This window comes from Homalodisca vitripennis, chromosome 5 (assembly GCF_021130785.1).
Source record: "Homalodisca vitripennis isolate AUS2020 chromosome 5, UT_GWSS_2.1, whole genome shotgun sequence".
Taxonomy (NCBI): domain Eukaryota; kingdom Metazoa; phylum Arthropoda; class Insecta; order Hemiptera; family Cicadellidae; genus Homalodisca; species Homalodisca vitripennis.
This window is the reverse complement of record NC_060211.1, coordinates 16,799,737-16,943,915: the sequence shown is the minus strand read 5'-3', so window position 1 is coordinate 16,943,915 and position 144,179 is coordinate 16,799,737. Positions and strand designations below refer to the sequence as shown.

At 30.9% G+C, this 144,179-nt stretch overlaps 1 protein-coding gene across 1 annotated transcript; it reads left to right on the top strand.

Annotated features, from left to right (window-relative positions):
* Positions 1–79,347: 79,347 nt before the first annotated feature.
* Positions 79,348–80,999, top strand: LOC124363367 (piggyBac transposable element-derived protein 3-like). The gene is made up of 2 exons (XM_046818617.1): positions 79,348–79,552; positions 80,560–80,999. Exons 1-2 carry the CDS (start codon positions 79,348–79,350, stop codon positions 80,997–80,999), a joined length of 645 nt encoding a protein of 214 aa, XP_046674573.1.
* Positions 81,000–144,179: the final 63,180 nt, after the last annotated feature.

Genomic DNA, 144,179 nt, shown 5'->3' with positions numbered 1-144,179 from the left:
TAGAAACACTAAAAAATTATAAACATGATACTTCTATAAATTAAAATAAATAAAAAATAGAAATATAGCTATAAAAAAATAAAAAATACACCCCTAGGGTATTGCGATACGTGTCATTCTTAACAGTAAATGGTTGTGTTGAGAAAAAGACACGTCACACATCAATTCATTAGTACTATGCTTATGACATCACTCTAATTCAACATAAAATTGGCGTGCAAAGCCGTTAACAGTACACTATTCATAATTGTTTTGTAATTTGTACCTCTTTGATTTCATAAAATAAATTTCTGATTAGGAACGAGATTCACATTTATACAGCACAGATAACCACTGCTTAGCACTTTAGAGAATTTTTAACAGTAGTGTTTATTGTTTATTGTTATAACTTTACATTGAATGTAGTATTCTTCTATAACTTACTTATATTAAAACATAAAACCAATATTTAGTTACTTTTATTATTTTGTGAGGCCTTTCGATATCAAGGATATCTTCTTCAGACACATAAAAAAATATTCTTCTATAGATTAAGGTTTTTCTGGAGTTTGGAATTCCTGGAGGTCTGGACCTCCACAAAATTGGTTGCTTTCAGTAATATATAGCATCTATAAATTGGTGGTCGTAGAGGTTTTAGGTTAGTCCCCACTATGTTTTCATATTTCCGTAGAATATGCTTAAATGTTAATGGTTCCTAGAAATTTTGTACAAGGATTTATACTTCAGGAAGTTATTTTGTCCCCCAGGTGACATTGTATTGTCAGAGGATATCATTCGGGAACCGAAGAATTCCTTACCTTAAATTGTAATAATCTCATTGTCAGCAGAATAATTACTACAATAATAGCAACCAGAGTTTTCAGTACTCTATAAAATTCATAGTTTTTTATCTTTTATGTGCTATTTTATATGTTTACATTAGCAACCCAATCTTATAAATCCCCACTGCAAAATCATTTTTCTTATTTAATTGAAAAAGGAAATTGTTGTATACCTTTCTCTCATTATGTATAAATAGCTATGATTATTGCTCAAATGGCGAGATTTGTATAACTTAATGCATCGCTTAGTATGAAGTTGAAAAAACTATTCAAAAAGTTGCATTCAGATTAATATGCTCAACGTGTGACAGGATTGTGTATGAAATTATAGACGAAGTTAAAGTAGACTGTAGCTAATAACACAATGTGTTCTCCATTTGATTATTTACAATATTTTCTGTGCGCTTAGTGTTACAAGGTGCTATGAAGCCCAATTTTGTGACAAATTTATTATATAAAACAAATCTGTTTTATCCTGTGCCTTTTAACTTAAGAAAATTTAGGTATAATAATCCCTACTTCACTGGAAATAATAGCTATGATATACCTCGGGTCAGCTGCTGTCTGTAAGTACTTGAGTCCGACGGTACTTCTCAATATTAACCTACTTGACCCACTGAATCACTTGCCCCCAGCCCATCTTATATTTATCGTTATAACCTACATAAAAATAAATGTACAGTAAACTTACATCACTGAGCACTAAATTGCTTAGAACCGATATGATTTATTACTTTTATATACAACTGTACTTATTACACCTAGTTTTATATATATATATATATATATATAAATTGCTCAACACCATTTAATTCTTCGAGTATTTCCGTCCTCGCTGTGAAAACTCATCTTCAGTCAACACATGTTCGATCGAAAATGCCAATAAATAAGTATACGTCTATACACTTTAATAATTACAGTGACGGAGCTTTACCCATTGATTAGCGTCAACCTAATCTAAAATTGACGCCACTGCAAAGTTTGTTATATATCTAAGATTATCCTGCCCAACAACGTTACAAATAAGAAAGTTAAAATTTAACTCGCGGTTATCAACTCGAAAATGATGATAATTAGGTTTGATTATAAGTTACATAAATCGTATGGCGACTCTTTAATAGTGTGTTTTCTTATATTATGTTACATTTGAAAATATTTGACACTCTATCACCTTATGATATTAAAGATTTAAATGGTTTTAAAACTATAGAATTTATTAATACATGCATTGCCTAAAACTTGTCCTGCCGCTATCTTAAATGCTACAAGATTTAAAAAAGAGATTATTTTATAAATACAAAATTATATTTATATCATTTGAGAAGTTCTAAACTCATTCTGTGAATTTGGTCCATGATGCCTAATACCTGAGAGATAATTAGTAAAAATATAACTTTAAGTAATAGCCGCCGTATTGAATATTAAGATATATCAAAGGTATATTTACCTATTTTTATCAGAAAAGTCTTATTCTGTACCGAAAAGAGGCTAACATTGTGTTCCATTATCGGCTTATGCACACCTTGAAAGCATAAGCCATCACAGTCCAGTATAATGAACCAGGTTTATCCATGAAACATGAGAAGTTCTCCATTTATTAAATAATTGCCCCTAATGACTAATTATTCCAGTCCTTAATCGTATAAATGTGCAAAGTTAATTTAGGATGAATTATTTTTTACCTAAAATAAAATATTTTGTTTAATATTTCTCTTTATGTTCAACATTAATACAGACTCAATCATATCGTATTATTCTTGCTCGTATTCGTAACTAGTAAATAAGGATAATGAAGTAAGTGGACAACCTTAAATGTTCATCTGGTTGTAAATTACACCAAAATTACTGTTAAAATTACAGGAAAATGTTCAGCAAACAATTAAGCTGGTGGTTTCGTTCTCAGACCCTTCAAACTGCTAGGACTTTTATAATACTACCTCAAACTAGTGGCCATTAGATCAAAATATTATTATAATAACAGATTCATTCTACAAATAACAATCCTTTACATAACAAACAGTGTTTGAATTATATATATATATATAACTTTAAAGTCTGTATTTATATTAAACTGGCCAACTCAAGTAATATATTCTCCATCTAAAAATTGATTTTTTGCATACAATATTTTTAGATCAATATCTTTCCTGTGAAATGATCTGATACGGTTATTGAATATCTTGTATGAAAACCATCAGTTAATGAATCATTTAAACATTTCAGAACACATGTCGCTTTTGTTCGATAATCTGTAACATAATAACAACGAGGATGTATAAGTAGAATGTAACAACACCAGTATAATATAACATGTATTTTCCCGTAGGTTACTTGACCTATACAAAACAAAATTTTATGTACTCCAGTGTTACAAGAAATAATGAATCTCATCCTGTGTGACAAATGTATAATATAAAAGTCTTTTGTTTAATTCTATGCCTTTTACCTTATAGACAAAACGGTAGGTAATATTTCCACTTCGCTGGAAATAGCTATGATCCATAGGGTCAGTCGCTGTCTGTAAGTACTTGAGGCTGATGGCACTTCTCAGTATTGACTGGGTGGGGGGGGGGGGGGGTGGGGGGGGGGGGGGGTGGGGGGGGGGGGGGGTGGGGGGGGGGGGGGGTGGGGGGGGGGGGGGGTGGGGGGGGGGGGGGGATTTCCAATTAAAATGGTGTGATTTTGTCTATGATACTACTTGCCATTGACATATTATGCATTACCCACATTTTCGTTAGGGCAATGTACTTTTTTAGAATTAAATTACCACTATTATTTCTCAAATAAAAGCTGCTCAATTCTACACAAGTTTTAACGTTCGTAGATTCTTTGACGGATATTGCTGTGAAAAAGGAATCAGTGAAGATAAATGTAACATTGTTTGTTAAGACCTTTATATGGTCATACTCAACCCTCGATTGGCACAAAATGAAATTTACTCAAAAAAAGATAAATCCTTATAAAAAATATATATTTTTTCAGAACTGTTAAAAAAATATCCGATCCTCCACCTCATTACGTGCTGATTTTGTTTAGTTAACATACCTGAATAAGATTTTAAATTCAAACTCCGTATAAAATGTTATTTTAGGTTTAACCTACATTATCTCAAACTATAAAATGGTACTTACATGTAGGTATATATAAATATAAACAATATGCATATATACTATATGTTCTAAACTTTATGCACACTGAAAGGTTCTTGGAAACTATAAGAGATACGGATATTTCATATTTGATTTATAGTTTTGAAAATCCCTTCAGTGTGCATTAAATTTATCTTACTGCACATCCAATGAATATAGACAAAATATATGTTGTATGCAACATGGAATACCAAAAAGAAATGTTAAATACTTTTGTACACACAGGTAGATCAACTGAGTTTTTTTGAAACTCATTTATGGATGAATATCATTACGATTCACATATAATTTTTTGAATTTTATTGTAAAGGAAGACGAGTGAAAGTGAGTATTCTGTTTGCATTCAGCTTAGCCAGTGGACTACACAAAAGTGCTTAGAATTTGTACAGTATTATAAGGAAGGTCGCGTGAAGTTGAGTATTTCTATTCCCTTTCAGATGAGCCAGTGGCTTCGCAAGAAGTGGTTGGAATTTGGAACAATATTAATAAGGATATCGAATGAAAGTGGAGTATTCTGTTAGTATACAGATTCAAAATGGTTTAACTTGGTTGAATAGGTGTGTCAAATCAGTCCTAAAGATATATTATCGTACTTATTACTGTAAAAGTTCTTAATAGTTTTTCAAAATTTTAAAATACCAACCTTAAAAAATTTTTTCTCGTAATAAACGTTAATGCATGTGGCGATCATATGTAAATGTAAATATAAGAAAAAACAAAACAAATGTCAATGTATGGAATATTGTTTTTCACAAAAAGATTTTAAGTTTTTAATAATCATTATATAATTGCTTACGTCCTGTATAAGAATTCAAGTTTATATTCAGTTTGAAATTCAAATACATACACATTGCATAATATTTTGTATAATCCAGCATACAAGTTATTAGTTTTCACGTAAAACGTACGAATAATAAAAATGTTATTAATTACAAATCAAATACAAACCTTGAGTACGAATATCAGAAAATTTTAAGAAGGACTATATAACACTGAATAGAAAATAGCTCTTCTGAAAGAAAGAAAATAACGCTCTAAAATCTGTTAAGATGATAACAAGCCGCAATATGTTTTCTCCGAGAGACACTGACTTATGACCTTTAAACTGTCCAGGAACATTTTTCCAACACGCTACCGCCACACCTCCTCCAAGAGTTTTTTTCTCCACTTTTTCTCTCAAACAGTTTCCCATCGTCACCCAAAATATCTATAAATATTTCCCGTCAACAGATGATCTGCAGGTATGTAATGGTACAAGCAATATGTGGGATGTGTATAATTTATTACTAGTTAATTTTTTACTAGTTTAATTTATTTACTACTGTTAAACAACCTGTATGTCTCTTTGTATCAACTTCAGATAAAAGTCATTGCAGATTATAAACTTTTTTTTAGGAAAGTGAAACAGATAATTTAGTTTAGTAAAATGTAGATATTTTATTTATTTAATGAAAACTTTTACTGGTTATTATACTCTTCATGAGAGTTCCCGAAGTACATTTCATTTACTGTTTTATGGATTGGCTAGGATGCTTCACATTTGTGCTCATGAAAGTTCTAAATATAACTAATGGCAGATACCATAAATGGCTAACAATGACTGACCTATTAGTATAAGGGCAATACTGTATTTTAGATGTATTTCTTGTTACATAATTTTGGTGAAAAATGGCATATGCGGAATGACTAATGTACGATTTCACCAAGATAAACTATAGTTAAAAGACAGTATGTTAGTCGGTAATTCCGACATTGTACATTTTCTAAATTTCATAAGATGTAGATTCATAAACATTTACTAATTTTAAAGAGACCCTCTTTTCCATTACATTAAAAACAATCCCTCTGAAGGTTAACCGTTAAAAACAAACTTTTTATATGCTCAACAATCAGCATTGACCTGATCCAGATGTGCTATTTTACTAGTAGTACTCAGGACAGCCTTATTTTACATTTCTCTTAGGCAAATTAGGACAATTTAAAACCCATCATGAGGTAAACAAGATTTAAATGACATTACGTACGGATTTGACAAAGATCAGTTAGTGGAGGTCTCCGAGTTCATTAAAAAGACATTAAAAATGTGTTGTATGTCCCTTATTTTTTAAAGAAAAACGATAACATTTCCTTGTGGCACGATATTTCAATTCGCAGAATTTTGCGGCAGCCTTGCAATTATCTTTATCATAAAAAATATAGAGGGGTAACAAAGATAATGACTTCTTCCCCTAGTACATAGCTAAAAATGGCTCTCTATAAGCAACCAATATTTGCTTCTTTTTCTCGCCTAAGATAATTTTGAAGTACATTGCTGTAGAGTGATATAATTAATCGAGGAAAGGAAGTACGCCACACCAGGTATCATGTAACAGGCTTCACTGAAATTGAACATAAAATGCCAAGTATACCTCGTTTCATTACATACGCGTTATAAGCAGACAGATTAATAGGAAATACATTTTAAAGTCCAAGCTAAATGACAAGAAAATCTGATAACCTACAGGGATATAATTTAATGACGTTCAAACCAAATTCCGTAAATCGGCCTTTACCTTAACGAACACATTCTTGTCTTTAAAAAATGAAGTTTCATAAAAAAACTTTAATTGCACGGATACAATCGTTTTCGAGATATCCTGCGGATAGTTATGATACAAGAAGACTTGGAAAAATTCCATAAAGGCACGTGTCCATTTTCAAAAATGACGTTTGCTTAAGTAGAAATCTTACATTAAAAGTTGTTTATAGATTATAGCTATAATTAGGTTTTGATATATCAACCCTACTAATTAGATTTGCTAGCTCTCAAATTAATGCATTTAAAGATGGTGATGCATTTAAAGGAAATTGCCTCACCATCGAATTCATCTTGTCAGTAAGCAAATACACTTATAAACCAAAGAGTTGGATGACCCGTGGTGAAATGTAACGAAATCTTGCCAACTTAATCATTAAGTATCACGTTGCCATATGGTTGTACTCAAGCCGATTTACCAATTTGTATCTTTTAATGATTTTATTGGTAACATTGTGGTTATAAAAACTAAATTCTATGGAATGACTTTCACCATCATCGAACTCGATGTTCCTTATGTAGATGTGAAGATTCATGCAAACTTTAAACTTTATAGATTTGTTAGTGCTTGAGATATAGTGCGGAAAAACATGAAGCAAAGATCAACAGACACACTGACAGAAATCAAATTGTTAGAGCCATTCGAGAATGGGCTTCACTAACACAGCCAATTATGTAATTGAGATTTCAGATTAATAAAACACAATTTCAGAAAATACATTAATATTGTACTCTGATGTTTCAATATGCCTTTATAAAGCTATGATAATGGATTTGCCTTTGAAAATATTAACAGACTGTTGTCCGTTACGTAAAGTCATTTTGTCACCATGAAAAACAAAATCTTGTTGATGTAACGTTTATTTTAGGACGAGCAGTTTGGACACATCAAAGTTTAATCCTCCACTGGCGAGTCGCTATTAACTGCTTTGAATAATAAAAACGAGAGTAATAAACCGTGATGAGTTGAAGTATGTAACTTTGATGAGTTTTTACGGTGTATCCTGCACTTAAAAAAACGTGTAATTGGAGTATGACGTCATCAAAATAAAGATAGCATTTCATGCTCTCTAAAACTTGATCGTTTAATCAAATTCATTGCCCTGCAAATTTATAAAATTACTTCTCATCTTATTATTCGTGAAAATAAGTTGTACATTTCAACTCTAATTCACTATCACTAATACTACGTTTATGCATTCAACATTTAAAATACAATTGAATCAATAAGCTAATTATACGTTGTCGTTTTATTACGTTTAATAAGTGCAGGTTACATCTATGTTTAGAAATAAATATTTACAGAAAAAGGTAAGCTAAATATTAAATTGAAATCAAGATATCTTAGTTATAATACATCAGTAACTTTCGTAAAAACATTTAATACTTGTGGTGTACAATATATAAAGATTTTATAGTACAGTAGTTAAGAGCAAATCTTCATTGCAGTGTAAAAGCATACAGCCTTGTTTTTCTTGAAATAAATACAGAAATCACCAATAAAATTAAAATCGATCATAAAGATTCTGCAGTACGGTATAGATTCAATATTGAGGATATATATATATATATATATATATACAGACTGTTAGATATTTAAAACGCGTGATGAGAATATGTGATAAACTCTGGGGAAGTTTAAATGGATAGTTAAAAAAAGCATGTTCCTTTGAAATCTCAACCTAAAAGCTTCAGTCAACATTTGATTACTTGAATCTTAGCTACAGGCAAAAATGTTTTCTGTTTTAGGTCTAATGTATCACATGTGGTATAAACTTTTCAGATTTGAAACTTGTGTGTCAGGGGAAGACTTATATGTACGGTTTTTGTGTCACATATTGTTTCAACTCAAACCTAGCCATTATGTAATGTTAGAAGACTTAGTGATCTCTAAGCTTATCGTGGTTTGTTTTTACATTTTTAATTGTAACTCATGTTTCCTAATAGAAATGTAATATAATAAAGGTGTTGACAGTACAAGGTAGGAGTACGGCAGACCACATGTCGAGTGAAAGGAGTTACTGAGGTCCAATGCAAAATTCCAAGGTTATAGCTCATTTCAGAACTACAGATTGGCAAATACATTTTTTACACAACCCGGAAAAACCTATCAGTTTTTCCTGAAGATAATTATTGTGTTCATCTTAAATACCAAATATAGCAAAAAGATTTCATTACAGGAAAATAAAAAAACAAGTTTCATAGAAGTCTGTCTTGCTCATTGCCTACATCAGCCCACTGAGAGTATGACAGCACCACTAAGGTTGTATGATGATTTATTTGGTATGTTATGCAATGGAAGTTATAAAGCTAATAAAAATGTTCCAATCTGAAACGCGAACAACTCAAAGTCCAGAAGTTGGCAGTCGCGTTATAGATAGCAGAGGGACAAGACACTCTCTGGAGAAACAGTTGGCAACACTGGGGAGTATACGACGGTTACATGAAGATAAAGTGTAGATTTGTGGTAGCATTCATCCGTCAACTCTCCATCCCTCTGTCAACCGGCTTCCTAAAGTGTATTAATAAAAAACTTAGTATCTGTAAAGAAACACATCTTGAAGCTTTATTTATATTTATAATAATATGACACATTTTCTACTTGAACACGTTTAAAAAAAGAAGTTACATGAACTATACATTAATATGCTATTGTCTCTTTATGAATGTATACTCAATACAGGCACCTCTGTTAGACATTACTTGTAATTGTCGATTTTTAGAATGACAGGAATTTGAAATTTATTGAGATTGATGATCAGCCTATCTGCTAAAATGCTGAAAGCTTATGATTGATAAATAAAAATTGAACGCGCTCATGAAATATACAATACTTACTGGCGAGGTTATCAATAAGACAATAAACGTCCCAACAGCGAAATAAAATAAAATGTATTTTATTAAATGTATGATACGTGAAATATTATATCCATTAAATATATAATTATTAGTGAAAATTCAATAAAAGAAGATGGCTTTTTGGTGAAAAATTGCTTCAGTACTTAGGTTCATACATTCATTCCCATTTTGAAAGAAGAATATCGAAATATCATATAATTACTATGGGTAGTTTTATGGCCATACTAACTATGTAGCTACATATTCTGTAGCCAACATAGTATCATGCCCTGTGCTAAATACCTTACTTACATCTAAGTGTTTTAATATTTTGATTACAAACCAAATGCAAACGCCTAATTGAACTGTAAGGTAATATTGAAGTAAATTGATAAAACTAGAGTATGTTTCACATTATAAAAACCTTTTATAACCTTTTATACTCTCAAATCTTATTCCACGAAGCAAGTTAAAAAGTCATTTATTCCAGAAAAACTGAAGTCAAAAAAACACAGGGAATCGTGCTTCTCATAATAAGACTGAATGAATGAGGTGTCTATCTCTATGAATGTAATTCTGTCAGAACAATTTAATAGAATGTAAATGTCAGTGTAGGAGAGACTAGTACTGTGCCTTTATTTGTAAAATTTCAATGAGTAGGAGCTGAGCAGTTATTTAATTAGTTTATTTTATCTATACAGAAATTTGATGGTTGCCTTGAAGCCAAAAATAAATATCCATACCGAAAAAAACACTTGCAAGAAACTTTTCATTTAGTGATTTCATCTGTTTAAAACCAGCGGTGCGGAATAATAAATCCGAAAAAGACATTATTATAATCAGTTTCTTGTAGTGTAATAGTTTTGTATATAGAAAACCAATATTGAATAGTGTGTATATATTAATTAGTTATTAGAGGAAGTTATTGACTAGGGATTAGAGAATCATATCAATCAAATTAGTAAAAAAAAAATACTTTCCTGTATTTCTGTAATGTACACATATCTCTCCATCCGCACAATACTGGTATCCCTAGAACAAGTAGCATTACACACGTGTACTTACTATATCGTCCAATATAAAGCTGATGATTGTGCATAAATTGAAATCGTATTTGGCGTTAAACGAATATTATTAAATCGGTATTATAGGTAACAGTTATGACAACGGAAAATAGGTCGTAAAATAACGTCGCGAAATAAATAAATTTGTATGATTTTACGACGGTAACACATTTAGAATGATAATAGACTATTTTATTTATCCTCAGTGAACCCGTTACGTGGTAATTGGTGTGTGAGGTACTCCTACCTTGTGTATCTTTACACTAATTGGACAGAATCCTTAAATAGATCAATACCTGTCTTGGGCTATAAGGTATCAGTTATGTTTTTGTGTGTCGTAAATCTATTTAACCTAACTAAGTCAATAGAGGAACTCACAAAGATTGAAGTTGAAGACCTTTTTTAATCAACACTTAAGCCTTGAATAAAGTATAATGTATTTCAAATCTCTGTCCTAAACTGCTAAACGTTTTCAGAAATGTATGAAAACTTTATTCCAACACATTTTGACGTTATTTAGTTGTATTTTATACAATATACATATTTTCTCTAACCTGTTCCTCTTTACGGGTTAGTGTTATTATTCTCAGTAGTTCTTTGAAGTAAATTCTTGGATGAATAATAACCTAATTGGCACGTAGTAATTTTTCGTATCTCGAATTTTGTAGTTAATTAATTGACTGGAACTTCTCGTGCACTTTCTCCGTAAGTAATATTATTATTATTTCTATTATAAATTATCCGTTTAATGGGAGACATCTATTTTGATTGTATTATAAAGTGAGTTTGTAAATAGTAAAGTAGGTTACCTGTGGTATTATTTCATATGCGAAATTGATATAAGCTGTGTTAACGTCCTCCTGACAAAACTGCGTTATCATGATTATGATTTGTCTCGATAAATGGCTAATCCCATCACCATTTTGCTCTAGGCAATTCTTAGTACTCCAAGATCAAGTTCAGGTAGCTCTTATACGATAATTATTCTTCTCCAACTTTGTTTTAATCTTCATTTTTGCGAATACAGCTGCAATTCCGAGCCAAAATACTGACACCGCGCATGTAAGTTGACATCACCGTGAATGGAAGTCAATGTTAAAGTCTCATTAAATGATGAAAATCGTAAGAAAATTTCCAAAAGATACTGGATCTAGCAGGCCCTCCTCTATATCATTTTAATATAATTTGATTGCAAATTACTCTATTTTTACAAGAACGTGGAAATTCATATATTTTAATTCAGATCTGAAATTGGCGCTTATAAGTTTTATTTAACACAATTAAACTAATAAATTAACTTTACCATATCGATTATTTAAACTATGACCTCAGATATCTCCTACACATGTGTTACGTTCAGTAGGTGCAAAATGCGCTGACAAATATCAAATGAATATATTGTTATTGAGTATTTAAACGTGGTTGGGACTAAATATAAGTTGTTTCCTCCAAGTATGACCAACGATTATTAAGAGAACAGATTGATCCGGAGTAGTTTTGTATATTTAAACAGAGTACAGATATAGTAGATCCAGATTTCAATCTAAATATTATGGAAGCCGTGGAAATATCATCCAAAATGAGACGAGTGCACAGCTGGTGGCTCTTCAGCTTATTAGTGTACTTAGGTATATAGATAATTTGATTCGACAACAAAGAGCAAGATAAATCTATTTATCAGCTGGTATATATTTCGCCAACAATAGACTTCCACTTTTTCATTAACTTGAACTACAGATTTATTTTTAAAATGTTATTTCGAATAAAATAGATACATATATGTCACTTATGTGTTTCTTAACTTTCATTTATTATAAAAAAAGAAATAGCTTAAGAAAGAAAAAATATTATATGAAATATTATTACTATGCTCTTATCATAAAGTGAGGGAAATGTTTACAATCATAGCAATCAAGAATTAGCAATATTGTACCTAATAGAATTACATTAATTTGTTCCTTTAAAAGCTATACCCATTTACAATGACTATGATAACGTATTGAGGTAAGGTTAAAAGTATGAAAAATATTAATATAACATGGCGTATCCCTTTTACGTAATAAATCAAATGACTGTTGCATATTACCCATTAAACACTTTATAGCCCAATCAAACTTTGTGATAAATAAGTTAAAATATTTGGTAGCTACTAGTAATTGGCATTCTCTAGAACTAATTTCTCCAGGGACGTCCTATTGTGGTTAGTTTGATGTGACCACGCGTCAGTGCATTACCTTCACTTGCAGAAATCGTGGTTTTGAGTTTCTCCCTATTGTTATGATACCTGTTAGTGTTTACCGACTATATTTTCCTCAAGCATAAGCTAGTTATTATATTTATAATTCTTCTTTCCGTAACAGACAGAAAAACATGTAGCGTAACAGGCCTACATCAGTTTGCATGTAAAATTTAAATCGTATACCTCATTTTATTCTAGATATGTCCAGCGGACAGATAGACAGACATATTAAACAGAATTTAAAATATTACGACCCTCAGATATACACATGAGAATTGGTGTCAATCAAGTATCTTTCTACATATCCTATAGATATGGGTTACTATGTCACATACAGTACTAAGATAACTCATGATTTTACTTAGTTTCTTTACTACACGGAGACACAGGACGGTGTTTTATGAATGCTTGCCTTCACAAACAGGGGTTCATTTGATAAACCGATTGCCAGGAAAATGCCTCTACGTTCAAGGCATTCAAAACTCGTTTCAATCGAATTTCTGGTGTAATACTGGGAAACCACACAATAACATGCCAACGGCCCAGTGTAGCGGGTACAACGGTTATCGCCAGAAAACTAGATCAAGTAACGCCGACCGTGGCTGCTACTTGGATGGCAGCCTGCTGAGCAATCTGTGCTTGCAATCAGCCCGCCTGCCCCATTGGTGGTGGTGGTTCGGAAGTCACCTTTAAGCCGTTGGCCCCCAGGTTAAGTGTTAGAGAGTGCTTCTTAGCCCTAACTTTTCCTGGTAAAATAAAACATCTAAACGTCACTTTATTTTAATAACAAGACTGAGCGAAGTGGGAATTATTGGTGATGAATGAATGTGGAATGAGTTGTGAAATATATGTCTAAACTAGAGCCCGATGTGGTATGTAGGTCCCATTTTACCAAATGCCAAATATGAATTGATAATAATTTTGATCTTAACACAATGTTTTTTTTGTAAATAATTCAAAGCACTAAATATTGGTACAGTATTACGAAGAAGAGAATTCCATACAGTCAAATAAGTACTTGATAAGTCCTGCGTTTATGTGCCTTTAAGGTAGAAAGAGGTGCTTTTCACCTCATCGGCAACACCTGCTAACCTAAGCTGAGTAATGGGGTTATTTAAAAATCAGTGGAAGACAAGAGGTTGCTCGTGTAGTTTTACAATATCTGGTTACAACTTTCCTTACAGGATTTCGACATAAGAGCTGTGCACAGTTTTCAGGGAGTATACATTAATATAGCAGCGACATAGCTATCGCAGTTGATATGTAACTGCACAGCGAAACTTTATGTGGGTGTAAAAACTTACAATCCTTAATTACGCAAGTTTACTGTAACCCAACCGCTTTTAACAATAAACTTACCGTTGGCGGCCATTGGTAATCATGCGGGATTTTTATACCAATTTATAATCGTACATATTAAAGGTAATAAACGCCAATAAAAAATGTATAACTCCCTAACATTTAATTAATTTGTTCTTAAATGTTATATTTAATTAGTAGTTATCTTTCAAGGTTTTAAAATATGAAGTGTTTTAAGGATATGAAAACAATTGCTATGTAATATAAACATGGTCATAATTACAAATACAAAAAAATAACTGAATTATTATTACGTAAATTGGTTTTATATTTAAAATAGTCTTTCCCTCAAGAGGCTGGACAAATTGCATTACGTCTTTTTCAGTTGGTCCGCCTTAATATCTGTCTATTTTTCTGTAAGTATATCTATCCGCAAGATAGATCTATCGAAAACAACATGTACTACAGACTTTAAATTTTGTATTAAGCTTCATTTTTATTTGCGCAACACTGATTTAGATGTTGGCACATGTCTTTGCGTGGGATTACCTTAGTCTTATGAGAAACCACATTGGCGCGGAGATAAAAGCAAAATAGATGACGTTATAAACAAAATGCGTTTAATATGTAATTTTTATATGTGACTTCTGTATTCATAGAGTTAAAATGAAAAAGTATTAGTGGAAAAAAATGTTGGAAATTGGTTAAAAAGATTTGATTTCAGTGCACTCTTTTGTAGTTGTCCCTTTTTTAGCTCACCGGAACCTTTATTTTTTTGAATATTGCTATGAAACTTAACGCAATAAACAAAGTTTGGAATTTATCATTTGGCAGGATAACACGAAAAATATTTGGTCCTTATAATTATAGTTATGATAAAAACTTTCTATAATACTGCAAGTCCAACCATGAAATTTGTATGACCGTATTTTTTGTTAATTTTTTCCTGCATTATTTTTGTCTGTGTATCGGCCCAGAGGGAATTTCAATAATAAAGGGAATTACGTGAGTTTTATATATAACAACATATATATAAAGGTTTGTACACAAACATATCGAAGCATGTAACGAGACACGTAGTGTGGTGTACTGTTCTAAATTTTGTGGATTGTTAATAAATAGATAAATATATTACAATTTATCGTATTAATATGAAAGACTAATCTCCAAAATAATTTATAATATACAATGGAGAAAAGTAATAGTATACGTCTGCATTGATATTAGATAAGCTAAACTGATAAGGATTATTAAATTATTATAATTTTTTTCGCTTATATATTTAGTTCAGGTAATATAATTTGGAAAAACGAAATTTTTCTTTACTATATATAAACTATACTCTTTTTAAATTTCAAAACAAAATACAAATAGTTATTTTTCAATAACATTATTTATACATACGGCAATTCAATAATTCCTTAAATTTCCAAAGGATTTTTTAGGAGGTAAAACTTTTCAATGGCAAGCTTCAGGTGGAAATTCTTTGTAAACTTGGGAAGAATCACTGATGCACGTTAGAGTTCGGCGGGGCAAAACTCACACATTTATATCTCAGAGTGTAACTCTCTCTCTCTCTCTTTCAATACATTGTGGATCAGAAAATGACAATAATACATTTTTCTTACTATCCAGTACATTTTACATTTTCACTTTGGTATTTTATAAATCTAGTTCATTGTAAATGAAAACGAATGTACAAATATTTTACTTTAAGACATTTTAATATAAAGAAGTTGTTTTTACATATCTAAAAACTTTTTATATAAAATATTTCACAAAATACATTTTATCTTACTCCTTGACAACCATAGAAGTGAAACACACTTTTTGTTTATACCTTAAGTTTTTATACCTTAATATAATATCGATATTACTAAACCCAAGATGAGTTTTTCAGTTATCCACCACTATTTTATGTCTGTAATGCAGTTTGTTAATAATAATAAAGTAAGAGTAACATACAAAAGTAAGAAAAAGCATTTTGCTATACATCGAATATTAAATAACAAAGCAATATGTTTCTTAATTCTTAAAACTACTGTATGATGACCGTTGCTATTCAATGACCCTTTGATAATTAGTTTAAATTTGTTTCACTGATTGTTAAACATTTGTGTTTGGCCAAATTTAAATAAAATACATTTTGTTACTTACACTATTATTACCCGCAAATATTTGTATAGCATTTAGCCTACGAAATCCTTTGTTTTAACAGTGTCTATAAATAAAGAGTTAAGATAAAAGTTTAAACCCAGTAAACGTGTCTAACATGGTGGGGACTGGACACTTTAGATAAGGGAACGAGTAAACCTTTCCGGCGGTTGTACTTGCAGTTACCTAGATCCGATACCTGCTGATGAGTCACGCTAAAGCGATTTCTTTTAACTCTGAGCTAAAATACTGAGATATGGTCAAAGTTAATTAATGAGTATTAAATAAAAAAAAAAACAAGAAAACCTATATTTAATATCCCATATTGATTAAAATGGCCTCGTAAAAGTGGAATAAGGCTTAAAGTAAGATCGGGCTATCCTTGCAAAATCCAGTTTTTATACACAAATTTTCCATTGCTATTTCATACTCAAAAGGCTATTTTATTACACTGGAACAAGCTTTTCTGTTGTGTTATAGTCATCAGTATTTAAAACAGAAATATTATTTATCAAAATTCATTTTCACTTAGTCAACAGTTTCTCACACTTGTAATAAAAACATCGACGTATAAAAAGAAGTATTATACAGCATCCATATGATAACAATTTAGTGACTTTGTTTCATTGTATACAAAATTTAAATAGTTCAGTATTATTATATACATTCTCTTACATATTTCTATTAACTGAAGTATGAAGGAAACAGGATTTTTCCGGACATTTGCCATCGTTCAGTGAAACAAGAAATCAGTAACAAATACGTTTCGAAATCTGCAATCTGATATCTTCTTCAGGTAAAGAACTAACCTAATACATAATTACAAACTAGGTTAAAATAAACAAATCTTACTAAAGCGTTGTGTCACGCCTAAGTCAGGAATCAAAACCGTATCGTTCGTATCGTTGGTCCGAAGACCATCATATGAATTGGGATGAAGCCTTCAAAAGGAAATTAATTGAGGCAACGTACATTAAATTGGCAGACCAACCAATCAGTCAACCATCAGTCAAGATTAGGCCGCTTTGGTAGCCAATTCAAAAAAATGAACTAAAGAGAAAACCAAAAGTATCAAACGGATCAGATATTTGCAATACACCAATGCGGAGTCACAATTTGGTTTTAAGAAGTTCATCTCGCATGAACCAATAATAACGAAAGGGCCCATTCCTGTCCCCCTTCCTTTTTATTTCCGCCATCTTGTTTTAGCCAGCCGTGACGATTACCATTGGCTGATCCCTCTGGTCAGTCGTAGGTGGTTGGTAGACGAGTGGTTGTGACCTGTATTCCGTAGTTAAGTTTTAATGATTAGTGTTTTGTATAGTTTTTTTATTAAGTGCATGTTTATAGAGTTAGTGAAGTTGACAAACAACATGGAGGTTGTGATTCCTGATTTAAAGAAGTTTACATAAAAGTCGTTTGACAGGTATATGGTCTTCCGATCATATGTTAATTTGCTTATTTAAACGCATATGTAACAGATACGGCCAAATACAAAATAATTGAATAGGAAAAAGTAAGCGCTCTGTGGTGTAATGGTAGCACATTCACCCTGCAAGTGAGAGATTCGGGTTCGACTCCCGGCGGAGCAAGTACTTTTTGCGATTTAATGTTTATTGAAATTAAATAAAGCTATTGCCATTAATACAATTTCATGTATATATATAATATTATATACCAAATACATCACCGATGGAAGTGATAATACAAAACATAGAGTTTAGGTAAATTCCGTCGCTCATTTTTTAAAAACAGAAGAAACTTGAACATATATTTTATTTACGGGCTATAGTTTATTTCGATGAACGGATATCTCAAGTATTACAAAAAATGCATTAGTAAGTAATAACAGAGTTAAAATATAAGGCTACGGTTTCTATTTAAATTTAACGTTTTACCACTTGGCATAGTAAATAAAACATTTAGTTATAGACTTAAGATTTCGTGTAAATGTAACCTACGTGATGCCTGCTGTACTCAAGCTGTGGCAAGTTTTGAATCTGAAGCGTATGACTTATGAACTGAGTCAGATATATTATACATTAACTACATGTCATATAGACAATGAAATACTACCTCATATTTATGTCTACAGATAAACCAAATATTTTCATGTCACAATTTAAAGTATGATTAAGATGTATTTAACTATAGAGAAATGATATGTTAAAGCATTAAATAAAATGTAGCCTTGCATGTAAAAACTGTTTGAGAAAAATTCAATTCAATAAATATTAGAATTTTGTTTTATACAAGTAAAATATACACTTTTTAAGAGAATCACCTTCACGACGCTTGAAGCTTTTAAGACTCCAAAGTATATAAAGAGGTTTTTGGTGTTTCAGATCCATTCTGATGCGGATCGCAACCTGATTAGGGGTACTCGCAGGGATCGTAATGATGTCTTTATGGATGTGATGGTGTAACAGCCAATTGAGAAGACATCGGTCAGAGGGGACATCATACGACGTCGTTTCCAACGGGGACCATAGAGTCTGACAGCAATACCGAACTACGAAGCTTGTTGTTAGATCTCAAGCACTTTTACAGAAGTTAAGAAACTACCCATAGACCCCAAGACTGCAATTGACGATATAGTGGTTCGATACTCTGTTCGGCGATACAGCTCCAGATCCGGTGTTGGAGTTCTCAAGGCATCACCTAGCTGTAAGTATTATGATTAAGAGAATACAGGTTACATGTTGATACTATACATAGACGACGATGGATTGATTAATAAAACAAACATTTTTTAATCTTAACAGCCTGTTTCATTTCAATACTGTGACCCAGACTAGAATCCCGTTTAAAAGACTAGTGCGGAGGTGGGTTCCCCGTGGAAAAAGGACGTTAGTGTGGAGGGAAAACACCTATACAAAAACCATTTGGTATAATACTAGTACCCAAGCAAGCTTATAGCATAAATCTATAAGTTACTTTATAACAGTAGATTTCCATAAGTATAGAAAGTATCAGATTAATGTTTATTCTAGAAGAAGAGCTTTACAGTCATATAGCTATGTAACAAAATCCGACTAAGGGGCAATTAATAATATTTTCACTTTGAAATAGAGTTTGTTTAGACTTTTTAAATATTTATTTGGGTTTACGAATAAAATATTATTCAAAGAGTGTAAACTAACGCTAGTCACCATAAACTATAAAACCTGACTGTTACTTGGTACAGTGTTACAGACTTAAAGATATATGGCTCATAAATTGGTTTCGCTGAGCTGTATTATAAGAGCCTCTCGGTTACACTTTGCACTGGAGCATGTCATGAATTTTTAAACTTACAATGAACGTCAATGTAATGTATGAACAAAAATAATTTTGTCATACAAATAACGCATTTACAATCTATGTGTAATCTAAAAATATATAGAATTGCATTATACATCAGCAAAGCTATAGAGTGTCTTGCTTCTTTCAGGTATGTGATTATATCTTTCTTATAATTTGGATAAAAATACCTTATTCTCCGGAGATTGATCTACATTATCTATATCGGGAAGTCTGGTGTAAAGTATTTGTAATGTTTTTGTTATGTTGTTTCATTTATATGTAAATTACATACTGGCAATATGAAATGAAATTTTGAGTCGTAATAAATTATTGATGGGTAGGCATCTCTTAATCCAGAAAATCAATCAGATCTATCATATTCTGTATATAGGATTAAATTTCTACATCAAATGCAGACTGTCATGGAATGCTCATACATTTCACTCATCAAGGTTTTAAGAAACACTAAGTTATAAGAAACACTCCCACTTAATTTTCAAATATTCTAGAGCGCTAGCCATCACATCTTTAGTTTCAAAATTTTAAATGTAACAAATTTAATTGTTCCAGAATACTGAAGTATATGGGAACCACTAGCTTTAACCATGAGTGATTGTCTCACTCACTTCGGTGACGTTTTCACATCGACTATGTCTGGGGACGTTTCACTGTGAAGCTGATTCGTTTGTCTGGATTGAAACCCTTCATTTTTTATGTTTAACTAAAATTTATATACTAGCCTCAAATCAGTAAATATAGCCACCACAAAATTTATATCAGGAATGGGATTGGATATACTCGTACCACAGCCGCTGGATCATAAAGGTTGCCCTAACTTAAAGAAATCCATCATTATTACTACCCAAGAAATACAGTGCCCTGTTGCATCTGAATAATCTACAACGCTTATTAAAATCTATATGTGTATTGTGGAATACAAACTTACAACTTCTGTATAAAAAATAAGTTCAGAATATTCTATTAAAAGATTTTGTGGACTTCTTTACAAATAGATATTCAAATGTAATTGTAGAAGAAGAAAACGGCAAATATTGCAATTCAAAAATTCAAAAGTAAATGCAAGCGAACTTATTGTGCTCTGAAACATTTATAACATGTGGAATAACGTGAAGGGAATTAAATTCAGTGGAGTGGAAGCAATTCATGAGCGGTAACCTTTGTAACTGAGAGCTACGGGATGAGTGGTCTGATATTTTACATTTCCAAATTGTTGCTCACTGATTGGGATATGATATTCTTTTTATCTGATGGTACCTTCATCTATAAAATATGTTTTGCAGATTACTAATTTGTTCTATTTGTTTGCATCCCACTGATTTCAAAGTTTTGCATTTATTAAAGATCATAACATAGGCCTGGCAAGCAAAATAATATGTGTATATTATATAAAGTTACTAAAACTTATAAATTTTTTGAAACGGCTGTGTCAGTTACAAACGATTACCTAAAGTATACAACGGTGTATTTACTCGTAAATAACAATTCTTTTTAAATATATACATAAGATTGCGTTGTACGTATTGGGGCAGTTAGACTAAGCGATCATTATTATTAATATGCCTGATCGTAAAATCTCATATTATTTTGCTATTATTCTTTTTCCTCATGATTACCCATAAGAAAAATATACACATTTTCACTAACGCTTAGACGAATTCCCTAGAGTGACATGTGCTATAATAGAACTTAAAAATGTCTGTTTATAAGTGAAACTTCTTGCTAAAATAATATCTATGGTTCATTCTTTTTAGATACATCGTGCGGAAAAACAGTTAGACAGACATACTCATTCAGACGGATATAAATGAACTTTTCAAGCCCTTTAAGTGAAAGCGTAGTTAACACCAATTAAAAATCACGGAGAAGATTAAAATGATGTATATTGAGACGTGTAGCGTTTGAATAAAACAAGAGCACTATAACAATTTCTCATGAAGGATTATTGTACTATTGTACTTGGTAATGGAGCTTCAAATGTCATAACATCACAAGTCGTTTATACTCGTACATATGATGTTAACATTTAACGGTACCAACTTCCGGTTCTCTACTACTACATTATGTTTGTTACTGCAGTCTACTACCACTGTACATAATACGGAAATGGTAACACATAACTTGAACTTTGTCCTTCGTATTATGGACTCTATTGTGGTCAGGATTTTACCGAGATGTTACTTCCTATTTCACATTTCTTTCTCTCAAGAATATCCTTATCGACTGTTGCCTCTTGAAAAATGTGAAAGTATAAAAATATTAGTTACAGTATAAAATCCTTTTACTTGGAGTCGTGCAAAAATACTGAACAGTTACAATAAATAACGAATACTTATAGTAATGAGTTTAGATTTTAAGAAATGCAAATTTAAAAGTGATAAATAATACAAGATTTATTGCTTTCCTTATTTTAATTTAATTAAACCTATGTTAATTACTGTTTCGTCATTTTTAAATATGAGTAATTGAGTACGGTAATTGAAATATTACAACTTAAATGTTAAAATGGTGGAAAAATGTTAATGCTTTACAACAACACATTTGAAATATAACTGTAGATACTACAATAATTATAAATGAACCAAACGAAACCGATGATCGTTAGTCTGAATGATATTTTTTTCTTAAAGTTTATTTGGATTTAATCTTGTAATACACTCATAAAATAATTTTGGATGATATAAAATTGAAACTAAGCGTTTACTTCTTTAAAATATTGTTTTTATGATTGTTACATTTTAAGTCCATTAACCCATTTTGGAAGCCACGGTTTTTGTACTAAATTTAAAACTTGTGGAAAATGTTTTTTTTATTATATGTAGGATTCAAATTCATGAAAAATTATAATACACTAAAACGCATATACAATTGAAGTGGAATAAATAAATTGCGTTCATGGAATAACACATACTCCAGTAAAATAAGATCCTATTATTTATTGGAATATATTCCTTATATACAGCTAGAACTAAGACATTATCAAAACCATATATTTGCCATTCGCAGGCAAGATTATTCCTTTCATATACTTCAGTTTTATGTGATCGTACACAGTTGTAATAGACACACTAATAAAAATGTATTTTTAGTAAATTTACATTACTCATTAAATCATGGCCAAGAAACAGCCTCCTGTGAGCAACTTCAATAAACTTAATAAAGGCTTTCTCTTGTTATAGAACACGGAATGATAAAATATGACAAATGAAACACTCAGGGGGACGTTTAAGTGACTTTTACATGACAGCGTTGAGTCCAATATTAATTTCAAAAGCTTTTGTTTAGTTGTGTTGAACTCTCTTGTGTATAGTAAACAGGTGACGAATTATAAACAGCTCTTATAGGTTGCTGTCCCGAAATTTGATTAATTATTCGCTGTTCTATGTGTTGAGTTAGTAAGTAAATAAGTCATGTTTATAGTTTCTTCATTTTATATCTCAAATTTTGTTGTTGTTGTTTTTTGTGTGTGCTTTTTTATGAAATCATGTCTTTTAAGACCAGATCTGGAGCCGCCACATTGACCAAGTTCTAAAGGATGTTGATGGGGAGAGCTGATATTTATATATATATATATATATATATATATATATATATATATATATATATATATATATATATATATATATATTCTCTTTATACTCGTTGTTTATTATAAAGAGCATTTTAAAACTGTTTTTACATTACAAACATGTTTAGTATTGTAAACAGCTCTTGTAATAAAAAAACCGGAGTATCATACAAAAACTGCTTTTAATACAAATGTTACAGATCGTTAACCAGAAATGTGTTTGATTGATATGTTTACCTGTATGTTGTGAGTGGAGTTACTAAATAACCAAGTCTATTTTTAAAGTTTCTTCATTGTTTATGTAATGGTAAATGTTAATAGAGCACATTTCTTATTGTACCTTGTTATAGGTTAGTTCACCGAGTGTATATTTTTGTTAATGTGTGTTATCAGTTTATTCCGAAGCAACGGTACTAATTATAATACTCCAATTCAAATCTTCATTTTCAAAAAAGAAAATAAGAATTTTGCGTGTTTTAATCTAAACAGAAGGAAAAGTCGATGAGGTTTTTAATACTGCCCTAAAATATTTTGTATACTTAAGTTTACATTTGAAAGAAAAATTTAAAATTATACAAATAGTATTATTTCATTTTAAATCCCTGCATCTATTTTAAGATTCCATACTTTCGATAACTTTTTTGAAAAATTATAACTAGAGTTGAATTTCCCTAAATGGATAAAAACAGATATATTTTATAAAAAAATTCAAGGAACCGTCAGACTTTATCTCTGTTTCAGTTAAATGAAGGACACACAAAACATGGCAGAATGTGGCAATACTGTAAGAACAATCAAATGGAAACTGCAACGTGAAAATGGTATTCGTATAAGCGATTGTAATAGGACTATATCTAGGATAATGAAACTATATAATATTGAGTCATCGACTTAGAATGTAAGGTGCTAGTTTCTGGAACGATGTAGTAAAATTAATCACGCTTCCAGTGCTGATTGTGTAGGATCATTGGCCACAAGCAATAGATTAATTCAATTATCGAATCAGTAGTTATGCAAAGATGCATTAAAATTGAATTGTGATTTTTATTCAACATCTAATAATAATATTAATACATTTAAGTCGGATTTTACACAGTAACAATTGTTTCATAAATAATTGCTACTATAACCGACTGTTCGCAATAACTGAAATATTTCCAGGACAAAAAATAACATATGAGTGTCACGTTTTAACGAAACATGTAAAATATGTTATCCATTGGGAACACTGAATATAAATGAATAATTTATACCTTACAGTCAACTCGGGGAAACTAGGAAATAATTTTAAGCGAGATAACATTCATTGGCATTACTCATTTTAAATTGTGTATAATGTACATTTTTAATAATTATTGTCGTTTTATCGAATTTTGATTGGCAAAATCTTTCCTATAAAGTGTACACAGTGTTTGTAAGTAATTTGTTTAATTTTATAACCATCCTGCATATAAGCCATGGTTTCTTTGTTTAGCAAAATTATTTAAAAAAGTTTGTCTTTATATGAAAAAATAAACACCAATAAGTCTATACCAACAATTAATTGATATTGAACTTTCGATTGATAGCAAATATGTATTTAAATAATAATTATATATAACTAAAAAGCCGTTAAAAAATAAATATATTCTTTTGATAATATAATCTATGATTGCTATACAAAATAAAAGAAAACTAAATAAAAATAATCGTTTTTTACAGAAAACTAGGGTAACGCTTACATTTTGGTATACAAAATTGAAAAACTACACTATAACCTTCTTTTTTTCTTACACTATGACTTGTTATAAAATTTTAATATATCGAAATAAAAAACATGGTTTGTGTAAATATCTCAATGCAGCAATTAAACCTGCAAAGGTTATTGCTAAATGAAACTGAATTTCTGGGTCATATATATTAAAAATACTAGTATATTGAGTAATTAAAACATTATGAAAAGGCTATAGATAATAGTTCTACTTCTAAAGTAATCTTGAACCAAATAACATCAATAACCCTTATTTTTTTGTAAATGTTGAAAATACATACATACATACATATATATGTATGTATGTATTTTCAACATTTACAAAAACAAGGGTTATTGATGTTATTTGGTTTCAAAATTACTTTATATATAAAATTATATATATATATATATATATATATATATTATATATATATATATATATATATATATATATATATATATATATATATATAGTGAGCTGTATAATTATGAATGTTATTTTAGTAAAATATTGCAATTATTTGAATTCGATTATATAAATATTTAGTCTCAAATATTAGATTATATAAGTCTCAAAAGTTGCAAGTAGTTTAATTTGATTATAATGTAAAAATAAAAGGAACAAAATTAACTCAGGTTTATACCAAATAATGTTATTGTAATGTAATAATTACCTTATGAATAAAATGAATAACTAATGTTATCTTTAAGTTTATATGTAAAGTCTCTTGATTAGATATTGATGTTGGAAAATGTAATTTAACCTGTTGGTAGTCGACACGAGTATGTGCACAATCTACAACTTCAAAGACATGTTGTTGTTACAAAGGCACTTGATTACATAATTAGATTTAATATTGATAACATTGGGTATGAGGACACAAAATCATGTTTCATAGCTTTTCATGAAATGAAATGATTTTAAAACCATAAATCTTAAGTATTTGGAAACTACAAATTTTTAAGATGTAAATAAATGTACACAAAAATAAATATTGATACCATAATGCCATTCTATACATTTTTTGCGGTATCAATATAGTCTTGTCAGACAAATACAGTATATTTAAATACACAAACATTCGAAATATTGTAATTCAGTATTGATATAATTTAATTCCATGTTAATTCAGTACATGATCGAGAGCCAATTTGAATTGTAGACCCTCGAAAACCTGGTTTTTCTTAAAATCAATAAATGGGTTTTCCTATCACGTATTAATAAGATTGAAAATAAGAAAAAGCAATTTTTCTTAGTGAATGTTTTAATAGTTTGAAAGATTTTAAATGAGGTATAGGAAAAGTACATAAATGTTAAATGATCATCAGTTTACGATAAAAAAACTCTTATAGTAGAGACATTAATTGTATTTATCTAGTTTGAGAAAGTGATATAAACGTTACTTTTGTGTTAAACATTCACTTTTAAGTGTGTCAAGGGACAATAATTTAGAGTTGAGACCAACATTTTCGTTTCATATTTTTAGCCTGTTTAATGCCCCTCCATTTTAAACTCAACAATACTATCGTGGCTGATGATAATTTATTTCTTACGAAAAATTCATCTTTCGATTTGAAGAAAATCCAGGTGTGTGCTTACAGTATACAAGTTAGCTGTAGGCTCTTACTCTATAACTGCTATGTTAATTTTTTTTTAATTTTCTAGCATAAGAACCGTCTCAAAAAAATCCTCCCATTGATATTCCTATTAATTTATTATCCACTTTATAAGTAGTAATGAGCCTAAGATGGACATAAAGATTTAAGAGGAACCAGAGAATAAAATAAAAATTACCACGTTACAGGACATGAGAAACTATCAAGCGTAAAATTAATTGAAGAGCTTGTATTTTGAGCATATATCTTTCAAATGTACGTCTTTGAAAGTTATTAAATACAAGTAATGAACCAGCCATCTATTTGTACGCTTTTTTGTCAAATCTGAAACTGTAAGACAAGATATATGTTATCAACTGCATGCCATAAAAATATTTACAAAATTATCCGAGAGTTTAATATTTTACACACGTTTTAAATTGCGCATATGTTAAACACATTATGAAAATATCAACAGAATCTATTTATAAAAATAAAACAGAATTAACTCCACAAATTTAAATAATCTATATGCATATAATAAAAATAACTGTAGCTATACAGTAATATTTCATAATAATTTCTGTAAAAATACCTCCAACACACTAGAAATTTTATGTGTATATAAGGACCTATACATAATATTTCTGAATAGGGAAATGTTGAAACTGAAATATGACCTGATTTTTAACTCATTAACTCACTAACCGAATTATTTATTTATGCATTGGTTGAGTATAACACAATAACGTCTTAATAAGTTTTGTGACTGTGTAAATCCTAACAATATATAAAGTAGTTTAAGTCATTACAATAAGAATATTCCAAGGGAGGATTAGGAGGAATGCTAAAAGTTCTTACACCGATGACTTTTTATCTAGCGTAGCAGCAGAAGGGATGTCTATATAATTAAAAGCATTTGTCCATGTAAGTTTTCTAAACACTCCTCTAACTATCTTGTTCACTACTACATGATTGTTTCACGCTTTAAACACTTATAGCCTTGTTTTAGGTTTTCAAATAATTTGAAATTTTTCCATTGCAATCTTGAAGTGACAAAGAGTAACAACAAAATAAATAAAATAAATAAATAAGGACTTTATTTTGGAGCGGTTTTCAACAATAATTGCTGGTTTACAAAACGACTCATGTCTTATTATAGTTCTTAAAAAATTAAAAGCTTATTTTATAGTTATTAATAAATAAAACATAATATTAGACATACAGTTATATATGGCTATATCACCTTGTATTGTACATTAAATACTTGTATATATTTTCTTTGTATGTCGTTTCAGATACACCCTGGCCTGTTACGCTGGAGGACAGTTCATTATATAATTTGGGAGCAAAGTACGCAAATCGCTTTCTTTCAAATTCACGGCGAACGCGAGGCATCTCCAAAACTTGATCCTGTCTAGTACTGCGAGATCGGACTTGAGACCTGCTTTTTAGTTTTTCTCTCAGATATCCCGGCCTGCCAGTGGTCAGGATTCTGTAAACCAGGCATGAGGAGCGCAGGGTACAAGTATCGGCTACAGGTCAACAAACCCAGCGATCGTCGAGCCTCCGAAACATGGTCAAACCTTCTTAAACCACATACATACCTTACACACATATTTTGGACCCTCTGTAATTTTTCTAAATCTAAATCTAAAATAAATATAATAAATAAAAATAATACCGTAAATTCGTCAATATCTCTTCTAACTCACTGAAACAGGTGTTTTATAATTTAATAATTTTCCGCATCCTTAGAATACCGTCCAGTAACTTTTCAAATTATAAATAAAACTAAAACTGCTTAATATAAGTGACTGTAATATATTCTGATCAAAAAACTTTGCTTTGGGAAATAGTGAAAACATTTAATTATTTTTATGTTTTGAAGCAGTTTTTTCGAGAGCTTCCCTACTCCTTTTACATAGTAATGCTATTATATTAAACTAATAATTATCAGTAGATTGCTAAATCAAAGTGGCCGAAGTTCAGAGTTATCGAAGTATACCGTGGATACTTCGACAAGACTGGCCTTTGTTCTACAGTTGTGCGGTTCTGTTTTAGAGCTATAGATAAATAGTTATTTTAAGGCCTCATAGTTTATGTGCTTAAGTGTACACTCAGTTATATTTTTACTTAAATTTTTGTTCTAAGGTGGTTAGAAATGTTTTATTACATATTTGTTCTGTAGTACTGTATATTATGCTATACTAGTTCATTTTTTAATTTTTGAAATGTATTTTCTGAATAACATTAAATATTTAAGACTGTAAGGTAAAATTACAGTAATATTCTTATAGTTAAAATTTATTTTGAAGGATGGCCACTTTTATGGATTTTTTTTGACCAGAATTGATTCTCCCAAAATATAGTCCAATTATCTCAGATGTAAAAAAACGTAATCATATTAAGTTACACGTTCAGTTTACAAGCTAATCTAATGATATTGTATCCTGAATTAGGCACAGTCTGAGATTAATTTATCTACTAATAAAATATTCTGTAAATTATAACACCTTGCATTTGAAACTAAAGTTTTCAAAAGTTTTGGTATTTTAATAGTAAATGTTTGATGATCAATAACATGTTGATATCAGTATAGAGCATCCAAGTCTATCCATCGGATGTCTTTTTATGAGAATATCTCTTTTCCTCTTTCGTTTTATGTTTTATTTTATCCTGTAATTCATAAAAGCGTGTTTACTGCGAGAATAACCAAATCATCTAATACAACTTAGTTACTATTATAAGTATGGTTAACTTTTTTAATATTAGAGGGACACGTTTTGATATAATTCGTGATTATAATGAAGACATTTAATATTTTAATAAACTTAATATAAATTCATAATTTTATAATATGGAAACAGTAGACCATGAACAGCTCTACCAAACCATTATACTTTAATGTTTTCAGATAATTCGCTCACAAAATCAAATACCTTTGAGATGTTGTTACTAAAATAGCACTGTTTCAATAAACGAAATATTGCAAAAGCTGTTGATTAAATAAGATTGAAACCAAATTGCCTCTTATAACACGATATGTTCTTGTATTGAATTGAGTTTAATTAGGTAGCAATGAAAAAAAATAGGATATCTGGAAATAGATTCAGAGAATGCTCTTAGACACAATATTAAGTATACCGTTAAAAGAAAATTCAGCCTATTCAAAATATTTATGTAAAAAATCGTCAACCGGTCACCTTCTTAGTAAAAGTAATTATTTTAACATTCTAATAGGTTATACAAAGAGAAATATCATTTCTTTTTGTTTTTTAAATTATTTTTTAAACATGCCGATAATCCGAGACATGAATATTTTGTATTGTGGACAATGAAAATTGTTTTAAAGTTTAGGACCGTGGATCATGTTTTAATAAATATGCTATTGCATTTTGGAGTTAAGTATTAACATGTAAGGTTATTTGATAAACCTTTACAGAACTTTTAATTCACTGACGCGATATTTAATGATGAACTAGTCAGTGATGAAGAAGTTGTTAAGTATCACGTAGTTTGGTAGTTATTATCATAAAAAACACCAACAAATTGACTTAGTAATTGACAGGTATATAGTAATAACTGCAAAAAATACAACATGATATAAAAAATCATAATTTAAATACACCACATTTTGTAACTTATTTAAACACAAAACGGAAACCAAGGTGAAACCCACCCACGAGTAATTCCGTCGTAGGTAAATTGAATCCATATCTCTCAGGTGTATCTTGCGAGTGGGACTCGGCGCTGAGGTCATATCCTTCTTGTAAGAATTAAGGAGTTTTTAAGTTTTCAAATTCAAAAATTTTAATAATTTTCCGCATCCTTTAAATACTGAGTATTTTGTTCAATTATTAATAAAACTAAACCTGCTTGATATAAGTGACTGTAATATTTTCTAATCAAAAAGGTCTAATGTCTTTGCTTTGGGAAATAATGAAAGCATTTAATTACTTTTATGTTTTGAAGCAGTTTTCTTCTTCAGGAGCTTCCCTACTCCTTTTACATAGTAATGCTATTACAATAAGCTAATAATTATCAGTAGATTGCTAAATCAAAGCGGCCGAAGTTCAGAGTTATCGAAGTATACCATGGATACTTCGACAAGACTGGCCTTTGTTCTACAGTTGTGCGGTTCTGGTTTAGACCTGAAGATAAGTTATTTAAGGCCTCATAGTGTATGTGCTTTAGTGTACATTCAGGTATATTTTTACTTAACTGTTTTTTCTAAGGTGGTTAGAAATGTTTATTAATTTTTTGTTCTATAATACTGTATATTATGCTATATTAGTTGATTTTTTAATTTTTGAAAGGTATTTTCCGAATAAAAATAAATTTTTAAGACTGTATTTTGACCTTACAGTTATAATCTTTTAGTTAAAATGTATTTTCAAGAATAGCCACTTTTATTGATGTGTTTTTTATGAGAATTTATTCCTGCAAAATATAGCCCAAATTACTTCAGATGTAAGAAAACGTAATCATAGCAAGCTTCACTTTAAGTTTACAAGATAATATCATGATATTTTATCCTGGTTTAGAGACAGTTTGATATTAGATTCTTTACCAACAAAATAATTTTTAAATTAAAACTCCTCGTTAATAACACAAACCAAACTTTTCCAAAATTTTTTTATTTTAGTAGTAAATGCTTGACGATCAATAAAATGTAGATATTAGCAGAGAGAATCCAATTTCAACCATCGGAAGTCTTTTATGAGAATATCCCTTTTCCTCTTTGGTTTTATGTTTTATTCTATCCAATTTTTCTTAAAAGTTTGAGTTTACTGTGAGAATAGTTTCATCATTAAATACAGTTCAATTTGATAAATTATCATGAGTATAAGTTAACTTTTTTAATATTAAGGGGACACGTTCTGATATATTTCAGAGAGCGCGATGAGTTATAGGTATATAAGACATTTAATATTTTAATAAACCTATTATAAATTATATATTCCTATTTTTATAATGTGGAGAGTAAGCAGTGAACAGCGGTACTCAAAACATATTATTGTAATGGTTTCAGATTGTCTGCTCTAAAATCAAATACATTTAAGATCTTGTAGTCAAAATAATACTGTGTCAATAAACTATAGTATTAAAAAAACTGTTGATGAATCTGAATTGGAACCAAATCGTATTTATAACACCATAATTGTATAAAACTGAGAGTTTAATTAGTTAGCAATTTAAACAGAATTTAGGATATCTAGAACTAGATTCAGACAATGCTCTAACAGGCAAAATATTTATGTACAAAACTCCGATAATCGGTCAACTTCATAGCAAAAGTGATTATTTTAAAATGCTAATAGGTTACATAAAGAGAAATATTATTTCTTGGTGATTTAAGTTATTTTAAAAGTATACCAATAATCCTTGAACATTAATCACAGGTATAGAGTGACGGCTTTAAAACTATTCAACGAACTGACAATGAAATTTTTTTAAGTTTGGGACAATGGATCATGCTTTAATACGAGTAAATAGGCTATTGCATTCTTGGAGTTAAGTGTTAGGTAAGAAACCCTTATTCTAAACGAATACAACCTTAGCTTTTTGTTTTTTACGGTTTTAAAAGTCTTAACATGTATGGTTATTTAAAAAACTGTTACTAAAATTTAATTCACTGACACGATATCTTATGCTGAACTAATCAGTTATGAAGAAATTGTCAAGTATCACGTAGTTTGATCGTTATTATCACAAAAAACACAAAAAAATGACTTAGCAATTGACGGGTGTATAGTAATAACGCGGAAAAATAAAAACCATAATATTTTCAATAAAAAAAAAATTATTTTAAATACACCACATTTTTTTAACTTATTCAAACACAAAATGGAAACCAAGGGGAAACCCACCCACGAGTAATTCTGTCGTAGGTAAATTGAATCCATATCTCTCAGGTGTATCTTGCGAGTGGGACTCGGCGCTGAGGTCATATTCATCTTGCAAGAATTAACGAGTTTTTCAGTCATCAAATTCAAACATTAAGTTCCAGAATATGTATTTTAATATACCAGATATTTATTTAAAATATATTTTTGAATAAATATAACAACATTTATGAACACAAGATCTAGGTGTCAACGCAATTGAAAATTAAAAAAGCAGTCGTATATCATAGAATTCGTAGGTCAAGCCGAAAGATTTTCGCTATTTATATGAAAAACTAGAATTCAATCTAATCTGAATAAATACTCACATATAATCTTTTAAAAATAGTTAAGATAGTTTCGAGTTTTGCATCATATTTTGGCCTCAGACTGCTTTGCACGTAATGCCTTATGTGTGAGTATTGATGTAGAAAGGTAATTTTTAACCAACCTATTGTAACCACGTATAACATCTATAAGTGGTCATTCTGCATTTAAAATACTCATTTAAAGTAAGTTATGATAATTTATTTTTCAAAGATAAAATTTGCTAAAATCCACTCATTTAGTATTTTACATCTAACTCGTACTAGGTTTATGCCTGATCTCTCATCGCGTAACAGGCTTCGTTGAAGTTCAATACAAATATAAAGTCTATAGTTAATATTATTCTACACATCACTGTGGAGATATATTTAACTAGAAAAACACAACTAGTGATAAAAATTAGATTTGCCCTAGTAAAAGTCATTTTTGAAGTGTGACTCATTAGACTAGTTTAGTTTTAAAATATTAGTTTAAGCCTCGCTTAGAAAGACGTGGACTATAAAGACACTACTTTAACAGTATTTTGAAGATAATATACAAATTATTTGGATACGCAATAAATATTATTTTTACACAATATTTTGAAAACACATTAAGATAATATAAAACATATTAAAACAGAAACCAATGCAATTGTTCCTAACTTTAGGTTTTTATTCACATTATAGATACAATTATAGATACAATGGAACTAACAGCCAATTTTCTGTTACTAGTGAGAGTATAATGTACCCACTAGTGGGGATATCTCTTACTTTCTTTCAATTTAGGACATTTTCGTTGCCATTGTAGCCTACCCATAACTCAAAGTTTTGTACTTTGCTAAGAGTAAGGGAAATGGCATGAAATAAAATGCACTATCATCCATCTCAATGTTGCCTATTGCCTATTTAAAAAAAATCATGTCTATAGCTAAGTTTGTTCTTAAGTTATCGTTAGGAAAGTCAACGAACCTCACAGAACTGACATTTTTTAAATTCCTTTAAAATTTTCTACTACTTTTAAAATTACTAATTACCTTATCTAAATTGCTTCTTTAACCCATTTTAATCCCATTTTATTAGTTTTCTTATTTATTTTCACTTTATAACGAGTTGCTATATAGTTCTTGAATTTGTGTTGATCGAAATAACATTCCGTAAACATTTGCCAATTGATCAAACTAGAACGTGGTATTTTTAGAATATAAAAGTTTTAGTAACCTAGTAGCATAAACGTTTCATGATGAAATATTGTAGGACAGTTTTAACATACCACTTCCTAGTTAAAATATGATTTTAAAAACTAAATAACTAAGCAGATTATTTCAACAATAATTTGATAGTAATGTGAAGATCGTTAACCCGATGGTCAATTAAATCAGGAAACATTGCTACATCTGGCCCCAGGCCAGTTTGCGGATTAGCTCCTCTAGTATGGAGCGATCGCTCATGTGGAAAGGACAGATCTTCTATAATATTACTGGAATGGCAATTCAGACATAATTACTTATCACTATAATTCCTAGTAAGCTCGAGACAAATCCGGGGTGTCAGGATGGAGTTGCAAGTAAAGGTGGATTGAGATCAACCTCATGAATAAATAAATGATCAATTTAAAACAACTGTATAACTGTATTAACGAAGGTCATTTCCTTATCTTTCTTTGCATATAATTCCATCAATAATCAAAGAATTAATATGGTAGGAAAAGGTAAAAAAATAGCATTATGTTTAGAAACCAACAAGTATGGCTGGTATCGGGAAAATTTTGAACATATAGCGCAGCAAATTTTAAGGTTATTTAAACATGCTTTTTTATTTTACAGTTCTTGAATTCCAAGGCATATTAGACTATATCTTGAAATTTATACTATTAGTTATATTTATAAATTTGACTTCTGGAACACTTCAACATAGGCATATAATATTATAATTTACAATAGCTGTAATTGAATCTGATATCTATTAATTTTAAAATAATAATCCCATTTCAGAGAGATCTATCATAGTAAAATATTTACCACAGCAAAATTTGGTTTGATAATCCTATCTATGATATTGCTAATGTAGGATTCGTATGAATTCTTTACTATGAGACACTAGTCTACGTTATACTATACTGCGATATTCTTCATTTTTCATTACTTTGTTTTAAAGTTCCTCGTACTATATTGTAAACTGAGAAATTCTTTATAGATTTTTATAAGAAACTAGGCAACGTTATTTTCTAACACTTTCTTTTGAACTCTTGCGTACTACATTTTTAATTGAGGAATTCTTTCTTGATTGGTATGAGAAACTAGGCTACTATGTATAATACCAGGGTATTCTTCTCTTTAGCATACTTTGCTGTGAACCTGCTATCTATCTTATTGTTAATGTGGGATTCTTATGTCATGGGACGCTAGTCCATGTTATGATTTGCTATGGGACTTTCCATTATATATATATATAATTTCACGAGGCTTACCCACTGTATTGCATATAGTCGTATATTGACGTTGGATTTACTTTACCTGAAAATGTAGTGTTACGATGTTCGTGTACTTTTCAACAAAACGAACCGAATTCAATGAAATTTTTTTAATATTTTTGGGCAAACTTAAAATAGAATAGTTTTTGGCTTGGTTAATTAACATCAATAATTAAATTATGAATTAAGATTTATTATCAATAAATGGTTGGCTTCATTTCTAGAACCTTTCTAATGTAATTATCTGTTCTGTGCTAACAAAGTTTTATGACAATTGAAACATATGTTTTATTATTTAACAATAGTTTTAAGTTAATTTTACATATGCCTTGAAGACATAGAATGAGCTTGGTAGTAACATTACTTCTTATATATATATATATATATATATATATATATATATATATATATATATATATATTCTGCAAGCGCTGTTTAGCATAAAAAATATATAAATACTGTTTAGAGTTATAAAATATATAAATAAGGAAATAAATCATTTTCATACATGTGATACGATATGTTGATGTCTGTTATAAGACACATCCTAGTTGTATTTTGACTGATGTAGTCCAGTATGTGTATGTATAGTTTCTTGATCAGGAATTAAATAAACATTTTAGCTGTGCTTGGTTAATACTGGAATGTGGATACAATATGTTGATGTCTGTTATAAGACACATCCTAGTTACCTTTTGACTGATGTAGTCCAGTATGTGTGTGTATAGTTTCTTGATCGGGAATTAAATAAACATTTTAGCTGTGCTTGGTTAATACTGGAATGTGGATACGATATGTTGATGTCTGTTATAAGACACATCCTAGTTGTCTTTTGACTGATGTAGTCCAGTATGTGTGTGTATAGTTTCTTGATCGGGAATTAAATAAACATTTTAGCTGTGCTTGGTTAATACTGGAATGTGGATACAATATGTTGATGTCTGTTATAAGACACATCCTAGTTACCTTTTGACTGATGTAGTCCAGTATGTGTGTGTATAGTTTCTTGATCGGGAATTAAATAAACATTTTAGCTGTGCTTGGTTAATACTGGAATGTGGATACAATATGTTGATGTCTGTTATAAGACACATCCTAGTTACCTTTTGACTGATGTAGTCCAGTATGTGTGTGTATAGTTTCTTGATCGGGAATTAAATAAACATTTTAGCTGTGCTTGGTTAATACTGGAATGTGGATACGATATGTTGATGTCTGTTATAAGACACATCCTAGTTGTCTTTTGACTGATGCAGTCCAGTATGTGTATGTATAGTTTCTTGATCTGGAATTAAATAAACATTTTAGCTGTGCTTGGTTAATACTGGAATGTTGATACGATATGTTGATGTCTGTTATAAGACACATCCTAGTTACCTTTTGACTGATGTAGTCCAGTATGTGTATGTATAGTTTCTTGATCGGGAATTAAATAAACATTTTAGCTGTGCTTGGTTAATACTGGAATGTGGATACAATATGTTGATGTCTGTTATAAGACACATCCTAGTTATCTTTTGACTGATGTAGTCCAGTATGTGTGTGTATAGTTTCTTGATCGGGAATTAAATAAACATTTTAGGTGTGCTTGGTTAATACTGGAATGTTGATACGATATGTTGATGTCTGTTATAAAAACCCATCTTAGTTGTCTTTTCATAGAAGTAGAACAATATATCTACATATATTTTTCTGATCGCGAAACTCGGCAAAATCAACCATAGAGAAAAAATTATAACACGCAATAGGTGAAAAGGCCATAACTTGTCCGTTTGCTGTTTAGATTTAGAAAATGCAAGTTTCTCTCATGGCCAATGATACCTTGCATGTTCACGAGTAGATGACTATCAAATTTGTTTTTATTAGGAACAGGATGATTAACATGTAGTTCATCAAATAACGGGAAATGGAATATGGATCAATAATTTTAATTTAGATAACATGCATATTAATGACATCATATTAATCGTATAGTAACCAAACCACAGCGAAGAGTGGCCAGTTAGTATATATAAACCTGCCTCCAAATTGTCGAAGAACTTGATTTGAAAAAGGTAATACTATATCAATTTAAAAGTTTAATCCGGGTATGAGTATGAATTTCAATCCAGATTAAGGTTACTAACCGAGTTTATTATTAAAAAATAATATTTTTTAATTTTGAATTTGTTTATGCTACAATAAAACCCCTTTTTAATCCGTAGCTAATTACTTTCAACTTATCAGTTTACCCTTTTATTCATTTTCTAAACAACTCCGTTCATGTTGTTCTAATTTACTCTACTCAGACTCTAATTTTGTTTAAAGCGTTTAAAAAGTGAATGAAGTTGAAACAAGAAAACGACTTAAAAACGTTTTGCCCTCTATCAAAATAGATTTTCTCAGACGGAAACAAGTTTTTCTGTTTGTTAACTTTAATTAAGAACATTGTGCTGCTTCTTGTCTGTGGAAGTTTATGTTGCGTCAGAGAGCAGATATTGCAAAAACATTTATACCCTAGACAAAGTAATATCGCGTTTTAATCAGTTGTTTCATTTTAATTATTATTTATTATTTCAGATGGAAGAAATTTGTTCCTTCATGTTCTATGGATACATATGTAAACGGCATTTTGCATAATAGTGTAGATATAGACAATGTAAACTTAATCCTAGCGGTGTTGACTATACATTTAGGAAAGTTGAAAGATTATGACTGTATTGACTGACTAGTTAGTGAGATATAGATAAAAGTTTGCAGGCATAATTAAGAGCTCGTACGTTACAGGTCAACAGTTTTGACTAAACGAATTTTGTAAACGTTTCTTCAAGTAGGTTAATCGTGTTAAATAAAATGTTTCCTACCAGTAAATACTACCCATATATACAAGTTCCATAAATCTTGCTAATTATTCTACGATAGGGGTTTCTTAAGACATAATAAGCCTTTTTATTAAACCTGGTTGTAACCTTAAACTTTTTTGCTACATGTTTATTTTTGGTTTCTTAACTGTTCGTGTTTTGGTCTCAAGTAGCCTCAATTGACCCACACTATTACTTTTTCGTAGCAGTTCTGAAATGTTACGGGACTTGTATGGTTTATCCTTTTCGTAACGTTACTATTTCATTTTCCTAATAGTGAAAACAGTTTTATCACGTTAGCTAAACATTTTACATTCCCTTTAAATAATCTTGTATATACTATGTAATATTGCTCGCATAGCTCTAAATGTTCTCTAGAATCTCATAGGTTAAAAGATTTCCATCAAACGATAGTTTCTATTTTAGTGTTTGTGTAAAACTGTGCCTGGAAATTTATATGCACTTAATCGAGAGGATTATCCCTATTACATAATTATTTAAAAAACAGGTAAGTTAAACATAGCAATGAGTGAATTATTAATGGAAAACAAATACAATACTCAAATATAGAAATAATTTTCATCATAGAACAAAAGACACACAACTTAAAAAGAACGAGATTACAATCGAGGATACACTCTATTTTGATAAGCCCATATACTACAGAGGTAACCAATATCTTAACAGGTGCCAGTGTAGACACAGACAATGGAGTAGCACATTCTCAAACCTTGCTTTCAATCCAACACCATTTCTTTCCAGGGACACTGCATAGCGATAGCAATATTGAGAGTGAAAGATACATCACATTTCCTTCATCCTTGAATCCCAGTAATTCCTTTAAGTTAACCTCTGTTAATGAAAGAAGTAAGCAATTATTTACATATGTTCTCATGCCTTTGCAAAATAGTATCCAATAAAAGTGTATAGTATTCAAGTATACAGCATATTACTGAATTATATAACAACGTTTAGTAAGGTGGTTACCCTGTGTACTAATTAACGGATATTCATTGTCTCATTTCCTCTAATTTATATTTTCTCTAATTCGATTACATGTTATGAAAATGAGAAAAAGTAACTGGATTGTTATCTTCAGCGTGGCCCTCAGGTTCTTCGTACAAGTATATATATTTAACGTTGATTGGATGGGTTGAACTATTTCATGTTAATTCTAACAGTGCTAATTCTACATATCAACACACATATATGTTTAGAGGCCTGCACTTATCCCTAACGTTAAAAAATTATTTCTCTCTAGGTTTATTTCTTTCTAAAATTAAAACTGATTGTAGATTGTGTTTCACCAGAGGTGAGGGCCGGTTTACCTCCCACGACACTTGGCTTAAATTAAAATATTATGCGTTCACACCTTCTCCGAGATTAGCTGTCTTGCACCATTTAGACAATTTCTACTGTTTAAACAATTGCAGCATTTCACAAAACCCCTGAATGTACCTAAGAAAACTTTTCTTAACTATGTAGTTTTTAACGTCTGCGGGAAGTTATTGAGAATATTATTTTGGTTAGCCTTGTTTGTGACTTTAGTTTTATTATTAATTTAACTTGTCTGTATTTAATGATTTAAAAACAGGCACTACAATTATTTAGTCCAACAAGCAGTTACCCGCAACTTTGAACGCAATTTGGTTACCATTGCAGGTGTATGACCTCTGTTGGTTCGATTGACTTATATTTCTGACGCCAATGTTGATTTTGGCTTTTTTCCACGATCAAGAAAATACGTCAAAATAATATTTACGGCCATTGAGATTAGTTTTTAGTATTTTTACAGGTATGGACAGAAGGATAGATAACAGAAGGATAGATAGACAAACAGGCAATCAGACAAGCAGACAGAGAGATATGTAGGCTGATGGATACGAAGATAAGCAGGTCGAAAAGCAAGAATTTGGACAGAAACCAGGTAAACTGAAAAGGTAGACAGAAAGACGAATGTATAGTCAGACAGTCATATAGACAGACAGTCATATAGACAGACAGTCATATAGACAGACAGTCATATAGACAGACAGTCATATAGACAGACAGTCATATAGACAGACAGTCATATAGACAGACAGTCATATAGACAGACAGTCATATAGTCAGACAGTCATATAGACAGACAGTCATATAGTCAAACAGCCATATAGACAGACAGTCATATAGTCAGACAGTCATATAGTTAGACAGTCATATAGACAGACAGTCATATAGACAGACAGTCATATAGACAGAAAGTCATATAGACAGAAAGTCATATAGTCAGACATTCATATAGACAGACAGGCAGACATAAGGATCTATAGCAGTAACCTACAAGTTGTTTATTCCTGACAAAATGGATCACGTGACAAGCTGACGTATCGGTAGAAGAGTGGCTAACGAATGTTTCCGGGCTGTACAAGCACATCAGTCATTCCGCAAGTAATTATTTATCAGAAACGCTTGCCCTGATAAAATGATATTATATTCAATATTTATATTGAGGACCATACTTAGACATGAAATTAAGTAAAAAATCTTTCCTAATTTGGAATTTGGTAATATCAAATAATTACATTAATTAATATGAACTCATTTGGAATATTCAATAAGAATTTCCTATTACATTAAATATTTTTCGACTAAATTTTAACATAAAACTCTTTAAAAATAAATGAGGGTTGAATTTTGTGTGTTAAAATCACATATTTCAGCAATAAGCGGGAAAATAGCTAATAAATTTAAAATCTTCGCGTATTCAAAATTTTATTCTTCACGTATTTAATTTTCTTCACGTATATTTCACAATGAATATGTACAAAAATATATACAATTATATTATATTTGATATTTGTTTGTTGATTACCATAGCAAAGTGGTCCAAGTTCTGCATAAGCCATCTACAGTTATCGAAAAGTGACTTTGACAATTTGACAAGGCTGACCTATGTTTTAAATTGTACAGCGCTGGCTTAGAGCTATTAATAGATGTGTTATATTTAGTGCACTCACTGTTTATGCTATTGCATTGAATGTACCTTATTAGAGTTTAAATATATTGATTTAAACCTAAATTTTATTTTAATAGATTGTTTAAAGGATTATATTTTACTTACATATTTGTGTAAACAAATATAAACTTTTATGAATATATTACGTCCATTAAAAATTTTATAAATGTATCGAATTCCTAAATGCAACACAGGCTGAGTTCAATGTATTTACTATTAAAGCTGCGCATTCTTTAAATAATTCCGTACTATTACTATTAAAACCAAAAATTGGTACAATGTTGAAATTGTAATAAAAAAAATTACATTCTGTTTATTGACATATGGATAGTAGCAATTGTCATTCATTTACTTTTAAGAAGAGCCTAATTAAAATTACTCTTTTCGCCTGGCTTCATATTTTATTATCTGTATTTATCCTTTCAATCTTACAAGTATGGTTTTACTGTAAGAATATCAAAATTGAAGGCACAATATACAAAATATCATGTGCATGGTACATTTTACAATCAATGTATTGAGCAGAATGTGCCGATCATAAATTATATACACATATTTTACATTGTTCTAAAGCATTTTTAACTTCTTTGTTAAAAATATGAAGTCAGTGAATACTGAATAGAGCACCTCAAACAATAAAATTGTAATTATTTTCTCAACAATAAACTTTTTCAGGATTGGAGGAGAATTCCCATCTGCATAAACAATGCATTTTGATGTACCAGGCTTTGAAGTTCAAGATTTCAAACTGGATTCTGAGACTCATCCTATTCATGTATGCATTACTAACACCTTATATACAGTTACTTTGATCCTTGAATGCTAAATATCGTTATTATAAAGTATAACCTAACTTAGAAATTATTTTTTTATATTTATTGCTAATTTTATATTTAAGGGTTCGTTAGTTTTAGAACAATAAGAAGGCTTCCCTTATTACTACGTAACCTATTTTACAGAGGTTTGCCATGTCACTACTTTCTACACATAATGTCACATGTGACCAAACCAAACCAGTTAAATAGTCGTAAAAAATGTAAGAGTCGTAATATGGAAGAATGTGTAAAGAAAATATTATAAAGGAGCTCTCCCATAAGAGAGAAAATAATACTCTGAATTCTTTTAAGATGATAACAAGCTACAATCTGTTTTCTTTGAGGGACACTGAATTATGATCCCTAACTGTCCAGGAACACTTTTCAACCCTCTTCCGTTACTCTCCATCAAGAGTTACACTTATTCCTCTCTACCTTTCCACATCGTGAAGCAACAGATAACGTTCAACATGACACATTAACAGATGATCCATTTCATGGTACAAAACAAAATGTGGAATGGAGATGATTTATTACCACCTACTTTTAGAAAATCTGCCAGTTTAATGTGAAATCTTAATAAGTAAATTGCTAATGAGTATTTGCTTTTCAAGTATTTTGAAGGTATTGACAATGTTAAAAATACCAAAGATTATTTTGATCTCAGATCACTTTTTATAGCTCTATTAACACCTGACAACGATGTAACATTAATTTATGTAAATAAATGATGCTTCTAGACGTTTGAAGTTAAGAAAGGAGTTTTTGGTTACAATTGTTAACTCTTTTGATAACCTGCCATTTAAACCTGATATTTTAATGTAGACATGGTATTTGTTTTCATAAATGGAAATGTTGTACTAAAATATAAATAATGTACTAAAATATCTGCCAATTTCTCCAATATAATAGCTGTCACAGTCATTACAGTTAATTTTGGTACTCCTAATTTGTTTGTATAATTTTGGTTTAATTTGATATCAATGCCTGTAAAAATCTTATTTATATTTTGATAATAGTAGAAAATATTTAATTTTGAAAGAGGTTTTGAGCAGCGTTGTTTGATTTAGCATTGAAATGTACACATATGTATATAGATTTTCTTTACAGTTCGGATTAGTATCTTACTAAATATGTAATACCATTTGACTTGGATTATATTAAAAAATATAATTTTCCAATAAGGTCTACTAGTTTGAAATTTTGATTCGAATTTTAATTTTTTACTCTGTTTTAGAACCATAAAGCATACTCAATTATGCATGTTAATAAGGTAAAAGAATGCGTCAGGATTGAAAGTTTTATGTTTTCTTTGTTTGAAGGTTATGTTTGACGATGGAAGGATTGTGAAGGAAACAGGATTTTTCCGGACATTTGCCATCGTTAAGTGAAACAAGAAAACAGTAACACTTTTTTTTTTTTTTTTTTTTTTTTTTTTTTTTTTTTTTTTTTTTTTTTAAGTGTTTAAGTGTTTTTTAAGTGTTTACTGTTTTCTTGTTTCACTTAACGATGGCAAATGTCCGGAAAAATCCTGTTTCCTTTTATGTTTTACTTGAATGACTACCCTACTTTAAGGTTTTGAAATGAAGTGGTTGTAAAGTGATCAACAACCACTATACCGCTTGACGTAGAAGAGCCTTTTGATGAGCAAAATCCTCTGTTTATTCTATTTATAACTTCCTTTCGTATAATGGACTTCCGACAGCTTGATGCTAAATCTGACAACGCTTTTTCTCTTAAAACCTTGTAAGTGAACAAATTTGTTTTAAAGAGTACTTTAATGCCACCAGGTACATTAAATTTTTGCAACGCAATAGTTATAAAATAGATCTAAGAAATATTAAAGATATATTTTTTTATTTTTCTGCTAGAGAAATAAAAGTGTGTAATTCAGTATATGCAATGCTTTAGTTTTCCAAAACGCTGTATATTGTACACATACGTTTGATATAACTTGACGCTGAGGCAGTGTAAAATATATAAGCTAGAAATTAAAGGGAGTTGTTTTAAAAACATATATTTTAGTGTTATAAGAAATATAAGAGTTTTGTTCAGAATTATTAAATTTTTATCAATATAAATGTAAAATAATAAATTACAGAAAATAATAAAACAGTTCATAATGTTTTATCAGTATTATTGATTATTGTCAGCAGAAGAGTTAAACTTTTAACCACGTCCAAACTACGCTCATGTTATATTTATCTCAAGCGTAACAGGTGGGTAGCTTTTTAATGCGTAACCTGCTTACAAATTCTATGGATTAGTATAGCGTCATAGTCTACAGGAGTTTTGTCAACCCAAGTAATACTATTAATAAAAGTAATACAAATTAAAAGAAACGCGAAATACACAGCCCACAACTCAATCTAAATGCACGTATAAAGTTTAAATTAAACTTTACAAACGAAAGAAGAGAACTACTTTCTTAGTTTAACCTTTCATAAATTATTTATAAGAGAGCCCCTGATATTTGCACTTTGATATAAGATTTTATTCCTTAACTTTAGAGTGGCTGTTTTAATTACGGTTTTCGTCGAAGGTATAACTTTTTAATACAATCTTGTATTTTAAACGACTCGAGGCTGTATTGCTAATTCATTTCAATTAGTCCACGTCACCTTCAATGTTTATTCATTTATGTTTAGTGCTTGTTCTTTAACGTGTCTTGTTAGGTTTCAATTGAATAAAGAGCATAGAATGCTATACAGTTTAAATATTCAACATTTGAATTACATTAATCTGATACAGATAATAATAATAATAAAATACATAGGTTCCTAGTTTAACTTCAATGAAAGATAACCCTATACGTAACTATCGACATTTACAAATAAATATTTCACATTTCACTGTAGGAATAATCAGCAAATCTCAAGTAGCCTACACTTGGTTAATAATAGCGAGAGAACTGTTCAATACTCATCTCGATATCCGATCTATTGAGCGACGCGACATACAGGCTACTCTATGACCGCAGCTTATAACCTATCAGCTGATACTAATTTGGTTATTGCATTGAGGATAACTCTGCCTGAGGGGGAAACATATGTTTGTTTTATCGATCAGCTGTTTTAAACTAATAATATATTTCATTATTAGTTATGAAAGTGTCCTATTGTGTACAGAGTAGTGAGACTGTATTAACGCGCGAGGCGATGCCACGAGTGGGAGATGCTATGGAGCCACGCTTCGAGCTGATAAGCTGCGTACTTTTGAGCTGAGAATCATCATCACACAAAAGTCACACAAATCTGACATTTAAAATTGTAGTACCTATTCTTCCATAAGGAATAGTAAAACTATTTTAAACATTATTTTGGTATTAAAATTACTGTTTGAGTATAGAACTGTAAAAAAAACAACGAATTCAAGTTCATTTGTTTACAAATTTAACCATTTCTGGCATATAAGAATAAATACTCGAAAATGTCTTCGATGCGGAAGGATAACTACTTCCAGAGACATCACTTACTAATTAATTGTTCAAGACAATTAACTGATGTTTTCTCCTCCTAAAAAAGTTCTAGTTCTCCTGTTGGCCAAAACGGGAGTTTAAATTATTTATGGTTAAGACCTTTGTGATGTGTCTGATGAAGATAGCCTTGCTATCGAAAGGCCTAACACAAATAAAAGTTTTTTTAAATATTGGGTTATACGAGTTTGAATGTTTGAATGTAAATAAGTTAACAAGTAGCCAATAAAAGCTCCATCTTCGACAATGATGAGTTTGCTAATGAAGTAGAAACAATTAATAAGATTTTTGGCTATTTAAAAATACCTGTAAGTCCTCCTTTTACGGATTTTAAAATATATAGGTTTAATTCCTTACATATTCCACCCAAGCTTCTCTTCAATTAATTGGTTAAATATTTTAATTCGGTTTATTTAGATCGGCATAATTTTGGTAGGCACTAGAGGTTTCCTCTCCTAAGGTGCTCTCTCAGCAATTTTTCATTAAAATTCAGCATAGAAGAAAGACGTTTAGAATCCTCTTCTAAAATTGATGTTTCATAATTCAATACAATTGGAACATATCTCAATAATTTTTTAGTTATAATACTGAAATATGATACTATAGGATGCTTCCTATATTATTGAATTATTTGTAGGAATATTTTTATTTTTAATTAAGAGAATTGTAAACTTATATAATAGTTGAATTGTAAGATTGTGAGCCTTCCAGCAGTGCTGAATTTCTTGTCAATTCGGGTTCAAGGAATGCTAGAAGCTTCCTTTTGTATGTAGGTATTGAGCACAGGTTACATGTCTGGGTTGGATAGGTACCATTCAACACAGACATTGTGTTGCTCAATTTTGATTGGCCAATGTTAGCTTGATTAGATGGTGGGAGGGACTTCTAGATCCTTCCGGTAGCTTCAACCACGTTTTCAGGGGATTTCTTTGCTGTGTGCTCAGAGAGTGTAGACGTATTAAGGTTTAGCCTACTCTTACCGTTTTGATTTTTTCGGGAAGAAGGTTGAGTTTGTTGAGTTGTAAGATTTAAATTTCTTTTCAAAATTTAAAGTAGTGTTTCAATTAAGTAATATATAATAGCCATTTCGGTTACTTGGTGAAGTCTTCTGGAGAAGTGCGAGGTACTGTGAAATTTAGGATTTAATATTGAAATAGAAAATTTACTTGATGATATTTTCCTGTTCAATTTGGTTTAATCAGGAATAATCTACTGAAAAAGAAAATTTATTTAATCTTCTGAGATTCTATATATATTTAACTAGTTGCTAAATTTAACATTCAAAGCCAAGCGAACAATTCTGGATAATTCAATGATTTGTAAATTGGAAACTTACAGAAAATAAGTAGTTTGAAATTGATAAATTTTTGACTTTAACTGGTTGGAAATTGTCTTGGTTCATATATTATATTTTAATATTACCTTAATTTGTTTAATTTTTATTTTGAGAAGAAGTATTGTTTTATTATTTATATCATTTTATATTTGAAGAAGATTATTTTATTTTGAAGTTTAATGAAGATTTTAATTTTGAGTTTCTGTGGAAAACATTAGCACTGAGAACTAGAAGGATACAATTGTTGAATGACTTACTGATTGTTAATTTTAAGACTGGACTTGTAAAGTTTTGATGAGTTATAAATAAGATTTAATTGAGAATAAATTAAAAGTAAAGAAAGATAGCTTGGCGTTGCTGTATTATTGATTTCAAATTTTAATTAAAAAATCACTGTTAAATTTATACTGAGGTTAATTATTGAATTCCATTGATATCTCTTATACTAAAACAAAAATAGTTGTAATTAGTTTATAGTAGATAAGCTTACTATAGACACGTTACAGATACAAACAAATCTTTATTGTGCTTCCTTTGTTCCCGTACTTCTAGAGTTTTGTAGTTTCCAGTGACTACAAGCTCCTGAAGGCTGAGAGCTTTCGGAGCCTGCACCACCAAAAACTGGGATCACACAGATAAAGGCCTCAAGTTCTCAAATTTAGGGAGATTAGAGTGTTTTAGAACTGACTAGTTTTATACACATTATTTTAGTTTTTATAGAACATGACGGTTCAGTGACGAAAGTTCCATATGCTTATCTTATGTACTTATCTCATAGTAATCTAATTGATTTATCTCGGTAGGTAAACCAACAGTCTCGTAAAAATTTGATAAAAAGTAAAGTTACTGCAGTATGAAAATAATTAGTTCATTTGTAATGTTTCACAAAGAAACAGTGTATATTAGAAAATGCAAACCAATACTGATAGAGGTAATTATAAATTGAATCCTTAAGAAAGAAATAAAGTAGAACATGAAAAAATTATTTAAATATTTGCGGTAGATTTTAGACTGCATTAAAAATATTATTTCTACCATAATAACAAATTACAGTATAAATAACAGTTTAAATATTTACGCAAATAAGGCGTGGGTTAGAAATTAATACATTTAGCGAAATAATGTCAAAGAGATAAATAAATTTTTTCTTAAAATCCATTCGTGTGTGATGATTTTCTTAATAAAATGCAATTTAGTACTCTAAATGTAGGTGTGAGTGAATATTTTTGCAAGAGTAAAGGGAAATATTAACTTAGCGAGTAGAGAGAAAGCTCTCTAAGGCAGATTGCGTGGTTATGAATCAACAATGTTGGGGTTTGTATGAACGAGGAAGAGATGAAATTACCTATACCAGAAATTTTGCGAAGCTTCTAGAAGGAAACAGTATTATTTAGAGTAGTGACGGATTAGATAATAGTGGAGAGAAAATTTCAGTCCAGTTACTATCACTTATTTATCAAACTATGTAAATGGGCTGCTTGTTTTAAATATTAAAAGAGGAAGTGGCTTAAAATAATGCTGGAACTTGCGTACAAAACTGTAACAGCTAATTATGAAAATATGCAGCAGCAATAAATATATTCTTCAATGGCATTATTACATAAAATAATACATTTTTTCATGAAAATAATATATAATAAAATAAATTTATAGTTTATAAGCACATTCTAAGTCAAATCATCCATGTAGTTTACTCGTAATCAAATTACGTCAATCATGGGACTAAGAATTACATAATATTAAATTACATTCTTATTATTACGTATAAGAAATGGTCAAAACATAATATTAATTCAACCAAAATAAAATAGGAAGAAGAGACACTTGTTGTAGCGTACAGTCTTTACTGAGTATGCATGAAAACTTTCCAGTCTTTAACTCATTTCTATAGGTTAATTCGTGTGTTATGAAATGTCACATGTAAAAATATGATAAACTATAATCAGTATGCATACAAATTTAGTTATTATGCAATTTTCTTCTTTTCATAATGGATACTCATAACACCAATGTAAAATCTTCCAAAAAATCCTATAAAATGCCATGCACACTATGTTGTTTGTATAGAAATGAAGCTGCATAGAAACTTTCAGTTCTATAATTTGGCTGGTTTAGAAATACCATGCGGACATACAGACGTACAGACAAACAGAAATTAAACCTTTCTAACCCTTCGAGTGATAGGCGTCGAGTGAACATTACTCAGACAATAACACGTCATGGGACGAAATAAAAAAAAAGTATTTGCATTCAGTTTTCTCCCTCATTTACTCATAAAAATGTAATTTACAACCGATCCTCTCCCGTTCAATGAATCATGCCGAAACTCTGAAAAGGAAACTTTTAACGAGTTTTGTCAAATAAAACGTTTGATAAACCTTGTGTCAGGGAAGACCGGTGGAGCTGTAAAACATTTATCCTTTGAATAACAGTAATCAATATCAAAATTTTCAAGCCAACATTACATCTGTAAATATTAAACAATTAATAATTCGATTTTAATTAGTTACATTCCCCAGGTGTCGAGCGTTAGCGAAGCTTATCTAGGACACGGAAAGTTTTCTGTATGCCTGATGGCACTATACCTCGAGACCAAATTGACCTATGGAACTCCAACTATGCATGAAGTTTCCTTTTTGTATAAGAGACATCGAGTTCGATGGTTGAGCATGTCACTCCATGGGAGTTTGCTGAATAGTAGTGGACATTTTAAAATTTGTCTTGTGAGTTACCAAGGTAGAGTCAAGAAAATGACAAAATTAATACATGTGTAAACAAACTGATCACAGCTATACGAAACTGTGACTTTTAGAATTAAGTAGACTATAACAGACTTTGAAAGTTTGCATGTTACTTTAGCGGAGCCTGTTATGCAATATGTGACGTGGCGTACTCCTACCTTTTAGAAGCAAACATGTTAATGTATACTTGTCTTGTAATTTGTCCTGATAATTAACTTAGACACTAAACCTTGTAACAATGTTAGACACTAACTCTTTAACATAGTGTTTTACATATTAATACTTATACAATTTGTTTTAAAATATCAATTATTTATTGAGTTTTCTTACTGCATGTTCTGTTAAGCATGATAAATGTACGTACATTTTCGTAAAATTAATGTTTAATTATGTTTATATTTCTTAATTATATTATAAAAATGGCCAAAATTTTATGTGGGCAGGCTTCTTTGAATAGATAAAAATATTAACACATGTTTAATATCATAGGTACATAAGAATATTACATTACACCCCTCTATCATATAATGGAAGTATGAACGTACATTTCATAATAGACACACGTAAAACCTTCATTTAAGTACCTTATATTTGTAAAGTTTATAAAATAGCATTTCAGGTTTCAGGACGTCTTTAGATTATTTAAGAATTAATGCCTCGTGCAAAAATTGAATATTGACATGAAACTTTACAAAGGAATCTTGAGGATATGTATGCTATGTATTTTACTCTGTCACACGAGGAAATGTCATATGATTGTATTCAGTTCCTTTGCACGTGTTTTGTAATATTATTCTCTCACTGCCATCGTATATACTTATAAGAGCTATTAGGGAATATTTACTGACATTTTGAGATATTGTGCAGATAAAGGGCGTAACGACAGGTATGATATTTTCCCAGCCCTATAATTAATTCTTCAATAATGCAAAGCCAATCGACTCTAAAATTAATTTTTGAAAATTCCCGAACTTTAGTAAAAGGAATCTACCATCCCTATTAAAACCAACTGGTGATCAATATGAGTCGTTGGATGGCAAAATCCAATTACAGTGTAAAATTGGTTGAAATACTAAACTTTACATGCAGAGTCCTGTGTTACTGTAGTGGATAACCTGAGGTGAATATGATTGGACAATATGATCGCTATGTTCTAGTATTCCTATGTTATTTGTTTGAACAAACTATATTATTTTTATACAAGCACATATAAATTTGATTACTTTCAAGTGATTTAGTTTAGTTGTAAACAAATATTAATTGAATAGAGTATAGCGTAGTATATATTATTGCAAGCTACACCTATATACTTAATTGTAGAATGATTTCTTAATCAGGTATGTTACTAGTATGTATTGTACGTAATTTTTATTATATTATGTATAGCAATTTTATTTATTTATACAATTTGAATATTATACAAGAAAGGTTAGTTTTGAACATACCCTGGGTAATATACAATGCACATATAAATATGTATAAAATATAAGTCAAAATGTTAAAATACAATTGCAGTTACAGGAATAGTGTGAATGTAAAACGTAAATGAGGTTAATTATTGTTAATACTATAATGGACTGTTTTGTGTTGAAAATGTGAGCCAGTAGCCAATAGTAACTAAGAGAGTTCTTTAATTAAGTGGAGAAGTAAGTACTGGGATTGAGGTCTTAACTTAATGTTGTTCTGCAACATGCACCCACAATATTTAACTTAGACTTTTACATTATAAATTGTATATGAGCAACTTACTCAAATAAAAACAATTTTCTAATCTTTTATTGGCACACACCCGTGCTTTCATATTTACACTAATGGACGATTAGTTGTTTAAGCAGGTTCTATTTGTGTTAAATTGCTTTTAACTACATAAGTATTTTTACGAGATTATATTTCGACAGTTACACTATAGCAGGAGTATCAGCACAAGTTCGGTATTGTATTGCCAAAGAAAACACAGAATGTCGCTTAAAACACGTTCAGTAATCGGGATGCCTCTTCAAAGGAAAAAACTGACCACACATGCAGGTTAATAGGTTTTGTTATCAAATTTACAAGAAATGTAAAAGAATTTATTATTAAAAGAAATTTAGAGGTCCGTAGAGTTGATACTTTTATGTTTTTAGTGTTTATCTAAGGTGGTGGTATTTCCTGACTGACCCCCGCCGATAAGACTGTATCTTGTGAGACTAAGTTAAAAAGACTGTCTACCAATAATTGTAGCTTTTCTGCTGAACCCAATCACCGGTACACTGAATAGTACAGGACTTTCAGTACCCCAGACAATTTTGGTTACCACCAACATATTACAATGACATTATATAAGATGTCTGAGAAAATTCCCGTCTTTATTAGATTAGAGACTGTATATATCAAATAATAATAGTTATAACGGCTTTGCACTAGAATTTTTGTCGAATAATAGATAATTTATTGATAGGCATATTTTTTTAAATCGCATAATTTTATTAACACGCCTGGTAATGAGATATGATCACTGAAAAATACTCCAATTTTTTGTTGTATATCAGAACAACTGAATTTTAAATAAAATCAATGTTTTTATGGTCCTGAATTTTAAGAGTGGAACAGTCTTCATAATTACCAATGACATGCGCGAATTTTACTTGAATTCATCTAACAATTACAGCTTTTAGTTTGTTTAGTTAAAAAGCTTTTAAGTATGTTTTATATAAAAGCATGTAATGCAGTAAATCATTGTGTTATTTTAAATAAATCTGTTGCTTGTTTTGAAAGTTATATTACCAACAGAATTTTGAGATTAAAATTAAAAGCAAATGTAATAAAAAGAGAAATTAAACTTGGAATGACACAAGGCTCAGTATTAGGAGCAATGCTATTTTTAGTTGTTGTTATTATTGATTTGTGCAACGTTACTTTTAATAAGAAGGTAACATGCTTCGCAGATGATACTGCCCTTTGTTATGTAACTGATATTTGGGATTAATTGCAACAATGTATTAATGAAGATACTTTGGCAGTACGATGAAGGTTTTCAAAAAGCAGATAGAAATCTACAGAAAACTACTCACATGGGTTAGTGAAAACGCCTGTGCCTTGGCAAAGTTTTGACGTGTATGATATTATTTTACCTTTTTAGTGGCAGTCTTTTACAAAACGTTGTAGGTTTTCAGTCAAAGTACTGTTACGTATATATTAAATTACTTACAACTGACGAACAGGATATATTTTAATGCTCGAATCGTAGTGTTGTAAATTTTTTAACATGTAATGATTAAATTTACATTTAATTAAATTTAGGTCCGAAATCAAATTTATTATTCATTTAAACCTCCTCGATAACAAAATTGTAACAAAGAAGTACTTCCACTAATTTCAGCTTAAGAGATCATGCTTTATTCACCACCCTTTGAAATTCAAAAATTTAGCGTGTTTGAAATAGACAAGATTTTTGGCAATGAATTTGTAACAGTAGCTGTTCAGATTCAGTCTAATATATGAAAATATATGTAGACAGAAAGTTATCCACTGAAATCTTCAGTCTTCAATAATTTAATTATATAATCAAAGCTTTGATTTCGTTATAAAGTAGAATACTTCGATTTTAATCATGTTATAATTTATTTTAAAGACTTGTTGCTAAATAATATTTTTTGTCATACACAAAGATTCTTGGCCAAGTTTTTTTTCGTAATAGCAATCTACACTAGTCTCAGTCTTCACACTATGATATGTCTTCGTTTGAATAAAATTTGAATAAAAAAATAATAAATTTTATTTTACATTAAAATTAAACACTTTACTGCACTACATGTATATGCTAAATTTTATAAATCAATAGCTGTTAATTTTATAAATATTGTATTTAAACTCTTTATGAATATGTGGCAATGCATTATAAATGCGCTTTTGCCTCTATAAGATTATTATTGGTGTAAATCTGTCAAAGTACTACATTTATTTTAAACTTAAAATGTTATGGAAGAACATTTAAAAATAATTGTAAATATCGTCGACTCTTTTCCATACTTACTACTAACAGAGAGAAAGGCTCACAGAAAAGGACAAATAATTACGAATTATATATAATACTTCTGATAATAGATTTTAACTAGACTATTTATCAAATTATGTGTTAGTCATGAATAGATACATTTTCCACACTAATAGTTAGAGCAACTGAGGCATATTTCTCTAGCTATAAATTTAGCTTAATAGAGGTTATTTGAGTATGTTTCAGTAAAAATAATTATCTCTTACATAAATCAGGTGACGGATTGAACGAGAATGAATCCAACCACTGAGATAAAACTTGTGAGAAATGGACTCAATTTCTCAATGGCAGGATTATTTTGCTCGATACTATTTTCTTAATTCACACTATTTTGTTGAAGTTTCTCAACTAAATCAGGCTTCAGGTAAAAAATTCTTTATTAAATACTTCGAACAAGATAGTGTTTCATGACTGTAGCTGTAAAACAACTTTTATTTTAGAAGCCTCCTTCGGATACCTGATGTCTAAATCTGGCACAATAAAACCGTTTATATTGGTTATGATTGAACAACCTATCGAGATATCAGTTCAAATAATCGTATATACCTTCTTAATAGTTACGTCAATATAACATTTTTGTTCATTTTACTCTCTACAGAGTACGATTCATTTACTAAAACATTTATGTAGATACCAAATCTGTTACTTCGTTTTTCGATGCAAGTTTCTTCCAATATAAGTAGATTTAGTCTAAAACTGTTATTAAATATTAACAGTATGTATCTTATCATATATTCTCATCATACCGCTATGTATGCTGAACAAAGGCGGATGATTATACGCTTGTGAAACACCTTGTTCCCTCCGCTGGCCAAATATGCTCGCTTCTACCACTAATCTCTCCCGGGCTTGGTATTAACATGCTGCTATGAATTTAAACATCGCTATAATATATATTATACTTTTAGGTTGATCATAAAAATCAAGAACAAGATGGTTGTATAATTATCATCATTGTAAAAAATCTATACAAACATGTTTTAGAATTCTTCTTCAACAAACAATGATCTATTCATACAATAGCATTAAAATGTAAATTTAATTTCCACTACACTAATTGAATCAGAGGAAATAAACAAACATGTATTCTTGAGACAAAATGTAAACAAAGCAATAAATTTAACAGTGAAAACTCTAGGCAGTTGTTATATCTATCATCCGCTTTATATATAAGATCACATTTTAGAGAAGCTTTTGTACAATATAAGGCATTAATAAATTATCTAGCTCTATGATGTAGAGTAGGCTAAGTTCTAAAATGGAATAGCCAAGCGGTGTTCAACCGCAGCCCTTGATTTACTTCAGGTATTTACACAGGGTTAGGTCATGAATACGATCTAAGTTTCTTGTACCACAGGTGTTATAACATGTAAATTACACTTACATAACCAAGAAATTAAATTTGTAATTTCCTTCTTAATTTGGAATACATGGTTAAAAAATTTACATACATAATGATAGTGAAGCTTCAAAAAGTATTCTCGATGTTCATGGGCTGTTATGATATTATACTCTAAATGCTATTTAGTTTTGCTCTAAAAGTTGTAGAGTTTTATTAAACACAACAATATATTTATTTCGTTGTTCTATGCGAGTTGTGTTATGTCAATCTGTCTCCATCAAACTAAGATAAATTTTAAAACTAAAGTTTATGGATTCATGCGGCTCAAAGACATGATTAGGCCTACATAATAATATCCACGCAAATTTTAGTTTTGATTTGTGGAACTGTAAGAACTGTGAATCAATGATGCTACATATGATAACACTTATATATATATATATATATATATATATATATATATATATATATATATTTTCATACTCTGAGATATATTCTTATATTTTCCTTATAAATAAAAATGAATTACAAAATGTGTTTCTAAGCGCTAATCTCAAGAATTAGTTGTAAAATTTCACTATTTGACTATAAGTTTGGGGCATGCTTATACACAGCAATAAAGCAAAAATTGCCTGGAATTTATTTAATATTCAGAAAAATGGTAATATTTGTGTTAAAAATCCAAATTTAATTAATAACAACAACTGTTGACACTTTTAGTTTAAGTTTTGCAGCAGAATTTTGTTTAAATTTAATACATAGAATAATGATTGATCAGTTGCGACGTATGTAACAAAGACAAAGTAAGAATTATTTTTTTAAGTATGTTTCTTTCTCAGACCGAGTCTGTATGTACTTTTTTATCAAGCAAACTCTATTATGGAGTGCGAATTTAAATGTATTTTAGCAAGAAATGCGCATAGAGACTGCTTCAGTCTTCAGAAACTCAAATCATTAATTTCCAAACTTTAAGTCCAACTATTCGTAATTGCATCAAAAGCTTGGAATATTTTCCACTTGTTTACTTGATACAATTTTTACTATGATACTTAAAAAGGGTATGGCCATTATGTAAATATGACTAAATATAAAATCTCATGCAAAGCCGCGGTAATAGTGCTTTATAAATACTTACTAAACTTTCTCAGTTCATAGACTAATCAAAAGATTTTTAGTGTATATTTGAATGATAATAATACTACATTGAGGAGATTATATTGAAAGCTTTCTATTCATGTGTTATCCATTCCTTTTGATTAAAAGCAAACTAAAGCTATCCCCATTTAAAAGCCTGGATTTAATTCTGCATATCAAAAACTAAATAAAATACACTGAAACTTGTTTTTGTAAACGTTACTTGATCAACGTCAGTTGGCTGATATTCTCGATCAGCTGATGTTAACAGATAACAGACTATATCCGTTCCTTTCAGTTGACTGTCTGCCATTTTCGGAAATTCTCACATATTGTGATAGAACTATTATTATGGGTGATGAACTTTATAACTTGTTGCTGAGTTCTGTTTTTTTTTTCTTTGCACCTTTTTTAATCTGAGGCCGCCTGGCCAATTAAATTTCACGTGAAGCCCAAATACAATGTTTTAAAGTTTTTAATTGTGTACACAGAAAACGAAAGTTATTAATTTCATGGTTTGTTTTTTTGCATAGAATGTTTTCTAAATAATGTAATAAATGAGACAAAGTGTCAATATTTCTTAGTAAAAAAGTACATAAGGCAAAGCATGCTCATAACTGTGTGTGGTGGTAGTTATACATTAGGATGGCTTTGCAAGTCTAAAAGGGTTTGAGAACAAACCTTACCGAGTCTTAAGTTGCATGGGCATTCGGTTAAGTAGCCGACTTAAAAATAAGTTTCCCCTGCTATACTGTTCTAGGTAGGAAATATAACTACTGCATGTATGTTAATATTTGTAAGCTACGATGCACAATTCCTTTTACATTTCATATTCGTTAGGCTTATTTAAATGTTATAATATTTTCTGTTGTTGTTTTTATATTATATTAAAAAAGACCAAAACCAAAAAAAAGGATACATCAAAATTTTGTTTTTAATACGTCGACTTCACCAGACGCAACAGTGCGTACTATTCATTCATCTCATAAACGTTGTAGTAACTTAAAAAAACAATACAGTATAAAATGACTATATTTTAAATAAAGGAGATAGTACCTTATCTTTGTTTTAGTAAATGAATCTTGTCAATGTTTAACTTTTTTCCTGGTCTATTTTTGACAGATAAAAAATAATATAGATTAAACATTTTAAATTAAGCACCCTTCTCCCTTATTTTGACAAAAACATGTTTTAATAGCAAACAATTAACTAGTCATCTAAAGATGAATTGCTGACAGACGTTATACTTCTCTTGTGTGTAATGTAAACTTCTGTAGCTGATAGTTCTCATAATTTAAAGAAAGTCATATAAACATAGGATAGAAATGCCTTGTTAAGCCACTAGCCACTATTTTTCAATTTCTCATTAAAGAAAATACTACCTTTAAAACTAAATGTGGCACATAAGTTTGAATAATTAAGTATACAAGTTAAAATATTATTATGTAATTTTTTTATTATTAACAAAATGGCGTCTGTTACAATCCTTTTAAGCCAAATAACAAAAAAATAACGTATAGTTAAAAAACATTTACTAAACACCAACTATTTAAAGACTGTCATTTAAATTCTAATGGTACAAGCAAAAAACAAAAACGTTAACCTAAACCTGAACAGTAGCTTCAGATAAATTTAATACTGACATCTGATTGAAAACAATATATTGGAAACTCATTGCTACAACGAACACATCAGTAATCATGATGTAAAGGTATATCAGTACCTCGTAATTATTGGTTTTATAAGTTTCTCATTTGATTGAGAGTGTTCCAGAATTATTGCTTCAACATATTGGTCTTACAATATGATTAAAAATGTATTCCATACGTTTAACACTCTTGTATCTCATGACGAACATTCTTAATATACTATACACGGTAGGATTTAGTTAAAATTTTCCTTTTATTTTGTCCCATAGATAAGACCAAAAAAACTTTTTTTTTCGATAATATTTGTTTAAGATCCTAATTCCAGCGTAATAAATTTTGAATCCCTTTACTATATAACATGTTTAGCAGTTTGAAACACACGCGTTACAGTTTACTATGCTCCACAAAGAAACCCATATAATAGTGGAAGGTGGAAAACCTTAATGCCAATGACTCACTTTTGATTCCTAAAAATACCACTGTACTATAACAGAGACGGCATGTTGTATGCGGACATTATGCCGCATATTGTACAGCGACCCATTGTTTGAGCTGCACTAAATGGTTCATTTCCCGCATGTGAAAGTGTAATGTTTTGTTATTAATGTGTGGTCTCTGGCCATTCATATCTGCACACAATACAAACAGAATAGCCTCTTATATTTGTTTAATAGTATATGACAATTTACCAGTTGATGTCATAAAATAGATTAAGTTATTGCGTGAAAAGCCTAGAAGCAAATTAAAGAGGATCTTTTATGTTTAATTAAACACGTCTTAACGGTTGCTAAGAAACTGTTGTGAGGTTCTTCTATAGTGAATATTATTTTTATTTGTATATAAAAAAATTAGTCAAAACTTCGCAAATTGTTCAATAACATTTTAGGTTATCCAGAATTGGTTGATATGAAATATTAAGTTGTTTTTTAAATTTGTCAACTAATCTAGGTCCTCTCATACAGTATTTTTATATAGGCTGACCTGTGACGTCGATGAAGATGGTTATTTCTGCACCTCTCATGTGTATCACCTCAGCTGTATTTATGGTTAATGGAGACGTTGGTTTCAGAGAAGCTCTCGATGAACGTATACGTTAAAAGGCTCGATCACTCAATCAAGTAAGCTGGGCCTATTTTGGTCTACTGTAACAACAGCAGATGGTGTATCTGAATCCAAAATATTCCCAGCGTAATTTACAAGTTTCAATGATTTTATGTTTATTAATGGTGTTAAAACATCTGGAGACTACATTACTTTTTTAATTAGTGAGGGGAATCTTGAGAATGTCCTTCATCTGCTCAAGATATAAGATGGCACTTCCTTGTAATGTTATTATTGAAGAAAAGTAGTCAGTGCTATTTAACATAGGCATAGTTCATATATGTTGGGAACAAGATACATACCAGGATCTGGAGGTATTATGAAAAATATGTTTGTATTCAATGCTTTTCCTTCGAACGATATGAAATGGCGATAACCTGAAATTACTGAAACGAAGGTCAATAGGCAATGTAATTATATTTTCGAACTCATAGTTGACTAGCTTCACATATTGGCGTCCAGGTATGCAGCAGACTTGTTGGTAATGGGTTTTGTGAAAATCATACACCCCATCTGTGTTGGTAGGTTCTAAAGGTACTTGTGAACATGAACGCTTAGTACATCATCGTGGGCTAGAAGAAATTCTGTCCATTACAGATTATGTTATTAAGTGTTCACGTTAAGTTGGATACTGAAGCAAACTTTTACCAGAGAGTGACATTTTAGCAGGGATTCCACTCCAATGATAAGATGGGTTTCCACTTCCAGGAATGGTGAAACAACACTTGAGATTCAAAGTATTAGCCCATAAGCTAAATACATATTCGCCGTACATAATTACGTATGAATTATTTGCGCATGGTCGTTCTAAGATCACCTACTTACATTTAAACAAAAGAAAACACTCAGAGTATAATCTTATACATATATTTACCTACATTAACTCTAGAATCTTGAATACTAAGGATTGTATACTACGTGAGATAGAAACACATCAACGTGTTACTTTTTCGGCGGAGATTGGTATGGTTGCTTCCTACAAATATCAACACCACTGGCGTTATCCGAAGTTTAAGACGGTGTTGATCAGTCACTTCACTCTCATTGACACTGTAAATTTGATGGAAATACCAAAATATAAAATTTTCTACGTCATTAATAATAATATTAATTATGTTTTACATTTATATTGACCTTTCTGAAAATATGATCTTACTGAATGGTAGTTTTCAGGAAACATTGCCAACAACTGGTTTTGTTTGTGACATTGTTTACCGTTATGTGCTGCAGATATTGTTATAGTCTCTATTGTTATAAGGTTATAACTTGAAAGTAATTGTTTTCCTGTGTCCTCGTAGCTCTGGGTCGTTATTTACACTTATTTTACCGGATATATAGTATAAGTACAATTCAAATTCAACTGTTGAATTTAATTTGACTTTAAATTTCAATATGGAGAACGAAATTACTTAATGTACTTACAAATAGTGTACAGAATTTTACCAATAATTACAGATATAGATTGTGAATAAGTACATTAACCACTATAACGGGCATCTCCCCTAACATAACTTATATTTGTGTTATAAATCTGACATGCTTTCAGATTTGATCGATGGACGGTTTTATATTGTAAATAGTTTTAATATGAGACGCTAAACTTTAAATTGGGCCAAGACAAAATTATAATGACTTTACTTGAAAGGAAAATGTTATAGCTCAAACACTTACAAGCCCTTATTTTTGGTAGTAAAAACTGTAGGGTATTAATTACTTCTTAAGTTCCATGAAGAAGTGATTTTATCTTATTTCTGATGTTCGAATTTCCGGTTTTTCTTTAATATAAGGCAGATTTAACATAGAGAAACTAAGAATTTACATAACTAAGGAACAACTACGAATAACATTTTGTAGCCTAATTAAAGTTTAAGATTACAACAGTTTGTGGTTCATATTCTTTCAAGGCAAAATCTAATCTTTAAAACTCCACTTTCAAAATAATTTATATGGTGGTAATTGTTAGATCCGTTTGATGAATGCTCTAGAACTAATCGATATCTCTCGTCCGACACTCGTAAGTTTTACAAGTATGCTTCATCACGTGACAAGGTACTTGACATTTCTCTATCTACTATTCAACAGTGAATTACAAATACACGAGGAGAATAATGATAGGTTTGTGATATCTCAATTCCCCCGGATAAAAATTTTATTTGGTTTAGTTTATTCTGGATGTTATTTTATCATTTATATTGCATTGAATTAATTATCAAAATAAGTGCACGTAACTTATTTGATATTGGGTTCCTCCGATATTGTGTCACGTATTATTTTTAGCAGCGGAAGAAAAAACACAGAGAGAGGAAAAGTAACTCAATGAGCGATTTGATCCCTGAACTTTAATTTGAGAAAAACAGCGAGCCTCTCACCATGGAAAATGGAATCACAAAGCAATCCGTCAGATACAAAGTGCAAATTATTGTTTATGTATTAGAAAGCATTGAGGGTACAGCAAGTTTGTTTTGCACGTATAAGGGGAAAACACTAGTTATGTTTGTAATAACATCAAATTTAGAGATATTTTATAATTTATAAAAATTAAAACTAAGGATACAAACTGAGGGTAATGAGATAACTAAGACATATGTTTATTTTTAAAATTTAAATTTATAAGTTTTCCAGATTTAAATTAGTGTAATTTTTGTTCACATATAATAAAAGTATTATTGTGTTTAAATTGATTGTATCCACTGAAATAATATGTTTATTTACTTACGATTCAAAGTTAGAATACTCCCTTACAATTTGAACGACACAAACTGAACTTTAAAAGTCCTCCTCCTGGCCAAAACTAATTCAGGTGCTGCTGAAATGTTTTGAGCTATTTAATTACGGAAATTGTAATATAAATATCTACCTGTACTTATTGGGGGATCGAGGGTGGATTGATCTCGGCTGCCCAGTATGGCTTAGGAAAGGTCTTTCCACGGTGAGTGCAGTCTCTCACTTGGTTAGTGGCGTACTAGATGGTTTTTAGGCTAAATACGGGGGTAACACTCTGTGACCTCAGTAAGGCCTTTGATTGTGTATCACATATTATATTGCTTGAAACATTAAGGCACTACGGTATAAATCACAATAATTTGGAACTGTTCAGATCTTATTTGGGAGGCCGAGAGCAGATTGTCACAGTAAATGGTCATATATCTCGGGTGGGCGCTGTTGTGCACGGAGTCCCACTGACAGGGATCCGTTCTTGGGCCATTACTCTTTCTTGTTATGGTAAACGACTTATCTTGTAACATTAACTCTGATGTAATTTGTTACGCTGATGACACCAGTCTGATTGATGTTAATGCTGATATACATGACTTAGTCGTATCGATGCAGGACTCACTTGACTCTGTCTCGAGTTGATTCCGAGCCAACCTTTTTATGCTTAACATGAATAAAACACAAAAAATTATATTTAGCTTGAGTGGTGTAGATATTTTTTAGAGATAGTGTTAACCTACTAGGCATAACCTTAGATAGTAAGTTAGTTTGGCATGATCATGTAAATATTTGAAGTAGTAAGTTATCTAGAGTAATATATCTCTTGAGAAAACTAAGGGACTGCGTCCCCATTGAATATGTTAAGACAGCATATTTTGCTTTTTTTTCAAAGCCTAATCCAGTATGGGCTCAGTCTATGGGGAGGCAGTTCTGGTGTAAATAGTGTTTTAATACTTCAAAAGAAAGCTCTTAGAATAATGTGCAAAGTTAACTCATGTGCTAGCTGTAGACCATTGCTTAAAACTCAGAATATCATGACTGTGGTTAATCTGTATATTTGTAATGTTATTATGAATATTAAGGAAAATTATGAGAGCTTAATATTAAGAAGTGATGTCCATAGACATGACACTAGGAATAAAAGTCTTATTGATATTCCATACAAAAGGCTCACTAAATCTAGATCTAATCTGCATTACCAAGGTATTGTATTTATTAATAAACTTCCAGGCTCAGCTCGGACCTTGAAAACAACCAAAATTTAAAAGCAAACTGACTGCTTTCCTTTTGGCAAACCCTTTCTACAGTCAAAGTGAGTTTCTTGCCTTATCTCAGAGTGACTTTAACCCTTACTTCTAATGCATGGAGTGCTTACTTTTAGTATTTATTAATCCTGCATGGTTTGTACATAGCCTTTGGTTTTTAGTTTTAGCCATGATTGTTCTTTTAGCCTCTATTGACTAAACCTATTACATGTATGCTACTTGTTAAACGGTTAATAAAGTGGTCTATTGTCTATAGTCTATTATACCTTCAAAACTATTATCAATCACCACAATTCTTCCTATCTACTTTTATCATCCAGTTGCATTTATTAGGTATATCCGGCTTTTATAGTGTGTAAAGTTTTAATTTACATATATAGTTGTAGTTAGGAAAACATACATATAACATATACTATTTAATGTATAAACTTATAATAACTTGTGTGGTTTGGTTGATTGCATGTTCTAAATGAATGTCATGCTATCTCAATTTTCAAACTCCAATCTCATTCTTCTAGTCTTTGGCGAAGACACTACGCTGAATTTATTTAGAAGAAGATGGCTTGTCCGCATATTATACTGAGAATACTTTATAATACACTACTTTATATATCATACAATATGTTCACTATGTGCAAACTTCAACCATTAATCTCGTGTTACGTCAAACAATTGCTTCTTTTTTAGAGTTTAACAACGCGTTATAGTAAAAATTACTATATATCGGCCTATATTTATAAGGATTGTAACTTTTTGTATCTAATTTTTTAACATAGATTGTAAACAATCCTTAGCAAAGTTATGGTTTTTAAATCATAATATTGGTGATTATATTGGAGCAAAATATTTTATTTTTCCCCCATTAGACAAAAAATGGTAATGAAGGGATTTTTGTTGCAAATATAATTACTGAAGAAAACTTAAATATGTAAATAGATTTTAATTATCTTTAAAACTGCAGTAGTTATATCATGCAGAACTCTTGGTCACTGGAGGGAGCAGGGGCATATAATGAAGTTATATGAGTTAATCTCAAAGCGAACTAACTGTGATAGAGAAAGTTGTATCCGCTTGAACCAGCCGCAACCAGCCCTGCCAGCGGGCCGCTAACGTTAGTTTTGAATGCTTTTTAATGTGCCGACTCTGGGGCCAAGATTCAATCTTAATTAACTTACACTACCAAAATAGATACAAGGTTTTGTCTCACAAATTGACTTATTGAGCAATTTAGATATATGAATTAATATATTCCTGACAATGTACAGTTCAATAGTAGACATTTTTACCTTAAAGTTTGAATTACGTAATCAAGTTTCATTTCACAAAATGTGGAGTATTGGATTCTGGAATGCTATTAATAAATGCTATTAGTTTATTTAATCAAAAATATATAACTGGTGAGAAGTCTGAAATGAGGGATTGTTTTGTATTTTATTTTCGCGGTAATACTTTATGTTATTGCATTAAATTTTGTAAAAGAATAATGAAAAACTTATGTTTCTAGAATTTTAATAATACTTACAAAAGGACAGTCAGAATCCCGTCGCTTCGGTAAACATAGGTAGCATATATGAATATTCCATACGTGTGGCATACTACTGTATATTGCAAACATCCACCTGTTATCTATGAAATAATTGAACGAATTCATACTTCTTGCCTCTAGGTTCCAGAAGCCAAGTTTGAAACAGAGTCGGATTCCACACGCTGTACTAATTGGAGCGTGTAATGGAGTAATAACTCGATACATTCGCACAATACACACATTAACTCCGCTGGCCTTTGCACCCATCTACCTGTCTGTTCTGAGTCATCAGCTGGGAGCAAGTCATCCAAAATCTATTATTCCTCTTTGTAATGAATTGAAATAATTTAATGGAATATGCTGTATCCATGAAAAACAAAATAAAATGGCCCTATACACAAGATACTTGTTACAAGTTAATTTATTGATATAATGATTTAAACTTGATTTGTTATAATTATTGCATACGAAATACAACTCAAACTTGATTGAATTCAATAACATATAACAAAAATTAACATAATGTTTTATGTTAATACAATAATGTGTTTTGTGTGCGTGCAGAAGTGTATGGGTCAGCGAGATCGGTCATGCTTCAGGGATCACGTTGATCCAGACAGAGTTATAAATACCAGAGTCATTATTTTATAAATATTTAATTAATTATTGTTATTTTTTTCACAAGTTTTAATAATTGTGTTTACAATTAAATTTTGAATATAGTAATTGAAAATCAGCATTGACGAACACAGCATTACAACCAAATTGAGTTTCTTTATTGAAAAGCAATTGCATATATGACAATGCACCAAAATATGATGACAATCAACAAGCGAATTCTCAGCAATAAGTGCAGATTTATAACGATGAGTATCGCTGCTAGTAAAGTGTCATATATGCTGAGCACTCCATTTTGTATTCGTCCGTTGAAATACATCTCCTCATCCCCATTTTTCCGCAAAGAAAGTTTTCGTTGTAATTATTAGCCACTCAACATCCAAGAATAGAAAATTAAATAATTGTCTTTGTTTTTCTCCAAATTATTTCTACAGAACTTTTAAGAAATCATATATTTTGTCCAATATTAGTCACTTAGGTTATTGAAAATAATGTAATCAAGCTATGTGTTCTTAGAATTTACTAAGACGGTTGAAAAACTTTTAGTAACAGCAATACTTAATGGCATGTAGTATTTTGCATACTGATCTGTTTAGAAAAAATTCTTTCTGGAAGACTAACATTTCTCACAATCACTAAATAAAATATTCAGTTAGTATCCAACTGACTAACGAGACATATGGGCATACCAGCATTAAACTTAATCGATTTGTTATTTTATTAAATTTTAATAATGAATAATATTGTGGAATATCCACTGTAATAAATAAAAAATATCTACATAAAATATAGATTAAAATATAGAAAATATTTCAAAGGTTATACAAACAAATTATACCCTTAATTGCAAATAAATGTTGAAATTTACTATAATTAAATAAAAGCTGTTGGTCATATTGTAACCCTAAATTTTTACAAAAATTGCTTATACCATTTGTACATTAGAGATGTACAACAAAATTGTACATTTCTCTTAAACAAAATACAAATTTAGCAAAATGGTAAGTTTCTTAAAGCATTGTGATGTATCAATCTACAGTTTAATCATGTTTTAAAAGGATTTATTAAACTGTTGCTCGTTGTATAAAATAATATATTAAGGTATATAGATATAAAATTTTTATAATTATATGATTCTTCATCATATAGTGTTTGAGTAACAAAATTTGTGATTGGTTTTTATAATAGCAGATATTGAAATATTTATTGTTAAAATATTATTTCATACATTGTTTAGCCACATATATAAAGAATATATGGTAATAGTGCGATTCTATTGAAATATCCAAATAGCAATAATACAATAGGCAGAAGGTTATATTTCGTTACCTAGCAATAAAAATACAAATGCTGAAGCACACCGTATATAAACGTAAATACCGGATTTATATTATTTAAAGAACGTAAAGACTCACAGTGATTACGTTATTCAGAACACTCGGTCACTGGAGGATTTATAATGAAGTAGTGGAAGTTATCTGATATAAACTCAGAGCGATCAAACTGTGATAGGGAAAGTTGTATCCGCTGAAACCAGCCGCAACCAGCTCTGCCTGCCGCCCGCTATGAATAAATTGAATAGTTTTGCATGTGTCGGCTAAGGAGCCGAGCTTCAAGTATTCATTAACTTCTATTACCAAAATATGATACAAAGTTACGTCTCATATTTGTTATGATGAATTTCTTAAGCAATTATCATTGCAAATAGATTCTCAGTCGTAATAAGCAGGTAGATTTTGTAAAACGTAAAATATTTTATAAATTTTTTTATTAACATATCATAAACCTATTGAGAAAAAATATTATAACAAAAGGTTTAGTAGATCTTATATATATTCCAAAAATACTTTTTGATTTTTCTTTAGATTAATACATCACTGAGTCATGAATTTAAAAACGTGTAAACGCCTGCTGTATTGAAACGAAATGGCAATTTTTAAAGGGGAAACTTTGCTAAGTTTGATCTTTTTCAGCATTACTATAGACTTTGGTATAAAATTTCTTATGGAATTTTCGTGTAATCAGTATCTCAAAAACCAATAGTAAGAACATAAAATTGCTCATTTAAAATGTAAATACTATTAGCTATTTTATTTGTTATATACCTATTAATGGAGACTTGAATTTTTAAATTTTAAGCAGTTGCTATATTGAAACGAAATGGCGTACCAAGGTGGCCATCGAACATAGTTGATACATTTATGGCATTTTTATACCAACTTTCTGCTTGCTTGGGATGTTTTTGGTGCAGTTATCGTTTCCACAAGCTGCATAGTACGTATGTAATAGAGTATGAAAAAATATTCTCCAACGTTCGGCCAAATTCCCTGGAATACCTTGCAGTTTTATTGAACTCAGTGTTACGTATAGAAATAAAACCTCACATAATCTCTATAGTTTACTAAAGTCTATAGGTTAGATTGTTTTCAAGGCATCGTGAGGTCTGACGGACAGACAAAGAAACAGAAATGTCATATTTTAGCATCTTGAGTATAAAATAAAAATGTTTTAACAAATTATTAAAAATTAAGAAACAAAATTGACGAATTTAAAAGTTTTTTAATAGTGAAGTGAAATTTGCATATCATATAACAGCCGTGGTAGACGAAACTTACATCATGCTCACAACCTGAGCCTGTGTGAATACCTGGCGTTGTAAATCAAGGGCTGCGGTTGCACACCGCTTTGCCATTCTGTTTTTGAGCGCTCTAAATCATAGAGCTAGGTAATTTTATAATGTTGCTCCATCAATTACTTACTAACAGCGTGTTTCTAACCAGAACTTTAGTGCATTCTATAGATGCTTATTTTACTTTTACTTGTTCACTTTAGAGCATTATATTGTTCAAATGAACAAAATCGATATGTATTGCACATCGTACAGTTTGATATAAGATCGAAAAAAGCAGTGGTTGGAAGAAATATAATTGCTGCTACTTATTTAGGTATAACTTAAGTACATTTCATATTCGTAGTTAAAGGTTATTTCTAGAAATTTTCTAAAAATTTATTTGGTTTTATACAGGGTATAATTATACAAAATTAGTTTTTCAAATATACCACTCTTAAGGGAAGTCGACCTCCAAATTTTAAATTTTTTCGATTTTCTTATCTTGTCATATTTGAGTAGCTTAACTCTTCTAGTTTATGGCAATATATAACATTATATATGTTTTATTTTGTTTAGACCATGAAAAAATGTGTTAACACAAGCTTGCACAATGTTAGGAGTAAGATTTACTGTCGCGCCGCCCAGCTCTGAGCTACAGAACTTTTTACAGTACTTATAGTTTTGATTACGGTATGTTGATATGGTCTTTGTATTTAGAGGTCTTTGGAAATACTACTTTTTATTCTCAGCTGATGTTTTTTTTGTATTGGTACGACTGCAAATAATCATCATATGTCCAGTTTAGTTGTATGTGTTTTGATGAATTGTTGTTTGTGAGTGTTCAAGAGGTTTTATCTGAGAAATATTTTTGTTAGGTACTCTGTAGGAATTTTTGACAATGCCTAGAATAAGAAGAGTGTTTAATAAGAGGAAGAATGTTGGCTGGCACCATGTTACAAGCTGTAGTGCTAGCACCAATGAACAAACCCCAAGTACAAGTGGATCTAGGCCTACTTCTTCATGTAAGGATGAAAGTGCATCAAAAAGGAAATTGACAAGGCACTCAGTTGAGTACAATCAGTTCAGGGACAGTTCCTTTCAATATGATGTAGTTTTGAACCAATTGATCAACAACCTAGCAGTGTGTAAGGAATGTGGTGGTTCACTGAAATTGATAATATCTAACCGAGTAGGCCTAGCCTACACAATGAGTTTGGAGTGTGACAACTTCAAATGTGAGGCCAAAGTAAGCCAGGAAAACAGTGCTAAAGCTACTGTAGAAAATAGTGACAGGATTTATTACGACGTAAATCTCCGGTTTGTTTACGCACTTCGAGCAATCGGTATCGGACAAGAGACTGGGCGAACATTTGCTGGCATAATGAATTTCAACCAACCTTCAAAGTTTTCTTTCTACAACAAAGTTCTTCTGTCAGCTTCTCAAAAGGTCTGTGTTGAGTCTATGAAAGAGGCTGTTGAAGAAGCGGTGGATGAAAATGATTGTTGTCGTGACATTGCAGCTGCGTTCGATGGCAGTTGGCAAAGGCGTGGGTTTTCCTCGCTGAATGGTGTTTTTGATCAACTGGCCAAGTTCTTGATTGTGCTATTTTCTCTAAATATTGTACCTGCAAATTGAGGTTTGAAGGCAAACACAATGAGAACTGTGTAGCCAACTAGGCAGGAACTAGCGGCGGGATGGAGGTAGAGGGCGTGCGGCAGATCTTCAACCGATCGGAAGAGAACTACGGTATACGCTACAAGTATTACCTCGGGGACGGAGACTCAAAGGGATTTAGTGTTATCTCTGCAGAAAAACCCTATGGTGACCAGCTTGAAGTCGAAAAGTTGGAATGCTTAGCCTATGTTAAAAAAAGAATGGGTTCACGTCTTCGAGCCTTCAAACAGAAAAATTCGAAGGTCGTGTTGTCCGATGGAAAGACTATCGGTGGCAAAGGTAGGCTAACCCTGGTTGCAATAAATACCATCCAGCTATACTACGGGCTAGCTATAAGAAGAAACAAGGACCAAGGTGTAGAAAAAATACAGAAAGCCATATGGGCCACTTACTTCCACCTCTGTTCTACAAACGACAACCCGCAACACAATTTGTGTCCCAAAGTAGAAAATACCTGGTGCAAATATCAGAAGTCGGTCCTGGAAGGTTCTCCATACGATCATGAAGAGCACCTGCCAGAAGTTGTGATGATGCAAATAGATACACCATTTCAGAGACCTATCGAATCCGTTGCTCTTAGCAAAGTGCACGCATGGCGGTACCCAAAACGTTAGTGAATCGCTGAACAGTATAATATGGAGCCGAATCCCTATGAAAGTGTTTGTTCGAGTTGATATACTGAAAAACTGTGTTTATGAAGCAGTGTCCAGCTACAACAAGGGAAATGTGTCCAAGTGTCTCGTGTTTAAAGTGATAGGCCTAGAACCGGGCCAAATTTGCGTCACGGCACTAAAGAAAAGTGACGCGGTACGAATTCAAAAAGCCGAAAAAGCCGTCAACGAAATAGCAAAGATATGCCGAAAAGACACTACATTGAAAAGGATGCTATTAGAGGAATGTGAAGAAGAAGGTGAAGACAACCCATCCTATGTTCCAGGACAGTACTAAAATGTAAAATTCCTACAAACTTCAATTACATTTATTTTCATTCGCGATTTTGAAAATTATGTGTTTTTTTCCCTTCAAGTACATTTTTTTGAAAAGTATAATAGATAGAGGCCTGAAAGCTTTTACACATACGCACAAAGTACCAATAAAACCCTGTTTTAAAAAATCAAAAAACTAAAACTTTTTAAAGTTATTAAAGCTTTTTTAAAAAAAATCTTAAAACGGTTGCCAAGCAGTTTAAAACAAAACAAGCTCATGCAAGTGTGTACTAAATACCGTAAAATAAGCATACAAAGTTTCAGCCTGATATCTCTGCAGGGTTTTGTGTAAAGTGTACCTAAGTTAACATTGAGAAGTATAGGAGGACGACTCCCCTTAAATCAATAGTTTTAAAAATAAACGATATAATAATTTGGCAATGTTTGGACTATGAATGAATCCAGTATAGTATCCAATTGGACAAGCTTGTAACTGAAAATACGGGGCTTGTAGTCTTGTAGTCAGTTTATGACAGCTGATGTCATTTGTCGTCCAGCAATTAATTACTGATTTCACCTGAAACTGCTGCCTGCGTTACTTTGGTTATATTATTTCGTTATGTGTTGTACTAGGTTTGATTTGATTTGATAATCTGTGTTGAAAATGTTCCAACTGTGGTATTAATGACAATATTGTCACATTGGTGGCAGATGTATTGAGATATACAGAAGTGAGTGAGAGAATGATTTTAAGATATTTCAATATCAATTTTCCAGCTTCACTGTAACATACCTGAAAGTGTTACAAACAGAAAAAGGGGCCCAAACTTTCTAGAACAAATCATTTCCAAATTTGCCTGACCATCAGTTACTACGATTTATATTTTATATCCTTTAAAAACTATTACATAAATACTTTGCTAATATCAGGAATCATAATTAAATTGTTTCGATCTGTTATCAAAAACCAATAGATCGCAGACAAAATATAACTTGCTTACATGTTGTAAAAGGCTCTGATATTTTACTCTAATGAGTTTAAATAATTCTGTCAGATAATAGAAAGCAATGAACTGATGACATGGAATAATTACTGCACATTACAATATCCGACATAGTACTTATAGAATTTTAGATTTATTTTTAAGGCAGTAGGACAGAGATAAAGTTGTTAAAAGTGCCAGATACCGTGTCAAAATATTTAAATAAGTTTATGGATAAAATAAATTTTATAACATCTCAAGCTGTAGTTCGAGTTGAAATCGACAAGGTTTTTACTATATCAATGGACATAGTATATATATATATATAAGCTGTTTCCTAATACATTGTTTGTTCAATCATTGCGTGCGTTTTCCATAAAGCTCTCGGATATCATTAAACGTAAACAATTCGTTAAGCTGGAGAGCAATTTCTTACACAGCGATTTTATGTTTATTTAATAAAGCTCTCTTTATTTTCCAAGAAAAATAACAGTACACATAATAACAAATAATATTCGAGAAGTTGTGGCTCTATTATGTTCAGCGATGAGTATATCCCTTTGTATTAAAATTTAAATATTGATGTTCGACCATTTTGTGAATTCACGGAAGAAAAAATACAACGAGATTTATTTTGATGTCAGAACTATTAACCGGAAAAATTACATTTAGTTACAAAGAGAAATAGACTGTAGTATTCCAGGAATAAAAATGAAGAGACGCACCAAAGAAATATTGTCCGTTACTTCCTCCGATTTTCAGCTTCAATAACCAGTATTAAAAAACAAAATAACAAAATTGAGACACTAGAAGTTCTTTATTTGCATATAGCATTAATAACGATTTTTATATCTCAAATAATTTACAATATACAGTCCTTTTCAATACGTTAAGGGGATACCTAAGGTTATTATATTGCTTCACAATGTCATACAAACCACCACCTTACTGGAAACAGTTAGGACGGTGTGAAAAAACTATTTAGTTTTCCACCTTTTTATTTAATCTGACAATTAAGTGTTAATGGCATATTGATAGTTTTATGGTTATGTGTATCCGTGGAATTGTTTAAAAAATTTAATTGTACTATAAGTGCTAACGTTCATTTCGAAAATATTACCGGTACAACGCGAACAATAATTGACTAGCGAAGCGAACAAGAGTATCACCTTGGCGTTTATTAATAAAAAAGTAGTGTACAGTAATCATTTTGTTTTTAACTTATATGGATTTTTTTACAATAAAAGTTGATAAGATAGATACTGTTAATATATGAGGAATGGTTTGCTATTGAATCTGTTTATATTGGGCAGTCAGCGTGACGAAACAAATGTAACAGTACACAGAAACCTTTCTAGTATATAAATACTATCCTGGAAATAGTTCAAGAAAAATATAAAAATTAAAAAAATTTTAAAGCCAGCATAATTAGTATTATTTATACAACATATTCAATAGGATTTTAATCACAATTATAACACACTAGACATCACAGCAGTAAGAAACACAATTCTAATTATAGTTTCACAAACATAATCTCACTGCAATCTAATAGTTTTGCTGGTTGCAAGAAGCAAGCATTCAAGGTAGCAAAAACAATTTCATTCGAGAAATGATCAATTTAAATGCAGATACGTCAACGCCATGACAGCCGATTGTTTATAAATCTGCCATCCCACGTTTTACTCAGATACTATTGTTTTCTTAACAAAGTAACATAGTGTAGAGTTGACCTGTGACTATCCGACCGAATCCCAAACCCAGATCTCTGAAAGTAGATATTGTTAAGTTGAAAACAGTCATCATTAAAAGTCAAATGTTACTCACGCAATTATTCTACAATCAACCAATCAATTTTATATAAACTAATTCGCTGTACATTGAACGCCTTTGCGTGAATCTGTTTATTTATTTTGAATGTATTTCAATTAAAGTAAAGTAAAATAAGTTTTATATAATAATAATAAAAAACGTTACTGGATTATCAATTATTAATTTTTTAGCAGTTGATATTTACCAGGAAAACGTTAAGCTCTCCTCTAGTTACGTACTGAGCTATAATAATAATGCAAAACATAATAATTAAACTGATAATATTAATAATACAAGTAATTGAAGAATGTAGTTCATTAGGAACACAGTATTTTTATATTAACAGAAACAGGCCAGATCTTAACAGCGAGCTTGGAGGAGAGAAATGCGCTTTATTATAAAATATAAAGTAATTGATTATTACAAACTATAATATAAATAGTATATTCATGAACCCATTGCTATTTTACCCGTAGAGTTATCAGTAATTAATACATTTCCCTTTCTTGTAGTTTGTTGTTACGATGAAGCTATTTGTGGGTTTATAGCAAAATCAATGTATAGTTATAACATCGTTATTCAGCTCAAAAAATATTTTTTCTGCAGTAATAAATTATCGACTAAAAACCTTTTTCATGGGAAGTTTATAAACATCTTCGCACTGGCCGCTTCATCGAAACAGTTTTTTGATAATTTCATTATTTTGGGATATTCTTTCATAAAAAATTACTAATAAGGCAGTAACCACTTTATAATTCGAAAAAATGCTAAGAAAACTAAATGAAAAACAATTTGAGTGCTTATAAACTGTTTACGTGTTCATCTTTGGTCAGTGCTAATTAGACTATAAAATTTCTTTGCCGATATAGTCGGAAAATACATTTTCAAAATATTTCAATAGGATAAGTAATTAGGATAAGTAAATAAGACTAAGTGTAATCGAAGAAAGAGAGAAATGTTAGGTATTTTGTTAGATTTGTTTTGTATAAAATATGTAGTGGTTTGTTTTATTTCTGAATTTTCATTGTAATTATTTATTATAACTAACAATACCCAAATTACTTTCCTAGTTTTATATCAATATTTATAGTAAAAAAATACCTATAAAAAGGAAACCCTACATTTCTATGATATTTCTGTACCCCAATTTATATTTGAAGTTATTTATCTATGTTTGAAAAATATTGATTATTAAAATTATATATCCATTTATAATCAAATAATACTGAGACAAAATTGGAATAAAAATTTGTGATAAATGTATTACGTTTTTAATATAGTTAATCTTATATATATATATAAATTTTAAAATTATCTGTGTCAAAACATTGTCAATACAAATAAATCTGAGCTATCTAATTTTTCCCAAATAACACACAATATAATGTCAAAGGCTTTGAAAGAAAGAGCAGAATTGCCAATAATGTCGCTCGAGAGACAAAACCAATTTATCTACAAAATAGTTGAACTTTTCACCAAAACATGTCGAGATTGCAATACAAATTTCAATTCAACTGTTTAATGAGATTTTAGTTTTGTTCAGTGTGTATTTGTTAGCTTTTAGACAATTTGAACAAAACCCAGGAAATTATTATCCAAATACCTTATCAGACATTGAAGATGTCTAGAGCTGATTAAACATTTACTTTGCAGACATTTCTATTTGGAAGCAAGTATTGTTTATCTTAAATAAGTTAAAGAAAATCACATAACAGATTATGCAATGCTTAATATTTTAGGATTAAGTTAAAGTTAAAAAATTTGAGTGGTTAAAGTGTACTCTAAACTATTTCGTAGCAACCCAACATCGAGAAAACAATAAATAATTGATGAAACTTGTGCATGTTCATGAGAGGTAATTGATGGGTGAGGAGCGAGTGGAAAATAACGAAACTAGACCAATAACTCAATCATTTTTCGCTTATTCTGTCAATTACTTGTTAGTGGGCTATGTAAAAGAAAATGAACAGTATTTTAAGAGTCTAGTTATATTAAAACTATGTTTAAATTTTGACAATTTTTAAAGTAAAAAGTTAATAAAATTGCATACATACGTTAAAATACTTCTGTTATGTAAGCTATGAAATGCTTATTCATGCTATTATTATAAAGAACGGATGAAAGTTAAAATGCATTGCTTTTATATATAAAAAGCAAGTGCCACAACCGAAAATACTTTATTTTTTTTACTTAAATGACAACACTTTACAAATACCACATAATTTTACAATATGATCCCTATAGGGCATAATCTTAAGAATACGTACTTATTACTGAATAGCTAATATAAAATAACTTTAAAAACTTCCGCTGTGACGTGCAAAAATAGCATAAGCGTGTATGTTGATATATTTTACTAACAGCTACAGAGATTTTACAAGATTTAAGATACAGTAGACAATTATTTTTATCGTACATAATAAAATATTTGTAACTGCTGAAACATGACGTCTACTTTTTGTTATATCTGACTAATATTAATTCTAAAAATGGGAAGTGTCTCTGATGAAATTGTCATAACGTGACTTGTAATATAGTACACTGTACCTAAATATATAAATATATCAGATCTGTATAATACCAAGTGGAAATCAGAGCTATAGCCATACAAGTTTAGACATGCAATGCTTGTGATTAAGGTAGTTATAGATACTGGCTTCAAATTCTAACTTCGGCTAACTATGGTTATTATAACCTCCATTGAAATTATGATTAACCCTTACAAAATTGATGTAGAAGAAGAAGTTCCTGGTTGGAAAATCATTATATAATTTAATAACAATGAAGCTTTAAATACGTACAAACTATTTTAATTGTCACCAATCTTGAAATTGGCAACTTTGAATTGTTGAAAACGTTTCCATTAAACGTATATCTCAGTAACAGTTTATCTCAATTTAATAACCCGAGGTAGTCAGTCTATATAATTTGTATCTATATACTTGTAAAGTAAGAGTAATCACACCACGCGTTGCCTAACTGACTTTGCTCAGGTAGCCTCAGTACTGTAAATTAACAATGACCTGTCCAATGACATCGTGTGACTACCAATGTTTACAGCTATGCTTTCCATGATTTTCCCGTTAGATAAATGTGTCAATGTTTTTATTTTATTTAGTATATAGTATATAACAAATCAATCAGATAAATATAATTTTAAATAATACTGAAATTAAAATATATTACGTTATGCATATAGTAAAAAAAGCGAACTGATCCTTAGATTATCCAATGGGTAAAATATAATTGAAGGAGTAATTGAGTAGTTACCACCTTAGGACCAAACAAAAGGTAAACGTATCACCTTAGTCTTCCATATTTATGAAGGGGAACAGGTTCGAACCTGGTCGGACCCTTCAGGCCAAAATACTAGTTTGTACAATAACATAATGATTGCTTACAGTGAGTTTTAAATTATGCTTTTGAACATAAAATTTGTAATTAAATATTATTATATTATACTGTATGTAATATTATAGTAATCTTTTAAAGGTTTGAACAGCCACCATCTGTATCTCAAATATTTCTCGATATATTTTCAAAGATGAATATTTTAGTGCTGAGTATCTTTTTATTTTATTTTTCTAAAACACTGTTCTTAAAATATCGTTCAATATTGTTCTTTTGGGTCTACAATGAAGAAGGACGCCAGTATAGCGAGTACGGTTCTTAAAAATCCACATGTGCAGGTTTTACATACTCTCTAAAAGAGATTTGGTAATAGCCCTCAAACATTTAAAAACTAAAAGAAAACCATTAGTGATATCAACGACTCTGGTTTATAAACGATGTTTACATGTACCATCAACATCATTACGTCTGCACAAACAACATCCAATTGTGGGTAATTTATAGCGTATCATGTTTTGTTGAAACCAACACAAACAACGATCCCTATTTTAGTAACAACGGTTTGAAATGTTATTGTTAGAAGTTATGCATTTTTTATATTAATATTTTGTAAACTTTAATATCATCATTATCAAATCCATATCTATTTTAGTTTGATTTTTCCAAAGATGTCACTTTTTACGTAATACTAGGTCAAGTACGCCACACCAGGTATTATAGCAGACGTCACTGAAGTTGCATGCAAATTTTAAAATTTGTACTTCATTAATTCTCGTGATCTCCTGTGACAGATAAAGAAATAGAAATGAGAGTGACATAAAAATTACGCATCATAGAACTCGTTCCTTTAGAAATGAAGTTTCATGCAAACTTTATTTAATGCAAAATTTAAAGTTTAAATAAGAATTATTTATATAATTATATTTGCTTGATATTATTGCATTACAGTTTTTGTTCTATTAACTGGATTCATATCAGTGTTTAAATAATAAAAGTCTACATACCAAATTACTATAAAATTATGTATTTTTTGGGATAGTTAGGCTTCATGTGTAACGTGTCACATATTCGCATCACTTATGAGTGTATTTATTTTGCTTATAAATATATTTACTTTTATATTTTCTCGTTGCCATCACGTATGTCCTTAATGCCAACTAAAACAATTTAGCTAACGCTCAGTCAAATTCAATGATGTGACATGTACCATCATATAACTGAATATTCCTCATATCTACATTTTAAGCCTGTTTCTTATTAGGATATCGTGCAAAAGTATAAAACATATAGAAAGACACACAGGCAGACCGATTGAAGGAACATTTTTAAGTCCCACAAGTGATAGCCTTCTCTAACGCTCAGCCAATTGTATATTTTTAACAAATAAAATAGCGACAATTAAACATAGGACAGTTTTGTCTAACAACAGAACAGGTTATAAGTCAATAATGAAGCGTATATCTGAAAGTTAAGATAGGTTAAAATTCAGATTTATTGATTATTTTATTCTACAGAGTTTATGGACCACAAGGACGTTCAGAGTCGTTCAGAAGAAACAGTATTTGCTCTGAGGCTCCCAAATTATTCCATACAATGCCCAATTTTAATTGAAATCAATAAGAGCGCTCAGGATTTTGTGAGGGAGTGAGTTTGGCCCTTGGGATCCCCACACTTGGCTTTGAACTGCTTATGAACTTTCCTTAATTCTTTCTAATGAAAATTCAGATCTCTTGTAGTTAAAGCCCTTCAGACAATACAAAAAACAAGAAAAAAAACAACGTTTGCAAATCTTATATTAAAAAAGTAATATTTGCTAAAAATGACAAATACAAATTTTTATAATATGAATTGAATATTTGAGATAAGTATGACATTTTGTAGCATGACTTTTTACATTGTCGATTAAATAATAATAAATTGAAAACGTATTTCAATGTGTAGAAAATTAACCCCTGAAAGGTCCCTACTCCATAGTTAAATAGTGGACATTTTAAACTTCACTTTTCCAGTAATGAATACATTGAAACCTGGTATAGTATACATAAGGGAACAATAGTGGAAAGGGTTGATTTAATATTAATGTTGACTTTAATTACAGTTTATCTTCCTTTCAGTGCAGCTTCTGGAATCTGACGCTCTTACAAACTTGACTCGTGGAATTCGGAGTCATGCCAGAATGTGAAATGGAGCTAAACCTAACATTCACATTGAACCAAACCTTCCCACTATATCAAATTAATGTCTAAAAAACTAGGTTACAATATATGTTGTAGTATATGTGTCTCTGATGATTAAACGATGTAAAGAGTTAACTTAAGCTCCTTCTTCACCGAATGTTTTCGCTGTCTCCAGGAGTCAAATCTATGACAGCGTACAATTCCAGTCTATGCTCTAAAAGGAAGGTAAACTGGAGCTATACCTTTTCCGCCGACGCATTGTTATCTTAAAATTAGCTTATCCAAAAAACTTACGTATATTTAAAAAATTATTAGCAGAATGCGTTATTGATTTGAATAGTGTAATATCAAAAGTTATTTCATGCTCGTAAATAATATTTCTGTACATATTAAGAATATAAAAATAACCGATTGTGTTTCATTGTGGTACCTGCAACTCATCCTTCTATTTAAAGCTGGCTAAATAATTATTTTGTACGGCAAAAGCTAACTGTAGTCTGTCTTGTCGTAAGAGAATAGCTCAGCTTACGCCCACACGTTGCTTGGATTACACTTAATTGCACGGGTCGACACCCTTACCGACATCAGCTTGCTTGTACATGTTAGTAACTTTACCCTTTTGTTAAGAACCCTTTAATGCATGGTGTAGCCCACAAGCAAACATCAACTCTAACCAGGATTCTAGAGCTTTCTGGTGGGCATACTGTGAACTTCTAGTTGTTACTCAAGAGCTACATTATGTTGTTTGCCACTCATCTCACCTGTTGTCCTTTTTTTGTCATTTGTTTGATTTTATTCCAGCTGATCTGATCCAGGTACTGGTTTCTCAGCAACGTGATTTGTGGGCCTACTTTGTTTAATTGTTGGAAGTTTTAAATACAGTGTTTACTTGTAATAAAATTATATTCTGCTTCACAATATATATATTTTCAACAAAAACAATCAGGTAAGAGCAAATTTCTTGTAATAACTCTAATCTCGATAGTTTTTATTCATGTTGCTCGTAAGCAACATTATGCATTTAGAGGTTATGTCACGTTATATTTTACAAAAACTGTAATAGCCTAATATGCAAGCTAAAATTAGGATACACTAATACAGACAAAACGATAAAGATAAAAGGTAATCATATTTCTTTGTAAGGATAATCATACCTTATTAAATTAATATAAAAACCCTTACAAAAAACCTAATGTTAGCGGTATTATTTTAGGAACTATGAATGAGGATCCAGATCGACCACAACCATCGACCTCGCTGAGAAATGATGAAATTGTTTACCTTCTCGACATTCCCTACGGCAGTGATGATGAGTGTGATGAGGTTATCGATGAAGACAATATTACAGATGACCAGATCTTCGCTCGGTTGGATGAGATTCTCGATGACCGTAATGATGAACTTCAGCAACAAAGATCAATAGGTGAGACTAGCGTAATATTACCCCAAGGAAGAAGAGGCTTCAATTGAAATAGTGCAGACAGGCACAACTGTGGACATTTCAACTTCAAATAAGTATAAGGTTCGAGAAAAAAAAATTACAAAAACAAACAATAAAGAAAATTTACTACAGAAAAAAACGCTAAAGAAACCACCTGAGCAAAAATTAAAACCGGTATGAAAAAATGAGAATTTAGAACTAGACGGTGATGAAAAAGTTTTCAAAATTGAAAACTTAGTTATGCCGGAGAGAGTTTCAGACTTAGAGACTCCTTATCAATATTTTAAATATTTCTTTGATGACTCTATTCTTGACAAAATTTGTTTTGAAAGTTCACTTTACTCTTCGCAGAAAGATCCACAAAAAACTAAAAGTTTAACCACCACAGAGCTGGAAAGATTTTTAGGGATAGTTATAATGTCCCTCAGTTGTGAACTACACTAGCGTAAGGGACATGTGGAGTTCACTTATCGGAATGATGTTGTCAAAAATAGCATGAGTGTAAATGCTTTTGAGTCAATGAGGTCCATTTGCATTTCAATGACAACACAAACATGAAGCCCCTTGATGACCCCGATCGAGACCGACTTTTCAAAATAAGACCCATAGTTGAACATCTAAATGAGAAGTTCTCTTCAGTCCCAATGAGACCTTCTTTGTCTGTGGATGAGCAGATATGTGCCACAAAAACGCACCACTACATGAGGCAGTACAACCCTCGCAAACCACATAAGTGGGGATATAAGCTGTATGTTCTTTGCGATGACAAAGGTTTCTCCCACCAATTTGAGATTTATTTCTAGGCCAAACTCAGTCTAGACTTGCCAGTGAGCCAGATTTGGGAGAGACGGGAAATATAGTGGTGAGGCTCTGCAGAAAGGTTCCCAGAAATGTGAATTACACAATATATTGTGATAATTTTTATTCTAGCCTTCTCCTGTTTTTCTTACTTGAGAACTCAAGGTATTTTTTGCTTTGGGAACTTTTAGGAGGGATAGGATCCCCAATATTCCATTTACTGATAAAAAAGAAGGAAGAAAAGAGTCAAGAGGAACTTCAGTGGAGTTTCACTACTAATGTCAACGACACCAAATTGTCCATGGTTTCATGGAGGGACAATGATTCAGTGATGTTAGGATCAACTCTGTGTGGTGTAGTCCCAATGGAAAGTATCAAGCGATACGATCGAAAAGTCAAAAAGTACATTGATGTTCCATGCCCACAAATTGTCAAGGTATACAATAAGCACATGGGAGGAGTGGACCTCATGGACTCTCACATAGGACGACACCATATTCGACTTAGGAGTAGAAAGTGGTATTTCCGAATGTTCTACCATATGGTGGATATGGCTGTAGTAAATGCATGGATATTGCATTCGACTCTTTCCGAGACTAGGGGAATGACTCAAAAAGAGTTCAGAAACTGATTTGGGGGTGACACTCTGTAAAATAGGATCTGTGAACACCCCTAAGCGAGGAAGACCTTCCAATGATTCACCATCTTGTTTGAAGAAAAGAACGCTTACTGCTATTTCCCGACCTCCAAAGGATGTAATAAGAGACAAAACTAACCACTGGCCTATTTGGGGATGAGAAGAAAAATAGATGTAAGGCAGAGGATGCAAAGGATTCACCTTTGTGAAAATGTACTAAGTGTGACATCAATCTTTGTTTTCACGCTAAAAAAAATTGTTTTAAAACTTCATAACTAGAATATTTGCAACATTGTTTGTTTATTATTCTCTTGATCTTTAAACATGTTTTATATATGACAAGAATGTAATAAATCTGAATTTTAAAATCAAACAATTGCCTTTTACTTATCTGCCACCAATTATTGTATAGATCCTGTGAGCCGTTTACGCATGGTGTAGCCTATAACAAACATATGTAAAAAAGCAAATTTATCATTTACGCATGGTGTAGCTCAGGAGCAACACACATAAAAAATCAAATAAAAATCAAAAAAATTATAAAAACAATTTTTTTAACATTTTTTCCGTTGATACGTAAGGTTGTTTGTACATGAAAATATTTTTTTTTTATTTAAAATAAAAAAATCACGCATTAAAGGGTTAAGAAAATATTACGTCACTTCAAAGCAGTCCATTAACGTATTTATTCCTTACACACATCTATTTATTCCTAACTCTCTCTATTTTGGAAAATGAAGGTATTGTTGGGAGACTATTGATATAATGTTTTGTGTATATTATGTTTTGTAGACATAATGATTTCCAAAAAAGGTGTAACATTTTAGATAAAATGGTACTAGTTTGTAGTGATTTTTACAAATTGTACTATCCATTCTTCAAAAACATATCGCAAGCTAAAAATATCATAAGGGCAGTTCATTTTTACCGCCTAAAATCGTACAGCTTGATTTAAAATCGTCATCCCCTGCATTTTTATTACATAATAAATACAACTATTATCTCAAAACAAAATATAAATATATTAACTTATGAAATGATAGTTAAGTTATTAGCTGAATGCTTGCGAAGTCTATAAATAAAGGGGCTATAGATTCTATTTATATCTGTCTGGCTGTCTTTTCGTACGATATCTCGAAGCTTAATTGACATATAGACTTAAATCTTACATGAAGCTTTAATTTTCATACGAGCACATTGGGTTAGATGATAGCGCAAATCACCCTATGGGATTTAGCTGAGTTATGGTAAAAATTTTGACCTTGCTCTTACGGATAAATATGATAGCAACGAAAATTTGCAGAATAAATGCATCTTTAAACAAGCTGAGTAAAATCATATGACATTTCTAACACATGTCATGTCTATTTATGAAGTGAAATAAAAACAAGAGTGGAAAGTCAATGTTAAAATAGTGTAAAGATTTGATTTTACTTTTACTAACCTACCTAGCTCATTTGAACTTTTATTATTTCAAATGGCCACGAAATGTATTTTATATAAAAAAAATATGAATATTACCACGTGGAAAGTTATTTTGAGAACGAATTTATCTCTGGACATTAAATTTTGCCAGTAACCTCTTTCCCACAGAGACAAGAATGCAGTCTATAATGGTGAATGTCCAACCATAGGAATTGTCTGAGAGTCATTGAAGCTTATCATTCCGTAGGTAAACACAAATTCTCTTTATTTTTCCGGGGGTATATAACCTTATTTTGTACGATTTTCTGTACATCTCGTCACAGGACATCTCGCGATGAAATAAGACATAGATTTGAAATTTTAAAAGCAACGCCAAAGAAATATATCTGTACCTTGATTTATTCTTCAAAGTCGTAATATTTTTTTCCTCATTCGAAAATAATTCGTTTTTAATCTCTATGTACTGAATATCATGCAATAACCATCAAATAAGATGTAGATATTATTTTAGAGGAAGCCGTTTGTCATATAAAAGTTGAATTTGCCACTGCCGAGTCACTAATTACTACTTTAAGTAATAAAACAAGGCAGTAATAAACCGTGGTAGTTAATGTATGTGATTACTTGACTAGGTTTTACAGGTATAGCCTGTAGTTAACAACTATAATAGCCCTCGCTTTATCACCTGAGGGAACCCCATCAACCTCGATGACATATTTGGTGTCGGCAACTTTGTTGTCGGATGTCACACTGACCACCTCATCACCTCTCTTGTCAACTTCAGCCTTTCCAAACAACGTCATGGCCTCTATCCCAACTGTCTCGATCCCAGTGATGAGGAAACAGGTTGTGGATAATGCACGGTTAAAGGAGCATATAGCTCAGCTTAAAATTAATTCTGAAATTTGGCTCCTACAATACTGATCAGATATTTTTCGCTAATATTTATATCTCAGCTACAATATCTAGTTGAATCGATACGCGCATTTGCGGATTTTTCGTACAGTCTGAATTGACACCTGACCCCATTACTTATTTATAATTTCTGCACACAGTTGATTTTCTGCTCAATGCGATTTTTAACGCGATCTGATCGGGGAACCAACGCACCTATATGCGGCCTATTTACAGTTAAGGTTTTGAGGCAGAATTTCAATGTTTGAATGGTAAACTGAAATCGACGAATTCCACTAGCAAGTCATAGATAGAAGTAAAAGGTAAAGGACAAAATAGAAGATATTTTTACACGTATACACTCAAAGGTGATGTAAACAAAGTATGAATGTAAACTTACTTTTATATAAAAGCCACTATGATTTCAGTCTCATTTGTTTCAATGCTAATAAAATTACTGTCATCATAAAAATAGGTAATTCAAGATATAGGTAAGCTTACAGAGCTAACCCACTTGAAATGTGCGCATCGATTATTTACACAGGGATTGGTGTAGAAGGCAAGGTGTTATTTATTAGCTCTTAGAGAGCCTTTTAGAGTCTCCAGAAATCCGTAACCCCATTGCATTAAATTAATTTAATTTTTAATTAAATTGTTGTACTGTCCAACGTATTTTGATATAGTGCTGGGTAATTGCACTAAAAACGAAGAGTCGCAACAGGTTCTAATGAGGTCGTGTGCAAAATTCCAAATTTGTCACATTTATAATTGGTCCAAGAGCTGATAGCCAGTCTGTAATTTATAAGCACGTAATCAAATTTTTTATTGAATTCTATAGAGGAATGTTTTCGAAGGAACAAATCCTTCCTGATTTTTACAAATATTGCTGAATAATATATTTTTCAAATTACACATTTTCTAAATTTATACATATAAAGAGTACCGTCAGACATATACTAGTTATATCATCGTCAGGCAACTAAATAAAGTAGCTGGAAGTCACAACTTGAAGTTCTGCATAACTGTTCATGCACACAGATGGGCAGAATTAAATTTTTGTCCAGCCCTTTGGTTGACAGTTTGTTACAATGTATGCATTAAAATAAGCCTATTTATTAAATCTATTAATAGTTTAAAAAGTGTACTTAACTAAATACTACCCAAACGAGAATGTTAAAATTGTTAACCTTAACGAAACAAAGAGTGCTGAATTGTTGAATAATGAAACCATTAACCATAATAAATCACTAAAAATTTAAAAGCTATTCAATCAGGGTGTTGTTAATATTTCATATTACGACATAACTGTATCAATCACCGCAATAAAAGGTAATTAGAGACGATAATTAACGATCATGTCAGCCCTGTAGTGTACGTGTCATTATAATTCCTACGTGACATTGAGAAATTTGTAAATGTTCATTTTGCATAACGCATCAAAGAACCGTTAGCGTTTTATGAGCAATAAGTGTTTCTTAACATGTTTGAAAATTGGCATTAATGTATCATGAAATTATATAGCCTTATTAAATGTTAATAGAAATACATATATTGTTAATTCTTTAGTAGGTTAATAAAAACCACACATAAAAATATATGAACAAAGGTGAACAATTTATTCCAATTCAATGAAAGTAAAAAATCTTGTAATGCAGAAAAATAAAATAATACTGGTATTAAAATAAGTAATATATAACTAATAAAACAGGACCTCAGCGCAGGAGACATAAGAAATGTAAGTAATGAACTGTAGCGTGATCCCTGGTAACTAATGGATCCTACAGAGAGAGTTTCCTGAGCGGCTTCTCAAAAGATCGTCCTTAATTGTGTTTGGACTCAGATACATTTTTAAACTGTCTTTAATAGCTTATTGTACCACATTTATTACAATAATATTTTAATAAATCGTTATCATCACCGCAAAAATCACCAATAAAAATGTATTTCTCTTTAGCATTAAATAGTATATTTTGTCTTTAATGTTCTATACTGGTTGCAGTTTTACATCTGATAACATCTGATATTAATACACTTATTCTTATACTTTGAAGATGTCGAATTATTTTAATACGTCATATGTTTTTAACAGCTAGATTACAACTTTCTAAAACTAAGGCAATATAATTTTCACTACCGATAAAGTCTCTTCTTTTCTTTAATTTCTAATAGTTGTGTAAGGGGTGATTGCCTTTGATTGGTTCAGCTGAGCAACAGTATTTACATCGGCTGATCAAGTTGATCCAACGAAACGTGTTAACCTATGTATGCTCATTAACATGCTGTTGTACTATTAGTGGGTAATCCTGTGGTGAGGATAATGCACTAGCACATATAATTCAGCCTCTCTTGGGATGAGGGCATTGGCTACCTGCCTACCTATAGAAGATGCTTTGAATTACCTCAGGGATAAATGATTTCTATATGCGACGATTCATAGGCAGCGCGGGAAAAACTATAGTAGCCAGCTCAGAATTCATCAATGGAAACGGAAATTTATGTCTACTTCAATTTTATTTCCAAGCAAATGAATTTTAAAAATTTTAAAGATTATTCAGCCATTATTTGTGTTTGTACCCTTTTATGAGGGTGAATATTAATGAGATCTGATCTATAGTATTTATTTTCTTTTTCGTTACTTGTTGTTGCAGTTGTTACTTTTTTGTTTTGTTTTGTAAACTATTACTTTTATAACATATTTATCAGCTTTGTTTGTGCCTATACGCTTCTGTTAACTATTTATTTACATTGTATTATTTGCCATATAATTTTCAAATTATTGTAAAATGGTCTGTACCGTTGGAATAAATAAACAAATTTGATATTCAGTTACGTAATAAACATCATCTCTAGAAATGCCTTTTGTGCGTCAGGATACTTCGGTCCCGCAAAGGATTCGGGGTATGTAACAAGTACATTAGTTTCAAACCGTTCAGAAACTGAGATTAACTTATTATCTCATAGAAAAAATAATCAATTCAGACTTATCTCAGTTTCACATAGATTTTAAGCTTGCCTATTAAAGTATATATTTATATATCTCGAAATGCTATCATGAGAGAGCATAATGACAAAACTTAAACTGTATTATTCTGAATGAAGTTATTCGAAGACAAAATGATACTAACAAAAACTATATGCATAAATTTTATAGCCCTCCAAATAATTGTAACGGCCAGGTGATTATTGTAACATTTTTCTGTATATAAGTCCGAGCATACGTTATTCCCTCGGCACGTATGTAAAAAACGATACTGTACAAGCGAGAAATAAAGTTAATAAATGATCTAGCAGTATTGTTTTAAATTGGTTGTTAATGAAGCAAAATCTACGCTTTCTACCAGAAAAGTTTACTTACCAGCACAACTATAAACGCTAAATAACTATAATGCAACTATAAATATGTGTTTATAGTTGTCTTTTCTATCATATTGGGGCCATATTAGAAAATAAAAATAAAATAATACGTTTAAATATATTGTATGGTTTAATTTTTAATTTTTTCTATTTTAATATTTTAAATTCATTAAGTGTACAACAATATGTTAAATAGACAGGATTTATTGAGAATATGAACCTGTATGTGTGGACATAAATTTGTGTTTAAATAGTACAAATTATTCTGCTACAGGAGAACTCAACGTATAAAAATATAACAACTAAATTAAACATTTTAATTAATGTTATCATGGTCTCCAAAAAAGATAGTGATTGCAATTTGATTTTGTATTTTTCCTTTAAATTTTGACACTGCTTTTATCAGTCCAGTACATCATTATTTTATTGGGATCGTTAATTTTTTTCTCGGTGCAGTATTGAGTACAATTGTAGGAATTTCAGGTAGAGGATAGTAAAAACTGTAATTTTCACTGATTAGATATCCAGAAACATATCGGTAAATATTACCAAGAGTGTAACTGGACGAGTTAGTTGTAATTATTAAAATATATGTTCTGAATTTATGGGCTGTTCATCTTCTATAAGATAGAATAATGCGTTTTAAATAACTTAATTGACTTAAACTCACTGTGCAACTTTACTGCGACCTACTGCCGCAATAGTGAGGAAATATCAGAATTTTTTAAATCATTACATTTATTATATTGTTGAGAATGTGTTTTTTTTAGTATCCAAACAAAAGGAGAGGTTCTGACTAGTATAGGCATAATAATATATAAGGGGTAGTTTTAATGTTTAGCAATTTAAATCTCAGTAGGTATTAAAATAGAAATCTGCATCATGCTCTAAGCCTCGCAGGTACCTGATAGTTTTATTTGAGGAATGTCATCCATCCATAACTTTACCATTTTTGCATAGTTTGTATTATTTTTTTACTTGGCAAATATAAAAAATATATGAACCAAAAGACTTAGCTCTATTAATTTGTGTTTTATTTTTGTGTTACTAGAAACTTCGCCACTATTAAGCAACACTAGCTTTTTGTAAAGTAATAAAAATAGTAAATATTAACTTTTCTCCTGACAAGAAGTTACTTTCGAAATAGATTGATAAAAGTAGTGCTATTAATTATAACAGTGTGCCTAAATATGCATTTTAAACACATGCTGACATTTGAAACTCCCTTATTTATTTTGCTTAAAACACCAAACTCGGAAGTAAGAGACGAAACTTTTAAAAGCCAGAAAGTAAAGTGCAAGATTGAAGTGGTTGGAATCTTTTGAATTCAGATTTATTCAAATCACTCCATTAATGACGTATATGATCATGTATCCCACCCCCAAGATTAATATTTGGTTGAATAGCTCCTGAGATTTGGGTGGTAAACAAACCTGGCTTTGAATGAAGTGTTCATACATTCTTTATAATACATTTTAGGTTTCTTATACAAATTCAGAACCACCAAACAAGATAGAGAATATACTTTTTGAAGCTGAAATGGAAGAGTACAAGGACGGTTTCTGAAAAACCTGAACAAAACAAAACATCTAAACAACCAGGAACTTTTGAGAAACCAGTGGAAGAGGAAGACATCGGAAATATTTCTTCATTGATAGCCTCATCAATGAATACAGTTTCTGGATACTTTGAGGATTTATAACATTTACACTTCTAATCAGTTGTTGCAGTTATTTTTTATTACATTTAATACAATTTAATGATGGTTAACAGTGTTGTATTCAGTATTTGTTAAGAGTGTTGTATTCCGTGTTTGTTCAAGAAAATACAAGTTTTTTCAGGATTTACAATGTGAGTAATATTATTTGATTTACCTTACAGTTAGGTTAGATTAGAGTTAGGTATAGTTAAATTATAATTAGGTTATAGTTATGGATTAAGTTATGTATGATTTGTTATATATTTACCTACAGCCCTTAAGGTAAATGTCCAAATTTCGAAGAACATCTAATTAACATCACTTCCAATTCAAAAAATTCAAACTTTATAAAATAAAAAAGTCAGCTGTAGTTGTTTATGCCAAAAGGAACCGGGAGTTCATCCCACACTGATCATGAGTAGTCATTTTGCCACGGTACACTACCAATGTTGGAGACGAAGTAGTTTGCATATTCTTCTCTCACAGATTTCGCAAAATCACTGGGTTTTCTTCCTATTCGAGGAAGTGGATAAAATGACTGTAATCCTTGGTTGTCTTCTCTCCAATCTCCAGGAACAATACTCCCATCTGGAGCTACGCTGTCTAGGGAACCAGGAGGTGTGTATACATTTGCTGATGATTTTGGTTTGAAGCAAAAAGTTATATAAATTGACACAAGCACATGTAACAAGAGTAGATTTTTCTGGGTCTAGGAGCATTGGCTTTCTCAGTACTCTAAAGACTGAACTGAGAATTCCAAAGGCATTTTCAGAACATCTGCGAGCTCGAGACACAAGCGATAGTTAAATATCCTTTTTTTGCTTCCCTTTTCTTGGTGGCCTGGGAACGGTTTCGTTATGTGCTTATGTAAGGCGAATGCATCATCTGCCACAATCACATATGGGGACAGCAAATAATCTTCCAGTTAAAGCTTCATCCTCAGGTAGACCTGTTCCATATTCAAAGATTCTCCACAAACTACAATTTTTAAAAACACCACCGTCAGATATTCGTCCTTGGCATCCAATGTTCACATAGATAAACGAGTAAATTAGAGTCTACAAGTGCCATTAACACAATGCTGTGGTAAGTCTTGTAATTTAAAAAAGTAGAGTCACTGTTTTCTGGAGCCTTTTATCACAATATGCTTGCCATCTAGAGCACCGATGCATTGGTGAAACTGCCAAGCTCGCTTAAAATCAGTTGCAATCGATTTCCACTCTTCTGGTTTGCTAGGGGGTCTTTATATAGTCCTCCAACATACTAACAAGGGCAGAACCCACTTCAGGAACGATTTGGGATATGCTTTGCTTTGATACTTTAAATAAGTACATCAAAGAATGGTAAGAATCACCAGTTGCTAAAAATCGTAAAGTTATAGCCAAACGATCATTCACACTTATCACTTCTCTCCAGTTTGTATTTTTCTTAGCAACCATGAGGTCCTATCATGTTAGCAAGTATTTCAAAATCTGCATTTGACACTCATGTAAAGTTAGTGAACAAACAGCCAGCTCTCAAGTCAGTACGCAAGTCCTCACCACTATACTCGTACCTCCTTTGCAACAGCTGCCTCTGCCACCATCTTCGAGGTCTAGGTGAGTTGATGAACACAAACGCCGCGGCCGCGGGTATACAAGCAAGGCGACGACGACGGTACAATAAATTATCGTTTCGTCTTTTCCATTTGATAGCTCAGCACTGACTGTTTTAGCAAACACTGAAATCTTTGGCCAAACAGTAATTTTTTGTTTGACAAACAATGTTTGACTAAACTTTTTTAAAATGTTTGTCCCTGATCACCTCAACGAACATATTTGTCAAACATGTTCGTAAAACATTTGTTCAGTGTGGACCCGGCTTTAGAAAATAAGCTGAGAAACAGGACCAAGTAGAAATCTCTCTGTGTTTCTACTTATATCACTGGTTTAAGTTACTTCTTTAAAATTGGTATACTTCTTATTGAGCTGCGTATTTCTTATTGCAATCAAATAAAAATACAAACAACTTTTAAGAATTTAAAACAGATAAATAAAAAAAATACTTGACTTAAAGTCCGCACTGTAAGGCTGGTTTTATCATGCTTTAAAGAATTAGTTTCACAGGTTTGTATTTACCTACAGTATTGATCATTTTTGCATAATGATAATAAATTAGGGAAAAGGAACTAGTTTTCCTACCTTGTTGTCAATAAACACACAATATGCTACTTTCTCGTGTTTGCGGTGACATAACAAGATAAGGCTTCAGCCACTGTACGGCAACTTCGCACCAAATGTCTGATCTACAATAAAAAGTTAAACACCGAAATCAAATTTTGACTATGATATATCTTTTATCATGGATAACCAAAAGTGAAGAAAATTAAGATGGTCCATGTCCGGGATTAAAAATTTAGCAGAGTGGAACATTTGATATTCGCCTTTTCTTTACTTCAAAGTTGAATTCCAAGCATATGTAACGAAGTAAATTTCCGCAGAAGCATCTTGTGAACAAACCAATGTTCTCCTTAGTTAAAAGTGGTCCTTGGTTTGCTTAAGTTTTTAAGCCACGTTAGTTGTTGAAGCACAGAAATTCTACAACTACTTCAGAAATGACAATGTCAGTCACTCAGTCACGTGACTTAAATATATGTAACGTATACTGATAGGGTATACTGATCAAAATGGACTTTAACACAAGCTCTTTGTAAAACATCCATTGTTAAATTAATATTACTAAAATGTTTTGGGTTCGTCTCCCAAAGGTAAAAACTAAAATAGATACTTGAGGTAAGTCGAAAGTCTCCTGGTGTATAATTGCTGTCCTGACTAAAATTAGTGAGATCTAAGTTCTCTAGGAAGTAATACGGAACGATGAATTGTATCTATTTCTCAATATATATATCAGGTCTAAGAACATACCTTAGTATATAATATATTAGCGTTGCAAATTATACTTTCCTAACTTTATTATGTAAAAAAATAAAATCGTTTTCGATTTATTTTAGTCACCAAATATTGTCCCTGAAAACCACACTCTCGGTTCACAACTTTATAAATAGCTCTTAAAACAGCGTACGTTGAGAATATATATATTTTATATGTAATTATATAGTGCAATGCTACCTAAAGAAAGAAGTGTGCTTTAATTGCTGTATCTCAGGAAGCGCTATAAAAGTACGCTGTATAATTGAGTAAATAAAAATATACAATAATAATTAAAAGTTTTATATATACAAGTCTCTCTTCGTACATTTGGAAATATTCTCATATTGCGACGTGAGTTACCGGTGGATTATAAAGATTTATTATTTAAATCCAGAATATTTCACCGGTGACTCCTGAAGATGGTGAACTTTGGCGTCTGATAGTTTAATGAAGGTTAGCGCTATGATATTTGTTCCGTTAGGGAGCACCGCTCTGTACAGTGTTTACTTTTTAATTGTCGTGATGTTCCTTTTTTATATTCAGCTAAACCAATATTTAAGAAATACACGAACGAAAAAATCAATGAAACGTTTAGATTTAGCTCTTCCTTAGAAGCAGATGCAGTAACCTACCAGATAACTATAACAGGTAAAATCAGCTCAATCAAAGGAAACAACTGCGGTCAATCGAGTCTTTAGTAACCTAACTATAAAATATTACTATAATGAAATCTAACATGAAATATTGCTTTAGTAAAATAAACCATGTCTAACATTGGTTTAAGCTTTTTTACATGTATTTAAGTTATACATTATTTTATGCTGTAAGATTTGACAGAGAAAAGAGCTTGTGCTCAGAAAAAATAGTCATAAGAAACTTTATTATATAAGACAAAAACGTATAAACAGATATTTTATAAAACGAATACCCTCAGTTTGTTATAAATAAGAGCAAAAGAAACAATAGAAGAATCCATGAGCAAGAAAATGAAAAAATGTACGAATATGCCGATCCCTAATGTGAAGGGATCACGGAGAAAATTATAAGAGTAGGCCGTAAATACAATATTACAACCGCTTTTAGAACTTAAAACAGTTCTAGACAAACTCTCGTGAATATCCATAAAAAATTCACAAAAGACTGAAAAACTGCGTTTACAGTATAGCATGTTCTTTTAATAACCCAAGAAATAATAGAATTAAAGGACTAAAATTAAATAAAAAGAAAGTAATAGTGAAAAATTCTAATATTATTTGAACATTGCTCGTTTAAAAACCATTACATAGAATAGCACGAAACCAATATAATACACTGCAAGAAGAATTTTGTAAATGTTAAATTATACAGCCGGCATTGATTTTCTTATTAGAATCCCACTTTTACATGTGCTGGTGTGATTGTGCACGAGAATTCGCGTTCTCATGACTTGTGCTCATAAATTGAATTATGTGTAGTGACAACGACTGGAGTGGACTTTAGCCAGTTTCAGGGCACGATTGAACCCTTTTCTTTCCTTTCCTTCTTCTTTCTGTTCTTTATTTTTGTATCTATTAATACCCTCCATACCTGAAGAAGAGGATAGATTTCAAACCTTGAAAAGTTCGGCCTAATGCAACATATAAGGACGGCAAATATCCGAAATTCTGTTATACTTTCAAACCTTCCATTGTCAATAACAAACATTAACTAATTTCACTATAATTGTTACATATATTTATAAGACGATGTCAATTAAATAAACTAAAACAGGAAAAACCTAAGTGTTTAAAAAAAACAGCAGGTTTGATGAAATCCAGTAGAGTCTCAACTAAAGGTGAACTACGAGACACCGGTGAATTATACCTCATTGAGTCTGTAATCTATCAAGTCTAGCTAAATCACTTCCGAGAATAATCAAAGCCGTAATTTAAGAGTTCCCTTTAAGCGTTTTACAGGATTGGTTATGTTCGTGATAACACATTAATAATTCATACACATGTAACGGGGAATATTTATGATTTTAAATCTCCTCTGAAATCTGCTCGCTGGCACACTATAAACCGTTGAGTCTGCAAGTGATTTACTCCAGTTGATGAAGTAATCAATAAACTCACGTCTGTATAGACATTTTCTCCTAATCTCTCTCATGGCTTAAAGCACTTTTAGTTAGATTATGGGCTTTGAATACGATTGGTTATTTGTATAAATTGATAAATTAAATTAAATGTTAAAATAGGTAGAGTATGTTAATCGTTAGCCGTTGAAAATGATACTGAAGAATTCATGAAAGGTCATATAGCCTATATAAATCTTTTATAAATATAAATAATATAATGTAATAGAATATAAATAAATTTGAAAAATTAAATTATGGTATGCGGATAATTATAACATATTGCAGTTTTATATTCACAAAATGGTAATAACGCTTTTGTAATTAGTATTGTAATAGTTTTTTTAATAGTTTATGTATAAATAAATAAATTTAAAATTATATATATATATATATATATATATATATATATATAATTTTAAATATATATTTTATATATAATTCCAATGAATTTCATTGAAAAAGTACTTGGTCCGCTGAGACTCGAATCCTTGAACCATTCCAGCATGCTACCACTACACCATAGAGCCCTTAATTTTTGAATTACAAAATTTTGTAACTTCTTTCATATATGTGCAAATAAACAAGCTAATATATAATCGGATAGTCAAGTACCTGTCAAAAACTTTTAAATTTATTAACTTTGTATGAATAGCAACAGCCTGATTGTATTTCAGATAATAAAGATTAATTTATAAAAAAGTAAATTCAAAGATGTGACTCTAAGTAGGATATCTTAATTCTGGGCGAGCATGCTAACAATACTCCAACACCCCTTACTTATCAGAAAGCCCGTCTCATACCACAAAAAATATTGCATTCTGAACTATTTGTAGTGGTAGTACATTAGTGGTAGTACATAGTGGTAGTCATTAAATAATGACTTGACAATTATGAGATCAATTCTTATTTCTTAACATGGTAGAGGTTTTCGTGTTATCATGTTACATACCTGTAAACCATTAGTGATTAATGCAGTGTTATTAGTTTAACAACATTTAATCATTAAAGAATGCATTTTAATTAACTGCCTCCGCTATTAGCATAGGGTAAACTTCAAACCGAGTTATAAGTAGGAACTCATCTCTAAATCATTAATCTGTTACTATAAATACTTACATTTTATCGTCGCAAATCTAGTGAGTAATTATAAATACTATTACTTGTTAATAATAATGGTTTATAACTTATATATATATATATATATATATATATATATATATATATATATATTGTTTAAGAGAAACTGTATACTGTTGGATATATGAATTAAAAACCAATAACTACAACATGTACCATTTTTTTTTAAATTCATTACTATTATGTTATACACTAAAGTCTAAACTTTTACATTCAAACCATTATTATAGATTTCAAATGAGTTTCTATTTATAACACAGTTTTAAACTTTATCCCCATGTAAAAAGGGGAGCCTAAGCGGCGCGGTATGCCTGAATTGAGTTTAGGGGTCTCAATCTCAATCTGCCAGAGTGCAGTTTAGAACAATATACATTTATTACCTCGTCAGCGTCGCTACCGCTTGAATGGGTAACTGGTGATCCACCCTGTTATTGTAAGCAGCCTGTCTGTCCGGGGTTTGTAGGTAGTTCCGCATACGCATTTAAGTACTTTGTCCTCATGTAATTGTTATAGAGAGCTTTTCACATCTAACTTCGTCTGTTAAAGTAAGAACGTTTTTTTATTTATTCGGATGCATTTTCCAACGATAAAAATCATACTTGAATAGTTCTTGAATGGTTCGCCACCGTTAAAAAGGTCAGAGCCACCGTTATGAAAACTCAAACTTTATGTAACATGATAACCATCAGTCCGTTTAAGAAATCTGGCTTTAGACCTGTTTCTGTAATGATCCTAAAAATATATAAAAAAATTTCCAAAGTTTAGATAGTCAGCAGTGAATTTTTTTATTTATCAAAAGGAAACAATAAAAGAACAGTTCTATATGCGTCGGTAAAAATTTAAATTGTTTTGTCATTGTATAACTAAATCATTTCAAGTAAAGAATCAAGGAGAGGGGTTTATTTAAAAAAAATTAAACTAATGTTGACAAATTATAAAAAAACACATCTGAAAAATAGCTATTTTGGAAGGAATTCCGTAAAATTTATATCAATTACTGTATGGGCAGCTCAATTAGCTTATTATAGTTAGTATTATAGTAAATCACAACATAATAGTTTAGTAAAACATATTTTTACTAATAAAAAATTATTTCGAAGAACCGATTTCCCATAGGTTCAAGAAAATGTAAAAGCCAGATGTGAGGAAAGAATGTTCCTCCATATTCTTATGGCCATACATTAAGATCGTAGTTCACCATATCGATTAAGAAAGGTACGAAGTTGGAGATGAAGGACCCACTATTGGTATCTGACTTGATTACTGTCACTAGTAGAGGGCTGATAGATAAAATGAAACCTCTGGGTAATATTTTTAAAGTCCCACCTTGGCTCCAGCTTTTGCGCCAACCACCAATTCATATAATTAATCATGGGATTTGTAGGCTTTAACCAACCTGTAAGTCATGTAAGTTTAAAATTATTAATACTTAGCAATAAGAATAAAAATGCTTCATGGATAATACAAAGCATTTTAGCATGTAACGTAAAAATAAGATAAAAAAGTTATTTCTATAAAACCAGCAGTTACCTAAATGACAAAGCACAGTCTATTTGTTGTATTACTTTGAAATATAATAATTATTTTTTTTAACTGATAAAGCAACGGTATACAAGCTAGGTAGGGGCGTAACTGGTAAACGAGTGCTCCTTGAGTTACGTTGTGATAACGTATAAATGAGGGTTATGAACCTGTGATGTATTGATTTCATGGAAAAATATAACGGAATAATGTGATTAAAGCCAATAAAATATTGCGATTATTAGAAAGTAATTTTTCCATTGTATATGTCCTTGACAACTAAAAATAAAAACGAATAAATGTACGGTTTTTTGTATTTTGAAGTTAAATTAAATATTTGTCCCATAAATATTCAAGTAGTGTTGCCAGTGAGTAACTAAAGTTCAAAACTTTCTTTGCACAACTGTTTGAGTTGCAAACATTGCCTCTGCAGTCTCGTGAGTTGAACGACAACTTCCATTCGGCAAACAAGTACTCCTTCCCAAAAAACTGAACTTTTGTAAATATTTTTTTAAGTATACTCAATAATAATTTAATACCTCAATAATACAACCTGATTTGATTACTTATTAACAGTTTCGCATAAATATATTCAATATAAAATGATCCAGACTATATTCCAAATTGGCACAAACCGGTCCATCAAACTATAGTGATATCAATTTCACCAGACGGTCAATATCAAGCTTAGAAGAATTAAACTGACTATTCTTAATAATATTACATTTCTTCTTCTTATCAAAGCTTTACCTGGAACCACCAGTATTTTAGGGCTTATTGTAACATGAAATGCAACTCTTCTCCAACTCCGAGCATTCAAGAGATAGGTTATCATATAACCTATTATACGTAGCACGTACTGTATTTTTGTTCAATGAGGGTTTCATGCTACAGCAGATGCTTCATCAATGCTCCGCCTATTATAGTGAAAATTGACGATCATAAAAATTGCATAATATCGACAATTAGAATCATACGAATTAGACGTGATCATTGGAAGAAATACAAATTTGAGTATTATTTGGTCTCTTGCTGTAGAAGAGAACTTAATCGTAGCCTTAGACTATTAATGTATTATTAATCTTAGTCATAGTGCCCTCATGAAAAAGTAGGATTTAGCAATATGCCTGCTAAATTTATGTGACCTATTAGCATCTATAAAGCAGAGCTGTTAAAATAAGCCCGCTCTTCATACAGTTAAAAAATAGATTAATAAAAAATTAAACATAACGTAGCAATCAAAGATCCCTTAGCCAATGAGCCCTTTTCCTCCCAACCAATTTTTTTCAATAACTTTATTCTAAGTCATAGATGTGCAGATATAATTTTTTTTTCCAATTTGTTGGGTAGTAGGTCAGTATTGCAGATTATATGGATTGTATTTCTTCTGACCACTCTAGTCGCTCTAGGTGGGTTATAGCTTTATGCTCGCTTCTTATAGACAACTTATCGTGTTGACAAGTTTTATTTTAAAGATTTCATCACCGTTGAAAGATTATTTATTTTATTTCATCTGTGCTCGAACTTTTGTCTTCAGATTGTTTAAAGACACGCAAAGAAGAGGATCGGATTTTAATTCTGGAAGCTTTTGCTCCTTTTTAACATATAACGACGGAAAATGTCCACAATTCTGTAAAAGGAATTTTCCACACTAAATACGAGTAACGGGTAATTAAATTAAACAACCGAGTCCTATATTTGGTACGGATTTAAAATATATCCATATAAATTAATTTAAAGTACTGCAAGAAGTCTATGCTAATAAAGACAATTGGTTTGCACATCACAGTTCTCGATATGGGACAATCATCTACCAATTCAATATGTGAAAAGTGCAAGGAATGCAGTCGTGATGCTCCCATTAGTGACATCATACTGCCAATATCCGGTGTGTGGAATCTTCCGCCTCGTAATCGTTGTGTTAATAAATGCGTCTTATGTAATTTATAATTAAATTATAACAACAAATCATCTACCTTACGTTTACTGTTAAGAATGTATTTTTAGAGACAGCTAACATTAGATATATGCATGACTTATCTTTAAAAAAATCAATAACTTATAATGCTTATAGAAAAGTAAACCTACATTGTAAAGTCTATACTTATTTTCAATGCAGTATGATCTGGTCCACTCGAATGTTGAAATTACAATAGATATTAGTCATTGGAGAATTTGGTGAATTACTATGAGCGATCTGAAACGTACAAGCACAAAACAATATTTAGAGTGTTTACTTACCACTGTATAACATTCTAGGCTTTGTTTATTATTAAATCAACCACTAAAAAGGCAGAAATAAATCTCATTCCCAAAATTATTAGTTTTTGACTAAGTTAATATTACACACATATTTCAATAGATATATAAAGTTAAGTATTACAATTACACTAGAAATAGCAAATTCTTTCAGTAACTGAATGTTGCATATCGTCACTTATCCTAGTATAAGTATATATGAAATCCTTATACCTATTACGTTACGTACCTTATCGTACTATTTGCTTTATATAAAGTGTGTGTGTGTTAAAATCTTAGGGTAATGATTAAACAAGTTAAAATAAACAAAACCGTCTCTAATTATCTATTTAATTTAGTTTATCGTCTGCTTTGTGCTTTTTTCCAAATATCAAAACTCGAAAACTGTTAAGCTAATAATTTGTAATTTTCTATATCTTATTAAACGATATCATTTATGCTAAAAAAATCAAAAATTTAAGGAGAAGCTCTAGTTTATGATAAATAAATTATTGACGTAAAGAAAATTCATAATTTTTAAATAGATTAAAAACTATTTCAAAATATTATATTCGCTTTCCAGCTATGGATATATTTTTTAAAACATCTTAAAAGTTTTAATAAAATTTTTTTCAAATGTCTACATACATTATTTGTTGCAAATTGACTATATAAATAATTAAATAGGTGTGTGTTTACTACTCTCTTGGAAGTCCAACTATTAACTCTAACCAATAAGTCAATATTTTATTTATAATGACAATATTGCCTCTTCTTATCGTATTTTCGTGAAATTTTGGGTTTAATATTTTAAAGGATACTAATTTGAAGCCAATAATATGAATAATGGTATTTTAAAGAAATATAATATAAGGTTTAATTTTAATAGGCATACAGATGTGCAGAAATACAGCGTCATAAATTAAGTTGTAACTATACATTAAGTAAAGTGACATACAATATAGTAAAAATTCCACTACTTTGGTACTGGCGTCTTTTTAAGCACATCTCATCTAAGGAGATGTGCTTAAATATATAATAATATATAAATATTATATATATATATATATATATATGCAATATATATATATATATATATATATATATATATATACATATATATATATATATATATTATATATATATATACTTAGAAGTATATAATTAATATTCCTAAGTATTTCTCCATCTTTTTTGAACACATTTTAAAAAATTTGAAATTTTAATTAATACTTCCATGTACACTGATGAAAGCGACAAATATTTATTTGAAAACACAAGGTAATTGAATATTTAATGTAAACAGTACCTCGACAACCACACTGTAATGGTTACGTAGGCCACGACCGATATAATTACAATTACCACAAAACACAGCATCAGATTACATGCTGTTTTACATATACAGTAACGGGTAATCTGACCTGTTATTCACAAGTATATTTATAAGTAATCAAATTTGAATAGTTATAAAATTGTTTACTAAATGTCCTTTTGTGTTAGTTTCTTTTATACATCAATATATTAACTCTGATATGGAAATGATTTTATGTAAGGCATAATGGGAATACTTTCTTTATCTTTTTTCATTTTTCCCTGATGCACACCTCTTCAGTTGACTCCTGTCATAAACAAGTGGCCTTTACAGTATGGTGTTTCCCTCTAATACAAAGCTGTTAAAGCCTCAGCATTATTCTCATCTTTGTATTTTTATCACCTGCTATAGACTCTAGAACAAAAAATGGGGATAAATACTAAAAGTTAGATACGTGTGCAGCGACGTGTTTACAAATAAATGTCCAGCCTGGATATTTTCGGCTACGAAATCGTTAGCTGAATATAGTTAAATGACTAAAATAATAATTAAAAACTGTTAGTTTGTTAGAAAGCAATAGCAAAAGTCGCTATAAACATAAATTTGTAATTAACTAAAAAGGCCAATAAACTAAGTCCAGGACAACTTTCATGCTTCCTTCAATTCAACGGTAACCAATAAAAGTTGAGGTAATGGGAATTGATTAATTAATTGTTTAACTTTCTTATTCTAGAATTTAAAAGCTTCCTATAGCGACTTTATTTAACACCTAATATTACTTCATTTATCAAATCCCTGGAATGTACTTTTCCTTTATTTAACTGATTATACTCACTTTTTAATTGATTTTAAAAGACAGTGTTTTAATCAAGAAAGTTAAGTTTTAAATAAGGCGATATATTGCAAGGAACAGATTATATGAGTCTTCTAAATGTTGAATGTGTACTAGGAAGATAAATAAACTGTAGGCTAACGCGAAGACGTTAATAGAATAATATTGTTTACGAGTTATCAAGAAATAATTTCTCCCTTTGATAGTACTCCGTCTTTTTAAGTTTTTGTTTTAGTTCGTTTCACTATATCGAGTCTTAAACTTAAATGGAAACTATTAAATTATACAAATTAAGATAATTTTTTGAATATGTTTAGCTTATCGCGTTACTCTTCAGGTTAGTTCACTATTTTTACAGGTAGAATGATAAAGTTTAAACTTTAAGCCATTCTAAATTAATCTTTGCAACATAAAACATATTCGAGTATATTATAGTATTCAAAAACATGTTGTATAAGGCAAGAAACAATATTCATATTAATAGGTCTTAAGTATTTCATTGTGTTCGGATGAGGAAGTGGAGTTGAATTATGTAATCTAGTATTTTGTAATTCGTGTGGTTGTAATACAGGCCAAGTTTCCTTTATTATTCTATGTTTTTATCATTATTATTTGTAGGCTGCTAAACTACTACATTGAATCTTTGTAATGCATTGGTATGTTAAATAAACATTAATTTAGTAACACATAATATGAAGTAAATTTCGTTAACTTTAAGTGTGCTACGGTCTCAAAACTCTAGGACACACCTTTGCCACTCAGGACCTGTGCATAAAATAAGGAAATACCGCAATCTTGACCTGGAAGCCGTCTTCTCTTCAATTACCTTTACTTGAAGACAGCCTGTAAGATCATTCTATTCCTACTGAATGTTATGTGGAGTCGGCTTACTCTGGAAGGAAACTCAATTATGATTTCTTCCACGTTATTGGATAGCGATAGTTGTTATTCGTCTTAAAATTTCACTTCCTTGATTGCGATTACTATTCCTTATTTTCAAGTAAAAAGCTGTTGAAACATTCTTCATTTGAATGAGATATATTTCGTTTTCCTTAATTGTCTCTTTCTAAAAGCTATCATTGATATGACAAACTATTTTAGTATTTCAAAATGTCGCGTCTAAATAACGTACAGTGTAAGCTTATATCTAGGGCAGAGAAATTTATTGAGGAATGTTGAGAGTTAAATGTTTTATATATATATATATATACATATATATATATAAAACATTTAACATTTATATATATATAACATATAAAATTTAATCAATTTATATATATATATATATATATATATATATATATACAAATTGATTAAATTTGTATAAGTGGCAATAGCCTAATTTAATTTTTTCAATAAACATTGAATAACAAAAAGTACTTTTTGTATAAAAAATGTTGTATATAACCTCAGCGATGCCTGTTACGTGAAACGTGGTGTGGCGTACTCCTACCTTTTTTAATATTACATAGAGGAAACTAATATGAAAACATCACAAACCGACCTTTATGGAGCGTCAATATAAGTATCGTTTTTCTATTGCTTTGGCACTATGTTTGGATAGTAAATTAATTAAATTTTCCCTGTGAGCCTTTTGTTAGGTAAATTATCCTCATTGGTGTTTGTCCCTATATTATAACCAAAGTTCCTATATAGTACATAAAATGAAATTTAGACACAAATTATAAATCTAACCATACACTAAAGTTGTCTGATTTGTGAATTAAATTTCGCTTTTCCGAAGATACTTTCAAGAATTCAAATGGCGTTATCATAGATCGTTGAGTGTCTTCTACACAGGTGACTGTCATTATTTGTGAGAATCATTTTCTTCCGAAAAGGTTTGTAAACTCAGTTACTTATTCTTATTTAAATATTGAGGAACGACTAATATATAATCTTCTTAAGAGAGCGTTGAAAGTCGTCTGGTGCATGAGACCAGATGAAAGCTGTAGAGAGCATTTCCGATTAAGGGACCTTGGCTTTCCCTTTTTTTCCTTCGGCATAATTTACTATTCGAAATAAAAATCTGATTTCACATGTAATTATAACCTTAAAATGTCACAGAAATGATAAGATTGTAAAGTGATTGAAACTAAACCTTAATTTAGTCTTAAACTCTACAATTCATTTTAGAATGTGATAAAAAAACACAGTGTTAAATAGTATTAAAGGGCTACTTGAGAAGGAAAGCATTGTAGACTCTCCACGATTCCTCCATGATAACAATGCCTTTAGTGTTTAGTAGTGTTTAGAATAGTTAAGGAGTTGTTAAATTTCTTTAATATTTTCACAAGAGTGTTATCTGCTTTACATTTAGATGGTATGCTCTATTTTAAACAGTTCTGTTCAATTTTTTTAGCTAATTTATTTCATATTGATGTTTCGCCTTGCACAGAAAACAAAGGAGAACAAACATAATTTGTTCTATTGAGTGAATAAATTATTCTTATTCTTCTTATCCAAAGTATCTAACTAGAAAAATTACCTCCACACTCCAGAACAGTGCTTAAAAACATTCCATATAGAAACTAACTAGTTTAGAAAGCAGTTTACTACAGGCATCTGTTACAAACATTTCTAAAAGAACTATAGAAAATATAAAATGGAAAAATAAGGGGGTTTTATCTATAATGAAATAGAACCTACATGAACTGTTGAACATATGTGTGGGATTCGGTGGAACTAAAGGAGGTCAGTGTTATTGGGACCAACGCCCATATCTTGTACTTTCCCCTATTTTATTAGTCTGTACAATAGGTCCAAGATGGACATATGAGTACAAAGTGAAATGAGTAGTCATAGTAGAAATAGTCAGTCATAGTACACATTTCAGTTAGGTACTACAATTCGTGACAACCCTAATATAACGTTTACCAACTTTATACCATGGCAATGTTATGTATTTATAGCCTATGGGCTGAGGTAGAATTTTTTATACAAACACACAAACTTGGTTTTATTGAAATAAATCGATAAAAAATCTGTTCTTCAGAAAGTAAATCTTTTCCTCAGATTGTATTTGTCTAACTTTATACACTTAAAAACTGATTACACATACGAATAGCAGTTACACAACTTTCAGACACCCAGATAAGACACTGAAAGTCGAAAATGTAAAGCTCTGCATGGGGTTATGTGGCGTGATTTAACCTTGAATTTGTAAAAATATTTCATCTCAGAAAAATATTACAACTTTTGGGTGTATCATTTTCTGAATCACTATAGGCTACTTAGTAGTAGTTCGGACAGTAAATCCCAAAGTAATTTTGTATTTTTATTGTTATGCATAAAAATTAGGTGAAATCTATTCATAAAACTTCTTTTACTCGACACTTTAATACAACTGTAGAGGTTTTTTATTAGAAATTCGAATAAAGTCACATTTGTTCTGCAAACTGAGATGTATTACATTTTATTTTCATTCTGGTTTGTTTTATTATTGTATCCATATAGCCGTATCACATTATTACAGAAGTCCACACGCCTAGGAGTATCACATTTTATTCTAGTTAGACTACACGTATTACTGCATCACATGTTAAAATGCCACATGGATATAGTATATTAAATTTGATTTTGTTTATTTATTCAGCAATTTAATCATTGATATCATGGTTACCAACTGTGAAAATGTCTGATAACGCTCCGCCAAATCGCAAGAAATGACATTCAAACTCGATGTTGGTTACTTAGAAATGGTGCTTTATTATACGTTAGATGTATAGCTTAGTTCGTTCTCGTGCGAACAGATAGACTAATAGGTTGACATACATCGTACGTAAATGCAATATTTATATACCCTCACTTGATAAGCTTCACAATCTGTCAGCCAGTAAAATGTGCTTTTACGTTTTTAAAATATATTTTATTGATTTTGAAACGGGAATGTAGCCCGTTTATTAGGTACTCGTTCATAGGCTTTACTAAGCTCAAAAACGTACTAATCTTATTTAAAACGCAATGAACAATGTCCATGAAATATCTCACTCGACAAAGGGTACAGAAGGTAGATTACATCGTTTGATAGCATTATAACAGCTCTGTAGTGTTACGGTTCATAAATGAGTTCATCTGTTTCAACAGTGGCTATAAGGGTTTTCTCCAGGGTAGTACCAAAGTATACACCGGGGATAATAAGTATCTGTTTATACTTTACTGTTAACTTTCTGTGATATTTATTTTCTCTCGAAGTGTTTGTTCTATATTTTTCGTGCCTCTTTTTTCAAAATATTAAAATATTAAAAATTTTAAAATATGTAGTACTCGTTAAAAGAAAATTGAGTATATTAGTTTACTAAACCCACAATTCATATTTATATTAAACAGACGTGATGCAAGTCTCGTTTGCAGAAACAACAGCTATGTGCACCTTGTATCTGTTACGTCACATGTAGGTCGAATCTTGTATGCAGAAACAACAGATATGTGCACCTTGTATCTGTATACATAATACTGTTACCTCACATGTGGGTCGAATCTTGTATGCAAAAACAACAGCTATGTGCACCTTGTATCTGTATACATAATACTGTTACGTCACATGTAGGTCGAATCTTGTATGCAGAAACAACAGCTATGTCCACCTTTTATCCGTATACATAATACTGTTACCTCACATGTAGGTTGCATCTTGTATGCAGGAACAACAGCTATGTGCACCTTGTATCCGTATAGATAATACTGTTACCTCACATGTAGGTTGCATCTTTTATACAGAAACAACAGCTATGTGCACCTTGTATCGGTATACATAATACTCTTACCTCACATGCAGGTTGCATCTTGTATGCAGAAACAACAGCTATGTGCACCTTGTATCCGTATACGTAATACTGTTACCTCACATGTAGGTTGCATCTTGTATGCAGGAACAACAGCTATGTGCACCTTGTATCTGTATACATAATACAGTTACCTCACATGTAGGTTGCATCTTGTATGCAGAAACAACAGCTATAGGCACCTTGTATCTGTATACATAATACTGTTACGTCACATGTAGGTCGAATCTTGTATGCAGAAACAACAGCTATGTGCACCTTTTATCCGTATACATAATACTGTTACCTCACATGTAGGTTGCATCTTGTATGCAGGAACAACAGCTATGTGCACCTTGTATCCGTATAGATAATACTGTTACCTCACATGTAGGTTGCATCTTTTATACAGAAACAACAGCTATGTGCACCTTGTATCGGTATACATTATACTCTTACCTCACATGCAGGTTGCATCTTGTATGCAGAAACAACAGCTATGTGCACCTTGTATCCGTATACATAATACTGTTACCTCACATGTAGGTTGCATCTTGTATGCAGAAACAACAGCTATGTGCACCTTGTATCCGTATACATAATACTGTTACCTCACATGTAGGTTGCATCTTGTATGCAGGAACAACAGCTATGTGCACCTTGTATCCGTATAGATAATACTGTTACCTCACATGTAGGTTGCATCTTGTATGCAGAAACAACAGCTATGTGCACCTTGTATCCGTATACATAATACTGTTACCTCACATGTAGGTTGCATCTTGTATGCAGAAACAACAGCTATGTGCACCTTGTATCCGTATACATAATACTGTTACCTCACATGTAGGTTGCATCTTGTATGCAGGAACAACAGCTATGTGCACCTTGTATCTGTATACATAATACTGTTACGTCACATGTAGCTTGCATCTTGTATCCAGAAACAACAGCTATGTGCACCTTGTATCTGTATACATAATACTGTTACGTCACATGTAGCTTGCATCTTGTATCCAGAAACAACAGCTATGTGCACCTTGTATCTGTATACATAATACTGTTACGTCACATGTAGCTTGCATCTTGTATCCAGAAACAACAGCTATGTGCACCTTGTATCTGTATACATAATACTGTTACGTCACATGTAGCTTGCATCTTATATGCAGTTGCAGAAACAACAATGATATACTCATACTCTTAATTTAAAGTAAAAACAGTAAGATTCAGTTCAAACCGTAATCAAATAAATTCATGTGAATAAGTTATGATCATTAAAACTATCCTGCAGGAGTTAGTAATGATAAAAGTTTGTATCTTCTAAATAAAAGGTAACAAGTAAATAATAGAGTTATAATCAGCTTCTGTCCAATGAATGAAGAAGTTGGTGAAAGTATTTAACAAATCTCTTACATACTAAGAAAATTTATCATTCATTTTCTTCTACAGATTTTTAAATTGACGATTTGTTTACAATTCCTTTATGTCTCTCTCAAAAATATTAGAACATTAGATTAGAGATTATTAGATATTAAATATTAGATTTTCATACAACGTCAAAATATATGTTCCTAAAATCTAAACAATCCCTAAAAGAAAATTTATATTTCCAATAAGAAGAGCTCCTCCTTGTTCATTGAAATACCTAAAGAGATTTGGCTTGTACAAAATTAGAAAATTCATGAATCAAGGGATAATTTAAGGTAAAAAAGCAATAATACAATATAGATCTAAAGAATATATAATATATTAACTTAATATCTTAATAAGTTTGTTTATCTAGAATGTAAATTGAAAACATTTTGTCTTTAAAACAATTATAAAAAAAAACTTTTAATTTATACAGTAATGTAGCAATGAATATTGTGATGGGTTTGGTACTGACACGCCCAATTAGTTTCATCCAATTAAAACATTAGTACGAACAGTAAGGGTATAACACATACTAACTAAATATTTAAATGCATAACAACTACTCTAATTTTTCCAGTTCTTTTAATTATAGCTTAGAGCTAAGCGAACCCTCACCCTCCAGTTGCTAATGAGCGAAATCCATTTCTATTTATTAAAGAGAGAATTATTTAGCCATATTATTATTTTATTTTTTATTATTTTTTTAGTTGACCTGGTGGGTTATCTACCACAATATAATCTACTAATTCCACTTTGCAATAAAAACGAAAAATATCGGTCAGTTGTGATGAAATTATTTTGCTTGATTGGTTGATTTCATAGAAATCTTAGTTTAACATACAATGTGCTGCGATTAACTGACTTCGGTTACTGATGAAAACTAGAATGGACAGGATATGTATTCTCAAACTACAAGAGTTTAAATGAAGTTTGAAATTCAAGTCTACTTCGCCTCTATATCTAAATCGAAAAGGTAACCGTTGATCCATTGTGAGTCACTCTGTAGGCCAAGATGTTTCCTGCTGTAGAGCGAACGCGAATATGTACTCCCACGCTGACCCGTGCTTTTAGCCAGGTGTTAATATTGAGTCACTATTATCTTTTATTATATTAGTTACACAATACTGTGTAAACGATACACTATAAGGTATTATTCAATAAGAAGTGGACGTCTCTTACTAAAATAAAAAATTATAGGTTCGAAAGCTAACTATTATAAAGTATTCTTTTACGTTAAACACAATATTATTAACTATTTTGTATGCATTATATTAAACATAGTTTATTATAATACAGTTAGGTCACTATGAAAACAGCGCTGAAAAATTGCAAAGGAATCGAATTAAAGTCTATTTTTACATATGGTCCGACGTTAATTAAACAAACAATACAGTAACGCTACGCTATAAATTTAATCATATTGTTTAATCAAATTCATCTCAGAGTAGTGATTTCATTTATACTGTACTATACTTGTGTTTAGTATTTTAATCAATGAGGTCTCCATTCACAATGCCCTGATTTGCATTACTCTTTTGTTTTAGTAGATGTTGCTCTATGTTGTTAGATCAGACTCACGAATTCATACGATAAATTATGTTTCTATCTTAAAATATAACATAAAATTTTAGTAGGTGGGCTTTAAATTATAATATGTCTTTATAAATGAACGCTCCCATATATTTTATTACAACTACATATTATGAGAGATCTAAGGAGGTATCTAGATCAATTTGAACCACAACACTCAATTATAGTAATACCCTAGGTCTGGAAGTAGGTGTTACTTATGATATTTGATTCCTAAAAGATGCTTACTTATTCCAAGTTCCACTGAGATGGCCCATCTACCATGATACTTTCCTATGATTACACGACATGCATATCTCCTGGATATCCCTCAAAATAGCTGATGCCCTATGACTTTCGTTTGAAATACCATATTTGCCATTAAAACAGTGGTCTCATTAGCTATGATTCGTATGTGCCCTGGAAACCAATACACTGTGAGAGTTTTTACGTTTTTAATCTATCCAGGTACGAAACTGCGATGTAGCAATATCAGGATAATATTGAACTGAATTCACTATAGGGCAAGGACTGCTTGGCCATATTACAGCGATATAATAGTTAGAACCCTGCACCAGTTCCTGTATCCTGGATCTCTCTATACATCATTCCAGATCAAAGTAGGGAAATGGTCTCCTTCCAGCGAATCATCCATCCCAAAAGGAAAATCTTACCTCAAATGGCCTGCAATAGACTTCATGTGATCCAATGGCTTATAACCGTTATTTATAATATAATGCAACCATTTGTGCATGGATTGTATTTAAGTATACAGTAGTATACAAATATTGAAAAATTAAATTTAAAATAAATTTATAAACAAGGATTTGTAAAGCAATATCTTGTAAACTTTCAGATAAATAACCTTGGATATGCATAAAAGGTTAGTTATTTTTATACACCTCACGAATTTTGAGTCAGCTAATAAATACGAGTTATGATAATTTTAAAATACCATGTTTTTTCCGAAAAATGCTTAAGAAAGTCCAAAAAGTAGGTAAATACATTTTTTAACTTTAAACATCAGTAAACATTATACTAGGAAAAATAAACCCAAAAATGATATGTCAATATTATTAGCAATTTTACACTATTTTAAGTGATTTCCTTAAAACCAAAATATAAATTCCTTCAATAAAAATGTTGGAAGTAGAGAAGAATTATACAAGGGCCTCCTCACCACGTTTATTCGGTACCTCGCTATCAGACATAATTTACATACCCCTCGGGATATGGGTCAGTAAACGAGGTATTTAATACACTGCAAGTCTCATTTTTGGTACTAAAAGTCTATAAGTATATATTGTATTTATTTAGAATTTTTTATAATTACCTGTATAAATTTACACAATGGTAATATGAATGAATACGACACCAGTTTGGATTCCAAACCGAATAAAACTAACTTTTTATGGATATAAATATTAAAATTACAATATAGTACAGTTAAGTTACAGAAGGACTAATTATGTACGTCTATTTATAAAACATTGAATATAATATAAAATTATAGGGATAAAACGTAAGATATTTTTCAAACATAGAATAACCAGAATCAATATTTATAGTGAAAAATAAAAATAAAGATATATTATATTGATCATCATAGTACTAAAAGTTTTTAAATTGACAATAATATAGCAGCGATACGTAATTACATTTTCATATTTTTACGTACATTTCCAAGGGTAAGAAATGATTAAAAAGCTCACTAATATTTAATAGCAATGTCACTTGTGGAGTGCGATATAATCTACATAATTATAATATGTTATGAAACACAAGTAATTTATAAGTAACTGAAAACATACGTAAATTATTGTATCTATTACGTCATGAAGGTTTTGAGGATTTTTATGTCATTGCATTTCTTTAGCTGTTAATGTTCTGAAAGTAACATCGCAATATTTGTTCAAACATTTTTACTATTATTATTCTTAATGAATTGAACTAGATAAGAATGTGAGCAAATCTAAGCACATTAATGAATTGCAATGGTGTCTTTATTACATATAACAACCTAGTATTTATAATACCAATACAAGTCACTGTGAATTTGTGCATATAAAGTTCTTGTAATGAGTTTATTTAAAATTGTGGTACTGCAGGTTTACAGTGGCTGGAGGTAAAAACATATTTCACTAACATTTCACAGCTTATCCACCGAGGAAATTACCGGAGGTAACAAGTGAGTGCAACGAGCTTGTGTCCATCAAATTGAATTAAATGCAATGCACTAGACACAAAGTGTAATGTTTCCAGTGCATAGGCACTTATCAATTACAGCTAGCCCTTCGCTATTACAATCTCATAATGATCGGATAAAAGAAAAATATTATTTGAATATTATGAAATATGAAGTTATATATGTAGAAAAGCGTTAAGAAATTAATTAAATATACGATATCATATCATGTTTACAAAGGACTTAAACATTCTTTCTAATATAAAAAATAATGTACATTTAGGAGATTTTCATTCCTAAATACTATACATGATTGCTTCTATCAAGCAAAAGCCACATTATTCTATGTACTAATACTTTCTTTTACTCGGCTTACACTGAATTTTAGTCTTAATTGAATATAGATAGTACAACTCAAATCTATATAAAAGCATCATAAATATACATGGAAGATGCTAAATTGCTGTAATTGTAAAGGAATAAGCATTCTGATTATAGGCGGTAGCCATACATGTAGGCTTCATTAATTTAAGAGCGATTAAAAATTGTATTTAACGTTCTGATTCCATATTAGAAATATAATAGAAATTTTGATTCTTTGGTTCAATAAAAATAAAATTTGAAATTCGTTATTTGCAGAAATAAAATAAAAATTTAAATTAATTACATTTAGTATTTTCTGGCCTGTTAACAACTAGTACTCTCCTTAAAATGTTGGCGTTGGAAATTCATCATTTACTACTGTATTATTTTAAATCGAAATAGCTTTTCTTGATCTATGATATGACAGTAAATAGAATAATAATAAATTAAGTACTGTAAAAATAGGAGTATTGACTCAAAATAGTTAGAATTGATCAGAAATTATAAGTGAAATTCGCAGAGTTAAAATAAAAAAACAATAGAATAATTTAATTTGGCAGACATTGAACAAAACCTCATGTGGTAATTAATAAATAAATAAAGATATAACAAAATTTACTAAATTTCTATGATCAATAATTTAATCTCCTTCTCTATTACAAGCCCTATCATTCCTGATGTTAATTTTATAACCCCCTCCTCCTAACCAACCTCAGGCAGCTCTCTCTCTCTCTCTCTCTCTCTCTCTCTCTCTCTCTCTCTCTCTCTCTCTCTCTCTCTCTCTCTCTCTCTCTCTCTCTCTCTCTCTCTCTCTCTCTCTCTCTCTCTCTCTCTCTCTCTCTCTCTCTCTCTCTCTCTCTCTCTCGTGCGCTTTCTTTATTTATTTTTTAATAAAAACTTTCGTCTAGCCACACGTTATCTCCAGTAAGGTTTCCATCATTATCTCCATCAATCTTTTACGCTTCTGGTAAAATTACAGTACATTTTATTACTGCACTCTAAAGTGACCTACTGCGAGGAGATATTGCCTTTTCGGGCATGGAAAATGCTGATGAGCCCATCTATAGAAATTTCGTAACGAGTATTGAACGACGCTTTTCATCGTGATGCAAAAGAGCACAAGGAATGTTTTAAAATATAATATGATGTTTCATAGCGTAGTACGTATTTCATAAGGAAAATTAAAATTATTATATAATTCATTTTCTTGGTATCATAAAATCAACTGTGTTGAACTTTGGACTGTAAAAACAATTAACAGAATCACAGCGATGTGTTTATAGAGGAAAATAAATGTTTACATAGTGAAAGAAATGTTTGGGAGAGGAAAAATCAGCTGACTTACCTTCGAGGAAAGCGATGGTCTTCGCATATCTCAGCTGTATTGTGAAGTAACCCATTAAAATAGAGAGATATTATAAGATATGTTTTCATTGCAGTTTCAAATCTACCATAAAAATGTCAAACTCAATTATAAAACATTCAGTTAGAAGGCATTCCTAAACCTTTTCTGGGTCAAAACGTGCCAGTAAAGTAATACTGATATTCAGTTTTTATGTTTAGTAAAGGATACATTTAAATTTAACAGTGTTTTTTTAATTAAAAAATATTAACAAATATTTAGATTTTATACTCCAGTAAGGTAGACATTAAGGTAGAAGTAGTAATAAATTGCAGCTTCTAGGACAGCTGATTCAACAAATTTTTATCTCTCTGCAGGGGGTCGTTTTCTGAGATAACCTTTGAATTTTCCGCATTTTAGGAGATAAACACGTGCTAGATATCCTTATCTGAGATAACCTTTGACTTTTTCCGCATTTTTGAGATAAACACGAGCTAGATAACCTTGACCCCAATTAAAAAACGATTACATAAGTTAAATATAACCAGCAGCTCATATGTCCGGTATATTGGCACTTACATCCCAGATTTTGTAAACTCCCGGGCTTTATCTGTGACTCCCAGTATTTGGGATCTTCAAGACTCCCCAAGTTCTCAGTCTTTAGGAGCTCCTGACTACTGTCCTCTAACAATCAGTTTTCAAACAATGAGAGCTTCCAGCTCCTAGCAGATCCAATTTTTAAGAGCCGCAATGCTTTGTTATTACTGTACTTACAGCCCAAATAATATAAATAAGCCGCTAGACAAGAACAATATTGAAATTATCTTTTTCCTGTCATTATTGTAATTATCGTTAGAATCTAAAGAAGGTTGGAATGAAACTGCTTCATTAAGAATTAAAGAAATCGATAACACATGTCCTCAATATTAAGAATGTAAAGTGATGATATTTGTTGTGACGATCATACTTAATAATAAACTTTGATGTAATCATGCCGAATTGTTATTAGGAAAATAATGGAAGAAAATCTCTAGCGTTAAGTAATTGAAATTATCCCCGGTTCCAAATGGGCTGAATTAAAATATTGAACCAATTAGTTCAATACAAATCTGAGTAGATTTTTAAGAGCTTTAACCCACTCGTTAGGTCAAATTCGCCAGAGGTGAATTTATTTTTAAATAATCATAATTCCACTGAATTGTTTCTGATGCATTACCAAACTCACCATTCATTAAAAAATGCATAAATGCTTCATATTTTGTTAATTCAAATACCATTAAGTGTAACTTGCTTTTTTTATGCGGATTACAATAATGGCTAAAATTTTAACTTTTAAACTATAGTGATGATAGGATTTCAATTAACTAGGAACAGACATATCAATAACATATCTATCGAAGCAATAGATTATTTCTTACAGAAATCTCAAAACAGGCACTTTGGTGAAAGTAATGTTTTTAATAAATCTGAAATCCATATGATACACACTGCTGTATAATGTATAAATTTAATATATTTAAGTTATAATATCAATAATTACTATATCTATCATATTTGTCTGTTATTTTTGCTTTATCAGTGCAAATACAACAAAAATATTACATAACACTGTACACCACAACTTAAAAATATAACAATATAGCAGCTACCTTTCTATATAATAATAAGAGCAAAGAGGAAATTTAGTTTTAAATAGCTTTTTTACGATTTCAAAAGGCTAATTTAACTGGTGCCGACGTTATTTAAGAGGCCTGCGTTTAAAACCTGTTTAACTTGCAAAGACGTTTTACTATCTACTATCTCAGATAATCATAAACAATTATTACATATAATATATTTTTGGGAAGCTGTATACCTATGACATTGCCGTATGACATCTCTCCTCATTGAGACCTTTCTATGGGATCTCAAACACCCAATCTCCCCTCCCCCTCTAACTATTCTGAATATCTTCAATACCGGAAGCCCCACACAGAACTTTAGGATGTTAAGTAAAAGATTTTTTTTAGCTTTTTTTCCTAGTCAATAAAAAAATATTCAAGTAAATAATTACTCTCGTCGGTTTAAAGACTATAAAAATCAGATAAAGTATTACTAAAGTTAATTAGTAAAAAAGATACTTATGTGAACAGTGGAAGCATATGCGCAAGAAGAAACAATAGTGGGGGATATAGGCTGTAATAAATAATTAAAGTGTGGTTACGAATAAGTGAAAGGAATAATGTAACACTACTGACATGTTTGTATTACTTTTTCTTCATTAAAAGTGTTCATATTCCACCAATTATTGATAAAGAATTATAATTTCATCAACGGTTCATGATTTTATTCTAGGTACCAATGTGATATACATTCAACAGTAGGTCGACTAATCAGTAGATGAGCTGATTTCATGAATGCAATATTCATTGCGCTACGTTAAAGAAGGTAACTCTGTCATGATAATTTGATAATTTTCATCTACTTCAGCATTATTGAGCAGTTTACATTTTCGTGCAAATTATTTCTCATGTTGTGTTTATGCTATAATATCATATATCGCTTGTATATTTTCTATAAAAAGTGTAACAGGTATTTAATACACGGGACAATGTGTATTATGTACACAATACAAATGCAATGTCACTCTCAGGGCAAGATACATCAGTCTTAGTCAATATCACGTTCTACTCTCGCTCTAGTGAAATGTTTATTCTCAACTCTCAGGTGACAGTCATCTGTAGACAAGTTGTATAATAATGTATTCTGACGATTATTAAAACGGAAAAAATTTTATTAATCTGACCGAAATTTTTAAAAGAATTACATCAAGAGATTTATAAAATAGTATAATTTGAACGTAATGAAACAAATAATTGAATGAAATTTGGTCTATGACTAATTTCCCTTATAATTTAGCCTTCGTTCTGCAATTATACCTTGTGTGCATAGAATATAGAATATAATAATATTCTCATTAGTAACTCAAAATTATCCCTTTATTTTGAGTATGTATCTACACATCAAAGTTTATAATTACTGAGGTCAGTTTTGAATTATGGTTGCCCATTTTTTATTTTAAATTTAACATATAATTAAAAATAGGAATGTGTGGCATGCATTTTAAATCGGGTTTTCTGCATGTAAATGAATAAGAATGTTATTCGATATATAATTTATTATGAGTAATAACTTTATAATTTTAATTTGTAACATAAAATTAAAGCAGATTAATTTAAATTGTTCAAAAGATATTCCAAACATATCGTCTAGAGATTACTTGTTCACTTTTACTTTATAACTATTAAAGAAGTTATTGTAAACAGATTTGGCAAACAGTTTCTTGTAATATTTAAAACGTGTTTTATTATTGGCATAAGCTGAAACAAAATGACTTTAAATAAATGATTATTATTGTAAAATATAAATATATTTATTCTTATACATGACCTAAATATTAAATTTTTTCTGTGTGACTATTAAATATCAGCAGTTTCGTGTGGCTTCGCATGCTATTTCGTAATCTTTGCACTTGTATGTGGTTCGAGTAAATTACGTTTCCGACGGCAATGTTGAGTTTGCCTTTTTGCTACCATCAAGAAAAGATGATAACAGTTTATAATTGATTTTGCCTTGTTTTCCCGAGCAAGAAAATTTATATACATAACCCGGTCTGAGAAGCTTACTTCTGTCAAAAGAAAACTAAGTTGGGTTTATCAGTTTCTAAATTTATAGCAAAAGTTAGAAAGTAACTTTGTCTTTGAAACCTGCAATACAGTACTGAATAAGCACCGCTTAATATTTATTAAAATGTACAGTTGAAAGCATATTTTTCTAAATCTTTCAACTTTCCGATCTGGATATAATTTTACGCTTTTCACAACTGCAGATGCATAAAGGGTTGAAAAAAGAAATGTGAATATGAAGCTTACCCTACGATTTCACACTATAAATATAAACACTTTCATAATATTGTTAAAACCGTTAAAATATATAGTTATCTCTCTTAGAACAATGTTTACACATGAAACTTAATTATTTTTAACAAGCTTTTTCAATTTATAATATTTAAGTTGGTGTAATCCATCTTTACAGACCAAGATGGGATTTTTCACAACTTTAGAGACCAGTGGGGTGCAGTTCGGAGGGATGAGAAAGTAGACGTATATGTTAACCAGAGACCGAAAATATGTCCCAGAAGTACCAAACATGTCCCAATTTAGAGGTATCAGTTGTGCTCCTGGCTTGTGCAAGCATCCCTATAAAGTAAGCACGCATATGCGTTGACGGATTTCTTTGAAAAAGGTACCGTTTTATTGGTAAAACATTTAATGAATAGTTGCTATCTTATGCATTCTTTATATCTATACCGGTTTTTTTTGTTATTTGACTTAAAAAATGTTAAACAGACCCTATTTTGAAACGACTAAAAGGGATTTTGTTAATATTTTATTTTCAAAAAGTCCTATAAAAGTTTAATACAATTCTCAAGTTTCATAACTTTATCTTAGATTGTTCAAAAAATATATTTTTTTAAATATTTAAACAGACAGATATACGGAAACCTAAAGGTTTTAGGACATATATTTAGAAAATTCTTTGCTAATTTTTAAGTGTAGAACGAAATCCCAAAGTACTGGACCACTTTTACTGAAAACCCTGTATTTGTTTGAATACTATCTGTAAGAACTCAACAATTTAATTATAAAATACAGCGTAAATCATGTGTTAGTTGGTTTAACAGTGATGTGTAGCAATAAAATTGCAAAAAAACATTTAATCCTCACCATCAGTTCTAATGTTGATTACAAACATTTACAGACAGTGCACACGATCACATAAATGTAAATGCGATAACACATGTGCATGACAACCGTTCTTTTTCTACAAATATTGAATATTTTGTTACATTGAAACCGTTTAACTGAAATTAAATTCATATTAATTTAGGGTTACACATTTTAATATTGTATTTCCTGAAAAAAAAAACTGTGAATATAAAAATATAACAGAAATTACAATAGGAAATCAGCAAAATCTCTCGGTGGTTCATCCCCCCCCTTACATAACGTATATTAACAAATAACGCCGTGACCTCTTACTATACCAAAATTATTTAATAACTGTTTTAGAAGTATATTAATAATAAAAGTAAAATTAGACTTTGACAGTTTATTGCTATATTCAATTAAGTAAGTATTTATGGACCGAATTATATTCTTAAGTGTTCTTATATTCGTAGGAAATTGTAATAATATTATCTCACATAATATTACTGGCACCTATGTATGAAACCTCGTTACGGCATATTAACTGTCTAGCCATTATGGTCACTAGGCTCTATAGGCAGATGTGTGTTAATGCCACAAACTATAATCTCCTCGTTTCAGATATCTATGGCACCAAACGAAAAATCTCTATCGAATTTTTAACAAACATGGCATCGCTCAACACGAGAGAGGTAAGCGATCAAAAGTAAGGGAGGATGTGCCTGTTAAGAACGCAGGGGTTTCCTCCGGTGCTTAGAAACAGTGGGTTGAATCTTTCCTCTGTGTATTTCACGCTATGTATTGTGATATGAATATACAAGATGTGTGTGAACGAAAGTATGATTGCATTGAGGGGCCGCCTGGTCTTTCGCCAATACAACCCTAGGAAACGTCATCGATATGATATAAAACTGTATAAATTATGTGCTAGCGTTCTCTATGTACATAGGTCAGGATAGATCGGAGAATGATTGGAGCACTTCAGAAAATGTAATCTACAAACTCTTAGGTGGATTACTTGATAATAGCACAAATCCAGTACCAGGAGGATTGATGGCAGAGGGTTGAACTCTTATCACTGACAACTGGTACACCAGTGTACCACTCGCTGTAGGACTCTTGGAGCACAAAACCCACCTAATTTGCACTGTTAGGATTGATCAGAAGTACTTACCCCCAGAAGCGAAGAAAGGTGGTTCTGTTATAAGAGAAACAGCAGAAGGCATTGTCTTTTTGAAATGGAAGGACAAACGGGATGTATCCCTGCTATCTACTGTGCATACACCTAGAAGATCGGTTGGTCGGCCTACTCATCGCTTGATCGATTGCTTGAAAGGGGATCCTCAAAAAAAAAAAAAGAAAAAAAAAAGAACGAGGGGGAGGTGCCGAAGCTACTACAAGGCCAAAGGAAGATCAGGTGTACAGGGCCCTGATGGGAAAATATCAAAGGCAAATCAGGTCTTTACGATTTGTGATACCTGTGAAGGTAGACCATTTATGTGCCGGACTTGCTTTAACAATCATGTGTAAGAACTGATAACAAAACCACATAAAAACGACAATTTAGTTCATTTTATTTTATAGTATTTTTTTGACATATTTAGTAACATTATACAATCTGTATAGCCAGTAATTTTATATTGCAGTAATAGAGTTTATACATGACAAAATATTCTTCAAGTTTATTTACAGCCTAAAATAAGTAGTACTTTTTATCTTCTTTTAGCTCAAATTATACGCCTGGGGCCGAAATTCAAAGTATTTTTGTGTTGGTCCAGGCCACAGCAATGTGTTTTAAAATGCTAAATCCCATTTATGTGTGTGTGTTTTAGATACACATGGCCTAGACCAAAACATTGCATGTGTATCAGAAATGATACACATGGCTCCAGTGGCAATCCACTTGTGTATCATATATGACACACATGGCAGTCAATGTGTTAATACATTAAAAATTGGGTAATGTTTTGCTATTATATATGCTACTATGGAATAGAGATGCAATAAAGTATAAAGCTATAAAAGTTCTTATTTACTTAAATGCTTTGATCCAATAAACGTTATCGTGAACAGAATGTAATAGTGTAATGTACTTTGGAGTACAATAAGTGTTCTACCACAGTCTCGGTGTGATATTAATCATATTGAATCGAAGCTTATTTTAAGCATTCAATTAATTTCGCTTCCACAAAGAAAGTTTCATTTTAATTTGGTTGTTTTGCTGATGGCATCAAGTTAGAAGTGGGGCAGGCGGATTTATAAACGTGGCAGAAAAGAATTTAATTTGTGAAATGATCCATTTAAACGCAGATGACGTCAACGCCATGACAGCAGATCACTTATAATCGTGTTATCCTCATTTTATCTTGGACACTTTTATTCTTCTAATTTGGTTATATACCTTTATCAATGTGGATTAACCAAAACATTGGAAATTCGTTGAGGCAAGAGTACGCTATAGCAGGAGGTTGTATACAATAACTCAAGAAAATAAATATTTACATTTCTCCGAGAGACAAGAGATAAATTGAGCGAACCATGTATTTCTCGAGATATCTTGCAGATGGTTATTGTATATGTGTTACTATGTCAAACACCGGTGTTTTAAAAATTTATGTATTCTTTGAATTAGACAAATCCCATCTTCATGGAATTTAATATGCGCATAATCCAACCTGATAATCTTATAAAGAACTGAAACGTTGTGCAAAATTACATGTCTTCAAAATATCAATTTAAAAAGAATTATAGATATCGTGTAGACAGACAGACTTTTTTTAGCTCGTCGAGTGATAAACTTCACTAATGCTCACCCAAACAATAATTTCTACTCGCAAATAAAAGCAAAAAAAATATAGTAATAGAATACATCGTACATAACTTGAAATTGATTTACATAGACAACACAGAAATGTATTCAAGTAAAAGTATTCAAACATATTCAAACGCTATTGAAACAAAAATCTGTAAATTAGAAAATATTTTTTTTTTCAATAAAAAAATCTACAAATTAGAATGTAATACCTCTCAATTATGATGAACGTATAAGAAATTTTATTCAGATTTGTTTCTAGTACTGAATAAAATTTCATATTAGAGTAATCTATGGCACATTATTGCACGATTTAAAATACAAGCTAAATTAGAGATTAATATTTTATAATTCATAATAAGTATACAATTTTTTAGTTATTAAATTTAATTATATAAAATAAATTAGTATGGAATAACCTTTGAGGTACTTTTATAGTTCTGTAATAAATAAGGTATGAGTACACCACACCAACTGTGACGTACCAGGCTTTGCTAAGTTTGCTTGGAAAATTTCAAGCTAATAGCTCGAAATTTCATTCCCTAGATGTCCTACAGTCTGATGGGCAGAAATAAATCATAAAGAAATGCACTTTTACATCGCTCGGCAGAGAAAAAGAGATTGTATCAGCTTAGTGTGCGATGGGCTTCAATGACACTTCATTTAGAAAGAATAACCAAATGAATAGGACTATAAAGAGTATTGTTGTTCAAACTCCAAGAACAATGAAAAGGTGGAAACTATTGCAGTGAATTGGAATCCGCCAGGAAATTTTGGAATGACAGATAACAAGTAGTGGTCGGTTGTTTGAATTATCGGTTGGATGAATTAGTCACGTAAGACATGTAGCTTTTTGGAACTTAGTGAAGTTTGGATTAGTCCTGTGGAGCAATCTTCCTTCTCTTACTGTAATGGTTCCGTACTTGTAGCTGGATCTGTTGTCCATTTATGTATTGTGTTATCCATATATCGCTTACTATTAATTTGATAAAAATATATTTATTGTTAGTTCGTGACATGCAGATTGTGAATACAACATCACACTCACACTCACTGTTTTCCAACAACTACAAATGCAAGACAGGGGGATATAATGAATAGAATCATCTTATAATACTAAACTAATCAATTGTACGAAAGTGAGTGACAGCAATGAAACAGAAACAATATGTAAAGTGACAGGAATCTTCTAGTTTTGTCTTTAAAAATTTGCATTCTTATCAACCATATCCTTCTTCTCGTTTGACTCGAAAAACTTGTTTTCTCTTCTACAGATTGCAACTAATAATAATATTTTACATTATTTAGTGTTAAAATATAACCTTTGAAGGTCCTCTAACTCCCAATGTAGTTATTTCGATGACTCATTACTTAAGTATAATAGTGAGTCTGTATTTGACTACGAACACTACTATTATAGTGACAAAAACAATTACTGTACCCACTATTGTTTTCATAGAAATATATAAAATAGCAAGGACACCTCTTGGTCTATCTAGGTCAGCAACTGTGGTGGCTTTGCAACCAAGCTTCGAACAAGTACAGTATATGATACCATTTTTTAAATTGTGATGTCTTTGGTGAAATCTTTTTTCTGAAACCTTAAAAAACAACGTTAATAAGTAAACCGTTTATATTTGGAATATGATAATATTAGGTATTCATTTACCACATTTGAAAACCTAATAACTGGTTTCCAACAAAAATGAACACGTGGAAATATACAGTCAACAAACAGATCAAAGCACACGTTGTGTTACTGGAATGGGATTAAATGTTATTTTGCACTGGACGTTGTAAACATCAACACTCATTCATGTTCTGTGAAGTACACATTAACTTTACATTCCCTCTGTAAACTTTATGTTACATAGTCTGTAACATTTTGGGAAATTTCCTAGTAACTAAGCCTGATCGATAAGGAAGCTGGCCATTTGTATATAATTACAACAATAAATATATGGAGGGTGAAATCACCATTTGGTCATGAATATAGTTTATAGATATGGAGTTAATTATATTAGTTAATGAATAATATGTGTAACTAATATAATAAAAGTTTATGGCAAATATAAATTCACGGTTTCAATAGTATACAACTGATATAGCACGGATATGTCTTGACCAATACCGTTTTCCCTTTTATTATATTACGGGTAAAAGGGTAATATAATAAAATAGCCCCCCCCCCCCAGGGTAAAAGGGATATAACTAACATAGACATCTAAATGGCTGCGTCCGTCGGTGGTGTAAATTAAAATTATTTCCATTGCTTATATTAGACCTGAACGGATTCAATTAGTCAATTGATGAGTTCGATCCGCTCCTCGTTGGATCTTTCAGTTTCCATCAAATATCACTTCTTGTCATTGGACCGATCATAATAAAGCATAATATTTTATAATATTTATTATTTCTTCATAGTGAAATATAAATAGTGTGACATAATAAAGCAGAACACATTGAGCTGAAATGGTCCCGGCGCTGTTTGGAAATTGAGCCCATTCCTCACTGGTTTTATCTCCCTTCTGGATTCTGTCTCGATGAAACTGTCACCTTGATCCATCTCGGTGATTCTTATATTTATTCAAAAAATATGTTGATATTCTCTGCTTGTTAAATTGTGTGAGTAGAATTTATGATATAAAACATCTTCTTACTGTTTGTGACAGCAGTAGTCAAAGTTGATCAGTATTTGGATAGTATTATTTAGGGTCCGTATAAAAATAAATTGGTCATGTAAAAACACACACATGTTTTTCCTCTATGTCTATATATATATATATATATATATATATATATATATATATATATACAGACTTCGGAGAATAGCGTAAAAATTACGTGATCACCCAAGTCCGTGGTTTTCATTCTAGTGGGCTTAAGCATTATTTAATTTAGTAAAAACCTTTTTCATCAGGTCAATTTATTGGATGTCAAGAAGTGGCACATCATGAACTGCAGGCACATCATGAACTGCAGGCACATCATGAACTGCAGGCACATCATGAACTGCAGGCACATCATGAACTGCAGGCACATCATGAACTGCAGGCACATCATGAACTGCAGGCACATCATGAACTGCAGGCACATCATGAACTGCAGGCACATCATGAACTGCAGGCACATCATGAACTGCAGGCACATCATGAACTGCAGGCACATCATGAATTAATTCATCACAATTTTGAGATATTGTGATAAATTAATAATTTGATCGTTAGTTTTACTTTTTTGCGGACAATGATTGTCGAAGTATCTGGTGCTCTCTTAGTGGTTTTTACTTTTGTGAGCCTGTTCGTGAAGAAGTCTACTTTGACGGGTAGATTTTTAAACAGAAGACGTCTGTTTTGGCAAACATGAGGTTTGCCAAATGTTCATGTTGGTGGTACCATTATACCTCGGTATAAGGATGGAACAAGTTTTCCATCCTTACACCTTATTCCTAAATACTGCGTTACTCCGGGAAACTGTGTAATATACGTTATAGGATTATGTAAAATGGGAGATTTCCTCAAAGTTTCGTCTAAGTAAGCCAAAAAACCTACTGAATGACATGGATACTTTTCGTGCCTCATAATTCCTTTTGGGATAAATAGATGAATTCGTTTGTCGTTGATGTCAAGAGCTTATCTTTTAAATAAATAGCTGGGGCTCCACTCTATTGCTTTATGACTGAGTAACATTTCAAAACAAGCAGGAATCAATGGGAAAATATATATATAATGTATTCCTTACATTTATAATCGCCTAGTGTGTAGGATAATTTCCTATATCCTCGCTGAGTGATTAGTGATAGAATTGATCCGACGTGTGTACTCGAGTACCAATAATTCTTTTAACAAACCATTATTTTACAATTATAGTCTAGAGCACTTAATTAGTGAGCTAACTTTTTTCTAAAGTGTATAATATAACATTGACGGTTTATTAAAAACATTGCATCAGTACGGCCGGCACTCGAAAAGTAACAGTGCTCCTATCCAGATAGGTTACTTTTTATAATCTGTAACACATTGCTAGAATATTTAGATGCGAATATATTACCTCTGGTAAACTCGTGTGTTTAGTTTGCCATAGTAATTCGAAATTAACTTGGTATGTATGTATGTACGAAGAAAACCTTTTTGGTAAGATATAGTTTGTCTTTCTCTGCACCCATGTGAATGCAGAGATTCTTGTTTGTTTTCGACGATGGATAGTTTGACGACAGGAAAAGAAAGAACATCTGACATAGTTCAATATAAAATTAATTAGTTTTGGAGATCTGCAATCTGATCTTTCAAGCGTAAAGCGTAGTCACCTGCACAAGTCAGGAATCACAATAAAGATGTGGGTAAACTCCTTGAACACTATCCCTAAAACATGCAATAAAACCAAGAATAATAAACGTAACAAAATAAGTTTTGCTGACGGTTAAAACTTAATGTACTCCAAAGAACAATGTTAAACAATTAGGTCTGCGAAGAGAGTTTGATGCACTGTCAGTTGTAAAGTCATCATCGAACTTGTTTTCCAGTTGTTTTCCTCTCTCTGACGAGCATTAGGTAACCATTACTGGAAAGTTAATAAAAGTTCTTCCGGCCAAATGGTTGTAAGCATTGTTCTCAAAGTTATACTGGTTGTATAGAAGAGAGTAATTTAGTTTAAAAACATGCGGAATATTCTATGGAAAACAACTTCTAGAATTTTAAGAAGTTCGGATAGAGAAACACCAGTAACTTCAGTGAAACACCAAATAGGTATAGGACGGTCAAAAATAGACTCGTAGCAAACGTATAATAAATTTGGTTTGTAATGAATTTGTAAGCTATAAATTGACCTAATTAAAAAAACTTTGTCTATTACGATTCGACACAACGTACAATAAAATTTAACCTTAAAAAACATTTTAATACAAATAAAGTAAACAAGTAATATTAGATTACGAGGACATAAATTTTATTACTTATATGAGTAAAGCATAACTTAATTTGCAGTCTTTGCATTTTTTTAGTACTATTATTAGTTCTATTTGTTGTTGTTCTATTTATTAAAGGTTACGTTTACATTTTGTACTACTGTTCTCATTGAATAATAGGACTTCGAAAATCTTCTATCACAAAAACTTTAACACTACGTTTCAAGTATTGAAACACTATGATTTTGTGTTATGGTGCTGAAACCAGATCCAGAATATGAGGGTTGATTTTAATTCTCAAATCTCAGTGGTCTATTTTTTTGTTAAATTTGTTTGTTCTCTTATAAGAAGCATAAAAATCGCACCTAGTTCTTAAATTACCTTTGTGCTATTTCCGAAATGCCAGGGTATTGTGGTTGGGAGTTTGGGCCATTTCCTGTTAAGATCCATGAGGAAGAATTTAGGGCATAAATCTCAGTCATGTCACCTCGGAAAAAGGGGAAGCCACCTCTGAACCATCCTCTCTAATCCAAGCAGGCAGGGGGTTGCACGTACTTATGTCTAGGCTAGCAAGGACCTCTGATTCTTAGGTAACTTAATATCCAATATTAAATATTAAAGTACACGTAAAATGTAATGATCGTAGGGAAAGTAATATATACTAAATATTACTATTTAAATAATAGTACTATATACATACTAATAGTAATATATACTAGTTGATAGTAATTATTATTATTGACAGACATCTGTAAGACTCCTTTGCTTACACTTCACCACATTCACATTAAGCTAATACACATAAATTTATTCACACTTAATTCACATAAAGTTCTCGTTCCTTGTAAAAAGCGCAATTACCTCTAATGGCTTCATTTAAAGTGAAACCTCATCGGCTGTTACTTGGAATTTGAATCTCACCCACTTTATCAATTTATTCACCTAATTAACTCTAATTCAATCTCAAAATATCCCCAAAACGGTAAGGGCTCTTACATTTTCATTTATTCATTTCATCTGTTTTGCACCGTTTCTAGCCATGATTTCTTTAAATTTCATGAGATTAACTTATATAACATATTTATAGAATGAATAAAAATTATAAATTGTTTCTGTTCTATTTAAATTTAACCTTGATCGTTAGCCTATTTTTTGTAATTTTTGTTCTCTCAATATTTTTTATTTGTTTTTGTCTACTTTCTCCAGTATATTGCTGATTATCGGAATTCCAGGTAATATCCGTCGTTTATTCTGCTTTAGATGTCTTCTTTCAATTAACAAATTTTATAAAATTAATCTAGACTCTGCTCGAGATAAAATTCGAATCGTAACAATTTCAACTCGAGTCTACGCACAGGCCATTAAGGCCCATGTAGGCTCTTTCCCAATTATTTGAATTTATCCAGAAATTATGTAGCAAATTTAATGCTGTTTTTACTAGGTATGCGTGTATGGATGTGGATATGTATGTATATGTATGTGTATATACATGTATATTTCATCTCTTTATTCATTATATTGATTTATTTATGTGACATAAGTCTTTTTTATATTATTTTAACGTTAACTATTTGATTTTAGTTATTTTGAATTGTATTACTAGAATACTTTTGTATGTTTTATATGAATTAGATTTACAAATGCTACATTTGTTATCATTTCAATGTAAAGATTTATTTAGTATTTCATTTTTTTGTGTGGAAATAAACGTGATTTGATTTGATTTCATTTTTGATTTGATATTGCACTCTACAGTTACATGGGTTACTAAGTTTAAACTTTACACTAGTCTTTATCACTAAAACATAAAACTTAAACAATCTAGGTGAATGGTTGTCCTTTAGAGTTTTTTAATTTAAAGGCTGCTTTTGAAACGTAGACTATATATCGTGTGTTAAGAATGCTTCAACATAATGCATTGTCTGTGTCAGTAATGCTGATATTATGGAAGAAAATTGACAAATATATGGAACAATGTTCACCAACTTGTTTATCACCCTGTATAAGTACTAAACTGAATACCCACAACTGTTAACATTAAAGCAAAGGACTAGAGATATCTGCATGTATATAGTAAAAAAGAGTAGGTGTTAAAAAACATCCTTGCATTATCAAAACAACCTATATAGAGACATAGACTGTTTTTATATTTTCAAGTTTTTTACACTTGAATGCATATTTTTGTATCCATTAATCTTTTAAGGTAATTTCATGACCTTGAAACATAATAACGTTAAAAACGGAACAAAAAAAAGAAAGGACTAGAGATATCTGCATGTATATAGTAAAAAAGAGTAGGTGTTAAAAAAAACATCCTTGCATTATCAAAACAACCTATATAGAGACATAGACTGTTTTTAGATTTTCAAGTTTTTTACACTTGAATGCATATTTTTGTATCCATTAATCTTTTAAGGTAATTTCATGACCTTGAAACACAATAACGTTAAAAACGGAACAAAATAACCTAGAAAACATTTAAAACTGTGTTCAAATTTATAGGACTTAATTTTAAATACCGCAGCGTACTGATCCCAACTGAAACAGTTTTTCATAAAAACTAGCTTCGATACAAAATGGAACATTGGTTAAAACTACCACATGTCACCACCGTTATGTCTCTTACCCTCATCTCTAAAATATCACAAATGACTAGACACAAATCATCGTGTTCTACACAACATGGTTATAAAGCCATCACACAACAGATAGCCAGTAATCTGTCACTTGGCGTCCGCCCAAACTGTGGATTGTCTCCATCAAGCAAAGGGGTGAGGGGATATAAATCGTTATCGGGGCGATGACATCATGGATTGTGTTATTTGTGAGAAGGTTGGCATTCTAATTATTTGGTATGTAGGTTTTAAATGTGGTGAATACAATATGAATCTAATATAATAAGGAAACAGAAGATACTCTAAATTTGTATAAATATAATTTGCATGAATCTCAAAATATAACTTAGTATGACAATTTACAAATAGAAGAATAATTTATCATTTTAGTTTTATTTTAAAAACCAGGAATGTATGGTCCAACTCATATTGCTTACACTGCTATTCATTCATACATTTAAGAAAAAGTCTCGGGTACAACAAAAAATATTTTGAAGAGATAAAACTGAATATATTAAACAATTTAGCTACGTTTTTTTTATTTTTATACAAGAGAATTTTGAAATTTTTTACTTAATGATTTCTTTTTTGTTTGTAGGAATTTCACTGATCGAAGAAAAACCATTAAATAGCTGACTTTAGCCTTGGCTGCAACGAACCTTGAGTAGTAGCTAACTACTTCATGTTCTGTCACTCCATTCTAGGAGCTCCTATCACATCTGTCATTATATAGAAGATTTTCTCTTCTCTTCCAGTAGAAAATAAATGATATCTTAATAACAATCGAAGACACTTTAACATCATATACAGAGTCAAGCTAAATAATAGTGTTGGAACTGTATATCTTATATCGGCATCTTTCAAGCCAAAATTTATTTATTTTAGTTAGAGGGTTTGTACTCAGAATACTAATTATATTTTATATACCATTATACGCAAAACAGTCAAATTAAGTATGGATTATTATCATAACGACGACTCAACTAGTATTATGAGGCCAGATATTCAATTTTTTTTTTTCGTAAACATGTTGGCTAGGTCAAACTTAACAAGGTGTTAGAACGACACACCACGTTTCACGTAGGTTCTATTTAAATGTTATGACTATAGTTCGTTTCATTCTTGAGATGTCCTTCGTGAGGCCATATTTAAGATAATCAATCGTACAGAAAATAATTATCTACAACCCTCGGTAGACAAAAGGCAAATTGTCCCAGCTTTTCTGAATAATAGGCTATGATCACGCTCAGCTAGATCTCATTGGCTGGAATAGCTTCATCATGGAACTAATTTTGTTCTATGTAGCAAGAACAATTTTAAGGCCACATATGAATTATTCTTCCTTGAATTATCTTACGGACAGTAAGGTTACGTGTGTTACTATTATACATATGAAAAACAATCATACGATTGTGGTAAGTTTGTTGACACATTTATATATTCTGCAATTTTCTATATTCTATCATAGTACCTATAAGGCCAATATAAAATGTTATCTAACGATCAACCAAACCATATGAAGTGACATGCATTTCAGTACTTTTTGAGATACCGTATGAACAGATATCATAAGAAAGATCGGTACACAGACTAGCGTAAAAGAAACTGCACCAGCCCCTCGGGTGCGAGACTTTACTAACGCTCAGCTAATAATGCAAGGATAAATATATTTGTAACAAGGAGTGGGCCATATACGTAGTAGTAAATTACTGTGTGGTTACTTACTGGATATATTTATTATTATGTATCTCAATAACATAACCATCACATATATTTAACGTTGTATTATTAAAATAAACGCCATAAAATCGCTTATACGTCTATATTTTAGATTTAATTCGAAGTTGAATAAAATATGCAGTAAACAAAAATACCTGCCTATTAATATTTATGAGCGAGGCTTTTAATATTTATAATATTAAAAGGCTCTGGTTATGAATTATTTCCGAGGCATAAAAAGAACAAAAGATCTTAAGCAAGTAAGTATTCACCCTTTAATGAGTTTATTCATATAAAAGAACCAGAGATTAGCATCTTAATAAAGGTTTCCTTAATCTCTTAACGGGAGTTTTATTTGAGACTTAAACTTTGAAGTGAACATTCACCTTAGATTCTTTTTACTGTCATCTGGTTTATACTGTGTACTTTTGTACTACCCAAGTTAAAACAATGTAATGGGCGTTGCTTAAGAGTTAAAATGTATTACATATTATATATTATATCATGTATCAAGATCATGTATATATCAAGAAAAATATATATCTCGTATATATATCAAGATAATCACAAACTGTTACATACACATTTAAGAACTTTGTTAGTTAAATATCTTAATGTAATTTACTGTATTGGTTTTTCTAAGTTTTATAAATATAACATCTCAACAAATAAGGCTGACGAAAGTCAATTAATATTATTGGCCGAGCGTTAGCAAAGTGTATTACTCCAAGGGCTTGAAAAATGCCATTTCTGTTAGTCTGTCTGCTTATATAGAAACACGCACGACATCTCGAGAACGAATTAACATACAAACTGAAAACGTATCACGAAGCTTCGTTTATATACTAAGCAATATTTATTTTGATGATTTTGCATGTAATGGGATTGTGCTGAGCGTTAGCGGAAATGTTTACATTGGCCCGATGTGTAAGTATGATAAAAGTTACAAAATCCCAGAATATATATCCTCGTGTTAGTAAACAACCTCAGTGGAATCATATGACATTTTAATATTTGACTAAGTAAAATATATCCTAATGAAATTAACTATAGAGCTTTAATGTTTTATGAAATCTCAGAGAACCCTTTTAAGTTACGCGTGGTGCAGTCCACTCCTACCTTGTATTATGTAGAATATTTTGTCTAACAGTTCCACAATTTCAATCGTAAATTAATTAGAAATTTGTCATCAATTGTAAATAAAACCTCTACTAGTTTTTTAGAATAAAAAAAATAGTTGATAGTTTTGTACATAGTTTCATTACGGCAACCGGTTTTATTTGTACTATGGAGCATTCTATCATAGTTTTGGATGGAAATACTTTTGTTTTAGGATATTTTTAATAATACTAACACTCACTACTGATCCACTCTCACTGCTCTTCCAATCTCGAATACTTCTGCATTCCATGGCTATAATTCTCGTGGAGTGTGTCAAGTAGGCAAAATGGTAAGGACTTAGGATCTGAACTTCAATAATTAATGGAAGTTGGATTTTATTCTTTCCATCGAGTAACAAAGTCTCTTTTGGGTAAAACGACGATTCTACGTTTTCATCGGTATTTAAGGGTTTATTTGTAGCTCTTCTTGTGTACTTCAGTTGGAATTTCGTCAAGGCTAGTTCTTTATGATCCTGCGTAGGACCAACAGCCTATATATTTGCCTTGCGAAATTGTATGTCTCACCAAGTTATAATGGAATATCTTCATAATTTTAAGATGTATCAGGAACATGATATATCCATTATATAGTCTATAACAAGAAATTTTGTTCCTGAGAGCGATTGGGGTTGCACAGAATGTACACAAGTTGGCTCGGCCACTGTATGTTTCACAACTGATGTCGTGTCTTAATTCCTCAAATTGTTTGCAATTTTTTCCCGAATGATAGCACTCTATAACGTCCTGAATTCTTTGTCAGTGGATTCGGAGTTCATGCACCTATAAATTCTCTATTGCATTGGGGTATAAAGCGTGCAGGACGATGAATTTAAAGTAGTATTTGATTTTTTTTTTTTTTATTTTACACCTAGAACTTCCAAAATATGTAGAAGGAATCCCTTCCTATTTTGGGAATGGAATAAACTAACCTTAAACCTCTCTCAAGTGGAAGAGTTTAATAGTATAAACATTCAAAATGCCTTATTTTTAAACCTCTTACAAGTCTAAGAGGTTAATAGTATAAACATTCAAAATACCTTATTTTTAAACCTCTTACAAGTCTAAGAGGTTAATAGCATAAACATTAAAAATGCCTTAATTTTAAACCTCTTAAAAGTAGAAGATGTTAATAGTTAAAACATTCAAAATACTCTAATTTTAATTTTAGTTATCTAGCATATACGTAGTAAAAACATAACTTTTAACAAAAAATAATATTTTTTCAACTGAATTATGCGTTTCTTAAAGGTCTAGGACGGAAAACTCAAATCTTTGAAATATTTATAACTCAGACAGTGAAATATTTATATATAAAAAAAACAAAAATCAGACTTTGCTCCTCATATAGGATGCTTTGTACGATATGAGAAGAAACTATAAAAAGACATGTAATAAAAAAAATTAAACTAGTTGTAATTAGTAAAAATAAACTATCACTTTTTTAGATAATCGAAAACGTGGTGTGTAAATTCTAAAAAAAAAAAAAATAAAATCTCACGTTATTACTTTACTTGTTCACCTAAATTGTGGACTAAATATTATAAAACTCGTAAAATAATTAAATGAGCAGGGTATTGATGAGTTTACACAAACATACCATCTCGAAAATGTACCTCCCCTCTCCAGACAGAAGTACCGACAAAGTCAGACGAGAGATTTACGGCCTGTGCGCTCAATGGGAACTCAGGAACAAAGTTACTGCAATAAATCATTCTGTGTTTTGCTGTATGTCTGTGAAAACACGATTTAATATTCCATGCCCTCTTGTGGAAACCACAATAGATTAAAACAAATATTATGTTAGAGTTAGGATGATGACTGTAAAACACTTATTGAACCTAATCTATCTAAACTACAAGTATGTTGTTATCACTTCGCAAAAACAAATTGAGAAATGATTGTAATGCGTTTATTTTCCCACACCGTGTGTGAAAATGGTTTGACATATATAACTATTTTTTATATTTTGAGATAATTATAATTATACATAATATTTTTGCATTGCTAATATGTGCTGTCTACGATAATACATCCAGTGTACGTGTACTGATCAGTACAAAATAATGCCCAAAGTTCCACAACGCACCTTATAATCTAAGAGTAAAGACCTTATATGCATTGTAAGAGTACACAATTTGTGTTTTATTAAGCTTGACAGAGAAATTTCTCTTATGTATAACAAATTCTTAGTCAACTACGCTAGTTTCGGTTGAGGGTGAAATGGTAACGAACTGAATAGATTAAATATATAAGAAGGTGTTTTTTTCAGATCATATTGTTCTTACTAGTTCCACAACGCACCTTATAATCTAAGAGTAAAGACCTTATATGCATTGTAAGAGTACACAATTTGTGTTTTATTAAGCTTGACAGAGAAATTCTTATGTAACAAATTCTTAGTCAGCCACGCTAGTTTCGGTTGAGGGTGAAATGGTAGCATTGAAGGTAGATCATATTGTTCTTACTAGTACAACGCACCTTATAATCTAAGTGTTTATGCATTGTAAGAGTACTTTGTGTTTTAAAGCTTGACAGAGAAATTTTCTCTTATGTAACAAATTCTTAGTCAACTACGCTAGTTTCGGTTGAGGGTGAAATGGTAGCGAACTGAATAGATTAAATATATATAAAAGGTGTTTTTTTTCAGATCATATTGTTCTTACCAGTTCCACAACGCACCTTATAATCTAAGAGTAAAGACCTTATATGCATTGTAAGAGTACACAATTTGTGTTTTATTAAGCTTGACAGAAAAATTTCTCTTATGTAACAAATTCTTAGTCAGCCACTACGCTAGTTTCGATTGAGGGTGAAATGGTAGCGAACTGAATAGATTAAATATATAAAAGGTGTTTTTTCAGATCATATTGTTCTTACCTTTATAGGTATACTTAGCACTAACCTTTAGGCAAATAAATAATAATAGCTATATCTTCGTTAGACATCTACCTATATAAAGAAATCCAAAGTTTAAATTTTCACCATTTAGTCGATCTGTATTTGGTTAGATGACGGTAATGAAAAATTTACAAGTACTTTTATGTCTGGTTGTTGGTTTAATATAAACTTCGCTAAAAATAGAGCATTTGAAGGTTAATTAATGTTCTTATTGGTTAATTTTATAACCAACATATAAAAAAGAAATTTCGATGTTGGTTTCGAGAAAACAATGTTTTGTTTCAGTACAATGCAAACTGGTTCTCAGAGCCATGACTGTTAAACTTTGAAATGGTCAATAATGTTAAAATCTCTCTTTTATGTATTTAAAAATCATATCACTCTTTTTTTAATATGTGGTGAAAGTTGAAGTTTTAGTTTTAATATCGCTTATCTCTCTAGTAGTATCTCAAATCAAAGGTTAATGATAAAGGCCAAAATTAATCATCTTAAAGTAAAAATTATAAATAAATTAGACACCATGCTGAATGGTCTCGACTAAAAGGATTTTGCACTGTTTTATGCTTTTAGACAATTAAAATTATTTACATACAGTGAGGTTACTGTTACCAAAATTCATTACCCCTCACAGAAAATGGGAGTTGGTAGGATAGTAACTGAGTTAAGCCGTAAGGAAATCCGCCAAGTGGCTGCACAAATGTGGACTGCATAAAGGAGATAATTGCATGCATCGCTTAAGCATTTCTAGAGCTACATGAATGGATACTCCTGTCCATTTTGTTTCTTACTACTGTTCCACTTATAACTACAATATGTTCCTGCAGTGGAGGATCATTGTTATAACTCTTTCTTTTATCATCTTCTCAATATAAAAAGCCCATTTTATTGCACTAGATGACTAAGTTATGAATACAGAATAATATTCGTATTTTATACAAGTATAGTAGATATATTCGCACCCCGGAATGTTAAATTTAATCTTTACATTGATCCCCTGTCAGAGACTAACTTTAGATTTAGCCAGAAATATGCAAAATGTAATTTATATTATACTATTAAAAATATAAACATTTCATAAACTAATTTTTTAGCATTTTGATACGCGTCTTTCGTTTTTGTCAAGATAACAGTAAGATGTACATTTTCTTAGTAACATTTCTACAAAGACCAGCTTGCATTTTCTCAAAATAAAGTCCAATATCTTTGAGACAATAATATAAAATATTAAATAATATCTGGCAAAATTATCTTAGCGTGTACGTTTTACGGAACATAAATAAGGTTTATGGCAAATTATTATATAGCTGAATATATTTTTTATTCATCAGTATAATATTTAAATAATGCGGTTTATGAAAGTGGGATTATTTAAGTCTTTTATTCTAAAAATTGTTGCTATAAATAAAAAAATATTAAAATTTTATTTTCTATTATAATAATGCTGTAGATTACAAGCACAATTTTAAGTTCATTGCGACACACACAGCTTTTCTTATATCATTCCAAAGTAAAACTATACTTATTACAATTTAAAATGCAAATAAATAATATTTTGAAAGTGTTACATTTTTAAGAGGAGAAACACGCAAGATTTTTTGCTTTATTAATGTAGATAAATCTAGTGTGGGCCCCTTTAGTGACTAGGTGGAGTAAAAGCACTTAATACTTATCAAATTAAACACCACTTTTAGCATTGCAGTGTTTCAGGGTATGTAAGAATATTTATTACTTCCATGCCTAAAAAACAAATTCTAAACATTTGCATATTAGGGAGATGTAAAATAGAAGGCATAAAACCTAAATATGTTAATCAATTTAGAATATTAAGTGTTTATTAATATCATATTAAGTTTTTTTAGCACTTCATATCACTATTTATATGTATATTATATACAGCACTTAGTGTTAATACTAATAAACTCAAACTTTTAAAATAAATCAAAATTTAATCTTGTTAATTAAACAAAGGAGTCCAAAAACATGTATTAAAATACAACAAGAACAGAAAGAACAACTTTAAAGTCTTTTACTATTATTACTCGACAATTTAAACAACAACATATCATTTCAGGCTTTTAGTAGACAGTTGGATAAAATACAAACTCTTAGACTGAGCTTGTTAACTTTCAACACTAATTAATCGAGCACAGAACTCAGACAACACCACATCGTAAATATACGCAAGGTTTGCAGTAGACGGCTGGATAAAATACTGACTCTTAGACTGAGCTTCGACTTTCAACACTAATTAATCGAGCACGGAACTCAGACAACACCACATCGTAAATATACTCAAGGCTTGCAGTAGACAGCTGGGTAAAATACTGATTCTTATACTAAGCTTGTTAGCTTTCAACACTAATTAAATCGAGCACAGAACTCAGACAACACCACATCGTAAATATACTCAAGGCTTGCAGCAGACAGCTGGGTAAAATACTGATTCTTATACTAAGCTTGTTAGCTTTCAACGCTAATTAATCGAGCACAGAACTCAGACAACACCACATGGAAAAATTTACTTAAGGCTTGCAGTAGAAGGCTGGATAAAATACTGACTCTTATACTGAGCTTGTAAACTTTCAACACTAATTAATCGAGCACGGAACTCAGACAACACCACATCGTAAATATACTCAAGGCTTGCAGTAGACGGCTGGATGAAATACTGACTCTTATACTGAGCTTGTTAACTTTCAACACTAATTAATCGAGCACAGATCTCAGACAAAACCACATCGTAAATATACTCAAGATTTGCAGTAGACAGCTGGGTAAAACACTGATTCTTATACTAGGCTTGTTAATTTTCAACGCTAATTAATTGAGCACAGAACTTATTTATTTCTAAGGCGTTAGTTTCGTTTTTGCTTTTTTTTAACTTCGAATGTAATATAGGTAATTCAAAAATTATATATATATATATATATATATATATATATATATATATAGTCTAATATCCTAAATCAATATATTATATCAATATCCTAAATAAATATATCCTAAGTCAATCCTAATATCGAAATCACACACACATATATATATATATATATATATATATATATATATATACATATATATATGTGTGTGTGTGTGTGTGTGTGTGTGTGTGTGTGTGTTGGCGGGCGTTATTAGTAATGTATACTAATAATTATTATTACTATACATTATTATACAATATATTATTATTATACATTGATTTATAAATATAAAGTATGATATACTCATTTTTATTTTGAAATGATTAGATTGGAATTTAAATGAGCTAGCTTTTATGATTAGACTATTATTTCAGGTTAATGTTTTAACTTAAATATTTATTTTAAATTTTGTTGCTTAGGTGAAATTTTAACTGAAATAGAATTATAATTTTTATTAATGCGTAAATATATTACTTACATTAGGCTTACTTATCTTGATATTTTAAATTTAAATTTTTTCCCTAATAATTGTTATTACGTGTTATTATGTGTGTTATTACTGTCACTTAAGGAATTGGGCGGGAATGGATTCTTTTAGTTGTGGTGTCCATGAATTCAGCAGTAGGAAAACAAATACAGACTGAGATTCCTGATTTGCCAATTTTAAGTAGCTCCTCTATATCTACAACTCTACAACATCCAATAATAGATACGTCACAGGTCACACAATATATAAATGTAAATTTATATCACACTCTAAAATTTAATTTAGATGAATGTTAAAATCATTTTCTCACATCGCAGACTGTTGTTGTTCCTCATACAATCTTTACTAACCAAATTGAGGCGTACCTAAATAGAGGCGTATTTGCTTTGGAGACAACTTGGTTAGGATTATTTTAGGTGGTTTGAAGAGGTTGAAACTGCAAAGCAATACAAGTTGCACAAGTTTATCTTTGTTATTTAGAAAATATACATTAATATGTTTTATTATTATCCACAATATTGCACCATTCCCAAACAAAAAGTCTTCTTCAGACAAATTAATCTTGAGAAACTTGATACCTTGCCATGAAACCGCTCAGCACAACGTCCTTGGTGCGGAGTTTGCCAAACAATATTGTACCATGTTGTATATTTCTAATAGTACAGCTTTCTCTTATCTCATTTTATATATATATATATATATATATATATATATATATATATATATATATTCTATCCATACTAAATTAGATTATTTATTACTATTGCAGCTGTATGTGGTATAGAAATGTTTGTAATTGTGGTCCGCTCATGATTAAATGTATATTCATATTGCAATAACTCCTTACAATTACACATTGTTCTTGTTTCTGATCCAACCTGGTAGTGCCTAACAAATTACGCCATAGCCGGCTATAGATTTGTTTGTTTTATAGAAAACTTAGTTTTAATGTAAGATTTTCGTTAGTTTAGTGTTTTTGAAAAAGTATAAGTCACAACCTGTAAGAACTTGTAAAAGTTGATCATTGTTGCTTATGTGATTTATACAATTAATATCTAATGAAAATAAACATTTCCCTAGAGCCTTGTGATTAAATACTAAACAACAGTTTTTGCCATTATTCACAATACTATATCGAGTCTATGAAACCGCTCAGGACAACGTCTTAGAGCGCTGTGACCAAACAACAGTGTTATACTACGTTGTATATTTCCACTAATTCAACTTTCTTCCATCTCTGTTTTATACCATATAATTTCAATGTATTTATAATTAGTATTGCTGTTTGCCGCAAACAAATTATATAAATTATTAAATATAAGGTGCGAGTAAATACAGGGTTCGGGAAAAAAAAACCTCCCTGGTTTGAGCAAGCCACCACGTGAGTTGTAGTGGGGTTAGAGATGTGGAGGGGGTATTGTTCCGTGGCGGCGTACGTGCCATTTTCAGTGTTCGCCATGGCTTGGATCTGTGAGCATCGGGCGTTTGCTGTGGAGGAGTTTATTAAACATGGCGGTTCTGTGATTTCTACTCAACGAGCGTTTCTGATTCGATTCGAACTTGGCCGACAAGATAGTGTTCCTGATGCGAAAACGATTAGACTGTGGGTATCAAATTTTAGACAAACTGGGTCAGCACTAAGAAGAAAACCAACTGGCCAACCTCGTACTGCAATAACACCTGAGAATGTGGCGCGAGAGAGAACATCCATCCAACAGTCTCCAAAGCGTTCAGCGGTTAAACATGCAGCTGCCCTGGGATTGTCAGAAAGAAGTGTAAGGATAATTCTGCATAAGGAATTTCATCTGCATCCATACAAAATAATGGTTGCCCAAAAGTTGTCTGAAGAAGATTATGAAACTCGCAGGGCTGCATGTGACGACATTTTGCAAAACATTCCCCCAGATGCTGTCTTCATTTCTTCTGATGAAGCCCACTTCCACTTGCGTGGAGCTGTTAACAAACAGAATTTCCGCTACTGGGCTGCAGAAAATCCTAGGGAACTCCACCAACAACCACTACACAGTCCAAAGTCACAGTTTGGTGCGCCGTTGCGGAATTTGGTGTGTGGGGACAGTACTTTTTTGAAGAAGATGGACAAACAGTAACGGTCAATGCCGATCGCTATTGTCACATGATAGAGACATTTCTCCGACCCAAGATGAACCAGTTTGTTTTAGACCATAAGGAAGAAGAAGTTTGGTTCCAAAAGGACGGAGCCACAGCTCACACTGCTCGGCGGTCCATGGAAATGTTAAGAGAGTTGTTCCCTGGACGTCTTGTTTCTTTAAGAGGAGACATTTCTTGACCCCCAAGGTCACCCGACTTATCACCTTGTGATTTCTTTCTGTGGGGCTACCTAAAGGCTGAAGTGTACAAACATCGTCCCAGAGCTCTGCAAGAACTAAAACATACCATTAGGCAGCAAGTGGCAGCCATTCCAAGGGAAGTTACACGAAGAACTATGGACAACTTCAGAGAAAGACTTCGTGAATGTCTTAACAATGGGGGACATCATTTTTTGGACATAATTTTTAAAACCAAGTATAGTGTAATAATTAATATAAAATGGCATCATATAGGCTATTCACAAATATAAGTAATTGTTCTGTATGTTTCGTATTCTTTTTGCAAATGCCTTTTGAAATTAGGGAGGTTTTTTTGCCGGACCCTGTATTTCAAGACTAAACCAATACAAGTAAAATACCGTTTTCACAATACTCATTGAAACAATCTTAAACCCTGCAAGCATCTTTTTAATTTCTCAAAGCCACTTCTTCTATATATCTAAACCTGTATTAGAATTATAGGCACAAATGCATAGACGCCACTGTCCTGTGTGTACTGCAATCGTGGTCCCACATCTGCCGGTGAGAAGCACAAATTTGGATTTTTTACATATGAAAATTTTGAGATTTAAACCCTGGACGTCCATCTTTAGTACATCTTGTTCCTTACATTTAATAAATCTAGTTTAAATATGTTCCCTCTGTTTGATTTAGGTGGTTTGCATTACGTTTCTTTATTACAGTTCTAATCGTTCTCCTAAATTACATGCAGGCAACCTTAGTTGGCTTACTCTTTATTTTAATTTACAATCGACGAAATAATTAATATACAATTCTTAACTTAAACAAGGGAAAAGTTTTTTTTAATGTTTTGTAAATGTTACATGTCATTTTAATATAGTAAAACATTTCAAAAAACGAGCATTTAATCTTAATCTCGGCCACATCACTTTTGTATTGGAAGAAAAATCGGATGTAAGCGATAAAATATTAAAATAATAATCGCTTACAAGTTTGAGTCTCAAATTAAGGCTACCATTAAAATATTAAGGAAAACTTTCATTCAGATGCAAATCTCTGGTTCTTTCTATGGATAAACACATGAAAGGGTGAATACTTCCTGCTTAACATCATTTGCTTTTTTGTCTCAGTAGTTATTCATAACCAAATTCTTTGAATTACAGCTCATAACTTTGTATTAGTAAATATTTTTATTTATTTATATTACATACTTGCTTCAACTACGAAATAATCCTAAAATTTCAATGGATATCATCTCATTATCTTACTTTTTAAATAACAATGAGGGTTAAACATTTAACACTAGAAACCTAGTTACAGCATTATCGAAGGAAACTTTTACTAGGAGGATAAAGCTCGTCGTTATAAAACTTAAAAGAGGTACAGGTTTTTAATTACGATTCTCTAAATAAAAAAATTGTAAAAAATACTTGCACTTATATCGAAACATTTAGTTTAATTGAAAACATTTTAAGAATACTATAGTGAAAAACTGTTATTAGATCATAGAATTCTTGTAATATCTGATATGAAACAAACTATTTATAAGTTAAAAGTACTTTACCATAAACACAATTAAACAAATCGTTACCAAATATAAATGTATGCCAATCGATACGGATGCCAAGCCAACATATTTACTAGACACATTTCCAATATACATATACTTAGTCTTTTTAGTTCGATTTTGTGTTTTTCTTTGGTCCAAATTCTGATTTAGTCTTCAGCAATGATTGTGAGCTATATATTCTTTAGCAACTTTAAGCAAATTGCACATCGTAATTTTTATACCACTATTACTAACCATGTTTTAGTTTTCATTACTTGAAACCAGTTGTTTTGCTATCATTTAGTAGAAATACTTTATTTACCAAAGCCGTTTAAAATAAGATACTATATCATACACCGCCAACCATAGAAGAAGTAAAGGATGCAGTCAAAGCGCTAAAGACAAACAAAGCTCCTGGGAAGGATGAAATAACAGCAGAATTCTTGAAGAAAGGAGGAGAAATAATAGTGGAAAATCTATGGAAACTAATACTTCGTATTTGGGAGAAAGAAGAAATGCCAGCTGAATGGCAAGAAGCAATAATAATACCTATACACAAGAAGGGTGAAAAAGAAGAGTGTGGTAACTACAGAGGCATCTCACTACTCAGCATCCCATATAAAGTTTTATCCAAAATTGTTTTAAACCGACTTGAACATTATACAAATGAAATAATCAGGGAAGAACAGGCAGGGTTCATAAAGGGCAGATCAACCACAAATCAGATTTTCTTTTTCAAAGAAATATTAGCTAAATACTGGGAATATAATAAAGAATTTTTTGCCATATTTATTGACTTTCAAAAAGCATACGATAGCATAATCAGAAAGGAGTTGTGGACACAACTAGATAAATTTGGCATCCCGAGAAAATTAATAAACTTAGTTAAGATGAGTGCCACAGAGTCAAGAGGCTCAGTAAGAATTAATGGTCGGGACTGTGTACCTTTTGGGATAAACTCAGGAGTCAGGCAAGGAGATGGTCTTTCTCCAATCTTATTTAATATTGCCATAGAAGAAGCACTTCAGAGTGTAGCAGAGAGGGATTTATGGGTGGAAGTGGGAGCTAAACTAAACATCCTAGCTTTTGCAGATGATGTTGTCATATTTGCAGAAAATGTAGATGATTTGAGGTCACTAACTAGACTATTTATGAGTGAGGCAGAGAAAGTGGGGTTGAAGACGAATGATGCAAAACTAAATATATGCACTTTAGAATGAATCAAAATCAAAGAGGAGGACCCCTACAAATTGATGGGCATGTTTTCGAACAAGTGGAGATCTTTAAGTACCTTGGGGTCACAATATCAAATAAAAACACAGATGAACCAGAGATACAAAATGTGATCAACTCAGCAAATAGATATGTATATGCATGCAATAGGATACTTTCAACCAAATCTCTCTCTCAAAAAACTAAAACTAGAATATACAAAACAATTATATGTCCAGTGCTTTTGTACGGATCCGAAACGTGGAGGCTAAATAAGAAGGATGAGAAAAAGCTTCTAGTTTTCGAGAATAGAATTTTACGTAAATTTTATGGGCCATTATATGAACAAGGGGTATGGAGAAGAAAACATAATAGAGAAATCAGGGAGCTCTACATTAGTACGGATGTAATAGGAGAAATAAAGTGCAGAAGACTCCGTTGGGCAGGCCATGTTTTGAGAAGAGAAGAGGAATACAAACTGAGGAGGGTAATGTACGGTAACCCAGAAGGAAGACGACCCCGTGGGAGACCGAAAGTGAGATGGTGGAACCAGGTGAAAGCTGATATGGAGAAGATGGGCGCTTCAGAGAAAGATGCAGAGGACCGTTCAAGATGGAGGAGCTTTGTTGGTGCGGCTAAATATCACCTCCGATATAAATGGCCCTGAGAGTAAGAGTAAGTAAGTATATCATACATTAATCTAAAAATTGGAATTAGTATTCAATATTTTTCAGAAAATAAGTTTAGGATTTAGTGTCAGATAATTTGATAATTTAATTCAAAGCAAAATTAAGGATTTTTAACCCTAAATTATTTGCACTTTGACTTACCGTTTCCGCTTTTACGGTTGAAATTTCTTAAGATACTCACCAAAATAATACTCTTAACAAACATGTAACTTGTGACATCGATTTAAATTTAAAATTTTGGTATTGAAGTACCATTTTAACACTCTGTACGAATGATAAAAATATATTAAATACACTATATCTTTGCAATTTTAGAAGGTTAATTTGTGTTATACAGATCTAATTTGGGACGATTATGTGATGTTTTTCTTTATAAATATTTTTGTTTATATAAATATACTCGTATTATAGGGATTTACATAAAAATACATCATTTATACATATTTATAGTGATATACATCTTTGTTTAAAAAGTTTGAAGGACTTTTGAATGTCTTGAGGAACTTATATATTTATATGAGAGGGTTTTTATTACCTAATAATTAAAGATACGTATATAAATAAGCGTACTTGCATTATTATCACACTCTTATGGAATTTTAGTCACGTTATATCAGTAAATGTCTTTTTTAAATATAAAATAATTAGTAAATATTTTATGCTAAGGGTTGATAGTCCTGGAGACTCCATGACGAGAAATATCGAAGACATCTACAATAAAGAATTATTCTGTTCTAGGGACCAAAGCCTTTCCTGAAATCGTTTGAGAAGGTTTGGCATAAAAGAGAACGGTTCAATTATTACAAAACAAGTATATTTGGTTAACTTTCGGTCCTAAAAAGTACTGTTTTCGTAAAAGCACGGTTTTAAAATTAACCTAGGTTTCCTTAAATTTTCTTATCACAAATTTGGATATTTTCACATAAGTGTGTATGTGTTATGATTTATTCAATGTTTAATGCTGAAATAGTAGCTGTTGATGTATGTGGACGCACCGATTTCATATTCCTACGTACAGTTACATTCCTTTATATTTAATTGATATATATTTTTTAATGTAGCCTTAAAATTATAATATTAAACCATAAAATCAATAGATTAGAGTTTTCAAAGCAATGATAAATATGGCAGCTGTTGTTCTTTTACAATTAATTTCAATTTCAGTTAAAATCAAAAGATTGTACTGACTATTCACTAAAGACTATTTAGAGAGACTAGAGTAACAAGAGAACTGCAAATTGACATACTTTCCAATGAAAAGTTCCTTTGTTTTAAGTCAATTTAGATAAACTTCGAGGGAGAAGTTTAAACCACATTGTTTCAAACTTGTTCAACCCTACCACCGCAGCACTTCAAACTCAACAATAAGTGTTGATTTCATGTAAACATGAAGTTAATATTGATAAAACTACAGATTATTCTACAAAATTATGAATATGTGTGATAAATAAAACATCTTATTATTTCTTTTATGAAATAAGAACAATTGTAAAGAGTGCCAGCTTAAGTGATTGGTTCGGATTGTTGAAGTTTTACATTCTCAAAAATACCATATTTTGAGTTTTACATTCTGTTAAGTTTTTAAAAGTATCTAACAGAGACTATTGGAATCAATATGATACAATATTCCTGTTGTTTGCATACACAGGATATTGTGTTGGAAATTAAGTCAAGATTTCAAAAGCTTCTTAGCATTTTCAACGTTTATGTTTTTAAAAGTTAGAAATATTGTAGTTTGCCCAGTGGGAGACAAAAGAAGGGATCTTCGTTCTTGAGTTCGCGGCGAGGAAAGGTCGAACTTTAGAAATAAAAACAGCGAAGTCGGAATAAAATCTTACTTGTTTAATTTCGAACGTTTGTGATTAGAGATTTAGATTAAGATAACAAAAGATTAAAGTAATTGAATTAAAAATTAACACATGATTGAAAATTTAGAATTTGGCTCTAGAATAATAGAATTAGAGAATTGTAGAGAGAGGAGCCGAATTATGATCTACCGCATCCCGAACCAATTTTACGACTCCCTGCTCTAAGATCGCCTCCAGTGATGTCCCTTCCCTTCTCTCTTGGCCCCCGACCAATCAGAGCGCCAGTT

Bases quoted from the DNA above. Each gene is read 5' to 3' on its own strand.
- LOC124363367 (XM_046818617.1), top strand. From the start codon at position 79,348: ATGAATGAGGATCCAGATCGACCACAACCATCGACCTCGCTGAGAAAT. The intron at 79,553-80,559 runs GTGAGACTAGCG...GGGAACTTTTAG, and splicing joins TCAGCAACAAAGATCAATAG to GAGGGATAGGATCCCCAATA.